This window comes from Lutjanus erythropterus, chromosome 2 (assembly GCF_056507025.1).
Source record: "Lutjanus erythropterus isolate fLutEry1 chromosome 2, fLutEry1.hap2, whole genome shotgun sequence".
NCBI lineage: Eukaryota > Metazoa > Chordata > Actinopteri > Lutjaniformes > Lutjanidae > Lutjanus > Lutjanus erythropterus.
In genome coordinates this window covers 16,763,596-16,885,491 of record NC_139318.1, presented here as the reverse complement: position 1 = coordinate 16,885,491, position 121,896 = coordinate 16,763,596, and the positions used below count along the sequence as shown (strand labels likewise).

General features: G+C 38.5%; 5 protein-coding genes across 6 annotated transcripts; 4 read left to right on the top strand and 1 right to left on the bottom strand.

Annotated features, from left to right (window-relative positions):
- Nucleotides 1-701: 701 nt before the first annotated feature.
- Nucleotides 702-28,508, bottom strand: dnai1.2 (dynein, axonemal, intermediate chain 1, paralog 2). The gene is made up of 20 exons (XM_084729943.1): nucleotides 28,346-28,508; nucleotides 28,085-28,141; nucleotides 27,823-27,921; nucleotides 27,403-27,483; nucleotides 26,267-26,393; nucleotides 25,967-26,022; nucleotides 25,267-25,422; nucleotides 24,596-24,655; nucleotides 24,354-24,482; nucleotides 23,757-23,841; nucleotides 23,515-23,632; nucleotides 23,248-23,291; nucleotides 22,834-23,081; nucleotides 22,426-22,515; nucleotides 21,806-21,893; nucleotides 21,522-21,601; nucleotides 16,898-17,046; nucleotides 13,657-13,756; nucleotides 8,070-8,252; nucleotides 702-2,302 (listed from the first exon to the last, which is right to left on the bottom strand). Exons 1-20 carry the CDS (start codon nucleotides 28,385-28,387, stop codon nucleotides 2,204-2,206), a joined length of 2,091 nt encoding a protein of 696 aa, XP_084586069.1. The 5' UTR covers nucleotides 28,388-28,508; the 3' UTR covers nucleotides 702-2,203.
- Nucleotides 28,509-30,146: 1,638 nt separating this feature from the next.
- fam219aa (family with sequence similarity 219 member Aa) lies at nucleotides 30,147-45,307 on the top strand. Of its 2 annotated transcripts, none has more exons than XM_084729923.1 (6): nucleotides 30,147-30,401; nucleotides 39,292-39,388; nucleotides 40,628-40,721; nucleotides 41,702-41,782; nucleotides 43,705-43,780; nucleotides 44,989-45,307. In XM_084729923.1, the coding sequence occupies exons 1-6, from the start codon at nucleotides 30,342-30,344 to the stop codon at nucleotides 45,145-45,147; spliced, it is 567 nt and encodes a 188-aa protein (XP_084586049.1). In that variant the 5' UTR covers nucleotides 30,147-30,341; the 3' UTR covers nucleotides 45,148-45,307. The 2 variants fall into 2 exon arrangements, with proteins under 2 accessions (XP_084586049.1, XP_084586057.1); XM_084729931.1 differs by having other exon boundaries at nucleotides 30,149-30,401; nucleotides 43,705-43,759.
- Nucleotides 45,308-50,973: 5,666 nt separating this feature from the next.
- LOC146331353 (BOS complex subunit ncln) lies at nucleotides 50,974-61,064 on the top strand. The gene is made up of 16 exons (XM_084744364.1): nucleotides 50,974-51,101; nucleotides 51,358-51,538; nucleotides 53,642-53,832; nucleotides 54,000-54,144; nucleotides 54,832-54,929; nucleotides 55,058-55,135; nucleotides 55,273-55,376; nucleotides 57,459-57,547; nucleotides 57,663-57,802; nucleotides 57,887-58,065; nucleotides 58,650-58,737; nucleotides 58,848-58,886; nucleotides 59,320-59,492; nucleotides 59,600-59,653; nucleotides 59,739-59,817; nucleotides 60,729-61,064. The coding sequence occupies exons 2-16, from the start codon at nucleotides 51,394-51,396 to the stop codon at nucleotides 60,783-60,785; spliced, it is 1,659 nt and encodes a 552-aa protein (XP_084600490.1). The 5' UTR covers nucleotides 50,974-51,101; nucleotides 51,358-51,393; the 3' UTR covers nucleotides 60,786-61,064.
- A 1,359-nt stretch (nucleotides 61,065-62,423) lies between these two features.
- LOC146331352 (uncharacterized) lies at nucleotides 62,424-66,176 on the top strand. Its single transcript, XM_084744353.1, has 5 exons — nucleotides 62,424-62,586; nucleotides 63,731-64,041; nucleotides 64,117-64,164; nucleotides 64,302-64,421; nucleotides 65,434-66,176. The coding sequence occupies exons 1-5, from the start codon at nucleotides 62,467-62,469 to the stop codon at nucleotides 65,522-65,524; spliced, it is 690 nt and encodes a 229-aa protein (XP_084600479.1). The 5' UTR covers nucleotides 62,424-62,466; the 3' UTR covers nucleotides 65,525-66,176.
- A 617-nt stretch (nucleotides 66,177-66,793) lies between these two features.
- On the top strand, nucleotides 66,794-75,170 carry myorg (myogenesis regulating glycosidase). The gene is made up of 3 exons (XM_084729911.1): nucleotides 66,794-66,993; nucleotides 71,176-71,551; nucleotides 72,501-75,170. Exons 2-3 carry the CDS (start codon nucleotides 71,289-71,291, stop codon nucleotides 74,290-74,292), a joined length of 2,055 nt encoding a protein of 684 aa, XP_084586037.1. The 5' UTR covers nucleotides 66,794-66,993; nucleotides 71,176-71,288; the 3' UTR covers nucleotides 74,293-75,170.
- The last annotated feature ends 46,726 nt before the right edge of the window (nucleotides 75,171-121,896 follow it).

Genomic DNA, 121,896 nt, shown 5'->3' with positions numbered 1-121,896 from the left:
GCTCAATCCACTACTTTTACACTGCCTGTGAGAGGAACGGGCTGAAATACAACCCACATACATGTAATACTCCTCACCTTTAGTGCTATCCATCTAGACATTTTTGGTGTGAGTTGCAGAGTTTTGGAGATATCGGCTATAGAGATGTATGTCTTCTTTCCAATACAGTGGAACTAAATGGCTCTCACCAAAAAGAAGAAGAGATTTTAATACTCAGCAGCAACGTCTGTTTCCATAAATCATGTCCAAGTTACTCAAGACAATCCACAGATGTTGTTGTGAGCAGTTTCATCAAGGAACTACTTATTTATACTGTCCACCAACTGTATCACCACACACAGAAACTCAACAGTAACAGTAAATCTCTTCCCAGAAATAATGACCCTGCTTGTCACTCAAGATAATCAACAGACCTTGTTTGGAGCAGTTCTATGCAGGAACTATTTCCTGTCAATTGAGCTACACCCACCAACTGTGTCACCATTCAGAAGGAAGTGTGCATCCAGTCATAGATGAGAGGCTTCCTCTTACGACAGCATGGAGTGTTAAATTAATGGCCTCCTCCTTGGCTGAGTTGTAACCTCTTGTCCATGAGTTGATGCACCCTTCCTGTTGGACAGTAATACAGTTGCTGGGTGTAGCTCAGTTGTCAGGAAATTGTTCATATATAGAACTGCTCAAAAAAAGCCCTGTTGATTATTTTGAGTAACCGGGTCAATATCTCTGGAAAGAGACATTACTGTTGAGTTTCTCAAATGTATTTTTGGCACTTTGAGCACCACATGCCGAATGCCTTCTAGTTAGATTATATTCTTGAGAAGGCAGACATCTCTTTAGCCATTACCTCCAATCCTCAGCAACTCACACCAAAACAATCTAGATGAATGAATAGCAGTACAGAGAAGAGGGAAAAATATGTATTTTTTAATTTTGGCATGGCCTGTCTGTTAAAGAGAAAACCTTGAAAAGAAGGAGTTCATCGTCTGTGAGGGGGTTGGTGGGAATCATTTTAATAAAATAATTGACTGAAGTAAACATCTACAACACAGGAGACAGAGGATACAAACAACTTACAACATCTCATAAAGACGCTCCTGGAGCTCACTGGATGTCATATATTGATGATACATAAAAGTAATAGTACACAAGGGTGGAATTTTCCAATATTACAGTTGTTGCACTGAAATTGTGTCCTTTGTTTTGCTCTCTCTATCCACTAGACCATTCTTCTAGCCAACCCAAATCCGATAAATGCAGCTACAACAATTTACAAAAAAATGCAACATAAACAAATGTGACAAGCAGTAGAATAAACAGTTCTTTGACCAGCTCCAGTGTGCTCCCTATTACAGCAGTAATGGGCTAACTGTTGCAGCTGTATTCTCATTACTGCCCCACGGCCACAATCATTTGTTACGCACTGTCTGTAAAAATGAGGCGACCGAGCGGCTCTCTCTAACTAAACTTGTGGAGATAAAGTAATGAATCACACTTACGGGAGTAAGTGCTGCATGTGTTCGCAGGATGATGTGAGGGGCAGAGGAGGTCTCTGTAGCTGACTGACAACCAAGGCAGCATTTGATTCCAGTTGGGCATCAGAGTGCTGGGTGGTACTTTACTGAAGGACGAGATCATTAAAAACGAGGAGGAATGGGGGGAAAAGGTAAAATAAAGACGGACACTGCCATGACTCAAAGCAAAGTTCTCCCCGTAGATGGGATATTAAAAGGCTGCTCGCTCATCCCTGGATGGGTGCCCAGGACGAGGTGTGCCAGCCAAGATAAGTCGTCTGGATATGGTCCATAAATGCTCAATCTATTACGCTAATTTATCTCCCCGTTCACTTGCCATAACCCTCCACCACCACTTCTCAGCTTAATCAACTTGTACAATACATACGGAAAGGGTTTAATAAATCCCTGCAGAGGAGGTCAGTCGAGTCAATGGAATTCTAATGTTGCTTGTTTAATATGTATCAAGTTCTGCAGCATAAATAAATGAATTATTAATTGAATATGAATAATTTATTTACAGCTTAAGAGAGATCAGAAGGAAACACTTTTAATAAACATATACAAATTGTTTTCTTGTCTATGTTGTTTGCTGTTGCACATGCTGAGCATAAGAAGTATGTTTTTTTATGAATGAGAATCACAGATTTTACCATGTAGTCGTGTGAGGGAGAGAAGACAGGGTGGCTGCGTTAAGCTGTGTTTTGCTCTGGTTCTCTCAGTAGACTGAGGAGCTTCTCCATCTTGGCTACTTCCAGTTCTGGACCCTTTTGCTCCTGACCTTTCTTGCTCTACACACACAAACACACATAGAGAGAGGGAGAGAGGAATCAGAAATGACTTGACCTCATGCTAACCAAGTGCTGGGGGAGACCACAGACCCAGCAGGCAGGCAGTTAACAGGAGGAGAACACAACACAATCAGACAGAAATGGAAATGGATGTAAGGTCAATAGTATCAGAGCGGTTATATTACTCCATTATATAACAATTACTCTCCACCCTATTGTGAAATGAGCTTGGAAGACATGAAGCTGCTGCCTAAAGGACACCATTGCAAAAGGGCAAATTCAAAAGATCTTTCAAAGTTTGTGATGTGTTGTTATTGTTATCGGCACACTAAATAGTCCAGTGGGCAAAGCCACTTAAGAGCTATATAATATGGCTAACATTTGTCTTATCCTGCTGCAGGAGCTCACTCTACCTCTGTTAAAGGATATTTAACAACCCTGTCAGTGTCAAGGCTCATTTCCTATTGTTACTGGCTTTTCTCAACTGAATTGGACTTTGATTAAAGGTGCACTAAGCAATTCTGGGGAAAGATAGATGATTGCATTTGGGGAATAAAACTCAGCAATCAACTATCTTACCAACCTGTGATTGGAAAAAGCCTCCTGTCATGGGTTAGATTTTCTGACAGTTATGGAGTGGGATCAAAAACAGGACTCTGGAATTTGCTACAAATGTCCCTAATTTTAACCTTCTCCCCATATGGTTGTTTGGTTTCCATAATTCACTTTCTTTAGCTCTAGCAACGTTCATATTTCAGATCAACATAGTTTCTCATATCACAGCTAAACACAGCATTAAAATATGTTTATGAAAACATTTTAATCTAGAAACAGACAATCTAGTAAAGTAATCTTAATCCAGATTTGATCAGCACTATCGAGTTTCAAAGATTGGTCTGAGTTTTGGGAGGCTCAGTTTATAAGCACGGCACAAAATGGCACCTTCCTGATTACAATCTTTCTTGCATTACAATTAAGCATTAAGCAAGTGTTAACTAAGGGCGGCACGGTGGTGCAGTGGTTAGCACTGCCGCCTCACAGCAAGAAGGTCCTGAGTTCGATCCCCCAGCTCCCCGGCTGAGAGCAGGGCCTTTCTGTGTGGAGTTTGCATGTCCTCCCCGTGTCTGCGTGGGTTCTCTCCGGGTTCTCCGGCTTCCTCCCACCGTCCAAAGACATGCATGTTAGGTTAATTGGTGACTCTAAATTGCCCGTAGGTGTGAATGTGAGTGTGAGTGGTTGTCTGTCTATGTGTCAGCCCTGCGATGAACTGGCGACTTGTCCAGGGTGTACCCTGCCTCTCGCCCAATGTCAGCTGGGATAGGCTCCAGCAGCCCCGCGACCCTTACGGACTAAGCGGTTACAGAAAATGAATGAATGAAGTGTTAACTAATAACATTAATGACTCGTGACATTCAAGTAGAGTATGTTCACACTGGAAAAAATGTGAACATGAAAGACAAAAATATATACTACATTATTGAGTGTGGTGATGATGGACACTGTTATCCCATAATGCAACAAAGAATAGAAATACTCAGCCACAAAAACTGTGTGTTGATTAGTTATATGGCTTGATAACAATATACACTTTTAGCCTCAATTCAATGTCTGTCTGTTCACCTTTTAGTGCACAAAATTAGTACATCATATATATAATGCATTTTTTCGGTTGTATTAATACAGAAGTGGGACACAGTGACACCCCTGCACACAGTTGAATAAACTCCTCCTTTGAAGCTTGGTACATTTATATCTATATTTTGGTGTAGCTATTTTGAAGTGTGAAATGGATACAGCGAGGGGGCCGATCCAGACAGACAGCTGTGCTCCCTAAAGAAATGAGCATCAAATCTCGATGCAACATAATATCTCTGCCATGATGAATGGCTCAATAAACCAGAGGAGAGAAAGGCTGACTGGGCACACATGAGCACTTGAAATTAATAAAACTTCAGAATTAATCACAATCAAAAATTCCTTATCTCTCAAAATGTCAACCTGTGTTCTGATTTATTTTTTTAAATTCCTGATTTTCCTTGCTGGTTTACTTACCACAGCAACAAAATCCTTGACTTGTTGTATCTGTATAAAAGTAATGCATACAAGCAGGACACCACACTTGTGTTGTTTTGCCCAGAATCTGGTGTTTGTTAGTTTTCTTGCACTCAATATTAATATAAATGTAAATGTTATGATAGATGTTATTCTAAGAGGCAGCAGTGATTAATAGACAATAACAAAATATTGCATAAGGCTGCTTTTATATCGCCACTTGTGGTTTGTGGGCAACAAAGAATGAGGCCACTGAAAAGAGAACAGATGAGATGAACACATTCATTCTGCACACAGCTGAACAGAACAGTGTGTTGTGCTGGGTTCATTTGATGTTAGTGGGCATGTAAAGATGATGAACATTTAGAGTGTGTATCTAAAGTACACTATTATGTTCACTTTCAGGTACTTAATATGCATTAAGCGAATTGTGATGCACTTTCAGACCAGATTCAACTAGAAAGTGATGACTGCAAAACTTCATCACAGTAAATTCTTCTTTCTCCACACCTCAGACTTTCAAACATTTAGAGCACACCACTGGCCGGTATATCGGGATACTTGGGCCCAAACATACCCCCATGATAACACCACATATGCACAGGCCTATGCAGCTCTGTGTGTGCAGTATAACAGCATGCACACTGGACATTACCTCATTAGTGACTATAGCCCTCAGGCTTACAACTGGGAAATAACTGCTCAGTTCAGCGCTCAGAACATTTTAGAACAAACTTTGGCAAGGTAAATTTCTGGTTTCTGGGGCTCAAAACAATTAATTAACCTCTTCAACTCCACGGGGACATCCACCTCTCTGGCTGACATTAATTTATTTCAGAAGTTCATTTTAATGCTAGAGTGAAGATACCGGTATGTTGGGAGACCAAAGGAATACATTAACCATTTCATGCTAGCTTGTCAGGAAGTGGCCTAATTAACACTCTAAAGTTAGGCTAAATTTTGATGAGTGAAAAACTGGCATCTCCTTTGTAGATGTGCCCACTTCGTGCTAATCCCATGCAGTTATTTGCATGCAGCCTAGATGTGTTACTTTTTCCTATTTTATTTATTTTTTTCTGCATAATGGTGTCCCTGAATAGTATTTGGATTATTATTATTATTTGTGGATGATTGGAAAGCTGAGACTCTTGTGGATTCAGTGAGGTGTTTTCATGCATGATGATGTTCATCCCCATAGTAGCCATTTGACTGTAGTGAGACCATTTCTTGAAACGACGGGCTGATCTAAAGCTGATCTAAAGTGCAAGTGGAAAGCGCGGAGCGTAATTGATTTAATTTATTCAAGGTGTGTCCAAATCCACATTTGCTGTCTTGTGCCAGGGGCGCAGGGCTATCCTGCCCTGTCCTGCCCCTTGCGCCAGCAGCACACAGCGTGATACACCTGTCAGGTGTGCCCAAGTGCTTTCATTAATTCACTGGTGAGTTTAGGCTGAACATGCCATAACCAATCAGAAAGTCAGCTATCATCACCTTTAAGAGGCAGGCGTGCCAGGAGAGCAAGCGGTGGCAGCATGACGGCGGGTTTACCAGGAAGGAACAACGAGAAAAGATTTTTAAGCGAGGAGACAGATCTCTTGGTTCAAGAAGTTAAAGCATGACAGTGTGCACTATATGGTGACAGCAGGGCGTCTCCAAAGCAGCTTCATGCACTTCATGCCTTCAATGACAGGACAGCTGAAAACGTGACAGGAAAGAATGTGATTCTTACAGAAATCACCAAAATGTTTTTGATACCAAATCACAGCATGGATTTTTCCATAGTGTTCCTGAAGGTCCTAGTGTCTCAATGTAGTATTTTAGAGGGGGTTTTGGCCATTTTATTAATCCTCAAGTGGTCATAAATGGTTAAATTGTGTACCAAATCTGTGTAATATATGGCACGAGGCCCAGAACATCATGCTGCAACATGACGGAGCATGGGACCATCATGTACTTCAATCCTAATTTTCTAAGCCATTATACATTCTAAACTCTAAAATTAATCTTCAATTTCAGCTTTCAGATGATGTATGTCACTTCTATCTGTTGATTGTTGACTTCCTATCAAACATGAGAAACATTAGTGTATGGCAGGAATGGGGAGTGGAAAACTACTACTATAAAAACTATTTGAGGAACACCACGGATGCGAGAGAGCGGGTGGACTGGACTATTATAGTGAGAGTAAACAAGCCAAGAAGTTGCCCCTTCAGCCTCACCGAATCCGTTTAAATAGGTGAGTACAACAGTACAACACACTTGTACTGTTACAGTTTGGATTGCTAGGCCACTGTGCCAATGTTTGGGGTATATTAATGGGCCACCATGCCTATTGTGCTAGTTTTAGTGGGTTGCTGTGCCAATTTTATATGACATATTATTGATAATATTTGCTGTTGGTGTTTGTGCCTGATGCTTATGTGCCACACTGGGTTCCAAAATGCTCTGAGTACTGTCAGTGGTGCTGAACTGTGCAATTATTTCCCAATTGTACGCTTTAGGGCTACAGTCTGAGGTCGCTAATGAGGTAGCACTGGATGTGTGTGTATGTGCTGTTATGCCCATACAAAGTGTGTGTGGTGGAAGGAGAACTGTTTATGTGTGCTGCACAGAGGCACAACAATGTCATGTATAATGCACAAAAACATGTCATGAAAATAAATACGTATTACTCAAGCCATTAGAATTCCTTAAAGTTTACATGCATCAAATGTGAACAACACAAAGGAGAACTGGAGAAGCTGCAGAGCTGACTGTAAATGGGCCCTGATTAAAGTGTTGTGACTCAGTGTGCCATTTGGTTTCCTCCTGCGTTTAGTAGGACCGCTGTGATTACTCCACAGCTCATTAACCATTGTCATGAGAGGCAACAGAGCCTTCAGTGACTCATCAATTGTGAATGGACCAGAGAAGATACAGCTTGCTTTGAATACAAAATTTATTTTCTTAAATCCTTCTGTTCTTTAAGATTTTTTGCCCCATTATATCTTGGCATTTAGAAATATAAGTGTTTGACATTATGAGTGACAGGGAGTCTGGGGAGACAGACAGGGAATGACTCATGAAAAAAGATCTATGCACTATGAGCCCTGGTTATGTGACTGGCCTTTTGAAACACTGGGCCCCTAGAATACTCGCTTTCATGTCACTTTTCTTGTTGAATTCCAGTAAAAATTTGAATACATTATTTATATTCTATTTCTCCTTCTAGTTATCTTTCTAACAAGCTTTTTCAATTATTGTACAAACAACACTCGACATCTCTGTGGCTAATTTTTAACTGGCCTAAATGAAGCAAGGGAGAAAGAAATACAGGCAATTAGCCATGCTGATAATGAGCTGCCAAGGAGGGGGAGAGGGACGATAGCCCCCATTCAATTGTTATTTGTTGAAATTAGCTCGAGGTCAGGACTCTGCAAAGAATGAATCATCTGATCTGCGTTCATTGATGTGGAACAAGTGGCAGTCATAAATAATGCAAAAGGGCATCCAGACCGTTTACAGATAAGATGGTATATAAAGTGAAAGAACACAACAGGCCATTCAAGTGCAATGGTAACACTGCAGAACACACCTCCGCATATGAAAGTGGTGAAAGATTTGGCACCCAATTTGATGTTTAATGCAGACAAAGTCCATTCATGTGTGCCAATTGAGGTTAATTATAAAGACAAATCAAGAGGAGAATAAATAAATAAAGCAACTTGACTCTTACCTTGGGTTTCTTGTGAAGGTTAGGTGATAGTTTAAAGCTGGTGACATAGCCTCGGTCATCGCCCACTATGATGATAGGATGGATGGGATTAAACTCGATGTGAGTCAGCTTCTTCTTTTTGGCTACCACTGGCTGCTGGCAGATGGCCTCATATTTGTTGATACTGAGGTCAAAAACATGAACCTGAAAAAGATGAGTGATCATAAGAATTAATGTGTTGTTTACATTTTTTACAGTTCAGTACTTTTTTTATAGTTCTGACACTATAATTGAATTTGCATGTTTGCCATTACCACACTTACTGAGGATTTAAAGGTGGGGTGCTCCTTCAGAAGATTTACAAGTGTGTTAACCCTTTACAAAGTATAATACCAACTATATCACTGATTCTTTGTGAAACTGGATCATACTTTGTGAAGAAAATGTTGTCTGGTTTTCCCTCTGATGTCCTATGGCTGCTCTGTCTCAATGTGTAGAGAGTTAGAGTTAGGGTTATTTACAGATATTCCTAAAGGAAAAGAAAAAATGCTGCTATATGTACCTACTGTTAGCTAGTTAGCTTAACCTTACTACCCAGACACAATGCTTAAACCTAACCAACCACACAAAAAAACAACGGCAGTGAGTACTAGTCAATAAGAACCAGAATAGGGCGGGTCATGACTTTGCTATCCTGGAAAAAAAATATTCCCATTGGGGTGGTACAGATAAGATAACTAGCTAACAGCAGCTACAGTTCGGAGCAGTTCACTCTACTGCAAGGAAACTCTGTAAATCACAGAGAGTTGAGACTGCATGGTGTGGCCTGAAATTTCTATCCAAGTAAAATGTAGAGCAGGGGCGGTAACGGTACATATCACTATATCTTTTTCTTAAAATTTCAATATAAATGCTTCTGAAGGCGCAACTTTTACCAGTCAGGCGAAGGGAGGGCTCTACTGGTCAACACAGTAGAATCACAAATACTCTAAGGCAAATCTATACTGGTGTACTTTCTATACCGTTTATACCATCCACCCCCAGCTGAGGCAGAGCAACTGGAGGATTGGGTGCTCAGAGAATTGGGTTAGTGGTGGTGTTTATACATCTATCACAGGAGCTTTGGACTGCCAGGATGAGGAGGTTTCCAGGCTCTGCTTTCTATGTCTTGTGTTGTTGCAGTCACTTTATGTTTCGCTGTGTTAGCAAAGTTGGTGTTTCACTAGTTTTTGATCAAAAGTAATATAATCATCATTTACAGTAGTATATAGACAAAATCTGAAAAAAAAAACCCAAAACACAACAAAACAAAATAAACAAAAAACAAACAAACAAAACAAACAAACAAACAAACAAACAAACAAAAAAAAAAAACAAAAAAAACAAAAACAAAAAAAAAAAACAGACCCATCTTGTTGACCACCATATTTAGGCTGGAGACTGACTGTCTGACGAGAGTTTAGTAAGTAAAAGCTGAATCTGTTATTACAGACTGCCTTTTCTGATTTTGTGTTTGTGTTGTATTTTAATGTGAGAAGGAGACTAGTGGAGCACAAGCCTCTGCAGGGATGTAAGCCTGACCATCTGGTGCAAGGAAGGGTGTTCCCAGTAATTCAATGAGGGTGCACTTCTGTCCCTATGTGGGTGAGCATGTGTGTCTGTGTGTGTTTGGCAGCCCCAACACAAAATCATAGGCATCCTCATCCAGAAGGAACCAGATCACAGATATTCTTCTTTCAGCCTAAGTGCATTTAGACAATCTGTCGACAACAAATGAGCCCACTTCAAAGCACAGCCCACTCCTTTTACCAGAAAGATGACTGTGTCCAGGTCGCTGTGGTTCACACTGCCAGTGTGTACCAGCACCACACAAAGCATCACAGTCATCACTTACAACCAATCATCATATTCTACTAACTTTCTGTAACCTCCATCACTACAGCCATTACATGCACTGTTTATGCTTTTGATATATATGCACTAATGTAACTTTAGTTATGAGTGACATACTGACTATATTTGTACTTGGAGCACTAAGACATTGTACTATGTTGAAATGACTACCTAATATTTTATAAAACTTACATTGTAGTACATAATATATTTTTACTCATCTAAGGATATTAAATTAGCTTAATTACTTCAAATCTCAAAATTCGGCCTGTTGATACAGGTATACCAACTGAAATATGTGACAGTCCATGTGCAGAAGGTGAAGAGGAACATCACAGAGAGCAAATACAGATTTGGAGACTTATCATGGGGAAAAAGGCTGGACCTGTCATTATTTCATCCTAACATTTTATTTCCTCAACAGTCAACTCAGATGGAGAGGCAAGGACGGAGAAAACCGAGAGATATGTGTTTGCAGTGGTCGTTCTTATGCCTCAGCCGGCCAGGCAAGTCATTATCCTTATGAAGACACATACACAAGCATGTATGCACACACACACAAACACGTACACCATTGTGACTCTGACATTTCACAGTACGGCACCAGCAGCAGCAGGCCAGGTTGTCATCAACAGTAAATACACGTCAAGCAGAGCACAACTCATGCTGAGTCACTCGAGCTCTATCAGACACTTGTCACTGAAAACGGCAAATGGGCTGCAAAGAATCTGCTGTCCTAGGGAAGATTATGCTGATTAACATCATGTACTGTGCCCGTAACAGAGAACGTGGGAATTCTGACAATATTTTGTCTTCTGCCTTGGTCTGAATGTAGGAAGGTCATTTAGCAGGTCTTAATTCTGCACACCGCTGTTAGTTTACAGGTAACATTTACTTTACCTTAAAATCTGGCATTACAATAAATACTAGAATACCTATATATAATACTCCTGTCAACGAAGCAGGGCACAACAATGATTGCCTGCCTTCCTGTGGCAAGTAAAATGCCATGTCAGGCTAGTAAATATAGCAACTCACTTACTTAACTAGGTAAATGGTAAAAAAGAAGTAAATTATCAAGTTTTTTTTCACAATTGATTAATCGTCCTTATTTTTAATGCAAAAATATATTATTATATTTTGATTATAAAATATTGCACATCTGAATATCTCTGAGTTTTGGACTGAACAAGAAGACATTTTAAAGACATCACCTTGGAAAATTTTCACAATTTTCTGACATTTTATATATAGTGCAGACTCATATTAAACGCTGCAATCAACTTAAGTTATTTGATAACCACAAATGAATAAAATAATTTGCACAGGGGCACATAAAAATTGACATAGACCAAGTAGTTTTCTGACCTACGTGCCCGACTGGGCAATTGAAAAAAATCAATGTCTAAGCTATTTACGCTAGGGATGGGTGATACCAAACATTTGAAATTTAACGTGATACTGATACTTTTTGAAAAAAATTTCACCCATTCTGCTAATTCTTTAAATTGGTGTGTCATTTTTTAATATAATGACTGATTTTTAGAGGTAAAAAGCAATATTATATATACATAAAAATACAATTAAATAAAAATGTTTGTGATAATAAGTGTAAAAAAATTAGACTAATTTGCATAAATACTATAATAATATCTAATAAAAAAAATAAATATTTTTTCTTGTTTTCATTCAGCCTCCTTATAACTTTCAGGCTGTTTCATTTCACTTGAGTTGCTGCTGTGTGGTACTTCTTTTCACAGATGGTACATCTTGCTATATTTTATTTTATATTTCACATTATTATTATTAATAGTATTTTAAAGGAATCAATACCAAATGAGCAGCTTGTGCGAATCAACGTATCAGTCCCATGAATCGAGAATCGATCTGCCCATCCCTAATTTAGCCCAGGCACATCCTTAAACTCTGAACTGACAATTCAATAGTCCTGCATACTGAGAAAAAATGTACCATGCAGGCACACTGACCTTGATCGACTCAAATTTAATATTCTTGTCCTTCCTGCTGCTTAGAAAGGAGAGGATATTGTGCTTGTAAAATGTATGCCAACTGATGAGATTTTAATGAGTTTTTTAATAGCTGCAGAAAACTGCTTTTGATCCAGTTTGAGAGAATAAATTGCCATAGTTACAAAAAGAACTGGGACTTGATATGCTTTCTAGCAAAGTCATTTAATTAGTTTTTTTTTCTGTAGAAGATGTTTACAATTAAACAAACTGCTGGTTTTATCCTAGGTTTAAACATCAGCTGTATGTATTATTAGTTGTTTTTCTGCAATTTATCATAAATTTGACTTAGTGAATTTGTTGTGAAATCTGATGTTTCCTTTCTTGCATACCTTATCAACAATAACATTTGTTTGGTTATGAAATAATTTGCATAATCTATTTGTGGGTATATCACAGCATGCATTGTGTATAAGGTGACTGAATCCTGGCAGCAGAGAGGATGGGACACACATACACACACACTATCACATAAGGTAACTCTCAAATGGTCGGCTCTCATTTCCTTTTTGTCACTCTCGCTTGACTTCCTTGGCACACTGGACAGAAAATGTGTCAGACAGCACACTGGACTTTTGTAACACGGTGCAGACTGGTGCGAAGACAAACAGATGGGGACAGCTTGCAGCCATATTAAGAAAATATGTGACGAAGATAAGCAACACAGCATCCACTGAAATTACTTTTGGCTGGAATCAATAACCACTGGCAGGGCAGGAAGCTGCCTTTGTTACAAGAAACTGTATTTGAACAAACTCGATTGCCTGAGGCCTATCCTACCTTAATCTGAGGCCTAGCCCTATGAATACAGGAAGGGTTTAGTCAGCTGAGTCTATATCTATGTTATGAGGCTAATAATGAAGTGGGTGGGAGGTGGTAGATGGTGCAGCTATTTGTGACTTCACATGTTCTGTCAGGTAAGTGTTGAGCTCATGTTATCTCAGATAAACAGCAGATGCATGGTGGTGATAATCACAGCCTTCAAACAAAGCATCCCGTAGCCCTCACAGAGGTCTGAGACTGGTTATACAGTCAGCCAATATCACCTGGAGAAAAAAAACTCCAGGTGATATAGGCAGATAACTAACCCCAGGTGATAACTACACAACTGTCCTACAATATATCCTAACTTCAGGAACATAATAATGTTTCAGTTTGTTGGGACTGTCTTTGAGAGGTGTTGATTCAGCTGCATGACTGCATATTGACAGGTGTTTTATAATTTCAATATCAATCAATCAATCAATCAATCAATCAATCAATCAATCAATCAATCAATCAATCAATCAATCAATCACTAATCAATTATAAATGTTAAATACTTGAATATGCAATTACAGAAGTGAGATTCTAATAAATCTAAGCATGGACCAAAAGGCAACAAACAAACAAAAAAAACCCAGAATATGAGTCAGGGCTGCTCAGGAAAACCCATGAACTTGTCATATGATTTGTGATTAGTATTGTAATGGCATTTACATTAAATTCCTACTTGTCATGCAATCAGAAGCTTCATGTAGTAGATGGGGAGTGTATTACATACGTTGTTATGAAATGCTATTTAAAGTATAGTACTGAAAAGGACCACAGATGATTAGAATATAATACGTGCATTTCATGCTTTGTTTGGCGGCCACACAAAATGTTTCTACCACACGTTGAGAGCACTGGTTTAGACGGACACTTACTATTCCATCTGTTGTGACAGCTGCAAATACAGTGGAGGAGTATGGAGCCCAGGCAACATCACCAACAGCTGCATTTAGGTCGAAGGTGAACACTGGAGTGCTGGAAAAGCACACAAACATCCACAATCAGAGAGGAAATCTGCAACTTTTCATTATATTGCATTGAATGCCATGTGCCTCTGAACTTAAATGTCATACAGAATGAACAATAACTACTACTCATAAGCTTAAGTTGGTCTTTTATAGATCAATAGTATGATTGAGACTGTTTCTATATTTCATTTCAGCTCCAATAAAGAAATCAAAATGTAGTAATGTTGGACTGTGGTATTAATAATATATTCAAAATAATGCGCTGACAGCTCAGTGAGGCTGAGAATACTGGTTATTTACATTTAACTTACCAACAACAGTGGACAAGAGGTGGAGAATTTTCTGTGCAAAACTGATGCTCACAAATTCAATCCAACTCTGCTTTATTTATATAGCAGTATTCATAGACACATGCAGCCCAAAGTGCTTCACATGGCAACATTAAAACAACACAGACAGGAAACAAATAAAAACCAAAAAAATAAAATTTTTACAAGAATAAAAATTACAACAATAAATTGTTTTTAAAAAATGACAAATAAAAGTCAGTCTAATTATATAAGAAACACCAAGGATAAAAAAATAATGTCAAAACCAACAACTGAAGCTTAAAATCTAAGTTTATAACATTACTCACAATTAAAAAGAAAAAAAAAAATAGTCCTTCACTTTCCTTTTAAAAGTGCTGAGAGACTTTGGAATTTTAATGTCCAGTGGCAGTGAGTTCCACAGTTTATGGGCAAACAAAAAGGAAAGTTTATGATTCTAGTTTTGATCTGTCTGTCTAATGCCAACAGGCACTGAATGCAGTTCTTCTCATTCTGCATTTGGTCCAATTAAAACAATCTTAGTTTTATCCCCATTTAGCTTTAAAAAGTTCTAGACACAATGATGGTTAATGATCTTTCCAAGTGGGAGCATATATAATTTAAAAAATGGCGTACGCGTTAAATAAGACTGGAACCAGGCTAGTGCACAGTCCAAGAGACTCACCAAGTCTGTGAATTAAAATACTGTGGTCAATTATGGCTGTCTCTGTGAAACTGTATGAACTAGAATGCACAATCAACCACAATTAACACTCCTCCTATCTTTTTTACGACAGCCTCCCTTCTTGATTTTTTCCGAGATGCTCCCCAGCTGACAGACAAACTGTGCTTCCTTGCTGCTGTGCCTGTTTGATGAATAGCATGCATTCTGGTAGGTGTAGGATATGTCTGAAAAAGGCTTATAAATCTGTCCCAGAGTCTTTAAAGAGAGGGCTTTTATAGCAGACTGACACTGCACATACTGTAAATCCAGAACCAGAACGATTAGGATTCATAAATTATGTCCAGGTTTATCACTAGGCTGAGGTGCAAATTTATCAAGTTAACTGTTGGAGTGATTAATAGATTCAATGCAAGTCTCTTCTATTACTACAAGCCCTTCAGCTCATTCAGGACTGGCTTACGTCATCCAAAATTTTTAGAAGATATATTATTCCCAGCTGTCCAACAAAAGTAGCAGTTTTCAGGGTAAAGCTTCCACCCACTTCTGAACAATGTGGTCCAAGTTTGTGAAAAGTTGTTTGATCCAGTCAGACCCTCCCCTAGAAACAATATGTCTTGTATATATGGGATGTTATGGATCATTCTTGAAAACCCCTGTCTCTCATAATGGGCGGATGATTACTATCATTATTCAGTCAAGCTGCCTGTGCTGACAAGAAGTGGGAGGCACTGCGGGTTGTAGTCAAATAAGCAAGGAAAATTATGCGGGGTTCATGATGAGTATCAGAAGGTAATAAACCTAAGACTAACTTTAATATTGTGGAAAGATTACAGGAATGATGATTAACTTATCCCTTCCTCACCGAATATACATATACATTTGTGCACAGATTGTTAGTAATGTTGCTATCTATGAAAATATAAATACAGCTTAAAACTGTAGTTGCCATTCTGTAACTTACTACAATGTATTTATCTTTCATTTTCTTCCAGCCATGTACTTTTATCTGAATAATGCTAAAACAGAAATAATGACAAAATCTGCAGTTGCCGGGAAATCCTGAAATGACAAATAGCCAACTGACTAATTAGTTTTCCTATTTCTACTTTCACTCTCCTTTTCTCCCAATTTGACAGGGCCAATTCCTCATGCAATGTAATTCTTGTCACTGCTTAACTCCCACTGACAGCCATGTGCCAGTTCCAACACATGTGGAGTCATAAGCTCCTTCTTTTCACCCGACATTGAGGAGTTTCACACGGAGACTGCGACTCTGAGTATTTCAAGCTTTTCCCCCGGAGATGTCACCCTCCTCTTCAAATGCGCTCCAGCCAACCGGTGGGAGTCACTAGAGCAACAACAAGTACATAATCCCTCACCAGCTTCCCACCAGCCAGTTGTGTCTGATGGGAAGCCCAGTTTAAGCCAGCAATGTCACTGTGATGGAAATCCAAATGTCATAACATTTTTTCAATACATACCACAACATGTTTGTTATGGACAAAGCGTTTGTAATTCTCGATATATGAAATTAAAATAATGAAGAATTAGCAAACTATACATGAATGGAAATTACATCTGCTGATAAAAATTAAAGTTTTATCTCCCCAAAATATACATATGGCTATTTATCTATATAGATTTTTTTTGGTGTGTTGCAGAGTTCTGGATATATCGGCCATAGAGATGTCTGCCTTCTCTCCAATATAATGGTACTAAATGCCACTTAGCTTGTGGTGCTCAAAACCCCAAAAAAGTTCCAACATGAAACTGCTGACAACAAGGTTTGCACATCATCTTGAGTAACCAGGTCATGATTTTTGAAAAGAGGCACTGGTTCTGATTTTTTCAAATATTTCTTTTTTTGGTGCCTGAGTGCAATTTAGTTCCATTATACTGGAGAGAAGGTAGATGTCACTATAACTCCAAAACTCTGCAACTCACACCAACAAAACTCTAGATGGATAAATAGTACTACAAGTAAGAGAAAAATATGTCATTCTGATTTTGGGTTTAACTGTTCCTTTAATGCTATAGCTGACTAACGTCTACAAAAATATATACGAAATAAAATGTGTGATTTGATTTGTGATGAGTGATTTCATATCTATAGCAGCTTCAAATATTCAGTCTTTCACTCTATTAACTGTCTTACTTGATGGTATGGTCCCAGATCTTGACGGTCCAGTCTGAACTGCAAGAGATGAAAACCTGTGAGTGGAAGTGGTTCCACTTAACAGCATCCACTGCCATGCTGTGGGCATCATAGGTCTCTAGGAACTGGCTCGAATATGTCTTGAAGCACTAGGGAATGAAAGAAAAGATTTTTCTTAGTATTTTACTATTTAACACAATGTTCATTAACTGAACCCATCTATTAACTGCTGGTGGCATCAGCTACTGAAACCACTGTATTGGAGGATTGTTGAAATGTCTAGGAACCTTCACAAACAACTTATTGAAGTGTTGATTTTTTTTCATTTGACATGAGCCGGATGCTGCATGTAGGCAGGGGTGTACAGAAAAGAAAAATACTGGGAGAATTGCGGTTCTTCGATTTAATATTTAAATTATGGCACCTTTACTACAGACCCCAACAAATGTCACGTTATCATGATTTTAATGTTTTTTTTCAGTGAAAAAGAAAATTGTGATGCTAAATGATCATTCCTACTGATCATGAAACATATCACAATCACAAAATAAATGGAATAGGATTTTTTCCCCATAGCATTCATCTCTAATTCTAAGCCTTTCTACAATTTCCCTCTTACCCAAACAGAAAACTTAAGGGGTTTCAAAAACATCTCAAATAGATTTCTAAAACACAAAGTGAGAACTCACGAGTCCAGGAAGTACATGTTAACTTTTCCATGGTAACACTTTTCCTGCCCAGTTTAATCAAATCTTGACTGTAATCCAAACCATTATTGTTGTTCAGATCAGATCAGAGAAAAACAAACCATAGTAGACATTATTTCACACTTTCTTCACAAGCTCAGTGGTAGTCTTCATGACTAGCAACAGATAAAAAAATAAGGGCATGGTGAGACAAATCTATATTTAAAAAGTGTCGATGTAAGTTTTTGGAAATCTTGAAGTAGAATATTTTCTGCAGAGCTGAAAAGGTCTTTCTGTGACGTTGCTGACTGGAGAAAGGCTACAAGTCTTATATGTTTGACAGTTTTAACTCAAAGAGACTACTGTAATCCTGTGTGAATCAACATTCAATTATGCCATAAATTTCCACAGTTTGTTTGCAACTGACAGAATAGGGTTTACAAAAGCACCACCACAGCAGTAGAGATTACAGGGGTGAATTAACAGGTCCATCCAGGATAAAACAGCAGGGATTGTGGGGACAGCTGTTGCACTTCCAAGCACTGACAGTTTGATTGTTGACCTGCAGCTAGGTGAAAGATTCTTAATCTGTCCTCTCCCGGGTTTCTGTGGCACTGAACCTTGAGGTGACAGACAGAACATATTTCATCTCACATGCTGGGTGTGTGTCTGCCTATAAGTCTGCAATGAGGGTGATTTCTCAGAAGTACAGCCAGGGCATATACACGCAGCCACAACCATCATATCAGCAGACAAAACAGTCTGCTTCGTTTTTTTTCTGACCTTACCCTAATCATGTTGCCAGGCATAGAGTCATCATGATGCAATCAGAAATGTTTTAAAAGTGTATGATTACAGTTAAGTCCAGTGAGTGAGCAAATCAGGGATTTGCAAAGCAGTCCACTTCAGATTTCTAGAATTCTAAAGTAGCAAAGATAATTCTCATCTGGTGTGAGAAGATACTGTGATAGATTTTTAGTGACAACTCAACAAAACAAGTGATTAGACACTAGTGTCCTGTTTAAAATACTGTTTATGCACCATGTTAAAGATGGTTATTTTATCTTATTAAAGGACTAACGTGTAGAGTGTAGCACAGCAACCTTACAGATTGTAAACAAACTGTCTGACCCTCCCCTTCCAAGAGTGTAGGAGAATCTACAGCGGCCACGAAACTTGTTAAAAAAAATACACAAAAGGCCGTATCTGGAGTCTGTGTTTGAGTTGTCCTTTCTTGGCTACTGTGGAAACATGGCAGGGTAAAATGGCAGCCTATGTGGTAGAGGACCTGCACCCACTGTAGATATAACCTCTTTCCCATTCTGAGGTAGTGAAAACATAACATTTCTTATTTTCAGGTCATTATACCCTAATAAAAACATACTTGTGAACATTATATTCCATTTCTGCCATTTTCTGCCAATAAATCCATGTAAATCTTATACACTGCACCTTTAAATTAAGCAAAAAGTTATGCAATGCAATAGGTTTTTTTTTATATTATTTAAATTGTTTTTGGATGACAGTGAAATTCTTTGGCACCAGAGCTTAGGCCATATTAGGCTGAAGTGACAAAGGCAATACTTGCTAGCAGATTGAATCAGTTGTCTTGGTTTTGGGTTTGATTCTCAGGGTCAAATATTGATAATAATGGAAACATAAATTGAATGCTGTTTTTTTTTTGATCAACTTTAATATTAAAACTCACTGAACATCTGAAAAGTCAGAACTGTGCTTTGTTTTTGTTGTAATAGTGATGTCAGTCAGATTTGGTTCAGTCAGAGCTGTGATGTTAAATCATCCATCTTTGCTAACTATCTCTAAACTTTTCCTACCCTCAGGTGGATTTAAATTACAGGTCATATGAATCGTTTTGTAAATACAAAAATATGAAATTATCAGTTATCTAGTGATGTCAGCCATAAGAAGAAGGCAATTATCTGTTACAGATATTGGCTGAAAAAGATCCACATCAAGCATCCCTAATACTTTATTATATAAATTATTAATATTGCAAACGTGAATTGAACTTTTTGAAATTTTTCGGACCACTAGATGGTGCTGAGTTTTTGGTCAGTGTGCTGGATTGGTACTCTTTTATGACAGTGTTGGTCAGTCTGCTTGACATTCCAATTTGCTGCAATAAAAATGATTCACATGCGATGAACAAAGTGACAACTTAATATAATTACATAAAACAATTGTTGACTTTTTTCCTTTGGGGACATAATTTGCAGTTTTATAAAAAGGAAATAAATTGCAACACACTGAAATATATGTTACAGCAAAATTCATCATCAAAATGTTTAAAATCTAAAAAGAATCTAATATTGTTTCATGACTTAAGTATCATGATCATCTCTTCTGTCTGTGTACTTAAATTGGCAAATCATTTGTGTGTGCTCTTGCATGCAATACATTTCAAGCAGCTAGGAATTAACCTCAATTCCCATCATCTCTCTGCCAAACACTGCGTTCTCTTTATGATCATGTAAGACAGACTTCCCTCAAGCACTGAGTTTATTTTCATAAACATCAGCCAATTTCAATGATGTGTGCATTAGTCAGTGAGCTGCACATTTATGTTATTAAATCAAAAGAATGAGGGCATGGTAACTGCCAACAAATGAGACTTTTATGAGTGTCTTTCTGCCTATGGTAACAAGATCATGAGGAAGAAAAGCATCGAGAAGGTGGGAGGCCAGCCAAAAAGTACCAGCTGTCTGATGTGGACAGAGAGAGCCCCTGCTTAAGGAGACTCTTTAAATCCTTAATGTCAAGCCTGAAGCGCTCCCAACAGGCCACATGGACACACACACACACACACACACACACACACACACACACACACACACACACACACACACACACACACACACACACACACACACACACACACACACATACACACACACACACTATTAATGGAAACTTTCTTGCTTCTGTACCCTCCAGAGTGCAAGCCCAGCAGGATATCTGTGAGTGCACCATACACAAAATGAGCTTCTGTTTGTCAGGGAGACAGTGTACAGCCCCAAGATGATCCTAATGTCATTTAGAGGTGGCACAAAAAGAAAACCCATTTGAGCAATGAGTCTTTCCAGAACAACAGCAGAGGAACTTTTGAATAAATTTTCAAAAGTCATCCTACCCAACCAACTTTACAAAAGTCAGTTGGGCCAGTCACAGCAGTTTAGCCCAGGCAAATATAATGTAAATATATGTCCAGGTCAAGCCTCAGAGTACCTGCTTTTTGCTTGGCTGAAAGTGGGATTTAATGGTACATTAGGTCAGAGCTAGAAAATGGTGTCACCTGTCACAGGCCCCAGTAGATTTATGATGGCACAGCCTGACTTGTTTGGTCTTTGTCTGAATTTGTCATGCTCCTTTGTTAGTGCTCATTCATATGCACTCTGGGTAACATCACTGTGGTGATGCATAACTGATTCACTGACATCAATAATCGCTGTTGTTGACACAGGCTCTGTTTTTAACTTTTTTCCATGAGACTGTTGACTGTGACAAACTAAAGCATAACAACATTGTACCATATAATCAATATTATACCAAATAGCTACTGTATATATTGACTCTCGAGATTATGGGAAAAATATGGGAGAATCTGTAAAATTCCCTAGTACTGCATCTCTGAACTATCAATCAAACACATATAGGCTATTCTATATGATCTCCTTTTGATAGCTAATGTGATATTTTTTCATTTTCATTCACTGAGCCTCCCCTAAACTGTTTGGAGCCCTCCTGGGGAGTTCCATCTCCCACTCTGAAAACCTCTGGCTGATATGATATAATCGGTAGTGTGGTCTGTGTGCAATATCTTGATGCTATTGTATCACAAGTTGGAATGTGATTCTCTAACAAGATAGATACAAGTGACCTATGTCATCCGGCTAAAACCAGCAATCATTGATACATACCTTGTATATTTTCCCCTCCTCTGTGCCAACTAGGAAGAGATAGTCCATCTGTTTATGGAAGTCAAATGATGTTCCACAGGCTGTGGACGAGAAGAATTGAGCAAATAAATTAGACATGCACTGTTACATCAGTGACCTGATGTATGGAACTGAGGCAAATTGAATCTGATATCAGATAATATTTCAAGTGTTGGATTTTGCATGAGTAATAGCTGTTTTAAAATTACATATGTAGATTCTTATATGCATGTGCAAGATGAAATGCAGAGTAATGGAGACGTTACCAATGCTGGGCTGCTGTGCACCTTCTGGCCCCTCAGTGACAGCACCATTCAGTGACAGTCTGATGATGTCTGTAAAGACCAGCTCATTCTACATGCATGCAAACACAATGTGATCAAGTAACATACAGTAGATATAGAATAAAAACAACCACATAGGCAACTGCAAATAAAAACAAACACACAGACACACTTATCCAGAATGCATACAAAAAGCAATTAATTAGCATCTTTAAAGGGACAGTTCACAGCACTGTCGCCTCACAGCAAGAAGGTTCTGAGTTTGAATCCCCCAGCTGGCCTGGGCGGGTTGGGAAGTTTATGGCTGGGGCAGGACTTGTCTGTGCAGAGTTTGCATGTTCTCCTCTTGCCCGTGTGGGTTCTCTCTGGGTACTATGGCTTCCTCAGAGTCCAAAGACATGCAGCATAATAGGTTAATTGATAATGCTAAGTTGCCTGTTTTGATTTTGGGGTGACCTGTTCCTTTAAAGTTGCATTACATTTACATTTTGACATTTGAGATAACATGGAATGAGAGAAAAGTATCTCTACTACTAAACAAGACTACAACTTACAAAGAGAATACTGAATATATATATAAAAAATAAAAAGCCTTGAATAACCTTGACAAGTGTCCAAGACACAACTCGGCCATCAGCTGATACAGAGTAGAAATTGTGGTTATTGTCCATGTCATCATTCTGCCAGCGCACCTGAATAAAAAAATAAATAAACAAAATCTACTGAAAACTGAAGAAAATGGCTAGCTTTAGGGCAAATGAAAATGTTCACATGCATGATCAAAATAACGTCTGACAATGAAGATACATTAGACAGACAGATTAGACAGTTTATTAGTTTAAAAGATGACTTCTACACCTAACTGATTTGGTTTGGGATTGCTCTTACTATGGCAAAACTTCCATAAAAAGGCACAAATGGAGAGAAATTACCAGTGCAAAGGTGGAGTGACTGGAACTAGACACACAGCCTGAACTCACATCACGTCCACCAATGTCCCAGTCTCTCACCTGCCAAACGGGATCAGTGTGCTTGCCGGTCTTAGCTGTACTCTTATACACAGGCTCCTGTCCCTTCTCCTTCAAGTTGTAGACGGCTACACAGCCATCATAGAAGCCAACCACCACCAGGTAGGAAAGCTTCTCATGGATGTCAAGGCACAGGATGCCAGAACTGGTGGGGTAGATGTACTCTGGGAAGGCAGGGTTCTTCAATGAGTAGAAGACAAGCATGCCACGCCCCTGTTTACTGAAGTCATCTGGCCAGGAGAGGGATAGTGAAGAGAGGACATAATGATGCCAAAGAGAAAGAGCAAATATGTTTCATAGAAGGTAACAATTAAAAATTAATTTAAATTAGGTACAGTCAGAAATTTTTACAGAAATCCTCACTTATGAATCCTGATTTCTATTGTGTGTACTCACAGGATCCCATTCCAGCAGCAAATAGGTCATGATATTTCTTATTCCTGTTGAGGATAGCTGCATTAATCAGTCATCCCTCCTTTTTGTGACACCAGAAGGGATATACAAACATCGAAACACACACACTGATACCTGAGGTGTACAGTCAATGACATGATCTTTAATACACTAGATAGTGTGGCAGTTGCACCTACATATCTCTCTTTTTTGAAGTAATAATCCATATCATTTTGAGGGAATGTCGGCAGAGTTGAATCGCAAACCTACCAGCAGAGGGCAGCGACAGTCAGTCCTTTAGCTTTGTCATATTGGAACTTCCACAAAGGGAGAAGGGTGCCCTTCTGGTCCCTGAACTCATCAGATGGATCCTCAAAGTATTTAAAATCTGAAAGAGCATGACAGGAGGGCAAAGAGAAAAGATGAAAGGAGAGGAGAAAGTATAGCAACTTAGATATCAAGTAGGACTGTAGTATATTATTATGTCACTTAGCATATATACTGGAACATACCTAGTGCTATATCACCAAATGCATTCTGATAGACCATTCGTTCCACGATCTTGGCCACCTTGCCAACTTTGGAGACATCATCGATCTATAACAGAGACATTATTACAGCCTAACATAAGAACAGGTGCATGCTGGTAGAGAGCATTATGGCAATTCCTGGTTAGTCATATTGTTACCTTTAACCACTCCACCCCTCCCTACTATATACATATTTTTGCAATTTTTAGGAGAGGAGGGACAGGGGACTTTAGGGGGAGATAGTAAGCTGACAGTATATGCCACATAGAAGGGGTATATGTCATCTGAAAGCTGGGAACCCCCAGCCCAGCACTCTGACACCATATATTACATAGATTTGGTGCACAAACCCTACTACAACCTATGACAGAGTAATGGCTGCCAGGGATATGTATGTGTATCCAGAGTTGAAGAGATTTGACTTTTGGTTTGACAGCTATTAATAATATGTTGTATGGCAATGTTTGTACGGCATGTATGGAAACAAAATTCATATCAGATGTAACTGTGCTCAGATGCAAATACATACATAGATACTAGTAATATTTAAGCAAGAATATAGGTGAACACTCAATTTACCTGAGTCTCCATCAGCATCATCTTCTTCTTGCTTTTGTCATTATCTTTTTTTGATGGTGTGGCTTTCTGCTTCTCTTTATTTTTTTCTTGCTTCTGCAGCTCCTCTACATATGCATCATAGATCTCCCACTGCAAAGAGAACAGTTATTCCAGCTATCCCATATGAGCACATATAATATATTCACTGACGCTCAACTGTGTGAAAACAAAACTTCTCTTAAACAAGTCAGGCAATCCAGTACTTGATTAGCAGTGTCAGAGAAGTTGCTGCGTGGTGGAGGTTCAGTCTGGCAGCTTCTTTCCTACAGGAAAACAAAAATGACTCCACTGAAACTCTTGAGATGCTAAGCTATGGATATTTCATTATACACACATTAATATCATGTTTTTCATGCCCTCCAGTATTAAAATTGATATCTTAGATATCATAACTAATGTATCTACTATACAGTGGGCCTGTATCTCAGGATTTTATTCATTTGTGTGAAGAAAACTAAATTAAAATGTATTTTTTATTTGAATTGAATTTTTAGTCTAGATTATTGTTCAAGATATAAACTTCAAAAAAGTCTCAAAGGGTAAGGGCATGGTGAACACCTGAATACAAGCTAAATTCACAGAGCCTTCACACAGTAATAGATAACACAGAGAACTGTATAAAAAGGCACGTATCTCTGATGCAAAATTTACAGGAAATAATCAAAATTCATCCACATGGCTCAGTTGTTCTGTACTGTTATTGCTATACACTGAATATGAAATGTACATACAGTATGTTATTTAGTGAGGGGTAATCAGTTTACTAAATGTTAGAAAAGACGCCCCTTAAGGAAACTGGTTGAGAATCACTGATGTAAAAGATGTGTGTTGTGACAAGGCATAAGATGCCACTCTTGGTTGTCCTTCTTCTTACCCTCAGTGGGTTATTGAGGGTCTGGGAGGCCCTCTCACTGAAATTGAACTGGTTAGTAAGTTTTGGCTCCTTTTTGTCTATTTTGGAAGCAACACTGTCTGGTCTGTCCTCTTCTCCAGCTTCCTCCACTTCCCCTCCATCCTCTACAGGTGTTGCCTGTGGGAAATCAACAGGGCGAAGTGTTGTAGTTCAGTAACATTCTTGACTTACTGACCTTGGTAGGAAATGTTGATCAACAGGACGCTGTAATCGCTGTTCAAAGATTTGCACCACTGTAAACTGACAATAACAAGCAAGGACAAATTCTACACTGTAAGTTGATCAGCTTTTTATATAGCAGGTGACTGCCTGTCTCACTGCCTGCCAGACTCGACTGACATATTGTTCAATTTAAGCATCATAAACATCTGTTCCCTCTAAGAGATTATGAATGATTTCTTACGACTCATAAACATACACTTACTCAAATATTCACTATTAATTTGAAGTCTAATTAATGTAACACGGACAAACAAAAGCAGTCATTCCTGAATACAAATTTCAAAGTCGGACACCACAGCTGTAGTGTTGTTGTCAAAAAAATGATGATTTCAATTTAACATATTTCTTTGATCTCTGATGACATATTGTGGAATTTTATGATTTATTACAGTAAATATATTACAGAATTCTTCTTTAATACAACAAACTATATTGTTACCGGGGTTTCTGGTTTCTCTTCATCAGGTTCTCCTCCAGTGTCGACTGTTGCGGTCTCTGTACACATTTAGGAATATTAAATCATGCTTTTACTGTGTAGAAAATGAACACATCATTTTTGTTTTGAATTTCATGGCACATGTTCAAAGTGACACCTTGTGGCACCCAGTATGCACTACACCAGGGTAAAAAACACTGCATGTCCTTTCTGCACGATGAAGAACATTACTGGCCTTGAATATCAAAGTGTTACTGGGATCTGTAAATACAGAATAACATTACAGCATGTTTCAGTAACTACCCTCAGAGAGATCCTCCTTCGCCCTCAGTCTACGAGCCTCGTCGGAGTCTTGATGCAGGAGGCTGCCCTCCAGCACGAAGTGAACAGCCATCTGATCCACAACATGGGTAGGTTTGTAGGAACGCTCCTGACAAACACAAGAAGCAACTATGTGAGGGATAGTGAAACTTGTTAGTTTTATTTGAGTGTGGTCAGAATAGAAGAAATGGTCTGTTAATTGCTCACACGGTGTAAAATATTGGCTCAGAATATTTTACTTTTTCCTTTTAAAGATGAACATCTAACAGATAAGCAATGGTGGAAAATAACTAAATGCATTTAATCAAGTATTATAATTGATTAATGATGAATTCATTTTAAGATGGAAATTTTATACGATGGATAGTATAATAAGCTTTTAAAATACCACACATTATTAAAGATTAAACCAGTGGTTTCCAACCTGTTTTGGCTTCTTTCGTGTTACAACTGCAACTAGTGATTATTTTCATGGCTGATTAATCTGATGATTATTTTCTTGATTAATTGATTCATTTTTTTGGTCTATAAAATGTCAGAAAATGGTGAAAAATATAGATCATTCTTTCCCAAAGCCCAAGATGACATCCTAAAAAGCTTTGTTTTGCTCATAACCCTAAGACACTCAGTTTACTGTCATAGTAGAATTAAGAAACCAGAAAATATTCACATTTAAGAAGCTGGAATCAGAGAATTCTTAAATAATAACTGAAACCGATTAATTGATTATCAAAATAGTTGGCATTTAATTCAATAATTGATTAACAGCCAATCAATTTTTGCAGCTCTAGATATATATAATAACATAACAGTCCGGAGGGCCAAACTGGTATTCATACTTCAATACTTTAACTACATTTTTCTCCTAAGATGTATGTACTTTTTATTTAAGTTGGGTTTTCATGCAGGACTTGTACTTGTAACGGAGTATTTTCACATTGCTGTTTTGGTAGTTTTATTTTTTAAAGGATATGAATATTTCTACCACCACTGTAGGTGGGCAGGAATGTCTGCATTTCTCAATAAATAATCTTGCATGAGGTGGCCTCAGAATTGCAGTGATTCTTGCATCTACAGTGAGTGATGTGAAGTTGTAAGCCTGATTACAACTTTCTTACCTTGAAGCTGTAGCGGACAATATTTTGAGGAGCATGTGGGTTGTTTGCAGTCAGGATCCTTGTGATTGTTTCATTCAGCTCCTAATGGAATTATTATAGATAGAGCAGAGCACAGAACAGCACAGGTTACAATAGTCTGGCTAATTTGGTTTTATTGCAAAAATAATGACTAAAAGTTTAGAGTAAGATATTCTAGTTGAAAAACGTTGTCTGTTCATTTATTTTTGAGACATCTGTAGTTTACACTGAGCATTTTTGTATTGTAAATGTGTGACTGTGGGATTTGTATTCTATTTGGAAAAAAAAAAAATTAAGAAAGAGATAAAAATAACCAACAGCAGCAAAGTCTGAGCCAGTTCCCTCGAAACAGCCCATGTGGATGTCTTAAACTTGAGCAACTGAAGATTCCCATCCACTTACAGCCTCAGTGAGCTTCAGTTGATCAGGGGGCTTCATAAGTGCTTTCCCATGAGACCACTCGTCCCATCCATCAGCCGTATCTACGCCCTCTTCCTCATCCTGCAATGTTACATGCAAAAAAAAGATTTATAACTTGGTTAATTTCAAAATTACATATTTTTTAGTAAAAGCACATGTGTTTCTCATCGTTCTTCCCACTGCAACCAGATGCCAAATGGATGTTTTTTTCACAGGGCTGGTTGTGAGTTAGAATTATACCCACCTTTTTCTTACTTGCAGCTTTTGTTGACTTCGCACCCGGTGGCTTATGAATTGACCCCTGTGTGAAAACAAATGAAAACCAATAAGCTAAATGGTTAGCGGCGACTGAAAACATTTTCAGTTTGCGAAACCTTAACTGTAACGTTACCTACTGCTTTTACTTTATATAGCTAGTTACTGTGACTTAGCGTTATCACTTCGTTAGCTAACTATAGTTAACATTAACGCTAGCTAAACTAAGCTGACATTTAAGGTAGCCTACCTTTCTCAAGGATGCTGCAACGTTGTTGTTAGGCACGGGCATTGTGAAAACAGTCCGGTTAAATTACTTAACCAACGATTTAGAAATTTAGACTTTTCAAATTACAGCACAATTACACAAAGTAAAAGAGAAAGAAGCAAAGTTAAAAGCAACTCTTCAGTAGGCTAGCTGCCCGCTGCTGTATATAGGTTGCCAAGACAACCAGCCGTTTCTGTTGGATCCTGGAGGTCGTATCAGCAAGGGAACCCCATGCCCGTGAAATATCTCGCGAGAGTGAGTAGTGATTGATTTTAGAATTCTCTAAACCGAATCAGGTGGTTTCGTGTCTAAAATAATTCATATTCTAGCATTTATAAGCACCGTCGCATCATAAAGCAAAAGCAATCTGTAGAATGTGCGACAATTAAGAAACAACACGTACAAATCTCGCGAGAGTTTCACAACTCTTCGGTTCCCTTCACCGACCATTACCGGAGAGGTCAAAGATCCAAATCAAGTCAAGATGTTTCCCATCACGTCTCAAGGTGTATGTCTGTCTTTTCTAGTTTTGAATTACTGTATAGTTTATTATTGGCACCGACGCATCTCCTGAGAACATTTTATATGTTTTGAAAGCCACACATGACTAATTTCAGCTAATATACAACTGCATTTTGTTCTTTAGAAAGCTGGTAGATTTATGCTTTTGAAAAACGACTAAGTAAGGAGAATAGCTCGCTGGGATGGATACTGAGTTCAAAAGGGGTGGCTACATTCCTGAAACTCCCATGACACAAACAAATATGGAATAATACAAATATCTGTAGCCCAGGGAGGAAAATAGATTTCAGTTGAAAATGCAGTATTTATGTAAGTATAGACGTGTACATTTCAATTCAGAGGAGCTTTAATGGCATGGGTAGTGGTGGAAGAAATACTCAACATCTTTTACTTAAATAAAAATACCAACACCACCGTATAGAAATACCGTTACATCTAAAAGTCCAGCTTTCAAAATTTCACTTGAATAAAACTACAAAAGATTGGCTTTATGTACTAAAAGACCTGCAGAATGGCCCGGTTCAGAATAATGTATATTTTAGATAAGATAAGATAAGATAAGATAAGATAAGATAAGATAAGATGAGATTATTTATAATTACTGACGCATATACATAACTTTAAATATGCAACTAGCAAAGGTGGGATTTATTTTTTTACTTTATGTATTGCTGAGTAGCTTGAGAATTTCACCAACAGGGTAAATAAAATTTCATCTTTATCCATATTAATACATAATGATTCAATTACTGATATGTTGTATTATTAATCTGAATCAGGAAAGTAACTAACTAAAATTAGCAGCTAATTGTACAGGAATAAACAAATGTAGTGAAGTAGAACTATGAAGTAGCAGAAAATGGAAATACTGAAGTAAAGTACGAGTACCTCAAAACTGTACTTACGTTCAGTACTTGTGTAAATTTACTCAGTCACTTTCGACCACTGGGAATTGGAAACAAATGCTTAAGTTGCCAAAGCAAGTGTGAAATAAAATAAAATAAAATAAATAAAAGTGAACTTGAACAGAGGAATTGAATATGCAGGCCTATATGTACAGATAAATAATTTTAAATGAAATAGAAAAAAAGAAAAAATGTAAACAGACGTTTAGAAAACGGATAATAGTTCTACTATAACGATATAATATAATGCGTAAATGCCTCTGATAGATATTTAAATGAATCGTCAATACATGAATTTCCTTCACTACGTATTTCAATATGATCCCCTCTGTGATTGGACAGACTGGTCATGATTATTCAATGGACCCGGAAGTGGGGCGGTACTGCTGTTTTGCTGTCGAGTCACCTCTGTCAGGATGGAGGAAAACGAACTGCTATCATGCTGAAAAGCGAAGGATCCCGACAGCCGAGCATCATAAACCGGGACAGTTAGACGCACAAGTCATCGTTTATCTTGACTGCTGTAATCTTTTCTGCAACGCTTTGCCAAAATGATGGAAGAAATCGACCGGTTCCAAGTACCCCCAGTCAACGGAGAGACACAGCCTCTGGTAAGAGAAAGAAGACAGACAAAAAACACGTCTTACGCAAATAATTCAGATGAATGCAGGCGAAAACAGTTTTGTCTCATTTGTTGTGCGGTTTATCGCGACAACTGTGTCACATCATCTAACCTACGTGTGAGAGCTAGCCGATAGCAATCTACAGCTGTGGCTTAGACTGGAGCTGTGGGATGGGTGTAGATTGATTCTCTGTAGACGAAAGGATAGCGGTTAACGTTATATCTCCCCCCATATAATAGTTACGTTAATAATACAGTTGATAATTAAATAACAGATGAGCCCTGACTTTGTTGGATCATAATAATTAAACTACGCACTTGATTAAAATCATGATTTTTTTTCAAAATCCACGTCAGTATGCGCTTGTTTACATCAATAGCTGACACAGCCCACTGTTTTTACATTTCGTCATTTGGTGACGTGTTATCTGGGTCTGTGAGCCCAAATGATCGCGTGAATAGGAGCTCTGTCCAAGCCATTACTGCAGACTGCACCCCTGATGATGATGACTAGCCCGAGCAGGCCCATAGCAAGACAGTAGCCTCTCTTTCCATGATTTATCATAGTCTTAGACCTGCTAGTAAAACTGGACTCCAACAGTAGACAGTCATGACACTAATGCTCTCTGTACCACATTCTTCATTGCACTGCTTTTGATTAGAGCCCGACCAATATACTGGTCGACCTATTATCGGCCTGATACTGGCCTTTCACAGCTATAGTCCACCTTTATTGTGACATATACAACCATACAAAGTACACTTACAGTCTCATGTATGTACTCAAGTGCAATTAGCAAACATTGTATATATGAGTCTATATCGACACATATGTTGTCCAATGTGTGTCTATGAAAACTATGATGGAACATAATGCAGATAGTTTTATTTGTTAGCTTTATAAGCAGCATTTCATGTATATCTGATAATTTTTTTTTTCATCTTAATTCAAGTTTAATATGTAGACATATATCTAACGCCATTACATGTCTTTTTCACAAGTGTTAACTGCTTGTGAAGGATCATTGTAAAAAAAATTCTCTTTTGTGAAATTATACTTTGTATAAAGAATAGCATTTTTTAAAATTGATATTATTGATATTATGGTATTTGGTTCAAAATATTGTGATATTTAATTCTGTCCATGTTGCCCAGCCCTATACTGTCGGGTACAGCATGTGTCAAACTGAAGGCCCGCAGGCCAAGTTTGGCCTGGCACCTTATTTTATGTGTCGAGAGTGTCCAAAGAATGTATGTTGTGCAGTAAATTTCTATGCTCTGAAGTAAGTATAATGTTGATAAACTACAACCATAATGCTGATGTGGGCCAGAATGATATTGATGTTTCATATTCTGTAAGATCATCACTATCAGAGAATTTATGGTAAGCTATTTTAGAGAGAATGTGTATATTGAGCTACATCTCATATATCACAGCAGAGCCCAAAAATATCTCCGTATTATTTTAAAGCTATATTGTCCAGCCCTGTTTTATTATATAGGCCCAACCTGCATACTGGACATGATCTGAAATGGTAAGTCATGGCCACCAATAAGTAACTGGTCCCCTGCTCTCATTCCCTATGTTTCATTGTGACTTGGTGAAACAGCTTATTATTACCATACACAGGCTTAATTCCCACCACTTCAAACAAAGCCGTCTCAAACAGCTGTCCCTTTTTTAAGTGTTTGCCTCAGGGGTTTAGGCAAAAGCAGAGCTCCAAGTTCTACTGTTCATTATTGTACCCATGTTTCCCCAGCCCTGCTACCCCTGAGGCTAAACTCCAGCAGAAATCACAGAAAGAACATATTTTCTCTGGTACAGAAAGTCTCCTTGTTATGCAGCGGCAATTGCCTCTCCCTATAAAGATTTGATGATCTCATGTTTCATCCAGTGAAATTTCTGCACTTCTGAATGCAGCATCAGACATACTTGGATTGTAGCTGCAGTGTCAGTGGTCAACTCTCAAAACTGTGTACTTTATTCTTTATTGCCTTGTGAGGTGTAATTATCATGCTTGAGTCAAACGCTGTGGGTCTCTGAAATGTTCCCTCCCATCTTTTGCGGTTCCTTCCTCTGAAACGGTCCCTCGCGTCACGTTTCTACCATACCTGATTGTGTCAGGATCACAGTTGCTGTGGCAAACATGGCTTTGCATTTTAATGCTAATAACTTCATTGTGATTCCTAAACCGCATGAATGCGCTTGGCACCTGCCTCCATGTTGAGAATGAATTTCACACAAATAAAACAGCTTTAAATAGAAGTGTTTGTCTATTATCAGCCTTAGATTGTGAATGTAAGCCTGTAAGTTATTTTTGATTAAAGTCCTAAAAATACGTTTTTATTCTTGTTCCTGCAGTTGAATATTTGAGATTCGGTGTGAAGAGTGAAGAGTCAGAGTTTGACACTGGAAGGCTATTTTCATATTCATCATCAGGTGGAAAGTTTCTCTGGGCTCACTGAAAATCTGATTTTAAGCGGTGGGCCTATGATCACACTTTGTGACATCACAACCAGTTTGGGTCCAATTGCAAATGTGATAGTGTTGCAGTTTTTGTACATTTTCTGTTATCCATAGCTGAAAATACTAGCAAATTATTAATTATAATAATAAACAAGATACAAACTTGATTAAAAAAATATCTCACTTTATTTTTTTCAATTACTGCTACTTCTTTCATCTTGATTAATTATTGATTAATACCTTTTATAATCTATTAGATTCTTGACAGTCATGGATCAATTAATCCTTATTCATGAACATTTCTAAAATGTGATGTAGACACTTGAAGCCATCAGTGCACATGTATTGAGAATGGACTTTACAGTGAGGTAGGAGACATCTTGTGTCCAGCAGGAACACTTTAGAGATGGACATATTCTTAGACTCTCACATTTTAATAAAGTAGAAGGACTGGATACCTTTTAAAGGATTTTAATGTGGAAACTGTACTTATTTTGCAGAAAGAAACGTATCAAACACACAGAATTGTTCAACATAGACCATTTATATTTGTCTTAATACATCTCTGGAGGGGATATTTAACATTTTGAAATTGGAAATTAAAATTAGGGGTATTTGTAAAAGATTCCTGTAGGTTAAAACCAACCTAACTGACAGATTGCTTGCAGTCCTGTTCAGCCCTGTTGCTTGTATCATATGGATAGCATGCGACTGTTTTAATCGTCACCTGGTGTATCAGTCTACACTGCTATTGGCCAGTGGGAGGCCATGATGTATAATCCTACCAATCGCTTGGTGCCTGTGCTGTGTCAGCAAACTTGTGGCTCTTCATCATCAGAAGCAGTAAAGGAGTCACTAACAGGAGTACAGGCCGATGAAACTAAGAGGTCATTTCATTTGTGTGTGTGTGTGTGTGTGTTTGTGTGAGTGGTGAGGGAGAGAGAGCATACATTTGTTTGTGTGTGTGTGTGTGTGTGTGACCATGGGTGAGTAAAGGTATAATGTATGTAAATGCATGTTGAAGGTCAGGGCCACTGGTCATGTTTTACTTTTAGTACATCAAAATCAATGTGTCACCCCCAAGTGTGAGAGGTCAGATCTTCATCATTTGTTAGTGGCTGTCTCACACACAGGACTATATGCGCTTTGGCTGGGTTGGACCAAGAAGGATTGTATTTTAAGTCCAGTTAAATCATGATTAAACTTTAAATTATACTGCACTAAATTTTTTAACTCCAATTTAAAATGTGATCTAGTATTGACTTTAAACTTACACTTAAGGAGGTTTAACTTTTAAAATATATGTCTTCTGAGCTGGATTGAGCAAAAATAGAAAAATAGAAAAAAAGTTTATCAAAGAAAGTTGAGTGACAGACTTTTATGATGTGTCTCTTCTTTCCATCACTCCAGTTGATCCTTAAAACAGTTGCTGCCAAGCCGTCTCTTTTTTCCCTATTGTGCTGTATTCCATTTTTAATCTTATATTATTTGACTGTATTGCTCCTTTAATTTTAATAAATAAATTTTACTTTTTAGCTAGCTAGCAAACAATGTAACATTTATAATATGGAGCCGCTGCAAGTTGGTTTCTCCTCTCTTTTATACTTACTAGGCCCTGACAGTTCTCAAATGGATTTAGTTATTTGGGTAAGCAGCACCTCCACATTGATTAAACTAAACTTAATTTCGATTTGTGTCAATAAACTTGGATTTACTAAATGGAGATTAGTTTTTTTGTTGTGCACCAGAGCTGTGATTAATATTAAATCGCGATTTACTCATTTTAAACCCAGTTTTACTGAACTCTGACGAGAACTAATCTTAAATTAAATAAGTCTTTGTTGGTGCAGCCCAGTCTTATGTGTGTTTTAGATGGTTGAGTGGATTCAGGGCCATTTTAGCTAATTTTTGCCAACTGTTGTCATTTAGAGTTCAGCAAAGTTAGGTAATAATAAAAGATCAGATGCATGTAAGGAATTGCTTTGCAATTTATTTAGCTTTCGGAACTTTTAATAGCATTTCTTCTGACAAACTTTAGACTGATATAGTGCATTATTATATTCTAAGAGGGGTTTTAACTTGTTTATTGTGGGCTTCCCGCTACTCGCTATCAGTAATTGTGCTTTCTGCATGTTAAGAAGTGGCAGTGGATTCTGTCACAGACAGCTTAATACAGAATCCCTTTCATTATTCACTGCCAGCTCTGCTCCCTGTTCAAAGGGATTTATTTGACAGACAATATGACCCTACCTCATCACAGTATCTTTCAGTGGTGGAAAGGAAGTGTGAAAAACAAGAATAAAAAAAAAAATCAGTAGGTAAGCCCAATGATCCAAGAGAAGAGCCTGTCACAGAACAGAAAGAGCTCATGTTTGTGCTTGTTACAGTGGGAATACCTCATCTGTACACTGTGCTTTCACTGTGTGCATAATGTATTCACTGTTGCAGCTCTCATTAATTATTCCAGCTAAGTGAACAATGCTTCATCACCAGATGAGGATGGGACTGTTGTATCCATTGAAAGTGTATTCGGCCATATTGGACCACAGTTTTAAAGAAAGAAAGCCCATCAGCCTGTCATTCATTTATCACTGGTTCTTGATGAGAAGTGGGGAAATGGAGGGAGAACACTTTCCTTTCACAATAAGAGATGGATTGCTGTATTTGGCTGCTGAGAAACATTAGAAAGATATATTACTCTGATGATCATAACACTCTGAATTCTAGTTGTGCATTAACCAGACGTCACATGTATCGATACATGTTGTGCTTTGCTCTGCTGTTTTACCAGAATGTGATATTGGCAGCTTGTTTTTAAATGTGTTACATGAAAATCGATATGCAAAATAAGCTTCTCACAAACCCTGCTAAATACTCATGAATTTTTCATGTGGTCCTGTGAGATTGGATAAGCTCTATTGGTTTCATGGAATTAGCCTAAATTCTTATAGCATTTCACAATAATACAATGAATGGCTTTTGATGAAATAGATTCAGGCATATCTGTGTGTACACCTGTTAATTTTGTAATCCCTTCACGCAATATTCAAAGACACTTTAGTTCCTATATTTTTTAAAATTAAGGTTTTATGAAGTATAGACACACCTAGGCTTGTTGTGTGTCTTTCAGTTATCAAGTACTTTAGTTTCTGGTTTCAATTTATATTTTGCATTATTATATGATATAGTTGCATCATTTATCTCACTTTAAAGGGACAGTTCACCCTAAAAACAAAAACGCACAATTTTCCTCTGGCCCGTATTTCTCTGGCCCACTATTTATCTATCTAGATTTTATTTGGTGTGGGTTACAGAGTTTTGAAGATATCAACAGTAGAGATGGCTGCCTTCTCTACAAGATAATGGGACTAAAAGGCACTCGGCGTGTGGTGCTGGAAGCGCCAAAAAACTACAACTGGAAAATTCAAAACCAGTGTCTCTTTCCATAAATCATGATTTGGTTACTCAAGATATTCCACAAACTTGTTGTGAACAGTTTCATGTAGGACCTACTTTCTCTCTATTAGAAAGAAAGTGTGGATTATCTTGAGTAACTGGGTCATAATTTTTGGAAAGAGACACTGACTCTGAGTTTTTTTGGGTGCTTTGATAGCACCACAAGCAAAATGCCATTCAGTCCTATTATACTGGAGGGAAGGCAGACATCTCTACGACCAATATCTCCAAAACTCTGCAGCTTGCACCACAACAAATCTACATGGATAAATAGTACTACAGGCCAGGGGAAAAAATGTATATGTATTTTTGATTTTGGGGTGAACTGTGCCTTTAAATACAACAGCCATTTGTCTGGAGCGAATACAGAGTTACTGAAAGCCAAACGCCTGGTAGCCTTCGTCCATGTGGCTCGTGGATTCCCTCCGAGTGCAACAAGAGGAGGCCTGTGGGATCAACATAATGTGGGGCTCTGTCAGCAGAGCAGGCCAAGCGCGGGCCCAGCTCCCCTCTCTCAATCTGGGGAAACCGTGGCTCCCAACAGCAACCCCCTCTGTTCTCCCACGGCCTCCTCCCCATGCCGTCACTGCTCACAAATAAAAGAGACAGAGGCAGAACACTCAAGTCTATTGATGCTGCAAACCAGGCCGCTATAGTAGCATATATAAATATATATGTGTATATATATATATATATGTATATGTAGGCTTGGGAGCTCCCGCCAGGGTATTAGACACAAGCAGGTTGTGAAAAAGCGCTGATTTTCTGGTCTGTTTTGGCCTGCCGATATCTCAGTGGGTTCACCTCAGGACTGTGTTCGGTTTCAGGTGCCCAGTGGAAGTATAGCACAAGTTCACTGGAACTGTATTACTAGAAAACAGCTTGGGTCCAAGTTTAATCCCTGTCAGCTACTGAATTAGCAGACACTTAAGCAGTAACACAACAAGAATTATCTGTGCAGAGACAGGACTCTGGGATATATACCTGATAGGGTTGCAAATTTTGTGCACTTAACTGTTGAACATGGTAATAATCAATAATAGTTGAATCATTAAGGCCATAATATGTAATAGGGGTGGGTAAAAATATCGAAAAATCGATGCATCGAAATTATCCGCCCCCTAATTCAATATCGATTAAGCAAACCCTCTGAATCGATTCACCTCCTGGCCATTGGGGGCGCTGTGTGCAACATCTTCGTGTGATTCGCGTTTTAAGGATGGAGGCTGCACGCGACCAAACAAGAACAATATGTCTGCAAACTACCGCCAAGCTCTGTCCGCGCACAGAAGATAACAGAGTCTGTGGCCGTCTTCATTTGCAAGGACCTTCGACCGTACAGTGTCGTGGAAAATGAAGGTTTTAAGAAGATGGTACACACACTTGAACCACGATACGCTATACCAACACGAAAACACATGACAGAGGTCACCATCCCGAAGCTGTACACAGAGGTGAAGACAGAGGTTTATATGCACAAGTGAGCTATTATGGTGCTGCTAATGTTTTATTTTCAGATGTTTTATTGCCCAAAGATGTGAAGTAACGTACCACATGTGTTATGGGCATGAAAATAAATATTTAAAAATTGCCAACAGGTACTCTTAATTATTTGTGTATTTCTACTTCTTACTGAATTGATATTGAAGAATTTAAATCAATATCAAATCGAATCGAAATCGAATTGAATCAAAACCTAAAGAATCGAAATCGAAATCGAATCGAATCGTGAGGTTCTTAACAATACCCAGCCCTAATATGTAACATATTCATTAAAATGTCAAAACACTTGACAAACTATATGTTATATATTTTGTTAAGTTCTGTCCTTGACATTGTTCCAAATGTTTCCAACAATGTTCAAGAGAAATCTGTAATGTATTCAAGGTAATGGTGCATTTCCTTGCTAGCCACAATGACGGCACAATAACAGTCAGTTAAAACAGTAATCAGTTATTTTGAGTGGAATTGCAATTGCAATGTACAGTGGGATTAGTGGGAATGATCATTTTTTCAGTTTTACAATTGTTATTTTTACTGAAAACAAAATTGCAATGATGTGACGTGTTGGAGTCTGTTGCAAATAAACATGTTTCCTTTCATCTGAAAAAGAAGATTTTTGGGCCAGGACATCTCTGCAGCGCTACAGTGCTTCTTTTTAATGATGTTTTCTCACACATTTTTCCTTTTTCAAAAAGAAAAAAAAAGTGATTTGGATATTGCATTTGGCTATACTGCGATTTTGATAATACTGCAATTGTGCAGCATTACTAGCCTTTAGTTTTTACAACTTCCTTGAAAACAAGGGGTACTTCCTCACTCAATACATGGCTTATCTGAGATAAGTCATGTATCAAGTGAGGGACGAAGTCTGCGTGACTACTGTGACTAAACATAACATGAATAAAATTTAATATATTACCTCATCCATGATCCCAAGTCATATTAGATTGTTAGGTTTTCTTTGGCAGTGGTGATTAACAGTGAGGAAAATAACTCCCATGATCTTTCCATGTAAGTAGAACTTACATATTGGATATTGCTCATAATGATTAATAAGATAAAAAAAACACATCTTTTTCTCAGTTTAAGTTTAATTTAAACAGTTAAAGTGACACATTAGTTATGTGAAACATTAATTTATGAAGCACAAACAATTAAACAACAACAACAAACAAAATAATAAAACACTAAGGCTCACTTGCAACTTCGTATTTAACAAATAGTCGGGTCAAAAGAAACAATATAAAATCGGGTACAATTACAGCCATTTACAGACTAACATGGCAGACAAAACCGAGAGAAAACCCGTGAATTCCAGAGAAAACATGCATTATTGGTTAATAAATGTTTAAAATTGATAAAAATTAACTTCTGTAATACCTACGATATATAAAATGTTTTATTTGGTCGGATCAAAGCTAACAAACCCTGTACTGTGTTTTTCTTTTTCTAGGACCCAGCAGCGTCCTCCACCTCGGAGGCAGACCCTGACACCAAGGGAGAGACTGTGGCCATGAACTACAAGCCCTCACCGCTGCAAGTCCAAATAGGTATCAACAGCCAACACGCTGCAAATCAATAGAAGGCATGACTTCACCTCACTTCCCTGTAACTATGGTTTAACAGTAAGCACTGGCAAATAATGGAAAGCTCCAGTAGAATGCATTTGAAAGCATTTAACACACAAGAGAAATGTGTCTCTGCAAATCTGCCATAGGCTACCACAGTGTGCATGTTTACTAAACACCACCATACAAGGTCAAAATAAGCAGAAACATTGTGTTGGACATCAGGTCATATCCAGCAGCAGCGTATGATATTCATTTGGAGTGTTGAATGCTGGTGAAATTATATTCCCCAGCATTGCAGTTTATCTCTTCTGTCAGACATGTCAGAACATTTCTGAACTGCCTCTGTTATTGTAGCACCACAACACTGTGAAAGCCTTTGTCACACTCAGGATTTCTCATTTTTATTTAGTCCTAAGGGCTCTGTTCCACAAAGTTTGCTGAAAAATATTGTTACCTCAAACTCACTAGTCAATACCTGAAAAATGTTCAGTTTTCCCAAAAGATTCCATCCTTTAAAAACATATTTTAATTCAGACAAAAGAGATGAACTAATGAACTAACTAATAATGGTCAAACTGTGTGATGTCAACGTCACAAGAGACTTTTTTCCACAGACTTACATCGTGAAAGAAGCGGCTGCAAAAGGGTAGATAGATTTTTTTTTTTTTGAACGTCAAAACCCCCAAGATATGATTCATTTTAAAATCAGGATTTGATCAAACCGGTTCAATAACATTTGGAAAGTGGAAGAGCCACACAATTGAATCACTTTATTCCTATTCAAGTTAGGGGAGGTCTAAACAGAAGTTAGCAGTTTGGCCCAAAGGAAGTCTGTACTGCGCTTGCTCTACGGGCTGCATAATGTAGAAGATCATACGCGCAAGTTGGCTTCATGCACCACTGAGCAGCTCATCAGGAATGAATGAAGACCTGCCTCCAAAGTGGTTTGCAGTTCCAGGAGAAATTTGAGGTTGAGCTTCCAAAAGAGGCGGGACTTAGGAAGGGTCAATTGTACAATTTCTTTCATAAGGAAACAACATATTTTCATCATATTTAATCATACATGTATGTGTTAATGAAGACGCACTTACTTAATGCTGCAGCAACACAAAAATGACCAACCACCAAAGAAACAAAAAACAAATCTATCACTGATGGTCATAAAGCTGAGGTTTACTGATGCATTTGCTGATGACCTCACATCCTGTGTTTTCCCAGAGAAACAGAGGGACCTCGCCAGGAAGGGATCAGTGAAGAATGGCACCGTGGGAAGTCCTGTCAATCAGCAACCCAAGAAGAACGCCAGGACAAGGTAACAACTTCCACCGCCTCTTTTGTTTCTCAGTTATTTTGACTATGCTACACTTTGCATCAGTTATCATCTCCAGCAATATGTTTTTGTAGCTTCTACTCTGTGTTCAATGTCAGCCTGCAACTGAATGTGTCATTTGCTGGCAGACAGTTCGGACGCCATCAGACTCTCTAATGCTACACCCAAACAAACAACAAGGCCTTTTGAGAGGAATTCAGCATTTTTGTGAGTGTGATAAAATAGTCAGAGCTCTGAGCATAAACCCAATACAGCCCACATTATCGACAACAGGCTCATCTGTCTAATCCCACTCCCTGGTGGATTAGTGGAAATATATGAAAGACTACCGACTAGTCTGGACCCCCGGTCTCTGAGGGAGAAAGATAATCTGGGAACGCCTGCGGTCTGAAGGCTACAGATTAGCCCAAATTTTTGTTTCTTTGTGGCCTGTAAGGAGAGCATCATACTTGGGACAATTATCCTGTTTTGCAAGAAGCTGTTTAACATTTATCTTTTACATTCCCTCCATGATTTTAAATGTTTTGTATTTTTCAGTAAGAGTGCATTGTACCATTGTTGGTAGAAATTGTGAAAAACTTTTATATTTATTCCACGCCATATTATCAGACTTTAATACTTTATTGTATAATTGTCATTACATATTTTCTGACTTTTATGCAATTTTCCCAGACCTTTATGTCATATTTTCAGACTTTCATTCCATATTCTTCTCTGCCATCAATGTAATAACCTTGCAGTTGATATAAGAAAATAAACTAGTTTCATTTGGCTATTTTAGGATGTTGCAAAATAGCAAAAGTTACATTGCTATGAACTCAAAATTTGTTATTTAATAATAATGAAGCGTGGTAGTACCATTTGATTCCTGGTGTCAATATTGAATGAAAAAGACTGTTGAAAGAATGCTTTTCCTGTATGTTTCATTATTGTTCTGTCTCATTGTCTGTGCTCATCCTCAGGTTGGTGGTGCCAAACAAAGGCTACTCCTCTTTAGACCAGAGCCCAGATGAGAAGCCCCTGGTGGCTCTGGACACTGACAGGTATGCACATTATTAACTTCTCAGTTGTACACCCCTAAAATATTACACACTTAAAAAAGCAAACTTTCCAGGCTGACCTAAAAGGAGTGGGAAAAAAAGGAGAAATTGGCTAACATGCTAGTTTTGCAGGTCTGACTCTGTCGTGATGGCAGATTAATCCATAGAGTAACTTGAGAGAGTTCTTAACAGAAGGGATCCTAAAAAGGGGGCAAAGCCCCTCCCAGGGCGCAGGATTAGAGGATAGCGGGCTGGGGTGAGGATTTGGACAGGGAAAAGCGGCTCAGAGGGAGTGCTCGCTTGCACCCAGTACCAGCAAGTCTGTATTTGACACAGCTGAGTCCCACCCTTTGTGCCCTCTCTACGCTGCTACATGAGAGGGAAACACTCTAGTGTGAAAAAACATGAGCGCTCTGGAAGCCAACCAAGCTTATATCATGTATTGCATCATACACACCCTCTGACAGCCCCACAGCACACCCATTTGTTTATTGTCCACATTTTAAATTCTCGTGCGCCGCCTTGCACAATGTTGCTGTGTTCTGCTGGTATACAGTTTATGAAAGGCTGATTACTCATTTGGGAGGGAAGCCTGTTAGTCAGCTAGCATTAGCATGATATTATTACCCCTTAGATCAAATCTTATATTAAAAAACGGATTGTTAGTGTCCTGTATGTTGTTGAATGTGTGCTTTAGTTTGTCTGTTCATCCAGCCTCATTATTAAAGCCAGTCCTTTCCACTGTGATCAATATTGATTGCAGCAGATTGTCTCTGTGGGTTAAAAGGTGAATTCAGAGCCCTGTAAATGTCAGCACCTCTTTGTGTTTACTAATCATCCTCTCTGCCAGTTCAAATAAGAGATACTATTAAACTATTAAAGGAGAACTCTGTGATATACTTACTGCAATAAATTATAAAATGACCATGATGTGTTATCAGAGATGAAGAAAATTTTGAAAAACTCTCTTCTTTGACATCAACGCTGCAGCCACGGTGTCCACCTTTGAAATTTCTTTTCCGGGCTCGAATAACTGTTACAGTTTGCCCGTTCCATGTTAATTACAGTTAAAATTAATGTAGACTCTTTGCCGAATGCGTAAATGTCTGTTTATGAGTCATAAGATATTATTAATAATCTTGTCGATGGAGTATATTTTATATTTTATATATGGATTTCAACCTATTTAATACGCAGTCTGTGGCCCTAACTCACTATTTGGATTGCAGTACTCATTTTTGCATGCTCAGTTGCTACATACAGTATAGCTCCTTTAACTAATATTAGCATTTTTTGAAAGAGCATGAGAAATGTCACTAAGCCTGTGAAAACAAGCAAATACCAACTTAATTCTAATTAATACTAACAGGCTAACTAAATAAACCTTAAATAACCTCAATAGAGACTGCAAATTTTACAAACTGGGACCAGAGTTTGAAAGATGTGGGCATTTTCTCGACAGGAAGTGTGAAACAAAAATCCTTATAAGGAGCATTATGGGAAACGTAGGATGCAGCATGTTTTTATGCTTGACCCACACCTGGTCTAAAAGTCAGGATATCTCAGCTTCTGTTACTTTGATTTTAATGCTTTTTAAAAATTTCACTACATAGTCTTCTCATTAAACTAACCTGCTAGACTGTCCCTTCAAACATTCAGTTATAATTTTACCATCTGTTCCTGTTTCCACTCAATGAAGCCTTAACTTGATGCTTTAACGAGTCAACTCATCCGAATCCACATCAAAATATCCACAGGACCATTTGGTAAGGTACAATTATTTAAAAGAAATGGCATGGAGACAATGGGCCATTTCGAAAGTCATCAAATTACTGCAAAAAATCCAAGCAAGAATTGTTGGAGAGAAAAAGAATTTTTTTTTTTGAGACTCTTGCCTCTAACTGCTGATGTCTCCTGTCTTTCAGTGATGATGACTTCGACATGTCCAGATACTCTTCATCAGGATACTCCTCAGCCGAGGTGAGATGTCTGAGGGACCAGGTATCTATACACACATTATACTGTTTCACAGCATCATTTGGTGAATCCACAAACATCACCACCTGATCACCCAGTTCCATTGTCACACCACCCACACCAGGTATACTGTATGTGCACAGCACCCATTAAAAAAGTGTACACCGGCTCCTCCAAGCAGTCATAGTCACAGTCATCTGTAATGATTTATCTGTAATTCTCATTCAAATTCCTGCTCATTTCTTCCTCTTAGAATTTGTTTTTATTTCTTGCCTCATCCCATTTTCACCAGACCTCACTGTACTCTGCTGCCTCCTTCTGTTCCTGTCAAATTTTATTCATTTGGATCACCATGTATTTGAACATCTATGATGATATTTTTAGAACCAACATAGTAACTAATTTAACTAATGAGATCATTCCTTGCTTAAAGGGATAGTTTGTATTACTTGTATGAGGGACTTACGATAGATAGCAATGAACTATTGTGGACAGAATCAGTAACATAAGTTATTATAGGCACTTAAAAAAGGCCTAAAACCTAAAAGAAAAAAAATATATCAGTTTTATTATACACTATATTTAGAATACTTTCACTGCTTTAATTTACTGTCAGACAGCCTTTACTGATGGGAAACTGCACTTATAAAAGCCAAATACTGCCTTCCAAATCAACCAAACTCCATATGGGAAAACAGTAATTTTACCTCAGAGAACAGAGTCATTCACTGCTTCGATCTGTTCATTTGTTTGTGTTATTTGGTGAATCTTGAACTATCCTTTTAAATCACTGAAGTCACACAATAACACAAACAAACTAGCAGGTCGAAGCGGCGGTAGACCAGCAACAGCTCGTGTTCTGAGGTAAAATGACTGAGTTCACCCATGGAGTTTTTTTTTTGGTTTGGAGAGAACGATATTTGGTTTATATTACATCGGTTTCCCGTTAGATAAGACTCTAAATATTCTAAATATAGCATGTACCTAAACTAATTTAGTCTTTTTTAAGTATACCTTTTATTACCGACTCCATCCACAACAGTTCATTGCTTGGCTTGGGGGTCGTGCTGACCACCATCTACTGTAGGTAATATGCTGATTGTCGTACCCCTGTTGTAAGTACCTCATACAATACCACTTCAAATAATCCAAACTGTCTCTTTTAGGATTTTTCATAACCGTCCTGTAGCTTAATACTGATACTGTCTCTCCTCTCTCTTTTTCTTCTACAGCAGATCAACCAGGACCTGAACATCCAGCTCCTGAAGGATGGGTACCGGCTCGATGAGATCCCGGACGATGAGGACCTGGATCTGATCCCCCCCAAAGCAGTCAACCCCACCTGCATGTGCTGCCAGGCTGCTCCCTCCACAGCCTGCCAAATCCAGTAGCACCTTTTCCCCCCTCCCACAAAAAAAAAAGAAATCTCCTGCCTGCTACCTGTACTGAGGCCAACGACTGACCAGAATGGCAGCAAGGAGGGAAAAAACTATCGTCTGGCGATGGCACAAAGGGAAAACAAGGGTTTATAAATGCTAAAAAATATGAAATGGAGATAGGTCAAGTCTTGAGAAGAGAGTCAATATGTACAGTATCTGTGCACGTTCCTCCTATGGCAGGATCTGTGCATCTTACTTCTGCATTGTTGGTTCGGCGAAGGACTCGACTGATGGCAGAAACATTACCTCTAAGGATAACACGTTACTTTTGCTTCTCTTTCGGTTGACTTCCATCTCATGCTTGTGGATATTTTTGGTTTACAAGGACCAGGAAGGATTGTGAAAGAAGAGAAGGAAAAATGGGATGTTGGGAACTATTTGACCAAAATACCTGGGACATTACTGTGACAGGGCATCATCCATGGAATCATCTTCTGCTTGTGTAACTGTGACGGTCGATGGACGAGAAGAGATTGGAAGTTTTTAGTAGTGGCCATTTGTTTTCTCTCTTTTTCGTTTCTTTCAGCCGGTCTGCTTTGTCTTCCTGTGTATATGTGTCAAACATGACAAAAGACATGTCTAAATATGTCCAGGAGAGTAGTGCTAAACAGTCAAGCTGCTGATAAAACACTAATGCTTACACTAAAATCTCAATTTTTCTTTTAAGTTTGTCTCTTACACCAGGGTTGTACTGCTTAATTGTTTCATATTCAGTTAAAAGAAGCTGAAAACAAATAGTTTTGCATGTTGCCTGTTAACACTGTGTCCTAATGACCAGCCTGTGCAGATGATTTCTCAGTTTTTATCGACCCCTGAACACATCCTCGTGCCGATGAGACATTATGTGAGGCGTGCTTTTAAAGACATAAAGTTAGTGATATTTAGGTTCACCCGCTGTAATATCAGTAGATACATAGAAACAGTTAGTAGAATTAATGGCAGAACAGCTCACCAGTTAGTGTGCACTTCCTTTTTGTGTTTGTCCATGTTCGCCCCGACATGAGTGGATGTTTAAGAGGATCACGAAGGCGGTCACCAGCAGCGAATGTGGCTATAAAAGAATTCATAAACTTGAGGGAATAAATTAATTGATAAAAGGTTTAAAATACATGCAGATACATAGAAAGTCTTGTAATTTTGGTCGCACCTGTCATGGGTTCTGAAGAATGTCTATAAAGTGATTTGCCTGGATGGAAATGAAATGGGATCCTTTTTTTTGTAAATCAAGGAAAGTATAAAATGCTTTCCTTTGTTACTTTAGTTGTAAGTGTATTTATTTTGTGTGGTTGTACATTTGCGCATATTCCCCCATGGATTTATTGTAACCAGTTGCGTCTGATTTGGGGACAAGAACTGTATATGTAGCACCGGACACAGCTGTGTATTGTCACTGCTATGGATGTTTTACATGACACTGAAAAAGAAGTAGTCCTTGCTGTTGGGAAGTACTGAATACATACTGTTTATTTTTCATTAAAAGAGAAACATGGTGTCGCCCAGGGAGCCAAGCTTACAAAAGTACATCCTGAATTGCGATAACATCTACATGTACAAACTGATAAGGGACACAACAAACCATGTATTTAAAACATGTATACTTCATTAGAAAAGTGCATCACAGCAATAATCAAATTTGCTGTGTTTTGAGTGTAATGTTGATTTTTGGAGTTTGTATTAACATCAGATCAACGGGAGCAGATCGAAACAAGGCTTCGTACTAAAATATTGGAGTGACAGCCCACATTTCACATCATGCCTGGACTGAGTAGTTAAGTTTGCTGCGTTATGTTCCAAAACTCAAATGGTACTTTTTGTTATTGTTTGCACCCATTTTGAGTCCTGATCCTTAGTTTGGGAAAACACTGTAGTAGATGGTAAAAGTCAGTTGCATGTGAATCTACTCTGAAACAAATGACAGTGGAAGATCAGGCTGAGTTTCCCCAAAACAAAGCGTAACAATGAAAGTTTGTAAAAAGTGAACCACTTCTTAATTATGTGAATTTGGACTAGAATGGCACTTGAAAAACATTTAGACTGGGTCGTACTAACAAAGACTAATTTAATCTAGCAACACTAAGTTTAAAATAATTAAATCCAGATTTAGAATTAGTAAGAGCTCTGTTGCACAGTTAAAACTAATCTCAGTTTAGTAAATCTTAAGTTTATTGATTTAAAGCGGTCAATATGGAAATGCTTGCGTAACCAAATAAAAATGAATTAATAAAAAATTATTTTGAGTGCCGTTGGGACCTAGTAAGTATAAAAGAGGAGTGAAAGTCATTATCTTTTGACTGCTCTCTATTCCTTCATAAATATTACATTGTTTGTTAGCTACGTAAATAATTAACAGAAGATTACATTGTTTCATAGTTAGCTAATAAGTTACTTAGATTAGTTTGCCAATTCATGGTGGCTCAGTAGAAAAGCTCTAATTTCTCCTTTGAAAAAAACTTTTTGGCAAAATTAATGGAGCAATCAATACAGCCAAATAATAGAAGATTAAAAAAAAAGCAGAGTGAGGAGAAAAAAAGAGACTGGCTGGCAGCAACTGGCAGACAATTACCACAGATCAACTGGAGTGAAATGAGGAGACACGTCATAAAACTTAATTGGGTTGAGATGTCCCTCAACTTTCTTGAGGCACTTGATTATTTGCTCAATCCATCTCAAAAATCCAGTCATTTCAGTCATTTAAGAGTTAAACCTCCTCAAGTGCAAGTTTAAAGTGAAGACTCGATCACATTTTGGTGCCGTGTTTCTTAATTTTAATCTAGTTCTAAAGTCGGATGCAACATAATTTAAAGTTATGCCATGATTGAACTGGGTTTGAAAATATAATCATGGTGCAGCCAAGCCTTATTCTTTAAAATAATGTAAACCATGATACACTCTTATCCAGGTTATGGGAAAGATGGCTGGTAATATAAGTAGAGTTCTACATATGTGTGCAATTTACACCCTCATGGTAACATTCAGAATATTCTGTTGACTCCCGTGCACAGGATTTCAGATCAGGATGTGAAGTAACCTCCGAACTACTGTGTGCATCGACTCTGAACAAATATACTTTGATTATCTCATACATTGCGGTGCAGTGTTTTTGGGAAACGTCATGCCTGGAGCTCTGCTGTTTTTTTTTTTTTTTTTAATCACATTTGCAACTGAACGGTTTTACATGTTTCTGAAAATCTATAGGATACAGCAAAAGTACATTTCTGTAAGTCGCTGAATGGAGATAGTGTGTAATACTCCAAATGACTGCATCTCTTAAGAGTTTTCTGGCTTGTAGAGTATATGTATCAGAGAGATCAGGAAAGGAAGACATGTTTTTGCTCTGGTCGAAGTACCGTATGCAGAGAGTAAACAAACAAAATGTGAATTCTGTCTGTTAACCTGTAAGAGGGTATCTCCTGTCTCTTATCGCTGATATACCTGATACAGCCTCAATGTTTCTACAGCATTTGAGTCACTAAAGTAAACAAGCATAAAAAAAATTACATTTCGTTTGCAAATAAGGTGCCATGTGTGTAGATAATTAATGACTTGCATTAAGTAGAAAAGAAGACCTGAACAGTACAGTAGGTCAGGTGAAATGTCACTAATGCAGCTTCTAGCTGAGGTGTGTTTAGAACCTGTAGCTGTGTCCAGTTAACACTAACACTGAGGGACTGACTGTGTGACTGACTATGGTGCTGATTTTTCTTTCTATCATTAACATCATCCTAATAGACTCACACACAGGTCATCGTGGCCATCTTCTATTGAGTGCACTACTTCTGGCCAGCGTCGTCTCACTTGGGGAGTTTAAGTAATTGCATTGTAACAGAAGCTATTTATTTGCAGTTGTGTGTTTTTAATTTATTTTTCAAGAATGAGAAATAATTCATATGCAGACGGATGCTTTTTATTTGTCAGGTGCTTATTATGATGATTGTGAAACTGGTTCCATTTAGATTTTAACAGTGTTAAAAGTTCTGTGTATAGTGCAACATATCAAAAAAATAAATATTAGATATCTGAAGTTTGATTGTGCCTTGTGTTTCTGTCATCAAGTCTTTTTTCACAGCAGCCATTTTTACATGGTATAGTAACAAAGTGTATAAATACAGGTGTTACCAACTATGCTAATAAAGGTTCCATTTCATTCAGGTCAAACAGAGCTGCGATGTTGCTACTGACCCTTTTGGAGCCTCGCTCAACTTTCTCCTTTCCTGTTTCGTGTCTGTGATATGTTTTTTCCCAGGATGGCAAAGGCATGTCCTGCTGTACTCTGAATCTGATTGGCCAGTACTCCTTGCCTTCACTGGTTTGGATTGGTTGGGTTGGGTAAATTATGGGCAGGCTTGGAGATTACACATAATGGGATTATGTAATCAGGATACAAAAAATGGTAACTGTATTTCATTACAATAGAAAAGGATGTAATCACATTACTGTTATATTTAGCAAAAATGGGGAGTAAAATTTGAAAGTACATTTAAAATACATTTTAAAATAAAGAAGAATATACACAAGATGCAGAATGGAATAAATTTATTGCAGGTTACTTGAAGTTCAAGAGTGAAGTGTGAATAGCATACTTAAAGTACATTTAAATGTGCATATTTACTGCTATTACACTAGATTTGCATTTACCATTAACAAAGTCATGAATAATGAATTAAGGAATTAATAAACCTAACAATGTGCAAGGTGTGCATCATGCTGCTCTGCAGGGCAGTCTGTCTGCATAGTTATGTCAAGAAGGGAACCTCAGACCTGCAAAATATCTAACAACAGTGACAGCATGCACCAGGAATAAATAATGAGAGAATCAAGGGTTTGCATGCTGGAGGGGAGGGGCAGGGGTCCTGTGGACTCAGATGAACTCAAATGCAGTATTCAGCATTACATCACACTTTTAACTGAGAAACTATGCTATGGGACAAATTTAAAAACAAAAACATAAAATTAGAAAAGGAAATAGGGGAAAAAATGTACATAGGGGAGCTTATGTGGTTAGAGGCAAAAGGGCAGGTGCTTTTGCAACCTCTGGTGTCTATCTGTGCATGTGCCAGGGTTGGGCACCATAACTCTACATGAATTTACCACTTTTTTTTTTTAAGAACTGCCCTTTATGAAGGGCAAAAAGATCAGCTCTTTCTATATAGTTATTCTTAAAGTTTGCCACCAGGTGGGAGTCAAAATGAGTAGTACGTTAGCCAGTAAAAGAAGATATTTAGATAATTTAATTTTTGATGTTATATTTTGTGGTTTTGCGGTTTTGTTTGGTCCACAGTGGGCTGCAACGTCAACTAATTATGACAGTTACTTTTAGTAGCTTTAAGTTAGCTGATGTACAAAAAACCCTCTATGTAGCTAGCTAATCTACATCAATTGTTAACTAGCCAGTTATCAAGTGTTTTGGTGAAAATAGACATTTCTTATTTAAACAGTGTTTTACATGGTTCATTGATAGAGACACAGAATGATCTGGGGGTGAAGTCTCTACGCAGCTGCAGGCAGTCCTCAGCCACCAGCTCCCCTCACTGCTCCAAACTGTTGTCCCCGCAGGAGACGGAGCAAATAGCTACTATATGAAACAGTCTGCTTGCCTCCCACACAGAGTCTCGTGATGTGTGATCACCTACTGAAGTGAATGGGTATAACACTGTAGCCAAGAAAGGGAGGATGGGGAGGAGGGATGGATAGATACTGTAGGTGGACAGTGGAGTAGTGAGGGTGCAGGGCGGGGGGTTGGGTATTTGTGATTAGCCTCGAGTTGATCCCTTGGGAGCAGATGGTGAATGGTGGCTTACCTACAGAAAGAAGCCTTGAGCGCCAGGAGGAGTTTGTGTCCACGCTGCAAGGAGTAGCACTGAAGCCGAGGAAGACACAGCTCATGAGACGGGACTCCGAGGAGACAGGTGAGGGACATATTCATGCTCAAAATGATGGCAGATGGTGATGAATAGAAAAAAATCACTGTGAACTGTAGGGGCCTTGTTATGGAAGTTCAGGTTGGAAGTACTCTCATGTCGGAGACAAGATGGATGGTCCATTGCCAAGGGTGTCTCTAATGGGCCTGCCTTGTCAGGAAGAAATACAGTATTTAGACTCTAATATAGCATGTACACTTCAATGTGTTTAGTCTGGTCTTGTAACGTCAACTTTCCCTTGTAGTTTGAGATCATAAGACACCAGGCAGGACGTGACATCATGTTGCTGAGAGATGTGAGCGTAGCTGCTGTTCTGCTGCTGCTCTGTGTCCAGTGTCTGCATGGCTCTGCTCTGCCCGCTGTGTCCTCCTATGAGTTCACCGCCTACAGGATGCAGCAGTACAACTTGGTACAACAGAAGCATGGTAAGTTCAGAGAGCTACACCTCACCAAATGCTCAAACTGATCAACTTTGGTTTTTGTAAATATACACTTATTCTTAATTTGACGCCTGCAACATGCTTCAAAAAAGTTTGTACAATGGCCAGCGCAAACTTCAAAAGCCAGCATCTGTGATGGCATGGCAGCGTGTTAGTGCCTGGGACATTACTAATTGTGACACATGAAGGCCAAATCACTGCTTAAAGGTACATACAGGTTTTGGAGCAACATATGCAGCCATCCAGATGATGTCTTAATTCAGCAAGACAGTGTGAATGCACATGCTGCGTGTGTTACAACAGCATGGCTTTGCAGTGAAAGAGTTCAGGTGCTAGACTCGCCTGGTCTGCACTCCCAACCTTTTTGGAACTGTGGTTGTAATAACCAGTTTGAGTACTTCAGTACAGTTTTTTTTGAGTATTTCCATTTTGTGCCACTTTATGCTCCAACTCCACTACATTTCAGAGGGAAAATGTTGCACTTCTTAGTCCACTATTTTTATCTGACAGCTATAGTTACCACTTACTTTCAGATTAAGATTTCACATAAAACTATGCATTAGGGTGGTTCTGGGTTCAAATCCTGGATCTTTCTGTGTTGAGTTTGCATGTTCTCCCCATGTCTGTGTGGGTTCTCTCGGGGTGCTCTGTTTTGCCCGTAGGTGTGAATGTGAATGGTTGTTTGTCTGTATGTGTCAGCCCGGTGATGAACTGCCAGCCTGTCCAGGGTGTAAACCCCCTCTTGCCCTGTGTCAGCTGGGGTCGGCTCCCGCCCCCCTCACAACCCTTCAAAGGATAAATGATTATAGATAATATAGTGGATAAAACTATATATGATAATCTTATAAAATACAATGCACTGTTCAAGATTAAAGTAGTATTTCTTCACCTTTTTGGCTTGTGAACCTTCATGAAAAAAAAACTTTGGTTAGTTTCAGATGTGATGGTTTAAAATAGAAATCTGTAATATATTTACTAGTAATAAATCATAAAATGACCACTACATGTGATCAGAGATCAAGGAAATGTGTTGAAATACTGTTTTTATTTGCCTGTCTGTCAATGAATAAGTAAGTGTCTGTTTATGAATCATAAGAAATCATTAATACTCTTGTAGAAGCCGTAGATGTTTCTAACAGTTAAATTGAGCAATATGTTAATTGAGTGTGGCGGTTAGTTAGACAGGCAGCCACTTACCTCAAAGTCCAGAGAATGTATATGTAGAGCAGTGGGCTTTTGTTTTCAAGATAACTGAGACTTAAAAACAGCTGATCAACTGACAATGAAGGACTCGTCCTCAGTTGACATTGTTAAATTGGCACTTTTACTTACATTAAGGACCTTTAATACTTCCACCACTGCTCACCTCACATATTATTTAGTGCTATTGAGATGTAAATCTTTTGAAAATGAAGATATCAGTTTTATTTCAAAGTATCAGTATGAACAGCTGAGTCAATGAAGGTTTGTGAGAAGTCTTGAATACATTTACATTTTTTACTCAGAGACTCAAGAAGATACAAAGTATTAAATTAAAAATTTAAAACATAAAAGTACTGATCATCTATAAGGACTTTGTTCAGAGTGTAATTCTATATTGTACAAATATTTATTATGTATTGTATCATTATTATTATTAGTATTAGTTAAATATACTGTATTTAATAATGTATATATTAAGTAAAACTTAATTGTTATTGCATTAATAAAGTAAAGAAATATTTTTTTTTTAAATGTTGTTTTTTAAATATTTGTCAGAGGATTGTCAATTAAAGATACCTTACAAAAGGCGGCTCCAGGCCTTAACTTAATGCTATTTGGGTGGTGTTGGAATGGAAAAAAACCCATCCTATCTCATAAAATCATCATGTTAGCATGTAAACACTTAATCTGCAAAACAATATAATAGCTGTCAAAAAAAGTAGATAAAAGTAGAAGAGTATAAAGCACAATATTCCCCTCTAAAATGTAGTGGAGTAGAAACTAATGGAAATACTTAAGTAAAGTGCAGTACTTTAGAAATGTAGTTACTTTCCATGACTGAGCAGAGTGTCCATGTTTCTCTCGTCCTTAATTTTATCTGCTGAGGTTGCCGTGGGGCCATTGTGGTGGCGGAGGCCCGCTCAGCGGATGAGCCGGTGCTGACCCGCCGCTGTGTCATCATGAAGGTGGTGGACTTCACCACAGAGAAATACCTCGAGGCCCAGAGGCAAAACGCTGCCGCCATACTGATCCTGCTGCCCAAAAACATCTCCAGTGTCCCGCATGACTCTCTACAGGTAATTTCTGTCATTCAGAAACACACTGGTGCTCAAAATACAGTTTCTGAATATCATATATTATATTGTGGCTCCGGGGTATTAGGTAACAGCCTGCTGAAGTATTATGACAGAAAATCAGTAAATGATTTTTGCCTTGTGAAACAGTATTTCTTGTCCTCTCTCAGTCCTTCATGGTGAGTGAGACTGAAGCCTTGCTGAAGGAGACCCTCATGCCTGTTTATGTAGCGCCTGAGGATGAACAGCTGCTTTACATGTATGAGGAGGTCAAACAAGCTGCAGCCACTCGAACTTCATCTATATTCATCAGAGGTGAGAGGAACAAGAGAGGAAAAAGAAGCAACATTTTAAGTTGACTGAATTTGAAAAGACATGTTGAGGTAATTTTGTAAGGATTCAAAACAAAGGAACTGTTCTTGTTTATAAGTGTGATATTAATTAAGTTGTACTTATTCATAAAACATGTTCAAGCCTAAGATATGAAGTTGAACCAACAACTCTTCCGTCACTGATGAACATTACAAACAAATTTGATTTCATTTTACATTTTCTCAGTTTGAAAAGTCAGTTCTCCCTAAATTCTTAAAAAGTCAGTATAAGGGACTGAATGAAATACTAACCTTCATGATAGTTCGCATTGTTTTCATTATTAGAAGAAGGGTCTCAGGAGGGTTTTAACTCTCAAACAATGTGTGCTGGGAAGTCTGCTAATATGCTGATAATGTTTCTTTAGAAACTTAATTTAATGAGTTAACTGAACTCTGTACAGTATGTTCTTTCAACTCATCATTTTAAAAATATCTAAAGTTAGAAGAACTCGTGTTTATAAGTTCTTAAGTGTTCTCAAATTTAATACTAGAAATTTTAATTAACTTAATAGTTCAGTCCACAAAATGTCTGTATGATGTTTTACAGTGTGTGGATGTACATCTACATTTTTATTGTAAGGAAGCTGAAAAAAACAATACACCAAGTGTCTACTGTTTTCATTTTTGCCAGTCCTTCGAAGTATGGTCACAGCTACAGCCTTTCAGATCCTCGTGAGCAACAATGTCCCCATTAAAGCCATCACTGACAATGCCTTAGTCACACTGGAGGTGAGTGAGGAGGTCAAGACTTTCTATGCAGAATGGATAAGTGAAAATATTTGACAGTCAAACCTGATTCATTTGGCTTGTGATCGGTCCTCAGTTCTGCACTGTTTAACTGCTGGCGATTGTTTCAGGGAGTGCTTCCTGCAGGATGGGAGGATGTGCCCACTATCGTCATCACAGCCCACTATGATTCCTATGGGCTGGCACCGGTGAGCCACATGAAAAAAAATGATGAAATACTTCATTAAGATAGTTTCCAAAGCCCTACCCTACGCTGATTAAAATTTTCGCTTTTACAATACAATACTGTATTCATGAATTATGTTTGTATTTGTGTATAACACAGTGGTTGTCATATGGAGCAGACTCTAATGGCAGTGGGGTCATCATCCTGCTGGAGTTGGCGCGTCTCTTCCAGAAACTTTTTAGTAGCCCGAGCACCAGACCACCGTAAGTTATGAGTCCCCTGTAGAGGGACCTTTTAACATAACCACAAATATGCTATTTGGTCATGTATCAGCGGAAGCCCATTTAAGCCAATATGATGGAGAAAAAGTTTTAGTATCTTAAAATAATGACCTAATATCTCAGCATAATCAAATATTGTAAAAATAATGTGTTAGTACCTCATAATGATCTAGTATCTCTAAATCAGTCGTTTTCTAACATTTTCTCACATGTGACTGAACTAACCAATCAGAAAAAAAAGATAAAAACAAATAAAAACTTGGAACATGATGCTACTCATGAGGATTTGCATAAATTCCTATTATAACCCGACCCGTTTAACTGTCATCAAAAATAGCTTCTTCCTTGTGACAGAGAAGAGGCCTGAAAGATTCTGGAAGGATGAACTGAGCCGAGTCATTTTACCTCCATGATGGAGGCTGCAGTGATATTTAGGAAAGCTAGAAAAGTCAAAAGTTCAGAAGAGGGCATTAGCCTCCATTTTTCACCTTTAACATTAACACAAAATATATTTCATACAATTAATCAATGCTTGGATGCCTGTGAAGCCTCTGTCATGGTGCAGTTTCCTCTGATGCCAAGGAAGATGATGGAACACATTGGGTGCACAGAATCGAACACCGGCAACGTGCCGCAGTTGCTCTCCACCGATCGATAAGCTGACAGGCACCGATTAGCTCTTAATTTTGACAACAAACACCATGCTTATCAAACAAACAGTTACAAAGTGCTTTACAAGGCAGATCAAATAACAAAGGATCATGTAACAGAAGTGGGATTTGACAGAACGGTCAACGGAACCAAACAAAAGGTAAAAGGTCCCTCACACAATGCATTCCCTTCAAAATCCAGATTTAAAAGAAGAGAGGGTTTTGAGGACATAGGAATGAACATTAAAGCCTGCATTTGGATTAAGTGTTTATGATACTGGGTGATGCGAAAAGTGTGTCTGTATAATATATGTAGTGAAGGCTTTGAAGGAATTGAATAAAAAGGTATTAAGTGCATTTTTATCTCTATATTGACATGTATGATTCCAGTGAATAATGTCCAGTGAGAATCATTCTGTCTTCACTTTGACTATTTTTAAAGAGGAGTACAGAGGACTGATAGAGAGCTGAACATTACGATGTCACAGTAAAGCTGACCTTTGACCTATTGGACATAAAATATCATCATCTCAATTTATCTTGCTAGATATTTGTGTGAAATGTAGTTTGAACTGGTGTGTGAACTCTTGAGTTATGGGCAAAATCATGTTTTATGAGACCTGAGTGATCTAATCAGTTCATACCTGAGTTCAAGTGGATATGCTTGCCATGTTTGAAAAAATTTCATCAAAGGGATCTTGAGATGTTGTGTTCAAAGAACGGGATGGACAGACTTTAGGTCACAGTGCCTTGAACTTTGACCACCTCAAAATAATGACTTAATGTCTGAGTCAATGTGTTGAGGGAGAAACCACTGTGTTGATGATGACAATAAAACTGACCTTCTGTTTTTTTTTAGTTTTTTTTTTGAGATTTTGCCTTTATTTTTGATAGAGACAGCTGAAGATATGACAGGAAAGGGGGTAGAGAGAGGAAATGACACGCAGCAAATTGGCTGCAAGCAGGAGTCGACCCAGCAGCCGCTGCAGAGAACTGATAGCCTCAGTACATGGGGCACACGCTCTACCAACTGAGCTATAGGGGCACACTTACCTTTATTATTTTGAGTTTTTTTTTCACTTACAGGATCTTTTTCATCACGTTAGCAGAAATGTGCTTCTATAAGCATCCAAAGCACCCAGTAATGTTAATAATTTAAGAACTAATAGCTATGAGGACATGCATTTTTATAATGGGTGAAGAAAATAATAGTCAGAAAACAACAACACAAGCCTGGATGAAAACCTAGCTGTGTTCTTGAAGACAGCTGTACACTATCAGTTTATGTAGATGCTTCTAGGTAAACAAATATATGCTTATCTCATTATCTGAAAAACTGACTCCATGTTGTTAAGTAGATAGAATTTAGTTCATTTTGACTAAAATGCTGTCCTGTTTCTATTTGTTCTTACAGATACCATTTAATGTTCTCTTTAACTGGAGGAGGAAAATATAATTTTCTTGGCACAAAGAGATGGATTGAAGAGAATCTGGACCATGCTGGTGAGATTTTCTTCAGTGTCCGGGCTTTGGGAACTGCGCTGTATCAAACATGTGCAATGAAGTGCTACAGTACACGAGCAGTTTGATTTATTTCATCCAAACCTTCCCTCTGCAGAGTCCAGCTTGCTCCACGACAATGTGGCGTTTGTTCTGTGTTTGGACACACTTGGCAACAGTGACGAACTGTACATGCATGTGTCCCGCCCTCCTAAACCCAACACTCCCATACACGGTTTCATTCAGCAGCTGGAGGAGGTAACAAGCTGCACTGCTAGTTGCAAAATATGAAGTAGGCCTATGTCGGACGTCATGACTTTAAGTTTCCGATCACTCCTCCAGGTGGTGTCCTCCAGATTCCCCTGGGTGAAGGTGGGTCTGGTCCATAAGAAGATCAATCTTGTGGAGTCCACAGTAGCCTGGGAGCATGAGCGCTACAGCCTGCGCAGGATACCAAGTTTCACTCTGTCTCATGTGGAAGACCCCAAATCTGAGCTCCGTGGCTCTGTACTGGACACCATGTAGGTTCTATCTTCTGTTCATTTAGTTTTAGTTAGTTTAGTTAAGTCTACCAACCAACCAATCACGTACATCCATACACATGTGACCCAACAGGGCTCATTAATGCTCATGTGACTTCAGGCCAATCATTGTCCCAGACTGACAGAGAGGCAAGTGGGGTGGCCAATTAGTGGATGTGAGTGATACCATGTTTGGTACATAAACTGAACCTACCCTCAAATGTGCCTTGTTGACTGATATGTATATGGATGTACACGATTATTTATATTTTTTAAATGTCTTTGTCTGTTTCATACCCTTTTTAAGTGTTGGTTTTCATGTGTTTCCTGGTGAGTTCCCCATGAGTTTTGCCTTTTTCAGTATCCAAAATATGGAAAATAAGTGAAGAGTCCAGAATATGAAGTTGAGCAAAATCTAACATGTCCTTTGCTTTGTTCAAAACTGCAGTAACTTTTCTCTTGATATATGTTCTACACGAGGTTTATGATTAAGACTATGTGCTTGAGGGCCTTGTGTACTATGAGATGTTATGAAGTGATGATGTAAGGAGACACTTCTCAGTTGTCTTTGCATCCTCTCACAGGTCACAGGTAGACTTCAGGAAACTTAAACGTAATGGCATCATCGTAGCTGAAGCGCTGGCCCATTACATGTACAACCTCTCTGACAAGGTGATTAAACTCATGAAAACAGAGTGCACATATCTGAATACTTAAACTTTGGTTTTCATCATTTGTTTTAGCATTTTAATGTGTGATTCATCTTTATTATCTCCCACAAGGGCTCGCCAAAAGATGTGCAGATTTTCAAGGGCCAGATGGTAAGATCCTGGTTAATTTGGTCAGTACATAAAGACAAATGCTGACCTCTGGTGTTGGATTGTAGGAATTGCAGAGTGATTGCATCTTTTATGGCCTGAGTTCATGTAATAATGATACTTTGTTCAATTGATTCATTTGAAGATTGGAGGGCATTTAAATGAGACAGTTTATTTGAATATATTTGATGTGTTAAGTGTTTAAAGTGTATAAAGTTTAGTATTTTAGTTAGAGCTTTGTGTCAAAGTTATTAAAAGGTTAATTTTTACTGGTAGGCCAAACTGAAAAAGTAATATGAATCCCAAATTGGATCTTTCACAGGTTAAATTTCAGTCCAAAAAAAACAACTCCTTGGCATGCAATGATGATTATTTTTTGTTATGGCCCTATTTTTTTTTTTCATTCTGTGAATCCACATCTAAATTCCTGATGCAGGACTTTCATGATGGCCGCATGTCCAGTCTGATGTCTTTCCTGACGTCAGTCCCTCGGGCCACCCAGCTGCTGGATAAGGAGCCCAGTCAGATGCTGCTGGTGAACTCACTAGAGCACGAGTTCAAACGTTACCTGCAGCAGGTTCACAGACACACCTTCCGACAGGACAAGAGGTAACATGTAGAGGTGGAAAACACACAAGCAATGTCCTGTCCATGTTCTTAGTTGTACTGCAGGAATAAATACAACAATATCACAGCTGATTAATGTCTCCATACAGGGACCCTGATATTACCTTCTTTGATCAAATGAACCAACCAATAGTGATGTACAGGTAAATACTGTGTTTTTATGCATTTTGTACATGTGCTAATTTCAGTAAGACACTTGCTAATATGCTTATATACATTTTCTTCCAGAGTGAAGCCTGCAGCCTTCGATCTCTTCCTCGGTGGTTGCATTGCTGCTTATTTGGGGATCGTCTACTATGCCATTCAGGTTTGTTAAAGGGATGGTTTTTATTAATTGAAGTGGGATTCTATGAGGTACTTATCAATAGTTAGTGTATTACTGGTCCGAGTTTGTAGAAGCATCAGCGTAGGAAGCTAAACAATGTACTGCTCTTAACAGGGTCAGCAGCAAAATGTATGGTAGTCAGCCAAGAAAAGTCCTATATAAAAAGATCAATATCATTGTACGTGTACACTATATTTAGGACATCTATGCCAGTTTACCCTGCTCTCAAACAGCCAAATATCGCTCTCTCTTGCCAACAAGAATTTGTTAGGAAAAACGATCATTTTAACTCACAGAACACACGTTTACATTATTGTGTGACTTTGGTGACTCTAAGCTAATCTTTTACAACACAGAAGTCATGGAATAACACAAACAAACTAAGAAACTAAGTGATCAAGGCAGTGGTAGACCAGCAACTCCTGTGTTCTATGAGGTAAAATTATTGATTTCCTCTGGTCAGTCTGGTTGGTTTGGATAGAGTGATATTTGGCTTATATAATGTTAGTTTCCGATCAGAAAAGGCTGAATATTCTTTTCAGGTGGATCCTTTTTAGGTGGCTTAAATACATTTTGCTGCTGACCCTGTCCACAGCAGCACATTGCTTAGCTTCCAACACCAGTACTTCTGCTGCTTCTCCAAAGTCGGGGTGTACCAACTGCCATGTACTATAGGTAATAAACTGACCATGAATAAGTGCCTCATACAACCCTACTTTCATATTAATTTATTAATTTATTCATTTTCATATTCATATTGCATTTCCACATTACTTCCTTGCAAACAGCATAGCATGTCATATGTTGCCTTATACTTTTAAAGCACTGACAGATAGGTAGAAAATACTTTATGTATCAGGTTGTTTACAGTATCCTTCTGTTGTCTCTTACAGAATTTCGGTTATCTCTACACAAAGCTCAAAGCAGCAGTGAAATCCAAGCACCAGTAAATACGATTTTGGACACTGAGTCTATGACAAGAGCTTTGAAGTCTGTTGGACTTCTGCCTCACAGCCTGTGCAGAACATGAAAGCAATGCAGCAAGGATTTTCTACACAACTTATAAAGTGTGCATTTGCTTTGAAATGTATATTGTTTTACAGATTTTTGTACCTTTCATTATTGATAAATCCAATGTATTGTAAACCATTTCTTATATGAAAAGACTGGAATATGTTAATTGGAGGAGATGTAAAGTAAACAAAATAAATAAAGGATTTTGTGCTGAAATAGGGAACAGAGAATGGATTTGATTTGAGCAGCTGTGAAGGACGTTCCTAACACATCATTACCATGATTCCCCATGTCCCCTGCTCTGCATCTGTTGACATGGATTTGACTGGGCTTAACATGGCCGTCAAACAAGGCCCGGCCACTGCAGCGAGATGAACAGCCAGTTCCTGTCACAGATAACTCAGAGAGAGCGCTGGAGACACAAAGGTACCCTACAGCGCTCTGTGAATTATTGATGCTCATGTGGCATGCTGACAGTGAAGAGAGGTGACCCTGGGTGGTGGTGGGAGATTCTTAGAAACTCCATCTCTCTTCTGCTTTGCTCCAGTTCTGCAGATCTGATAAGGCTGATTCTGTTTTAACTACAGGGTGGATAAACAGCTGGGAGCTGAGCGTTAGTGTTTGAGATCAGTGCTGGCTATAGTCTGAGGGCCCCTGTGAGGGGAAGTAGGTCATGGACAGTGACCCCAGGTATGTGTGTCTCTGCAGGGGGCCTGGGGCTTAGGAGGATTAGTGGCTGAGTGCTCAGGTAGCAACAAAAGAGTTGTTCTGGTTCAGCAAGGATGCTCTTAACCTGTCTCTACCTCCAGCATAGTGGATTCATCACAATAGCTAAAAGTTAAATATGTTTTTAATATCTACACTGTAAAAATTAACTTTGGTTTAACTTTAAAAAAAGATAATTAAAACTTTTAAGTTTTAAGTTGACTGAATTTGAAAAGACAAGCTGATGTAATTTTGTAATAATTCAAAACAGACTTTTCTAGTCAAATATACTTTACTAATTCAGATGTGCCTGAATTAATGAGAAAATATGTTCAATAAGCTTACCTACTTTATTCCAGCAGTGGCAAAGACAATATGTAAAACTACTCCCAGTAATTTGTTTTGTTTGTAAGACATGCTGAAATTTAATTTAATGACTTGATTGAACTCTTTGTACAGTACATTCATTCAACTCATCATTTCAGGTAAAAAGAATTCAAGTAAGAAGAACTAGAAATTTTAAGTTGAGTTAACTTGAATAATTAAAACTTGTACATTCATGTTGAGTTAATGAGAAAAGACTAGTTGTTTCCTCTCAGTTCCTGTATAATTATTTTCTCACTGACCAGGATCCAAGCAGAATTTATAGCTTTGATGCATTAAACTCAGTAGCAGTAATATACACCAGGAAAACTGGTGGCATGCACAACATAGCAACAATTTTAAGCAGAAAAGACAAACATATCAGGCAATTCTGAAGAAGAAAAAAAAAACAAGGTGTAAAAGAACAACACATAAACATGTGTGAGGGGGAGGGAGGAGCCACCAGGTGACAGGGGAGGAGATGGATGTTCAGGACTTTCAGACTAACTGGAGGGAAGCAGTGGAAAATAAGCAAGACAATAAGTGAAGATGGCTCCCCAGCTCTACATCACTGTGTACAAAGAGCAGTTTGCCTCTCCTGGCAGGACGAAACGAGAACAGCCTCGACCCACCTCTGCCCACCGCAGGAACAACCCCCAGCCCCGGCCGGTAAGAAGCACAGCCCATGAACTGCAGAACTTTAAAGCACAGTGTAAGAATGAATTAATTTAAGTGGTAGTCCTTCCATTGATGTAATTTAGCAAATTACATTACCAAAATGAATTTATCACAATATTGCCTTTCCAGGTGGCGAATTTCAGGTCAAACAAGACTAATTGGGTCACTTATTATTGGCACTCTCTTTACTGTTCTGTGCTAAAATGTCTTACACTAATTGGCGGCTGGTTGTTTACATTTCCCTGTGCTTGGTGAAAGCTGTGTTCCATCTATTATTCAGTGCTTCCTTCATGGCTACTTATTTATCCTGACGTGGAGTAAACAGACTTAAAAAGAGAATTTAGTCACTTTACTGTAAAGAGAAAAAAGTCCTCAACCTGATGATAAATAAACAAATAATAAAATAATGTACATTTTGTATTTTATTCTGATTGTTTGAATTCTGTGGCCTGTTATTAATGATTGTGGTCTATTATTCTTGACAACAATGGAAGCAGTTCTGATCATAGACTCTGGAGGACTTAGTGGAAGCCATAGATATTTTACATATATAGATCTATGGCAGAAGAAATAAAATCATTTTAAATAAATATAAACATATAATATTTTTTTTTGTCAAATGATGCCAACTTTTAGCTGTAGCTGTATTAGCTGTCGAATAAGTAGGATAACGTACAGTGAACATGTGATGTGGACAAAATGAAATATCACAATATTTTTGACCAAATACCTCCATGAATATTTATTGATATTCCAACAATATTGTAGGGTTGACGATTGGTGCGTTCATAAAATACTGGCATAATGAGATTTTTGATAAATATAAATCAGTAAAAGTTGGTATAATGACCAAATGAGTAAAGACAAATAATAGAACGGATTGAACAGTCTGGTCCATTCAGACAATTACATCACTTTATGGTAATGCAGCCTTTAAAACCAAGAAAAGACATAACCTTATATAATGATATCCAGAATATCTAGTCTCATATCTCAAGGTTGATATAATATTGATAACTGCTCAGCCATACGTGAGATACTGTAGCACATGTATAGATGGGAGCAGTGACAGTGCTATCCAGTTTCTTCTGCTTCTTCTTGTGTTTCTACCTACGTGTCCTTCATGCTTTTGCAGGACTTTCTGTTTCCCCACAATCTCCAGTCCAGCTACAAGTCACACTGCACACTACCGCACCCCTTGCCCCCTGTGGACACTGGCCGTCCTCTCTTCCCCCCCATCAGACATTTATCATTCCACAGTCCAGTTACAACTTGTCCTCCTGACAACTATACAAACACAGTGGACAAACCAAACCACATGCCCCCTGTCAGCTCATCCACGGTGCAAGCTCTGCCCTCTGCTGATGGCCTGCTGAAACTACACCTGAGCGAGCCTCCTGTGGGCCCGGGATTTAAGCACCACATAGCTTTGAGGAGCCCAGCAAGGTAACAGATGATCAGTTTAACCTGTGGTCAAAGATAAATCTAAAAACACACTGATTCTGATTGATTTTCTCTTAGAACGGATTATCAGAGGAATGTTCATCCACTGTCAGCACAGCAGCCAAGGTGAGAGAATGACCTCTGACCTCTTCTTGTGGGCTTTAAACGCTGAAAACACCAGATAAGTTGATGAACACCACTGAGTGACAATTGAGTCCTGTTGTTGTGCAAAAAAACCTTAAACTGATATTGTGTTTTGACAGGCAACATGCAGGTGCTCCACTTCGACCAAGACCCCAAACCAGCAACCCTCTGGCAGCTCAACACCATCTTCCACGGACACAGTACCAGAGGTCTGGTTCCTATGGCAGCCTGGATTATAGGTGCATACTGAAAGTGAATTTTGAGATTTGGGGCTATTTTGCTTTTATTAATTCCATAATTTCTTTCAGACAAATGGAAAGAAAATTGTTGTTGGATTGTATGCAAATCAATGCATATTTAATTGAATAATGCACCATTAGCATATTTAAACATACAATGTCAGAAAACTTGTAATACAAAAACAATTAAACTTAAAATCTTAATGTAAGGTTTCATTGTGATATGTACACTTTAAAAAAGAAGTTGAGAAAACTCATTTCAAGGCAACTGTCAAACTCAAACTCTCATGTTTTGAAATAAACAAAGTTTTAAATAAAAGTTTTGACTATAATCTTTCATTAAGATATATTACTTTTTGTCTTTAGATAAACTTGAATTGTTGAGTTTTAGAAACCCCCAAAATTTTGTATTTCAAACACCCAGTTAATTAGTTTTTGGGTGCTTGAAAAGTGGTCGCAAATGAAAATATTAAGTTATTAGGTATTTATTTTCACTTTAATTAGTTTTTTTTCTGTTTCTAAAACTCAAAATATTCAAGTTTTTCTAAGAAGAAAAGTAAATTATCTCAACAAAAGATAATAGGTTGGAAAAACATTTCTTTTACATTATTTCAAAACTTAAGCAAGCTTAAAAATTTAGTGAAGACAGTGGCCTTAAAATGATGAGTTGTCTAAACTTTTAAAACTTTTTATTAAAAACGTGGCTCTAATATGGCTTAAAAAATAAACAAGAATTTTGAACCCATGACTTTATCCAATGTTCAGATTTCTGCTTTGGAAATGTATGCAAATTATCACATATTTAAATTGATAATGCCTCATTTATATATACATTTATATATTTAAACATAAAATTTAAGAATATCAGTGAAAACATTTTTACCCTGACTAGTATCTTGCCTTAATAAAAAAAATTATTGTGTTTATGAAAAGATATATCTAAGTGCCATAATTAATAAACACTATTAGATTATCACTAGGTCTAATCTTTGCTCTGATGGTCTCTCAACAGCGGGTGCTACAGCTGCTTCCATGTGGTGAAGCCTTACCAAGCTGGACACTACATCATACACCCGGAGTTTGTGTCTGAGTGCCTGCGTTAAGACTATTAAAGCACCGGCTTCCAAAGTGGGGATTGGGGACCTGCAGAGGTCCTTGAGGGGGCCCCAGAGGTTCCCCAGCAAAATGAGGGATCATTAACTTCACTATTGTTTAATTCTGTGCTAATTAACCCGGTGAGACGAGGTGTAAGAATGAGTAATGTGACTGGTGGCTGCACTCTCACCACTATTATCTCCCTGCGTACAGTGTGGACACTTTTACAGTTCAGTCCTAAATCAGCAGCAAACATCCTCCCATAAGGGGGTTTGTGGTGATCAAACCGAATGAGGCACTGTGGCCCTAATCTGTATCTGTCAATGACATTAAATTTTCATTCTGCTATTAGAGATAATCGTCTACATGTGATGTGATTGCATGTTTGAAGTGTTGAAACAGGAAGAGTGCTGCAAACAATGAAACTTCACTCAGGGGTATTACAGACTTATAGTGAGTATTACTTTCTAGTGATACCACATAGTAAACAAAATATATCGCCTGTGCTAATAAGGTCATCATATTGCACAGATAGACCCCAAGTCCACATAGAAATATTGATTTTTTTTCTAACTTTGCTAATGTCTTTTATCCCCCAACTCTTTGTACATTTGCCTATCACTATACAACCAGTGTGATTTTCTCAAATTGTGTAAAACAGTAAAAAAAAAAAAAAAAAAAAAAAGAATGCTGAAAGGCATGCCACAATTATGAGCTAAAAATTTATAGTTATGAGTTAAAAAGTCAAAATTGTGAGATAAAAATATAACAATGATCAGATAAAAGGTTCACCTTATGAGTTGACAAGTTAAAATCTGAATTATGACATAAAAACTATGCGTAACTATTAGAAAAAAGACAATTATGAAATAAAAAGTTGTTGTTATCAGATAAAAGGTAATGATTATTAGATCAAAAGTCATAAATAAGAAATATACAGTTGAAAATATTCAATAACAAGTCAAAATTATATGAATTAAATCATGAGACATCTAAGGAATATGATTTTTTTAATCCCATAATTATGATTTTTATCTCATAATTATGATATTTCAACACCTCATAATTAGGATTTTTCAGTCTCATACTTTCAACTTTTGTATGTCATAATTGTCTTATTAAAAAAAAATCAGAAATGTGATTCTTGAAATCTTTTAATTAAGATTTTCTAAAGATACAATTATAACTTTTTTAAATCTCAGTTTTGACATTTTAATTTCATGGTTATGATTTTTTTTTAATTCACACTTATGACTTGGAAAGGGGATATATATTTTATTGGCGAGATTGGGCTTCCAAAGTCATATGTACATAATGACAAAATAAAAAGTTCTGCTCCCACCCACCGGACTACATTTCCCATGCTGCGGTGGGCGTAGACAAGGCGGACACGCTACAAGATCCCTTGATGGTCTCTTTCTGCGAACTGTGGCAAACAAGTTGAGCTTGGAGCTGCTGAGTGGGCTGCAACTGCACGGTAGGCAAAAACTATTTTTAATGAACAGCTGAAAACAAAACAGGGAAAGCGTTAATGACATTTAAATCCTAGTTTAGTCACAGTGAGTCCGTGTTATTTTCCCCCGTTAACTTTCTTGCACCGCCCAACACGGACACAACAACGGCGTCTTATACATCGTCCTATACTGTCCTGAATGTAGAACTTGTCTGTAGGCTATATTATCAATAACACATGATTCCCCTACAATTATTGGCTTATTAACACAAGTTTGTCTGCATTCTCTGCCTTTATATAATAAAGTATATTCATACGCACGCAGAAAGTTCAACACTTGCACAGTCAAAGAAAAACTGTAAAGACGGTCACTGTTTATAAAAGCTTTCACTGCTCTGGAAAGTTCCGTTGTGTACTTGTATATTTAACTTTATTTATGAGTACAAAACTGTAATCATAATATTGCAAACATGCACAAACACCCGCACCGTTTTTTTTTCTGTTGTGTTTTTTTAGGTAGTGAGCTTTTCTCAGTTCTGTTCTGGCTGTATCAGCACTCCTGTGTTTATTTCTCCATGTCAGAACAGATAGTGAATCGGCTGAAATGGCAGATATGAGCCCCTCTGTTCACACAGTAAACAGAGAAAGGCCCCAGTCCAAACATTTTCTGCCTTTTCACCTCTTTCAGTGAGAACAATATGTTTGAGTGACATGAGTTTGTTCAGAAACAAAAAAAAAAACCCTCTATTTACCACTGATACTACTGTATTTGTGTGAAGGAATTATGATTAGAGCTGAAACGATCAGAAAATTAATCAATAACTATACTGATAGTTAATTTTACTTGATCTATATGAGTGTATATATAAGTATATATAGTACAGTAGGTATTTTATTACTTTTGGGTTTTTGCTGGTGTATCTAAGAAAATAAGATAATGGATTATTTCCTTCCTCCCTTCTTTCAATTGTGAATATTTGCACCAGGGCTGCAATGGTTAATATATTAATCCATCTGATCCACAGAAAATGAATTACTTAAATCCTTTGTCATGCAGAAATTCAAAATATTCTCTGGTTCTAGCTTTTCTTTGTCATACATGGGAGTAAACTCAATGTTTTTGGTTTTCCGTTGGTTGAATAAAACAGGCTATCTAAATATATAACCATGGGCTGAGGAAAATATTTATTTATTTATTTTTTTGGCAATCTTATGTCTATCAATATTGGTGTATATTTTTTGATATGCATTATGATGAAAACAGTGTGTTTATTTTCTATTTTTTGGTCATGTTATGTTTCTTTTTCTCACTTATTTGTTTAGGTGGTCCTCTAAATTTTTTAACAATCAGAGGTGGACCTTTAGTTACGAAAAAGGATAAAAAAAATACATGACACACATCAGACAACATATATACTGATACTGATACAGACATTCTGTGCTCAGCCAGTATCGTGCCTATAATATTGGCCGACCGATACATACTAATTTATAGTCATTTATTGTTCACTACTCCCTAATATTGGTATCAGCATCATTCCCAAAAATCTAGTCTCAGTCAGGCTTTAGTTTTATAGACAAGTAGTTGGATTGAGAAAATAATTGTCCATTTAATCAGTAATGAAAATAATAGTTAATTGGAGCCCTAATTTGCTGCTTTTCTTTATGAACTGATTTGATTTTTTTTTTGGCTGTTGGTTGATCAAAAGTTGTTATTTGAAGACAGCACCTCAGGGTTTGGGAAACAGTGGGGGACATTTTACGTAATTTTACAGAGAAAGTAATCATCTGATTGATCAATAATGAAAATAATTGTTAGCTGCAGCCTGGTGTGTTGATGTGAAATCATAGATTGCTGTAGGTTAAGAAAGAAATTAAAAACATGGCCTACATTTTAATAGAGTGGGCCTAATACACAGTAAATCTTCCCCTGACTTTCGGGGTCAATTTCCCTTCCCGAGTCCAGCAGCCTGAGTGGATCTCCAAGGAACCAACAGTTAGTTAATTAATGATGGGCTTATGTTATCACTCCTGTTGTTGGGGGAAATCTATACTAAGGGTGGTTGAACACAGAATTAGTCAATTAGATTGCTAATTAATAGCAAGCATTTTTTATTATCGACCCTTGCTGCCATGGCAGACCATGAGGGTCAATTGCAGTTAGAACTAGTCAGCAAACAGGGAATCTAGAGAGGACTGAACTCCCCTTGGTTGGCTGTGCACTTTAATCTAATCTATTCTGATTAGCTAAAGCCACAATAACTAACATCAACCAGTTAATTACCCGTTAGAGTTTTTGCCGTATACCTGCTGGGAGGGACGGTTAGATCTGTGTCTTGTTTTTCTTGGATATTGTTGATATGTCAGATATGTTAGAATATATGCTCTTTGGCTAGAATGACCCCAGTTACTTCCAGTTTTGGCTAGTCTGGGTTGATGGAGAACAAAGTTTAGTATTCTTTCCTTTCCTTCCCAGCATTGGCAGCGCTCTAAGGCCAAAATCCCCTTTTCTGCTCCTCTACTTCCTTCCATACAAATGAGTCTTTTTTCAATTGAACTCATATGTTAGAATTACTGCTGGGAACATCCACTTTATCCTCTTATGGGTAATTGGCAGTAGATTTGTTTTGTTAAATCTCAGACACATCTTTAAAGTTTACATCCTGACAGCGTAATACCTCTAAGTGCTGTGAAATCACTTTGTGCAGCAATGCAGATCATGTAAGACAATGCTAGAAATGTAATGGAAGCTTTGAACTGACAAGGAAACCAGATAGACTGAGAAACAGGTTGACGTCTCATCTGCTACTCTGGCTGCTGGGGCTGTTTTCCTGGATGTCTGATAGTGCATTGATTTTAAAAGGGACAGTTCACCACCCAAATAAAAAAGGACATATTCTTCCTCTGGCCTGTAGTACTATTTAACCGTCCAGATTGTTTTGGCGAGTTGCAGAGTTTTGGAGATACTGGCTGTAGAGATGTCTGCCTTGTTTCAAATATAATGAACCTTGATGGAACTTGACTTGAGGTGCTCAAAGTGCTAAAAAAATAGATTTGACAAGCTCAACAGCAGTGTCTCTTTTCAGACATCATGACCTGATTAACCTAGATAATTCACAAATCTTGTTGTGAGTAGCTTCATGTAGGATCTGTTTTCTTTTTACCAAACTACACTCACTCATTGTATCACCATGCTTGTTAGCTCCGTGGTGCTAACGTTACAGCTGAGCAAAGGAGGATGCCATTAATATTAACATCCTGTGCTATAGGGTTGGGTTGATGTCTACCTAATTGACTTATGACAGTGTCAACAGTAAAACATTACGATGGATGATGATATTATTACAGCTGGCTAGCTATACTGAGCTAAGCTAAGAAATCAATTGTGCAAATCACAATGATATTTGAAGAAACACACTAACTGCGGCCCACAGCATGGCTGCCACCAATGTAAGTGAGCATCTTGTGTTCGCCTAGATGGGCAGGTTTAGTAAGAAAATAAAGAGAACAAGATATAGAGATGTAACATTGGTGCAATGACCAGCAGCAACAGCTTGTCAACCCACATGTCAACAATGTAACCTGTGCCAACAGCTCCTGCCTTATGTCTATTCTGAAGGGACACAAATAAACAAAGAAGGCCTTTAGATCACCATGTTGCAATGCGACAGGGCTCAGTGGTGAACGATGGCGTTGGCCAAAGCCCACTCCACTGTCATGAGGATGAGCCTCTTGTCCATGAGTAGATGCATCCCTCTGTGTGGTGATGCAGTTGGTGTGATGTAGTAGAAAGAAAACACACAACAAGGTCTGTGGATTATTTTTAATAATTGGGTAGTGATTTCTTGAAATTGACATTACTGTTGAGTTTTTCAGATTTTGAACTTTTAGCACTACCAGCAGAATGCCATCTAGTTCCATTATATTTGAAAGAAGGCAGACATTGCCACGGCTGATTTGTCCAAAACTCTGCACCTAACACCAGAACAATCTAGATGGATAAACAGCAGTACAGCTAAGAGGAAAAATATGCAATATCAATATTTCATGACTGACAGAACTGGTGAGCAATATCAGGTGAATATACTATACAAAAGCTTCTTTTGTAAAAAATCATTTTGAACACAGTTGTACTAAAAACCAGTGCTGATATGAGAAGACCTCGACACTGACTCCTCAACGTCTGCTATCTCTCTCTCATGACAGGCAGGACAAACTGACATAACGGCGGGGCCAGAGTGAGGCAAGGTTTCCTGAAAAACATTTCTATGATCCTCAGAACAGCAACTATCAAATTTGCCCACTGAACAGCTGAAGTCATGTACCAAGTTGTACCAGGAGGTGCGGGAGGCACAATTACAGATGTTATCCCCAAGCAGAAACACAGCAAGGACACTCGACCCTTAGTTGGAGCTGGAGTAATCGGCCTGTTGCTGGTGATTGCAGAAGTGACTGCTTGGTGTTATTACATTGCCTCTCTACGCAAAGCTGAGCTGCTTAAGACTCAGCTGCTGGATCTGAATAAAGATGGCTATATTATCCGTAACCAGGGGGGCTCTATTGTTTTCAGAATGGATTTCAGGTTAGTAATTTTCTTTGTCTTTGTCAAGTTTGTGTAATGATATAGATTTCAGAAAGTTGATGTAAAGTTGGTTATTTGAAGGTTTGGTTATTTAAAGGGAAAATGTGGCATGTGGATGTACAGTCAATGTTAATGGTAAATGTTGTCACTTGAAGCAATATATTCCTCACTGTGTGCTATATTGACCAAGAAAGCTGAGCAGAAGCTGTTCTTCTTCCATTCAGTGATGTCACAGAGATGTAGTTGTTGTTAAGGAAGACTTGCAGGTTGTTTCAGCTTGGATTTCTAGTCTCTGCCTCTGGGTAGCCAGGGGGCGTGCTAAATGAGTATTTTTGTCACCTAAACCTATGTGTTGACCAGCAAAGAAATAGCTATAGACTAGAGTGTTGTTAGGTGCTTGTGCACAGTGCATCCTGGTGCGCATTGTCACTGTTGGCAGGGCTTTGCAAGCAGGAGAGCTCAGCTTTCGTGGTCAATACAGCACACACTGCTGAATTCCTTACTTAAGTTGACTTCATTTATCATGAACTTTGACTGGACATCAGGGCTGTATGTTGGCAAGGATCTGGTGATAAGATACATATGCAAGGTGATATATTTCTATTTTTTTCAATCTAATTTTAGAAGGAAACTGTCACAGTGTGAAGAACATACCACCATATGCATAAAATTTTGAAAAGTTTAATTTATGCAGTTAGAACAATAAGACGTCACTGCTATTTAGCAGCTGGGGTCTTAAACACAACACAAAATAAACTAATGCAATAGATCTTTGAATGTCTCCCAATATCATAAAATTGTGAGAGTCAAGTGTATTGATATTTTCTTATATCAATACACTGTATTTTTACATTACACTGTAATTTTCTCTTTAACTATTTAGACAGAATCATGAGGTGTCTATTGAGACAGATTGCTTGAAAATGTAATCATATTTGAATGTTTGCAGGTCAGGTACGCTTGATTTGGATTCATGCTCCAAAGAAGGGGAGATCCTGAGCTGTGGAAGCACCACTGATAGAAAACTGAACTTCTTTATTGAGACAGTGCGACCCAAAGACACGGTACAATGCTACCGTGTGCGCTGGGAGGAACTGGTTCCTGACATTCCTGTTGAGCATGCCATGACATATAAGTTTGCACACTGGTATGGTGGTGCAGTGTCAGCAATTCAACACTGGCCCATTTCGATTTCTGGCCAACAAGCTCCCAAACCCTTTGTTACCAGCGACATCTACTCAAACCGCAATGAATTTGGTGGAATTTTGGAGAGTTACTGGCTTTCATCCAACGCTACAGCCATCAAGATAAACAATTCTGTGCCCTTCCACCTGGGCTGGAATGACACGGAGAAGACCATGTACTTCCAGGCCCGATACAATGACAGTCCATTTAAACCAAACCCGGGAGAGGCACCCTGTGCTGAACTTAGCTACAGAGTGTGTGTGGGCTCGGATGTAACATCCATACATAAGTACATGGTCCGCAGATACTTCAACAAACCAAACAAAGTGCCTGCCAAAGTCATGTTTCGCCATCCTATATGGTCAACCTGGGCGCTGCATAAGACTGACATTGACCAGGAGAAACTTTTGAACTATGCTGCCAACATCCGAAAGTATAAGTTTAACTGTAGCCACCTGGAACTGGACGACCGCTACACCAGCCGCTACGGAGATTTTGAATTTGACCCGACAAAATTCCCCAATGTCTCAGCCATGTTTCAAAAGCTGAAATCAGATGGATTTCTGGTGTCACTCTGGATTCACCCCTTTGTTAACTATGACTCAGTAAACTTTGAGACTTGTGTGGAGAGGGGGCTGTTTGTTCGGGAGCCTACGGGCCGACTGCCAGCCTTGGTGCGCTGGTGGAATGGTATTGGCGGAATCTTGGACTTCACAAATCCAGAAGCCCGTGATTGGTTTTCCTCCCAGCTACGTTCACTGCGCTCCAGGTATGGGGTGGCGTCTTTTAAATTCGATGCAGGGGAGACCAACTACTTACCATGGAAATTTAGCACCAGGACTCCCATTCGGGATCCGAGTTTTTTCACAAGACGTTACACAGAAATGGCTATTCCTTATAATGATAGAGCTGAGCTGCGCAGTGGTTACCAGTCCCAGAACATATCCTGCTTCTTCAGACCAATTGACAGAGACTCTGTGTGGGGCTACGAGTTGGGTCTCAAATCTCTTATCCCCACAGTGCTTACAATCAGCATCCTCGGTTATCAATTTATTCTACCAGACATGATCGGAGGGAATGCCTATCTGAACCGCACAGATGGAAATCGTGTATTACCCAATCGAGAACTCTATATCCGCTGGCTGGAGCTGTCAGCCTTCATGCCCTCCATGCAGTTTTCTATCCCACCATGGGAATACGACAGCGAGGTGGTTGAAATTGCTCGGAAATACACAGCCCTCCATGAGAGTATTGTGCTGCCCCGGGTCCTGGAGCTGGCCGGTGAGGTGCTGGACACCGGGGATCCAATCGTACGGCCCCTGTGGTGGATTGCCACAGGTGATGAGACAGCCTATAAAATCGACTCCCAGTTCCTGATTGGGGATGACCTCATGGTAGCCCCGGTTTTAGAGCCTGGAAAGCAAGAGCGTGACATCTACCTCCCGGCTGGCCACTGGAGAAGCTACAAGGGGGAGAGATTTGATATCAAGGAGCCGCTGCACCTCACAGACTATCCTGTAGATCTGGATGAAATTGCTTACTTTCTTTGGGCGTAGCAAGAAGGAAATATAAAGCCAAACAGACTGATTAGCCTATGCTCCAGTTTGCTTATAAGACAAGCTTAACAAATGTAACTTTTATGCTTGACAGGAGGGAAAAGGTTGGAAAAAGTGGGAAAATAATTCTGCAACAAGATATGACTTTTAAACGTAATTTAAAATTTTAACATTTCATTGCATCGTAAATGTGAAACTGATTCACTCAAAAATGCTTAAAACCTCATTTGAACGTTTTATTTCATTTAAGTTTATGAATTCATCATCTTTTTTGCATTTTTTTGTGGATTAATGGAGAGATAGCTTAGTAGTGTCCTTTAAAAAGAGACTATGTAACTTTTGCTGACTGACAGTGACAATTATAGGTTAATGATAGATGGTTAAACATAATATACCAGTAGCACAGATAGAGATTAGTCAACAGACTGACTCAGTAATGTCACTTACACAGTAACATTTGTTTAAAGTTTGCTAATATTAGTCACCGTTTGCTAGTGGTCATACCAGACCAAGTAAGGCTGTGCATCCCCAGCATGTAATAAAGTGAGTATGGTTGTGTTTCGATGCATATGAATCCAGATATTTATTTGTACAAGGAATAATATGTTTATCCTTCAAAAGTTACATAGTCTCCCATCTAAGTTATAAATGAAACATTTGTCAAAAAGGGAATATGCAAACTGTGAATTGAGTAAGGCATAATTGCCTTTGTATGCCATAAAGTTGACATATTTTTTTAGTGTCACTGCACTTTAAAGTTAAATTTAAGCCAAACAGATCATAGGAGGATAATTGCAGGGGTGTCATTTTTGTCATTCAGTAGATAGTAGGCAACAAAAAAACCTATATTAATAAAGAAAATCTCAGTTTGACTCAGATATCCTCTTTTCCTTTGTCACTTATGACTTTTCTACTTGTCTGCTTTGAGATGCTTTTCAAGAAGTCAGGTGTTATGCTTCACTTATCAGGATGAATGCTTGAAGTTTAATCATTACAAACAGCATGTGCTCTCATTTGTGTAACAGTGTAATGTAACAACTCTTAGCCTAGAAGAAGATGCCTTTTTATTAGGCACTAAATATTTTATGCTCTTCCTCAGGTAACAGCTTTTTTTTCTGGCTGTGGTGTGTTTTTAAGTGTCTGGTAATTGTTTTTTATTGCGCTTTGCTGACTCTGAATGCAGCTAAACAGCTAATACTATAATGTATAATACAGTGGCTTCTACATCCAAAAGTGTCTTATGGAAGTTTTCTAATGTTTGTAATTCTGAAACACGGTTACTTTATACCTACTTCATATACAGTGTGGGAGTCTGATGCAATCAATGTAACCGCAATTAATTATCAAATTAAATGGTACAGTGTATTTTGTAACATTTTGTTTTGTTAATGTGAATGTTTTGTAACTGCAGTGACATCTTTAAGTGCATTTGTTAATAATGGACCTTTTTCACGGCAGCCATTTTGACATGAAATAGTAGATTAAACAGGTATTATGAGTTAAGGTTCCAGTCCATTCAGGTCAAACAGTCAGTGTACTGCTATTGTGCATGTAGGCTCACTGGCAAGGCTCTGCTACACTGAATGGAACGTGACCTTAGTTAGATTAGTATCACCTCTGTTTACCATACTATCTCATATCAGTATGGCTGCCATAAAAAAAGTCTACTACTGCCAGATACTGTGTGTAATTTGCTGTTATGCCATATGTTTATTATTGTTGCACATTGTACATTTAGTATACAATATTGTTAATTTAGCCCTTTATGGGGTGTGTTAACCATTTTAGTGAACAGAGTGTACCACAAATGCCACAAAATGAAAATTTCCATTATGTTAATGCAAATATCTAAAAAAAACATCTTGTCAGGGGAAGAGTAAAGGTCCTGTGTGTAAGATTTTGGCAGATCTATTGTCAGAAATGGAGTCTAATATTCATTAGTAGGCTATGTATTCATTAGTGCATAATTACCTGAAAGTGAGAATTGTGTTTTCTTTACCTTAGAATGAACTGTTTATATCTGCAGAGGGTAGGTCCTCTTCCTCCGAGGCCACCATGTTGAACCACCACGTTTCTGCTGTAGCCCAGACAAACCAAACTGGACACACCAAACTGGCACCAGACAGGGCCTTTCATGAGTTTTGTTGACACTGTGGTTTCTGCTGCACGATTGGAAGGGAAGGGTGAGGCGAGTGGTATTCAGTTGGTTGCAATCTGCAGAATAATATTGGTAAAATGGTTCAGAAAATTCTTTTGTTAGAGTTTTCTTATTTAGCATGATATATTTCTTATTTTTTAATGCGGTCTACCTTTGACCCATTATGCAGCCCCCCTCCATACTGACTGCCTGTGAGCTTTGACATGTGCCTTACAGGTTGACCTCAGTGGGTTTTGTTTGTGCCTTTTGACATAGTATCATCCTAACCACTCTACCTATTTATAGCAGTTCTCACTCAGCATCTGGGCCAGGCCAACCTCTGAGGCTATTTCTGTCTCAGACTGTCTTGTTTTGTGACAAGACTGAGAGGCTGTGTCTCGGACTAATGGTTTCTTTGCTTTTGGATCTTTTGACCTAGTGTGTGCTGTTTGCCTGAAGTTTTTGTAACTCTACATTGGAAACTTATGCATGTGACTTACAGTAAGGGTGTCACTAATTTCAGAAAGAGTGCATATTGGATGTAATTGATTGTGAATGTATTAAAGAAATCAGGTTTGACTTTTGCCATTTGTGAGCAATTTTGTTTTAATTTGCATGGAACATACAATAATCTTTGGTTTACAGTAAACGTCACGCGGTACATTTTGCTACCATGACTACAACTACCAGATGATTGATTAAAACACCTCTAAGGCTGGGTTGCACCAACAAGGATTAGTTTTTAAACCTGATTAAATTGTGGTTTAATTTGTTGAGCCAATCTTTTAAAATAGGTTTTAACTAGCAAGCAAATAATATAACCAGTGGTGGAACTAACAGAGTTAGGATTCTGCCATTGCACACGTTATTGTTGATAACACCTGTGGATACTATTTCATATTACTATGGCTGCCATGAATAAGGTTTATTGCTTAATTACAGTATGCCCTCTTCTTTATGTGAATAGCCACTATTATTTTAATGTATTGCCAGCAGTGCTTTTATTATGTGAACAAATTGAAATACGTAATTTGATAAATGCATGACAAGTATTTACTAAGTATTTGTAATTACTACATGGTGTCACAAACTTGATGTCATTCATCAAAGAAATGACAATACAAAACAAAATAGGTTAGGCTACATATTCAAGTAAATAGCTGATTTACCTTTACATCTATATCCACTTAATAAAACATGTTTTAATAAAGATAAATGGGTGATTTGATGTACAAAAATGTACAAACTGTGCCCGCGCGGAATTCTGGGTTATTGCAATTATGTACCAGCGCAATACTGCTGAGGGGAAACAGAAAAGTTAGCTAGCTAAGTGACGTGATGATAAACTCTCTGTGGAGAACATAGTGACAGTGTAACTCTCACTCTGGGACCAGGTGATCTTAATAGAGGTGAGCTGTGCTGGATAAAGTATTCACATCATTTAGTTCAGTAAAAACACTAATACACACTGTAAAAATACTCCACTACAAGTAAAAGTCCTGCATTTAAAACCTTACTTGAGTGAAAATATGTAAATATTATCAGCTGTTATCAGTATGAAAAGTAAAAGTAACCACTGTGCAGTAAAATATTCCCTGTCAGTAACTAGTAACTGTACCTGTCAGGTAAATGTAATGGAGTAAAAAAGTTAAGTGAAACAATAAAGTAATATGATATGAATGTAATTCGAAATTGGACTTACATAAAGTACTTGAGTAAATGTACTTAGTTACACTCCCCCACTGCAGATGACTGAAGCTGAATGTGTGGTTTTGGTCTTTTACAAACTTTTAAATAGTTGCTGTTTTGTGTAGAAAAATGGGCGACACACCTTAAAGTAGGTACTTAATATAAACCTGTCAAAGACATTTAACCACAGAGTCACTGAGAACTTTACATCTGTCAGGGAGAATTTATGTACAAAAAGTAAATTTTAAGGCACAAGATGGCAATTTTCTATTTATTTATTTATTTATTTATTTATTTATTCTTAAATCTTGATATTTTCTAATAGGTTTTAGGTGTGTTCATAATTTTCTTTCATTGTCTGAAGGTTTGTGGTATCACATTTCTTTCACACATACTGAGGTACTTTTTGCTTACTTTAGTCTTAGCATAAATTGTAAAATAAAATATAATTATTATAAAGGTTTTGCACAAATTGAAGTACCTTAACTTACCTTAACTAAACAAGTTCCATTAGGTTATAAAACATGTTGATTTAGTTGTACAAGTACAAATAAAGGCCCTTTTCATATATTAAAATACACTGGTGCAATATGATGTTTGCTTTTCGCTATAGCCCCCCGTGGTGAAAAATTCACCATTCACCTGATTGTGATTTTGTATTGGGCTTGGTTTGAGACTCCTGCACTGGAACCCAGCGCTGGCTCGTTACTGCTGAATATAATGTTTTTTTTTTCTCTAAGTGGCTATCAATACAACAGAACTTTTTGACAGTGCAAACTTTTGTGAAGGAATACAGAACAGCTGAAGATTAAATGGTTCCCTGAGATGGATTTAGAAAATTTTATTCTCTGCTGAAAATTACTCCCCTATACTGATAGGTCCCAACAGCACCACATTGACCATATTAATTTAACTGATTAATTTTGGTTTACATCACTAAACTTAGATTTACAAACCTTTTTTGTTTTAATTTATCTCAGTCTTAAATTAGGCCTGGGTGATAAAGCTGAGAAATCCTATCACGATAGTGGAGTTTCATATCGGTCGATATCGATAATTATTGATTGTGTAAGTTATGACTGATGATATGTGGCTGAGGGTTTGTTGTATTATATTGCAACAATATTACAGCGATGACTATTGGTGCTTTCAGAAAATGTGAGATTATTTTATAAATGATCATCAGTAATGTGGATATAATGCCTAAGTGAGTAAAGGCAAATAATAGATCAGCTGGAACAGTCTGGTAAATTCTCAGAATGACATCACTTAACTGTAATGGAGCCTTTGAAACCAGGAAAAGACAACACTTCTGACATATCACAATATAACGATATCCAAAATCTATCACGATATCTAGTGTCATATCACAATACAATATAATATCATTATATTGCACAGCCCTACATTAAATCATCACAGATTTAAAGAATTGATTTGATTTAATCTGGATTTACTAATTTTAAACCTTGTTTTGTTAAACTCTGAGTACAAATGCTGATAGATAAAAATGAATCCTTGTTGGTGCAACCCAGCGTAAGAATGGTCAATATATGCCCGAATTTAACTTTTGACACACACAACAAATAACATAGAAGAAGAAAAGACACATGGACATGACATTGAGGTCAGTAAGCTGACCGTGCAACCAGTGAGCCAATAACAACCTGTAACCTCTTATGAGTCTGCAATACATGAAAACTAATATGCCTATCAATTCAATATTGAAAGAGACACCCTTGAGGGACTTTTCCAACTTTTGGCGCCTGGCTCATCATGGAGCAATAATGACAAGGTGATGAAACAATTGTGCAGGTTATTTGGAGGCTGTGTTCAGATCAATAAATCATCTGGTGGCTCATGATGTGAGGCCAGAGAGCAAGAGATATAAAAGTGTACGACCAGACACCAAGAATAAGAAAAGATAAACAGTAGAAGATAATAGCAACAATATTTATTAGAATTACAAAATTAAGCATGATTGTTTGATCTTTTGGAGTTCAAACTGCCTGGCTGGACCACTTTTTACAGTTATAGTCAATCTTTTATATGTTTGGGGAATTTATTCCAGTCCACAACAGCGGGATATGCTTCAGAACTACTTCACTTTATTTGCCAATGCCTCATCTTTCTTCAGAATTGATCTGGACTTGCAGCCTGTGCGTGGAGGACACACATTCATTGATTAGCTGTCTGTGTGTTGCAGCGATCAATATTATTTGTCAGTTTGCTTTCTGCAATCATACTGTTTGGTTCTGCCTATCTTTTCATACACTGGACAATTCATTTATGCAGGAGCTTTAAGGGGAACTTGGAGGAGGATTTCTCTGAGGAGGGGTGAAAAAGAGAACATTAGAACAAAAGGACCGTTTTATGCCAAAACAATGAGGACCATTTAATGCCAGTAACAATACGTTTGGTGTATGGAGGCATATCCGTTACTGTTCTTACCATTTAATTTTTTTTTTATTTAAATGAAGGAGAAATGCTTATTTTCCCAGCTCTGATAGCAGCAAAAATGGAGATAACAATATAAAACTAATACAGACTCTTTAAAATTATGTTAAAAAAGATTAATGATTTTAAAAACTCTCAAACTGACATAAAAGTGGTAACAGATACTGAAAACTAAAAAATGACATGAAATATGTGCTTGTCCTGGCCATGTGGTGCTGCACACGTCCAGAAGGGTGCAGTGTAGCTTCATTGATAAATCCTCTCTCTGACATGTCAGTGGACCACGGTCCAGATGTTACTGTATGTGCGGGCACACACACATACACACACACACACACACACACACACACACACACACACACACACACACACACACACACACACACACCAAGCAGGACACAAAACTGGCAGAGTACTCCCCCCCTTTCCTTCCCCACCTGTGAGCCCACCTGGGTGTCCATCTGCAGAGGAGAGACGCCAGTTGTTCTGGTTAGGAGCCAGTGTGTCTCAAGTACCTTCCCATATCCTCCTTCTATGAGCCTGTCTGCTGTCTGTCCTCCCCAGTAACGCACATATATATTATACAAGAAGAGAGAAGTGGTGCTCACTACAGTTACCATAAAAACACTGCTGACTCACACACAAAAAATAAAAGCATCTTTTGCGATTACTTACTGTTCTAAGCAGAACTGTCATAATGTCCTCATCAATACTCAGAATAAATAATTATCATGGACAAGAATTAGTGTAAAAAAATAATCATTTAAACATGCAAAATCTAAGTTCTGCTGCTATCACTGTAGCTGATGAAAATCTGACATGCCATGTAAAGTAATATTGACGTTTTATTAATGTTATGTTTAGTCACATTAGCTGACTACCTTTCTCGCTTTCTACATATCCAACATAGCCTGTGTTCATAGTAAGCAGCTAGCAACGGCTAGCAGGAAATGCACTGTTAAGTTGAATAAATGACAGATTTCTCTGGGTTTGAAGATTGTTTGAAACATTTGTGATAATGTAAGTATGCAGCTAAACTAAATGTGTAGCATATGTCAAGCATTTTTAGACATCTTAATGAGGAAACATTTTGAGCTGCCACAATTCATCAATTACACAATTATTAAATTAATTGTCAGTTATTTTGTTAATCAATTAATCATTTTTTTCATTGTTTTTCAAGGAAAACATAAAAATTCTCTAATTCCAGATCTTAAATGTGAATATTTTCTGGTTTCTTTACTTTATATCAGTTAACTGAAAATGTTTATGTTATCGACAAAACAAGACATTTGAGGATGTCATCTTGGGCTTTTATGGACCAAACAACTCACTGATAACTGACAGATTAATCAATGTCAAAAAATATCCCTAGAAATTATAAATGTTATAGCTGTATTTAAGTACAGTATTGTAATATATGTGCCTGTGGCTTATAGTGCTAAATTTGACATTAGTTTATATCAATTTATGTTGCAATTTGTACAGCTAAATTTAGCCATACCTGAAATTAACAGCTGTTCCAAATAAGCTAATTGATAAAAAATATTTTGCACTTATTTTTACACACATAAACATGGTTGTAAATGAACATTTAAACTACTGAATCCATCATCAAAACTGCTGTTACATCACATGTATAAACCAGAATGAACAAGCAGACAAACCATGATGAATAAGCTTCAGTTTTATTAAAAAAGCCTTCCAGCCTCTTGGAGCTAAGTGTGGATTGAGCATTTATTGTAGAGGACCACAGGGGAAATAAAACCCCATGGCCGTCTCGTGTGTGAGAAGTGAGAATCTTTGTCCTTAACCCAAGATTTTCACTCCGTAACTAGAGTGACCTCGCATCTGGTGCTGCCATGGCTTGTCTGACAGGAATATGTCTGTCCTCGCTAGGTAACAAATGAACCCAACACCCCAGAGACTGGTCTCGCATCTGTTTATCTTTTTCACCTGTCGGTTCGCTGCACTGCATCAGGCTTACACTCCTCTGCAGCGTTTGTGGATTTCTGAGCATGCCTCTGGCATTACAGGGACAGAGATAGTCGCTGTTGGCTGGAAGCTACGTTTGTTAACTTTATGACTGGGCGTGATAGTCTTACATGTTTGTTTTTTATTGCACTTCTGTATAACAGTAGACCTTTTTCACAGCAGCTATATTAATGAAATAGTGGGGTGAAGAGAGGTGTTACCAATGATGCTAATTAAGGTTGGAATGGAACCTTATCCTAGTATTTCATAGAGGGTTGGGTGATTGGATGAATATATCGTCTATCGATGATGGGCTGAATCCGTTGCTGACTGCTTTTTTGGCCAATTTTTAGGGTGATATTTGTCATTTTATTTTGCTAATGTAATAGTCTGCAGAGTGACAGCCTCTGCTCTGCACCACGCTCTCATCCAGTGGCGCAGTACACGCCCACTCAGCCGACCATGAGTGCACTGAGCTGGGTGAGGAGTGAGAGGAAAACAGCCTGCAGAGTCACACTCTTTACACTGTTTTTGCGTGGTGAATTAAGGATTTATTTTTACCAAACCAGAGTTGGTGAACATATCGCCCAACTCTAATTTCATATAATATACCTGTATTTATCCAAATATTTCATATCATATACATGTTTATCCTATACTATTTAAAACTTAGATTCATTTATTCGTTGATAGTGTGATACATTTAAAATATGCTTAAGATTCCCATGTTCAAGCTGCTAGATGCTGCTTCTGTTCCCTTCCTTTCTTTTCCTTTCCTTTCCTTTTTAAGTGAACAGTTTTGGGTTTTAAGTGATTAATCCAGAAAATAATTGGCAAATGATTTGATAGTAAAAAGAAATGTGGCCACCTGTCATTTTGTTGTTGCAGTGTTTGCTGAACAATGACAATACAAGCTGCTTCAATCAACAAGTTGAGGTAATTCTGTAATGGGTCAAAACACAGTAGTCAAGTCAAAGTCTAGTCTAGCCAAATAAATTTACCATTAATTCAGTTCTGTTTGAGAGTCATTAAGCTTAATGCATCGAGTTGAACCAACCACTCTAACAACAATGATAACCTTCATCATGGCCCACAGTGTTTTCATTATTGTGAGAACAAGCGACCATGACTTATCTTAAACAACAAGCAAGTTTCCATCATGTTTTTTTTTTTCAAACTAAAAGACAGAAGGGTCTTAAAGTAAGTTTTAACTCCCACACAGTGCATGCTGGGAAGTTAGGTAATATGCTGATCATGTTTCTTTAGAAACTTAGTGGATTAAACTCTGTAAAGTACATTCATTCGAGTCAAAAGACTTCAAGTTAGAAGAACTCATGTATATAAGTTCTGATTTGTTCTGAAAAGAAACACTAATAATTTGAATAAACTTGTATAAATACAACTTGTATATTTACCTCAAGTTAATGAGGAAAGATGAGTTGATTCCACAAAAGTCCTTAGAGTTAAGGAAAATGGCGACAGATATATGCAGACACACTTAAATAATCAAATGAAGGAGTTAGGTGAGGACAAAAGGCAGGGCACTTCCTCTGAGCCTTGGTGGGGGTAAGAGGTTGAACGAAATGTCAGGCACCGAGGAACAGATGCATAATTGAAACATTGCGTTGCTGCTGCGGCCGTGCACAAGGTTGTTTGATTGATACCGTTTTAGAACACTCCTGTCCCCTCGTGCTCATGGGGTTTACCTGAGGAGAAACCAGGGGAGGGGGAAAGGTGCTTAGGTGGCTCATCTGGGTTTTGGAGGAAAATTGGTGCCATCCATCAAACACTGCATTTAACAAACGCTAACGCAGGCCTGGCCAACAAAGGATTCGTATATAAGGCAGTGAACCGGGAAACATGTGAGGTGCAGGGACTGCTGAGGGTCTATCAATCAACCAGTCAGCTCCTTTATTTAACAAGCGAGGGCCACGGACCCCGAGGGCCACACTCCATATTCTGGCTGGTTGGGCTTGCAGTCTTCTCCTGTAAAAGGAAGAAAAAAGGGGAAGAGAGGGATGAAGGGAGGAAGGAAAGAGGGCCATGAAGGGATTGGGGTTGGGGGGTGATGGAGGTGCAGAAGGGTTTGGCCCGTGTCCCCTGGCGTGCCGGTGCGCTTCATCTTCTCAGTGCAAGGGCCTGGAACTGCTGCTTGATGGGATTTTCAGCCCTGTGGCCTCCGCTGTCCCAGCATCCATCTGGAGGGCTGCCGTGTGCACAGCGGAGAGCCAGCCACTCAGCGACACAGCCATAAAGAACAACCCGTAGGCCAGCCAATGCCAGTGATCTGAGGCTCGCAGCTCTGTTCAGTGGACAGGCCAACACTCAGTGGCACACATTCCTGTCAGGGACACAGGCTGATCCCTAAGCTACTGTGTGCTCAGTGGAACAGAAGACACGCTCTGTGAGGCAGCCCACATCCAACCACTGACTCCTTCAAAGCTTAGAAAATTGGAATGGAACAAGGACTTCACTATTCAGCATCCTTAATGGTGTGGAGAGGACTATCTCCCCTCTCTCATTTGTTCTGTCTCTGTGTGTGTCACAGCAGTGGAATACACACTTATCCTAATGTTTGCATTGCGTGACTTGTGATTTGTTATCAAGATTTTACAGTGCGTTCAATATCTGGTCAAAGTAAGATGCAGAAGTTATAGAGCTTAACAGCGAGGTTGCAGAAGTGAAAATCACATTAATAGGATTTAGATTATTAGTCATATTGACGTAATCATCAAGGCAGACTTACTGCAAGAAATGACGGTTCATGCTCTCGTAGAAGCCACAAGTGTGTATGATATCAATCTTGTTTCAACAAGAACAACATGTTTCATTTGCAATGCCATGGTGAAGTACTACACCACATGCTTAGAAATAAAAAAATAAGTGCTATGTAGAACCAGAGTTCTTCAGCTTGTCCCTGTAGGAGAACATTTTTTTGGTTCCTGGTAAGCCTTTTATAAAGGCTCCTCTTTGAGCCCTTTCAGAGGGTTTCACCCAGAAGTCAACATAAAGGGTTTTACCTTGAACCATCTATGAAAGGGTCCACCCAGAACCCCACGTTCTACAGAGAACCCCACTGTGACGTAATGGGTCCAACCAGGACCCACCCAAGGGGTTCTACCAAGAGACCTTTTTTATTCCAAGGGATTCATCTAGAACCCACCCAGCACATCTAAAAATACATTTTATAAAGGTTTCACCTATAACCTTCATGTCTTCTATGAAGAACTGTGTTGTATTCTACAGATGAGGCAAAAAAAAAAAAAATATATATGTATATATAACTTTAACAATCTATGTTACAATTACCAGTGTTTAAATTGAAAAACATATTTTAACACAAGGTTTTTTGTGTGAAAAGGTTCATAATACAATCCCTAGTCTTACAAAGAACCCTTGATGAACCCTTTCTTCAAAAAAGCATTCTTCAGAAGCAAATGGTTTAGGTAGAACCTCCATAAGTCATACTAATAATGTTGTTATGCTGCAGTGAATATACACGCAACACAAAATATGATACTTTACAACACTGTTATTAAAATATAAAACTACAATAATGATAAAAGCTAAATTTAAGAAATATTATAATTTGCAGTGATTTATGGGATGAGTAGTTCCTTCACTCTTAAAATAATCATCTTATCTAACAATCTTTTTTTTGCTGTGAATCAAATATTTATGGTCACGATTCATGTCGTATTTTGTTGGCTTAGTTCCAGGCTTAAAACTCAGATTTTCAGAAGCATCAATAGAATGAAAACCATTGAAAAAGTGCTCGGTCACTATTGAGCTCTATAGTGGCACCTTATAGACGATGCAAACATATATATGGCGGTCACACAGACTGATTTGAATAAGCCGGTTGGAAGTTAAAACCTTGCCTGAAAACAATGCTTCCTTTGCATGTTCAATAAGACAGAGTCAATTTTTTACAGAGAAGTTCAATTTAATACCACAACAAACAGCATCCAGTACAATAATATCAGCGATATATAATTGAAAATCAAGACCAAATATGCACAGACAATCATTACTGCCTCTCATTATTGGATCCAATTTATGTATGCCCCAGGGGACAGAGTAGCACATAATGGATTGGTGCTGTGGAGAGCCGAGATACTGTATGCGCTGTATTGGTGGCAAACGTGCGTGAGATCCAGTGTGATATCACTGATACGAGTGTGGAAAGTTTGGATTGAAAATGTTTTTGTTTCTCCTCAGGGCTACGTGGCATCATTAGCATATTTTTTCCCTCCTGACGACTGTAAATTCAGTGAATGTAGCCCTGTGGTGGGTAAGGTGGGCAGACGGCAGACTGTATAAATAAACAGAGTCTGTCTGAGGGCAGCACTGTGGCCCCCACCTGCCCACCATCAATCAATATTACAGCGGCCACTGGCAGCCCAATCGCCCTTTTATAGGCCTGTGAAATGATCAAACATCTGCTCATAACCATGCTTCATATATAGATAGATCTTACATACAATATCAAATTCTGCATGATATCATGCTGCACAACACAATGTAACAATGGCAATACAGTGCATTTATCTGCACTGTATTGCAGATAAGATGTGGGGGGTGGGGTGGGGGGGGTGTGGGGTAAGAAGCCTTAAGGTGGATTTCATCACCAGCAGAATCAGTTGGCTTTTTAAGGCTCACCAAATACTTTGAATCAACAGAAGTACAAATGTTTTGTTTCTGTAGTTAAAGGGACAGTTCACTCTCAAATCAAAAACAGATATTTTTCCTCTTACCTCTAGTTCTTTTTTATCAATCTAGATTGTTTTGGTGTGAGTTACAGAGTTTTGGAAATATTGACTGTAGAGATGTTTACCTTCTCTGGAATATAATCAGACTAGATGGCCCCTAGCCTGTGGTGTTCAAAGTGCAGAAAAATAGTAGCAGTGTCACTCTATCTGTACTTTCTAGTTCTTCCATTTTCAAAACAGTCTTGTTACTTCAGTTGTAATGAATATAAAGGGAATCCATTTTATCATAGACAAGCATGACAGATGTAACAACACAAACATTTAAAAATGATCACCATAAGTGATGAAAATCATGCTCATGGTTGCAGTGATGTAAAGGTTTTATTCATGCAATGTTTAATCATGTTAGCCGACAGTTGTCCTCATGTATCTGGTATATCCAGACGTATCCCATGTTTTCCTGGAAGTTATGGCAACTAGCTAGCAACAGTTAACAGCTAACACGCTGTTACCTTGAATACATTTTGGATTTATCTGCATTGAGCATTGCTGGAAACATTTGGCATAATGTGGGGACACAGCATCTGGCATTTTTACATTTTAATGTGGAAATATTACAAACTACTGCTTTAATAAGACATGAGGTTCAGTTAGGTAGGAATATCCTCCAGAGGGCTACTTTTTACTTTTATACTTTGAGTACATTTCAGAGCCTGTGCTTCTTTATTTTTACTTGAATTAAGAAGTTGGATCAGTACTTCGAACTTTTACCAGACTCTTTCTTTACACAAGTGTCTGTTCTTCTTCTTCTGCCACTTCAGGTTGTGAAGCTGTTTGTCATCTTGTTTCCCAATAATCACGTTTTGTGTGCCCAAAAGATTTGCGTGAGAAAGCACAACTCTGCCTCAACTCTTTCCTTGTTTACCATTTAAAAGTCGGCCATGTTGATGGAAGCTCAGTGAACATGATAAAAGTTGAGCCCAGTAACTAGTTTGGCAGCTGTAGTAGACAAAGGTTGCGGGGGCCTGGTCCATGGAGAGGGGGAATGAATCCAACTGGTCCAAGGTTAATGGTGGCTTGGAACAAAATGGATTCAGTGCCAGGGGCGTGCTGACAGGTGATTTGACATGAGTGAAGGTGGGCCATCAATCTCCTGTTGGCCCCTATGACCCTCCCCCGCCCAGCCGTAGCAGCTAGGGGGCGCCAGGTGTCATGGTGCCCTGACCTGTACAGGTCTCCAGATAGCCCACCTGCTGTCTGCCTAAAGCTCCCCCTACGGCTAGAAGAGACTCCCATCACTTCACGCCTGGCTGGCATAATGAAACTGTGATTGGAAGATAGTGAACTGTGACAGGCAGTAGTAGACTCAAAGTCTTCTAGCCAAATTCAAACCACTCGCTCCAGGTTTCCTTTTACAGGCCGCTTTTCTCTTGAATCGCTCTGACAATTTAATGGTGCAAAAATGATAATCTGCCAGCCTGTCTTTAATATGCTTTCATACTCCGTGTGGCTATTGTCTCGTGTACTGCAGAATAAAGGGATTTTGTAACTCATTCAACCTGAGGAGAAATATCAGGTAAAGTATGCTGAGGCAAAAACTACTTTGTGTAGCATGAGTTTCATTATGTGCTTGTGTCTATGTCCCCTTTTTTCCTCTGCTCTCTCAATTCCAAAGGGGCAAGGCTACTGCTAAATGCAAGTTCATGTCATCACACCTGCAGTGTCTTTTTTTCTGTGGAGAGAAGATGAGATAGAGTTTCTGTCACTGATCACGGTGACAAAATTAGTCATGTTGATTAAAAAAGCTTGTTTACTTCCTGTCAGCAATGTTAGCATATCTGGCTAAGTAGCTTACTATACTATAAAAAATAATGCAGGAATTTTGTGAAATCAACTGTTTACTCATTAAATAAATAAAATAAATAAACATAAATATACAAATTTTATTTGTTTAAGTAAACCTACAATTTCTTAAATAAAGTAAAACAAAGTAAAATAAAAATAAAATAAAATATTAACTTAATATGAGTTCTTCTAACGTAGTCTTTTAACTTGACATTGTGAGTTGAATGAATTTACTGAATGAAGTCCAAAAAAATCAATTAGGTTTCTAAAGAAACATGATCAACCTATTAACAGACTTCTCAGCATGCATTGTTTGAGAGTTAAAACTCTCCTGAGACTTCTTCTTTTTTATAATCTGAAGAAAACATAGAGGATGGAAACACTTTAAAATAAGATAAAATGAACTTTATTGATCCCACACTGGGGAAATTCACTTGTCACAGCAGCTCAGCAGTACAGATAGAAAAGTAACAAAAGTACTTATAAATATTAAGATAAAAAGTAGAAAATATGTATATACCTATCAGATTTAAAATATAAAGTCTAAGAAATATAAAATGTAAAGTACTAAGTACAGGACTGTATTTACAATATATACACCTTTCACTGTAAACTGGCAGATTGCACATAGGGGTATGGTGGATTGCACAAAATATTAAATATTAGCGGCAATAAAAAGATTTAACAAAGTGAACATACAATACAATATTGCACAAGGATGGGAATTATGCAGCAGACCTAACAGTGCTGCACTAAGTCATGCTGGTGTTGAAAAGTCTGACAGCTGACGGGATGAAGGACCCGCTCCCTCTTCCACTGTGGGTGCAGCAGTCTGCTGCTGAACGAGCTGCTCAGTGCTCTTACAGTCTCATGCAGGGGGTGAGAGGTGTTGTCCATGATAGATGTCAGTTTTGTTAACACCCTCCTTTCACCCACCTCCTCGATGGTCTCCAGGGGACAGTCCAGGACAGAGCTGACCCTCCTAACCAGCTTGTTCAGTCTTTTCCTGTCCCTCTCTGTGCTTCCACAGCCCCAGCAGACCACAGCATACAGGATGGCAGACGCTACCACAGTGTCATAGAAGGTTCTCAGCAGTGTCCTGCACACTCCAAAGGACCTCAGTCTCCTCAGCAGGTGAAGACGACTTTGGCCTTTCTTGTACAGGGCGTTGGTGTTAGTGGACCAGTCCAGTTTATTGTTGAGGTGAACACCCAGGTATTTATACTCTCCCACGACCTCAATGTCCAAACCCTGGATGTTCACTGAGCACGTTCCTACGAAAGTCCACCACTAACTCCTTTGTCTTGCTGGTGTTGATGTGGGGGTGGTTGACCCCACACCATTCGACAAAGTCAGTGATGACCCTCCTGTACTCCAGTTCATTCCCTTCAGACACACATCCAACGATGGCAGTGTCATCAGAGAACTTCTGGAGGTGGCAGCTGTCCGTATTGTGTCTGAAGTCCGATGTGCACAGGGTGAAGAGGAAGGAGGCGAGGACTGTCCCCTGGGGGGCCCCCGTGCTGCAGACTACCACATACACACAGCCACACAGTCATGAAGCCTCACATACTGTGGTCTGCTTGTGAGGTAGTCGGTGGTCCATGCAGTAAGGTGGCGGTCGACTCCAGTTCCTTCCAGCTTCCCCCTGAGCAGTGACAGCTGTATCATGTTGAAAGCACTAGAGAAGTCAAAAAACATGACTCTCACAGTGCTACCGGTGTTCTCCAGGTGAGACAGTGACCGATACAGCAGGTATCCACTCCAATGCCTGGCTGCAAACTGCAGGGGGTCCAGTTCTGCTCTCACCAGGGGTCGGAGGTGGTTAAGTATAATCCTCTCCATGGTCTTCATCAGCTGTGGTCGCTTGTTTTCACAATAAAGAAAACAAACTGCAAACAGGTTTTCTCAAATAAAACTGAATTAATGTCAAGTTTATGTGAGTAGAAAAGTTTATTGTTCTAATCCACAAAATTACCTCAACTTGTCTTTTCACATTCAGTCAACTTAATTTTTTTTTAAAGTTAAAGCACAGTTTATTTTTATAGTGTACCTGCAGTAACATTACCTTCAGCCAAACTTGTGTTAGAAACCACTGCGCTGACAAACTCATGGCTTATTCCTAAGGGTTAAATTGGGATTTGTGACGTGGGCCGTTTCTCGGTGGAGGATGTAGGCTGGTGTAGAATCAAAGTGGGCTGAAAAATCAAGTAAAGTATGCTGAGGCAGAAACTCCTCTGTGTAGCATGAGTGTCATTATGTGCATGTGTGTACAATCCCCCCCCCCCCCCCCCCCCCCCCCCCCACACACACACACACACACACCCGCCTCCCCAGGGACGCTCAGCTTCACATTTAAACCCGACATAAATTCCCTGTCACAAATCCCTGGGGCAGCCAGGCTTGTAGGCACAAAAGCAAATATTTCCGTTCCTGATCATGGCCAATCCCTTTTAACATCCCCACCCACTGACCACCCCCCTCCTCCTCCTCCTCCCACCCTTCATCTGAACCTACCCTAGCACCGCAAGCCAGCCATTTGTCACAAAGTAATTATAGAATTATCGATTGGCAAGCAATTAACACCTTTCTTCTCTTTTTCCAGCCCTCCTCCTTGCCCCACCCAACACCCCCACCTCCACCCCATCCTTTAATTTGAACTCGGAGGGAGAAAGAATGAGAAGAGGGGGGTAGAGAAAAAAAGCCGTGGGAGTAACACATTTAATCCTGCTGGCATTTCCTAGTTCTCCTCAAATTAATAGGGCGACAGGGACAAAACGGCTTTTCTCTTTCTTCCTCTGTTCCTTCTGTTATTTCTCTCCTTGTCTCGGCCACTGATCTATCTTTAACAGACAGGGGAGCTGCTTAGAGTACAGCCAAACACTCTATTCTCGCTGCGAAGAATGAATACACCATTAAACTGCATTTCAAAAAGAACACCTTGCATGCTTCATAACAACCACATAGCTCGCAGTATGATAGCTGTAACGATGCTGTTGAACTCTCAAAAGGGAAAATGACCTAACCAGTCTAGACTATTCTTTATTTTCTTTTCATATTTGGCAGCCTTAACCCTTCTTTCTGTCCTGTTTTGCAGCTGCCACTGGTAGTAGTAGAGGTCCAGATGGACGTGCAGGGGAAAAGTGCGAGAACCTCCGGCTGGCAGGTGTCTGAGTCAGGATGGATGTCATGGAACATCACCTTAGTAACATATGGATAGGGACAGGGGAGTTGATTCCCCTTCTGGCAAGTTTGATATCACATCTTCTCTTTCTGTTTATCAGTCTCTGCCTCCCTGCATCTCTCACTCGCCTGACTTTCATATTCTGCCTGTCGTGTCCACTAAAAAGGATTTAATGTCATTGAGATTTATTGTTTTTACAGTTTATTTCGTATTTTTTAATACAAGGATATTTTGTCGCATCTGAAATGGAGCGTAATATGTATTCTTAAACTATGGATCAGACCCAAAGTGGGTCACGGCTCTACTTTTAGTGTCGTCCCATAAAGTAAAAGTACCAATAAATATTAATGAGTCTGTATCCTAGGATGAGAGACTAAAATTTCTAATTTGGGTTCCGCACTGAAAAAGAACCTCTGAGTTACAGGATTTAATTTTCCTCCGGTTTCTCCGGTCGGGGGGGCAAAGCTGCTTCTAAATTGCAATTCATGTCATCACACCAGCGTTGCATTGTCTTATTTTTCTGTGGGGAAGCAGATGAGATAGAGCTGCTGTTGTCACTGATCACATCAATGGTGACAAAATTAGTCATGTTCATCCAAAAAAAAAAAAAAAAAAGATGATGATGACAAAAGCTATTCTTCTTATCACTTGCTCGATGTAGTGTCACATATATCCATTTTGCAAACTACTTGTTTACTTCCTGTCAACGCTCTGGTAATGTTACCTTTTCCTACCAGTGATTTTTAATCCTCAAGTTAGTTATTTCACTTTTCACAGTTTCTTGATAGTCCCCTCAGTGTCTTAGATAACCATTAATATCATTAACTAGCAAGCAAGCGTCATCATCCATCCCTTTATTCAAACTTGATAGGAATAAAAGAAAAGTAACCAAAAATGTCTTGTCCAAAAATCACCAGTTATGGTTCGGCTGAAATAAACCGCGTTAGATGTTAAAACATCACCGTGGAGAGAAGAGATACACCGTGAATAGCCAGAATATTTTCACATCCAGTTCAGCGAATCAGTGGGTTCATGTGTACAAAACCAGAGTTGGTGATTGTTGGAGCAGTAGAAAGACGAACCAAAACACTTTTGGTGCGTTGTATTTTCTTTTCTGTTGAGCTTGAATGAAGATTAAAGTTGCAACAAGTGAAATGGGCTGCAATATAATATACCCTTATGAGCACCGTTAAAGTATGCCCACTCAAAGTGCTTGTTTCACCACTGATGGGTTCAGATTGTTATTATAAGTGTCTTAAAGAGTAAGATGTATTTTATTTAACTAGAAACAGTAACTGTATTGCTGTAACACACTTCTTTCAAACTTGTCTGGAACAAATAAGTCACAGTCTTTCCACAGTGTTCCAACAATCACAAATGCCTGTTTTGTTGTAATAAAACCTTCATTCACTGCTTTAGATGTGAAAATATTCTGGCTGTACATGACGTTTCTCCCTGTTGCTTCTCTGATGTCCGATCTCCCTCTCACGTCTCTCCTGAGATTTTCACGTCTAACTTGGTGAATTAAGGATTTGTTCTGACCAAACCAGAGTTGGTTGGTGCAGTGGAAAGATGAGTTAAGTTGTATTTCGTTTCTGTCCATTTCTGCTAGCTAGCTCACTTTGCCTATGGTTATTGAAGACACAGAAGTGATTATCAAAATACTCAAAAACACAAAAACAAACACAAAACACAACCCCCCCCCAAAAATGTATAGGTAGAGCTGCACTGTTTAATTGATTAATCATTTATTAAATTAATTGTCAACTATTCTGAGAATCAATTAATAGGTTAGAGTAAATTTTTAAGATGAAATCTCTGATTCCAGCTTTTTAAATGTGAATATTTTCTGGTTTCTTTAGTCCTCCATGACAGTAAACTTAATATCTTTGGGTGAATATTTGAAGACCTCATCTTGGGCGCTGGAAACACTGATCCACATTTTTTCACAATTTTCTGACATTGATAGGCGAACAACTATTAATCGATTCATTGAGAAAATAATTGACCAATTAATTGACTGAAAATAGTTGCAGCCTTATTCATAGGCAATATACAATACATAGCATGTAAGAAAGTTTTACACACTTATAGAACAACATTTGATTTATTGTTTTAAAAGTCTGAATTGGTATTGCTATGCACAAACAAATACTAAAAATTATTTGCAAATACAACACACTCGATTTCACCCAGGGCGCTCTTCACTTCCTCCAAATGCAGCTAACCTAATGTGAGTGGCATTCATTTGACAGCAATTTAGGAACAATTTGAAGCCCCTGAGAGACCTTTCTCTTTCATGCTGTAGTGTTGATCAATAATTCCCCTCAGGATGTTATTCAAACACACATACAGCAATATTCCTTCCTGAAAAACACTGTGATATTGACCCGTTTTTCCTGCCCTGCAGCCCTTCTTATTTTCTCAAAGAAGGGCTAACCCAGGAGACAGACATTGTTGTGGCCCTCTGCTCTCTGCAGGTTTTCTGGCTATTATGGCTCAGACTCCATGATTCTCTGTCACATTTTCTTCAAAGCCTCCTCACACTTCTGCAATACACTTTGTGCAGTTGACATTTAGGAGAGTTTTAAAGGAAACAGAGGACAATCTGTTTGTTGGTGTTTTATCTGAGCTTGTTAGTTCACCGGCATTTAAAAAAAAATCTGAATCAGAATTGCTATGCGTGCACATACAAGGAATTTGACTCTGCATTTTCACTGCTCTGTACTTACAGTGTAATAGACATACAGATAAGAACACAGAAAACAAAACTGAACAAATAAAGGTAAAGAATGGTAAACAAAATAAAAGTCTATAAACAATTTGTTTTGGGAGTAAATTGTGGGCAATACACATAGTGCAAAGAAATAAATATTTAATGAATATACATGCAATGAGTAGATTATTATGTGTAGTATATGCAGAATTTATATTGACAAAGACAGTGTGTGATAACATGTACATGTGTTAAAAAAAACAGTAAAACATAGTTTATAATGGAAGTAAGTGGATGTTTTGGTGTTAGAGGTTTATTGACACTTTATGGCTGATTTAACTGTTTACCAGAGTGAGGGCTTGTCTGTCCTGTCTGGTTGTTTGGGCGCACAGTGACGTGTAGCGTCTACCAGAGGGTAGAAGTTTGAACAGGCTGTGTCTTGGATATAAAATGAAATGAATGAAATGAAAAGAGACAAATGAAAAAGTCTTCTTAAGGCTTTTGGGATCTGCTGGAGTCATCATTGAAGTCATCACTATTTTGCAGTACAAAATGCATCAGAGGTATTAAAAAATAAGTATTAAAACCAATACAGACACTCAAAAACCTTCACAAATTCTGCCCATTCAGTGACTTATCAGTGTTGCTGCACTCTGAGGCTCATTGCAGAAAGTAACAAAATGTTGGGCTAATCCAGCATCTCATCCATAGTGAGGAATGGTATAATCTGCGCTGGTGTAAATGGTGTAATGCTGCGCCACTCAGTATTTTATGGAAACTCTGCAGCTTCCCTCAGCGCTATTGAGCTTTTTAGCATTGCTTGTTTCAGTTTTATGGCACTCAACAGTCTCAGTGTGTATTCACTACTCTTGAACTTTAATCGAGAGGAACAGGCCTCACTCATTACGTTATCATTAAGTCTGTTTGGATACTAGCAGACAGGAACAAAGATCCATAAAAATTCACAAATAATACCGTTTTTACACCAAAATTAGGGCATATATGCAGGATTTTTAAATGCAGGCTAAAAATGGCAATTGACTTCCTTCTGATTGCCAGTAGACGAGTTTACCTTTCTTTTTTTCCCTAATGTGTCACATTCAACATCACAGATGTGCCAAAAACAGGATTAATAATCAGTTGAAGACAGCCTGGTGGCCACTGATGGTATTATGGTGGTTACTTTTTGATATAATCTCTCTTTCAAACTCACTGCAGACTAATTTTGGAACAATGTTTTAGTGCTGCTTGAATGGAGATGGATAGAAGTTGTGGACACAGAAGGTACTGATGGAGGCCACAAGACTTCATAGCACAGTGCTGGAAAAGGGGCAAAAATGACCATATCCAATCGGAACCAGAATCAATAAATAACTGTAACCACCGCAGACATTTGACCTGGTAATGAATACCAACTGTACCCTTTCCTACTGAAGATGAAAGCCAGTTGTCAGTGGGTATAGGATGAGCACTAACACTTTACAATTTCATATAAAATAAACTAAAAATACATGAAAAAAGTTCTTATCCCATAGTTATTTTTAAATGCTCTACTTTCTTCAGTTGTTTGTTTACTTTGTCTCCTGCCCTTTCGAGGTGGACAGGAAGTGTAAAAATGGCTTGTGTGGGCTTGCAAATAGTGATGAACAGATAAATACCAAAAGTATTGATCCTGCAATACCTGTGCCATTTAGCAAACTATTGATTTTCAAAAGAGTGGGGTCAATACGACAAATATAAAAGATTCACTCTCTCTCCTCTCAAAAATACAGATCCTATTTCTAGCCCCACTTTCAGCTAAATTGTTACCGAATCATATAATTACATGTGGCCAAAAAAGAGAAAAGCTGTTGTGGTGCAATTTATACCTACCTAAGATGCCCTGCTTTACCACATTGCCTTCCACTAACTGAATCAATACAGTCCCCAGCCCTCGGTGGTAGTGGTAGCAACGTGTTGTTTGAAACATATCAGAATTAATCTGGATTGTGTACAGACAGCAACAAAGGAAAAACAAGGAGGAAGAGCCTCGGTGATCCAAACACATTTCACATGGATGCCTCCAACCTCTGTGCTCCTTTCTCAAGTCGTGTCACATGAAAGTTGATGAGGTTACATGGTAATTGTTCTCACAGGGTTGTCACATGAGAGCTGTTCGTTTCTGCTCGGTGGTGTAAAGTTTGAGCTGCACCTAATTTATCAAGTGGATGGTGGGAATCAACCAGAAGATACTGATACCGGTTCTCAATTTCAAGACTGCACTTTTTTCAGGGAGACAACACAGTGTAGAAATGCCTGTTTGTTGTTTGACATGCCCTCTGCTGTGAGATTGATGTTATCATTCACTTGGTTGATGTGTTTTGTGAAAGCAACTACCTTGCAGGTTCTTTTTTTTTTTTTTTTCCCAGATATGTGTCATCCACATATCTGAACCAGTGCCTTAAAGCGATAGTTCACCCAAAAATGAAATTTCACTCAATATCTACTCACCCCTGTGCTGATGTGAGGATGGGTGAGGATCTCCAGTTCACAAAACATTCCCAGAGCTTCAGTGGAAAACAGCGTTGCAGCCAAATCCAGTACAATTGAAGTGAATGGTGAACAGTTTTAAAATGTAAGAAAAGAACACAAACCCCCCCACAAAATGTCTCCATACTGCTCATGTGGTGTAATCCAAGTGTCTGTAAGATGCAACATTATAATTTGACCCGAAAAGACACCATTTACACCTTATTTTTAGCCAAAATGTCAACTGCAGCCTCTCAGACCTGATCTGCGTGCACACACCTGAAGTGGGTACACAGGCTCTCGCCCAAGGGGGGCAAAACGACATATACGAGACCAATAGATTATGGTAGTTAATGTTAACAAACTTTATTTAATATTGCTAATATTTATCTGTGGCTGCCTGTATTCGGCAAGTTACTTTCGATATGTAACATATTACTAGTTACTCTCATTTGAAAGTAATAAGTCGTGGCCTTGGTGACTGTTTAGCAAAACTTAAGAGTCTCACTTTAACATCGCTGCTAGCAGCAGACCTCTCTATTAGACAGTGACAAAGCTGGAAGCAAAAACAGCTCAGCAGCAATTAGCTGCACTGTGAGGGTTAAGCATCAATGCCGATCAGTCGTTGGACTGTGTGGGCTTTGTATAATGGCTTGTTGATTTGTTTAACATAATGAACAAAGGGACAATACCGTATTAGTACATTGACCAGAAAGGTTGGTCAAAATATCATTCATCCTCTTTATTTCAGTATAATGACTTAATGAGTGAGTGTCTTATGAATTTGTTTAATGAGGATAAGAAAAGGCGAGTGGAGCAACAGGTTGGCCTTCGGTGAGAAACACTGGATGGAAAATAGAGTTGTGGGAATGTGGGGGTGAAAGGGGGCGAGCTGGCAGACAGAATGGAGGATCACAGCGCTGGTCTCGTTCCCAGTCGGGCCAGGACCTGTGAGCACAAGGTGGACACCCCTCATCAGCCCCCATCCCCACCCCTACACTTGCCTTCCAGGCTCTCATTTTCCACATGATTAGCTTACCACCTGTCCTCCGGCTGGCCCTTGCCCTCCGGGCCGTCCGCGTCATGGCACCATTTAGCACTGGCAAGATTTTCACTGAGACATGCTTCATCACCGTGGACCTGATGGGAAGGCGGTCCCAAATATTATGCATGGATTTATGCTTCATGAAAAGGTTAAGTAATAAAGAAAGTTATGTTGAAAAAGTAAAAACTTTTAATTCAAATAATTGATGTAGTTTCTGTCACAGTTTTATTTGCTCACATATTATCTGTTATTGAGAAGAACTGTTGACTCTTAACATGAAGTCTTTTGGCTTGGAATGATGAGTTGAATGATTGACGGCACAGAGTTTAATCAACTCATTAAAATAAGTTTCTAAAGAAACATAATCAGCATGTTAGAAAACTTCCCAGTTAAAATGCTCCTGAGACCCTTCTTTTTGTATAATTTAAAGAAAACATACATATATGATAAAAAGTCAAAGATAAATCATACTTGCTTGTTTTCACAATAATAAAAACACTGTGACTGATGGTGAAGCCCCTACCTCCTTACTCTCATAATTGCATAAATTTAAGCTTTTTGTCTGAAATGGAATAGTTACAAGACATCCTTTAATCCATCAGTTGTGACCATCCTCAATAATCACTTTTTTAAATAGGCTGTTTGGAACTCACTTACTTTAATATATTAACATGCATTTATTCATTACTGCTGTGTATGTATATTGCCCATATGCATTGTTGTGATGTGTTATGATGGCTTACATGTGAGTGGAAGAACGATTCACTCAGCATTTTTATCACTTCCAGATCACTTTTAGATTTTATTTGTCTAATGTGGAATAATGTATTGAGTTTATTGTTGTATATCGTGTGTGTTCTCCTTATATGCTAGTGCCAAAGAAATTTCCATTTTATGTGAATTTAATGGACAATAAAATAATCTGAATCTGAAATGAAAAGCTGACTTTTCAAACTGAGAAAATGTAAAAGGAAATCAAATTTGTTGTTGGTTCAACTTAATATCTTCAGCTTTTCAAACAAGTTTTCTGAAATACTGCACAAATGAATTTGAAATGAGTTTGTTTTGACTCATAATAAGAAGACCTCAATTTCATTTTTCAAACTCGCTCAACTTAAAACTTTAAGGCAACATTTTAAGTTAAACAAACAAACAAACATTATTTATTATATTATTTATATTATTTTTACAATATATGCATTAATAGATTTACAAGTCAAACAACAGTAAAGTTTGTAAAAATCAGCTGACCAAAAAAAGAAAAGAGTACACAGCACACTTGGATATGGAGACTGCTCTGTTTTAAATGACAGTCATGTCAGTGTAGTTCTTTTATGAATCAGCGGAAGGCACTGTTTACTACAGAATACCTGCACTACAGCTCCATAGATGCTGAACACTCGTAGCTCTTAATGCTTCTGCTCAGATGGTAAATGTGGATGGACTCATTGGTTTTTGGTAATATCGCAGCATTAATGCATAAAGATATAAACATTTGAAGATTTCAAGCACATGACCCCTTTGTATAAAAACTTTAACCCAGAAACAGCCCTCAAAATTGTTTAGACCTCACTGTATCGTAAATTAAATCATTATTTTCTTCTCATTCTCACTATTGGAGATGTGAAATTATTTTTAGACCGAATCTTAAAACTGCTGTTCACAGGTCATCTCACAGTGCAACGTACAGTTGAATCCAGATTATGTTAAAGGTGCATTTCTTGTGCAAAGTGACAGAGGCTGATTTTATTCCTCTCCTCTGAATACATTTTCTACCTGTTTGAACCTGTTGTGTGATGCACAGTGGCACGGTGCGACACACCGTGTTATCCCTTGGTAATTCAGCCCGCTGGTAATACATTTATGCTCCGTCAGAGCAAAGGATTGGCCCTGACCCATGTTGGCCTCGCCTCTGATGTTGGTGGCTTCAGACAGCAGGGACAAAGAGAGGGTTACTAAAGAGGGATGGAGGTCATGGTGTGAAAAGAGAAACCTCCTCCGCTTAAAATTATGACAAGCCAGTGCATTAAATCGTGGATCTTCATGTTAGTTTTCAGGCCTACATGATCATATATAGTGATCTTCATGAATATTTGAAGAGGTTGCTTGTAGCATCTGCTTTTTGAAAAAAGTGGCTCATACCATTTCAAGTGATTTATATTCATAATATAAAATTTAACACATCTTTGAATCTTTGAAAGGATGGTGACTTTATTCGTATTTAAATGAATATGTATATGTATATATATATATATATATATGCTTTCAACTGACAGGTGGTTGTGGTGGCAAAAGAGGGACAGAAATCATGTTTTGTTCACTCCAAATAAAAAATTAAACATGTTCTCTCTTACATGTAGTGCTATTTATCCATCTTTCCACTGGACTACACCACAAAGACTGAAGTGTTCAGGAGAGGCTCACACTCTTGACAGCATGGAACGTAAACGCTAATGGCGTCCTCCTCGGCTGAAACACTTAGCTAGTTTGTGCAGTCAAACGGTTGGCGGGTGTAATGCGGTAGAATATAGTTTTTACAAATAAATTGCTCACTATATGGCATGTGGGTTATCTTGGGTAGTCGGGTCAGTTATTCTTTGAGCACCACGATATAAGTGCCCTGTAGTTCAGTGGTTGATCACGCCCTCCCATCTGCCCGAGAAACTCATGAAGACTGAAGACTGTTGCTTTGACTCTCACAACCACATAAATATATGCTATAAAATCTATTCTAATGCAAATGACATCACTAACACAGGTGATGTCATGTAAAAAACACTCCTAAAACATGCACCTAATTTTCCATCATGACTAGTGCTTGACTGAGTAGTTTCAGAAAGAAATTATCCCGACCCACAGGTTGAGTACCACTCATCTACTTCCATTACACTGGAGAGAAGGCAGACATCTCTACAGCCGATATCGTCTAAAAATTGGCAACTCACATCTGAACAGTCTATAAATAAATATTACTACAAGTCAGAGGGAAAATATGTACTTGTTTTTGGGTTGAACTGTCCCTTTAAGTCTTCGGGCCATACTACTGAGCCTGCAATTTTCATGTATTTTGCTAATTAGAATCTCCATGGTTAGAAACACGACACAAATCATCACATCAGACCACTCGATATGGATCCAGGCTTAATTGAACACAGGTGAGAGTTTAGCAGCAGGGAGAAAGAGAAAGGAGGAGGAGGAGGAGGAGGGCATCAGACAGAGTAAAGTTTTTCAAGTCTTTGTCCCTCCTCAATTTGCATGCCTAATGAAGCTGAGCAGGAGTTAATAGCGGGTGTAATGACTTCTGACTGGCTGGGCTGTGGGCTGCTGGGACAGAAAAGGCTTTGAATGGCTAACTGTGGAGCAAGGTGGGCAGAGGCAGGTATGGAAACACTCTGTGGGTGACAGAGCAGAGGAAGCTGGACTCCCTTCTCCACAAAACTCTGAGGAACCTTACGCAGCAATTTGTGTGTGGATGCACATATGTTTTTGTCAAAGACTACGTATAATAACATTGTTATGTTATGAGCAGGCATGGTGGATTATCACAGTGAAGACAGTAAGTAAAATTTAACTTTGTAGATCAGATGTCATTAAGTGTTTCACAGTGCAGTAAATGACAAAAGTAGCACACATAAAATACTGTAGACACCATAGGACAGCTTTGACCTGCTGGTGTGTTACAAGATGAAAACCAGTGAGTCAGAATAGGCATAAAAACTCACTCAGTAGGGATCAAGGTAGATGAGCCATCAGATGAATCATTTTAGTCTGATTTGAATATTTCTGATTCTACCATACATACAGTTATATGAAGTAGGATGCATCTAGGAACTGCACACTAAATCATTTTTTTGTATATGTAATCACATACATTCTCACTGATGTGATTTTTCCAACAAAACACATATTGTAAAAAAAAAAAATGCTCAAAACTAGTGTGTATGTCAGTTTGGATTTGAATGTTTGGTTCAGACAAAGTCCCTCGCCCCACGCTAACTGTGACAAAACAGTCCCTGAGGTGTGTTGACCCAATGTGGTAGCAGCTGCCACGCCAAGTATAAGAAGCAGAAAACTGGCTGTAGTCTTGGTTTGTGCTCTTATACTTAGTTGTTTGTGTTAGCGTTTAGCAAGCAGCATGTGCAGACAGAAAAAAGACGTCACACTCTGCAGTGAAAGTAATCTCAACATGTGGACCTGCTAAGAACTGCACTTTATTCAGAGATTAAAGTGTAACTAAACTTCCAACCCAGTTTTTTCAGATGAAAATCGATATATATGGGGTTTTAGTGTTGTTGTTGATGGATTCAGGCCCAAATCTTGACATTTTATTTATTGCACAATAAAACAGGGTAGTAGAAATTCACTAACAAGAGACAGAAAAGAAGAAATTGTGCAAGTGAGATTTAAAAAAACCCCTGCAGGCTTATAGCAGGAATCTCACCTCAATAACAATTATACACAAACAAATATAAGAGATGGAATCCACAAAAAGTGGATTTAGTGTAAAGCTGCAACGATTAATTGATTATTATTTGACTATTAAATTAATAGCTATTTTGATGATTGATTAATTGTTCTGACTTTTTAAGATAAAAAGTCAAAATTCTCTGATTCCAGCTTCTTAAATATGAATATTTTCTGGTTTCTTTACTACTTTATGACAGTAAACTGAATATCTTTTAGTTGTGGGCAAAACAAGACAAGAAACATTTTTTTTTGCCATTTTTTGATATCTTATAAACCAAACAACTACTAACAGATTAATTGCAAAAATAACTGACTGATTAGTTGACTATTAAAATAATGACTAGGAAGTGCACTGAAGTTGGTTTTTAAGTTGGATGTTGAACAGATGGGACCAACAACTTCTTTTTGAATATCCAACTGAAAACTAACTTCACGGCAGTGGCTGTGGCTCCATACTGACTCTCCCCCACAGATACACAGACACTGGAGAGCCTCGCTCTCAGCCTCTCTAGTTAGCTCAGCCACAACACAGGTAACCCACCACACAGTAACTTTTGCAAAAGGCTATGAATGTGCTTTATAGAATTCATCTCTATTGATATTTTCATGACTTTTGATTTGTATTTGGTCTACACTGGCACATTATGCCTAAATGAAATAGCCATGTGTTTGCAGTCCAACACTGAAAATTTGGTGGCATATAAAAGCATAAATGGAAGCATCACAATACAAGCTTAACTAGTGTTACAAACTCACGTGAACACAGTGTTTAACTTGTTTTAAGCAGTGCAGGTGGTGACTGATGGATGCATGTTTTCTGCTCTAGGCTTAACACAGTTCACTGCTGAGACAGTGTGGTGCTACAAACCTGTACACTTGACTCGACTCGGCTTGGACTCGTACCAGCTCTTGTACACGCTCGCTGTGCATAACACGTCCTGTACATGCCAAAGATACCAGAAATGCTCATGATCTGATGTGCATACAAGTTGTTAGTTGTTCAATTTATTGTAAAAATACCTCAACACTTGATTTCATGAGATATCAGCCTTGTACGTTCCACAACATAATATTTTGAGGGAATAATAAAGCATATTGCTTCACTTTTACTCAATACCTGTATATCATGTTAGTGTGCCCTTCATTCTAGTTCCCTGGAGGTGCACAACCCCAAATACTCTAAATACACAATCTACAAAACATTCGAATGTCCCAGTCATGATCTGTCCTACACTGAGTGATGACCAGTTAAGAATTTGAGGGTGTAGTTACCCTTTTAATTCTAGGTTATATACATTTTCCCATGCATTTTATATATTTTATTTTACTGTGTATATGTGTGTGTGTGTGCTATGTAGTGTATGCATTTAAATGTCTATTGAGCATCTTTGAAAAACAAATTTTGTTTGATGAAAAAAGCTCCATCTTATCTTATCATCTTTTATTTTGTTTTGTTTCTCTAACTTAGTTGCTTGACAATGAAACATAACCCCCGCATTGTAAAGCTCCTACAGCCTGATGTTTCTTTCTTAATTTCCAGGTTGCACAGCCCTGTTTCAACCAAAGACGGCATTAAAAAAAAATGAATGTGGCAGACACTAGATGGCAAACCAGGCATTTCTTCTTGGTGAGATTATAGCAGAGGGTAAAGAAGTGGCAGGAGTTCAGATATTTTAGCTGTGTGACATCTCCCATCACAAGTATGATGAGCCTGTTCATCTCCTATATAACAAGAATGTAATGTAGGTTTTTAGAAAAAGTACAGAACATCCAACAGTTAAAAATGCTTCTTGACGACAAAATAGAAGGAAATAACAAACTTTTAAAATAGAGTAAAATCTGCCAGTTCAGACAGCAAATATTTCCACAGCTGCCTGAATCTTTTTTCTTCTTCTGCATCTTCAAGCTGATGTGTTTTCCTGCTTTTTTGGCGCCTCTCACAGAGAATTCAGGTTGGCACCGTCACCCGCACCGGCCACAGTGTGCCAACACTTCTGCTGGCCGTAGGACACACACACATAGGCAAATACGCACCCACACACACACTCCGTCCTGATGGCCACAGATGTAGCAGTGACCAGCCCATCTCCACCAGGTGTTGCTTTATAGCTGTGTCACTTTGAGCCTGACTCCATCTGCCACACTCAGCAGGCTAAAAAAAAACAGAACAAAAAAAAAACAACTGCTTTTCACAGTGTGTGCACATGCACAAATATAAATACACAGGAGATTATTTTAGTCATGTTTGCTATCATCTTTTCATCATATCTGATATTTGCTTTCACACACACTGTAAAAATAAACTGTTTTAACTTAAGGCTACTACAAGGTATTTTTAACTGGTCATGAAGCTGATGAAACTGTCAGTATAATACTTATTCCACTATATGACCTACATAAGCAAACAAGACGATCCATGAGAAGATATTAATATAATTTATACAATATATATTAATGCATGAATTCATTTATTTTTCAAACATATACCCTCTGTTGTTTTTTAGTGTCTTTCTGATTCCATTTATTTTCCTTTTAAGGTTCTATATGCAATATTATAGCCTGAAAATGATCCTCAGCCTTTAATTACACATCGTTCTTTGTTGTGTGGTTGGTGGTTGATCTATTTTGACTATAATATGTCACTTTTATTAAGCTTCAGCGCAATAAAGAGCACTAACCTCAAGTGAATTGTGAGATCATAACTTTACAATTGACAGATTTTATTAAAAAAGCGGCATTTCTCACACAAGCTTTTTCTTTTTTTCATCATTTACGATTATAGATTCAAGATACCACAAGTTCTCTGAGGCATTATAGTGTAGCATTGCCTGTTTTATAATTATAATTGTATAATCATAATTAATCACTCCGCTCTCCAGTATCACAATAATGTTGTTTACTTGCAAAAGCGAACCTGGGATTTGAGTCACATGCATCCTATCCTAATAGCATTGTTTAGGCTCAGCGATCCGTCATCCCACCAACAGGTAATACGATCGCAGAGGAAACAGGCAGCACAATTAGATTTGTGTTGAACAGTGGGGCGTGTTTTTCTCCGCCGCATGCTTGAATTTTTAATAACAGTTCTATTTTGGAAAACACCTGCCAGTGTTCCAGAGTGTGCGAAAGAGCAAAAGGTCGACCCCTAAAAGTGATCAAGAGATGGAGATGCTCATCATTGCCTCATGCATATTTATACTTTATTTAATTATATGTAATGAGAGGGTGTATTTGATCTGCACTGTGCTCTTAATCAAGAGCTGGGGATGATTTTCCAGTCTACCAAAGGCAGACGTCTTCCGAGCGCTTATGGTAATTTGATATTTGAGATGTAGACTTGGGGCTTATGTGAGACTAACTGCTCAGATTCCTTACAAATAACCTTATAGATGTAATGAAGCTCCAGATATTTGCTAGTTTTTTGTTTGTTTTTTTTACAAAACATAAGTATATGTGTATGACAATAATCTTTAATGGTCTATTGCCTTGAAAAACAAGAATTGGTGCATGAAATTGTGCACAATCAGGGTTTGTAATTTTTTAATTAAAAATTTATGAACATTATCTTAATGTCTGGAAAAGTCCAGTGTATAGTATTATTCATTCTTTTTCTTTCTTTTCTTTTCTTTTTTCTTTTTTAACAGCAGAGAGATTGACATGAAACTGCCATATAAAAACTAAAAGTTCCATTGGAACTGGAATAAAAAGTGTCAGTTCAGTCCAACAGTTTTCAATCATTCATTCATTCATCACTGGCGCCATAATCACGTCAAAAATTCAGTTTGCCTGATAATTTTATGACTTAATACTTGTAACACTAATCAGATTCATACCAGCCTCAGCTGCATGTTGTCTTTAGTGCTAATTAGAGAATGTTTGCAGCTAACAGGCTAAATCAACCTGGTAAATACGATCTGCTTAGTGTCATGTTAGCATTGCCACTGTAAGCGTGTTAGCATTTAGCAATGTGTCCATGTACAGCTTCAGTGAGCTGCTAGCATGGCTGCTAGATTCTCAGAGGCGTCACCAAGTCATTGTTTTGTAAGTCTCAAGTAAGTCTCCAGTCTTTGCACTCAAGTCCAAAACTTTGAGTTCTGTGTCCTAAGTAATAATGCAATGGTGAGTTTCCACCCTCAAAAAGTTTTTTTTGTTGACCACCTCATAGTTTTTATACAAAATTATCTTTGGTTTTATTTTTTTCCAAATGGCACTCACCAATATGTTGGTTTATCATGGTTCTTTTCTGCACTTTGATTGGACTGGTTGAGAACAAAGTGGATCTGGAGATTGTGAAGAATGAAGTGTTTACTTGCTCCGAATGAATAGTGTTCATTGACATTAGTTTATTCAGGAAATGAAAGGAAGTGAATTGTTTTGTCTCTAAATAAATTACATAATGTTCGAGTGAAGTCAAAAGTCATTGGTTTTAGGTCCAAGTGGAGTTGCAAGTTTTTTGATTTTGTCAACTCGAGTCTAAAGTGATAAAATTTGTAACTTGAGTCCAAGTCATGTGGAGTCGAGTCTGCACTTGGGCTGATTCTTGTCATAAGGCAGTTATTATAGAAAACCAAATCATCCTGTAGTGATTGTAACATTTAAACAGACATACATGTTCAGTATCAGGACATCGACGACTGCACATGACATACACGTGCAGAGAAAAAGATTGTAGACCTCGAAAATGGTGATGAATGTTCATGATAGTGTCTCACATGAGTAGTTAACATGGTCATCAAAGTTACTGTAAATGTAAGATGATGTCTGTACCATATATACTATATATGTCCAGTGAAGGCTTAGTGAGAAATCTATAAAAAATAAGTGAACAGTTTTACAGCTAAAAGCAAAATGCTACCATGTAGAATACATAATGTATAGAACATATACCAAACACATTTAAGTTGTGGTATTACTATGTTTCTCTCAGACGGACTCGAGTCACATAACTTGAATTCAAGCCTGACTTATGGCTTAACTGTTGGCTTGACACTTGACACCCTCCCAAACCCCAGGAACTGATTAAAAATGTTTAAATTTGTCAGTCCTTCATGACCGTGTCTCAACAGCAATCACATAAGTTAGCAAGTAATGAACAGCAGTGTATTTGGCTGTATGAAATATGACACACTGAGAAAAAGATGGACAAGTGGATTATTTTGCATGATTGGTTTCAAGAGCTTCTATGGACGTTTTTTTTTTTTATACTTTTCTCCACCAAAACCATGTTACTGCCTATTACAGTGTAACTGACATGAACTCACGCTGACTGCAGCGACTGTGCTCTGAAGAAGGAAACTTTTAACTTTAGCAGCCATCTTTCAAGTCCACAGGGGGGCAAGTCTTTGATACTTAAAGGATATACTGTACTGCTGGGTGGAGTGCTGCTGAGCATCCAAGATTTGTCCCTAAATCTACGGCAGCAGACATGGCATTTAGTGACTTAGTAAAACAAAAAGTAGTTTAAGGACACTATGGTTTTGATCATACTGTGTCTCAATGGTCAGTCAAACATGCAATCATCATATTCAACTGGATTAATCCTTTAGAACCCAAAATATGTAAAAGTAGGGCCCAGGTTTAATAATATGGGAATCTTTAAATCAACTGGATGATTGGAGATTATTGTTTTCACTTCCAGCATGCTTGCCCTCCTCTGGCTGAGTTTCTGTCGTTAACAGTTTTTTATTTCTGTTTATTGGATATCCTAACCTCTGTTCTTATTCCTGTCCACTGAGCATTTTTTCAATTAAAAGGATGTTTAAAAAACCCACTGTGGTCACAGTTGAAAAGACGTTAGAATATGTTCAAAAGTGAAAGATTTTTCATTGATTACTTGAAGATGTTGATTGAGCGTGCACATTTCGACCATATGTCACCAGTTTTTGCAACAGTGACATTTTTCATTCTCTACAATGTTAAAATAATAACCTATCATCATTTGGACCCTCACTAAAAACTACATTGAAATTTCTCATTTGAAAGCCAAAAAAAAAAAAAAAAAAAAAAGTGCCACATGCAGGACTCAAATCCTAGTTGCCGAGTCTTGTATAAAAGCCACACATCCACCACATGTTCTTGTCAATGTAAAGCTGCTTGCGTATGATAAGAAATTTGCTCTTGGCTCACCACACAGTAGGGTGCAGAGAGGCAAGTTGCAATGTTAGAAGTCATGTGTGCCTAGCATACAAATGGCTAAGTTAACTTTAGCATTGGATTTAGCTAAGTTTGTTAACTGTACGATTGGCAAATCTTGCAGCCCAATCTGACTGCTGACATTTTTCCATGCATTAAATTTAATGGTGAGATCGTAATATGCTTTTAATGTTTTTTTTTTTTTTTTTACAGAGCTTGGGGATCTTCATCACTCTTGGTCGTGTCTAGAGGGAACCCCTGATTTGTGAAAATCTATCATGATTTTTTATAAGTTGTTTCTTCATTGTGCAGTTTGCACAAACTTTTTTATAATGTGACATTGCTGTAGTGAAGATCTTAGTTTAGGTGAGGGAAAAAAATACTTAATGAACATATAGAAATATAATAAATTTACATTACAAATTTACAAACATTAAATTATTGCAAAAGACATATATGAGGGGGGTTCCTGGTATATTTTCAATCTTGTATGTGGTCCTTGGCTGAAGAAAAAATGGATGACCTCTGGTCTAAGCTTTAACCAGCAGAGTACTTGCACATATGTGTTTAATTATTTAATTTCATTATTTTATATTAAGAACTTATTTGCTTTTACACTGAGAAGAATTATGATGTCCTGGAATCTTCCTGCTGGCAGCACATAGCCTGTATAATTCCTATTTATGACATTTAATATGAAACACTTTGTCAACCTAGAATAAATTATTAAATAAAACTGATAAATTATATCAGAATGCTAAAACAAATTTGGTATTTAATTATACTTGGATGTTGTAACCACGTTTTAGCTGGTTGAAAAGAGAGTGTGAAGAAGTCTTAGACATTCGGACTGAATATCAACCAATTTTCAACAAGCAATCAATGTTGAAATCCTGGTTGGTGCTCACTTGGTTGTTGTCATGTGAGAATCTAACACCTTCATATTTTGCAATTTTCACATTCAGTTGTTTCTGTTAACTCCAAAACACAAACTTGTCAATCTGAAATCATTGCAGATTTTCTCTCTTCTTGAAAACTTGACATATGGAGGAAAGTTTTTAACATCATGTTTATTCCAGGCAAGCTGCCGTAGCTCTTTCTGTAAACACAAACTGCATCACCCCCTGTGCCTCGGAGGATTTTTCTGCGTAAAGTCCTTGTGGAGACCAGGTGTTTAGAACAGCAAGTATAAAAGCTTTTATTAGCCGGGTAAAGGCTGGATGCCTATTATTGTTTTAACCAAAGATAGAAAAATCAATATGAAAACATGCTGATTATTGGTTTACTTGATGGTTCATCTGGCATTTGAGCTGTTTGGCACATCAGTAAAAAGAGGAAGGACATGTGCCCGTCCCATCTGTGGTAGCCAGCTCCACTCTCCTCTGCTCTTTTATCTCGTACCTGCTCCCACTGTTAGAAGTGTTCCTTAATCTAGCCTTGCTTGCAACCTGTCTCTGTCTCTTTCTTCCCCAGCATCTGTCCACGTGTCCGTCTGCCAGCCCTACCTCCCGCTCTCACCCCACCCCCCCGTCCTCCGTCATGAGGAGATGAATGGTGCTCTGTCACTCGCCAGGCTCTTCAGAGGGCCGGTGCTCCGTATGAGGAAAGTGCCAGTCATTAACGGGAGGGGGAGGAGGGATGGAGGCAGGATGAAAAATGAGTTCATTTACGGGCAAGTCCTGTGAGCCGCGTAACGTCAGCAGCAGCAGCAACCCCCCCCTTCACCTTCTCCTCCCTTCTTCCTCCCATCACTTTCTGTAGGTGCCCAGTGGGGTTGTGTGTGTATGAGTGTGTGGAGGGGAGGGGGTGAGGAGGAAGGAAGAGGAGGAGGAGGAGGAGGAGGAGGAGGGGGTGAAGTTACTCAGCAGATTTCCAGCCCCTGTGTAAAAAGAAAAAAAAAAAAAAAAAAAAAGGTGGCCACTGCCTGTGAGAAGGAGCAGACACAAGATTAAGGACGGTGAGTTGGAGTGGGAAGAGTCCAAGCGCAGAGGAAACGAGGGGAAGCATTAGCAGGTGGGGGATTAGAAGGAGCCTCATTATTCAGACTGAGAGGGCCAGGATGAATTTTAGCCAAAGATTAACGCCTCTGGTCACAGCTAAGTACTGCATAAAATCTAAAATGCTAGGTCAAACTGTCTTAAGTAGAGGTTCAGTTACTTTCACCTGCTGGGATGGTAAAAGTTATGGTATAAAGTAAAAAATGGCTTATATAAAACACTAATGCATGATTTCATAGCTGATATATAGGCCACTACTGCTCTAAATGTACAATAACTAATGCAACAGGTGTTCCCAAGGCTTTTACCCTCCAGTATTTTACTATTTTAGTCACAATGAAAGGCAAAAACTGCCTTTCACTGCCTCGTATACTGAACAAACATCAAATGCACCACAGAGAGGAAAAGATAAAATATCTTTGATACAAATCAGTTTGTATCATCTGTAAAATGTGAACTGTGCGTGGTAATGAGTTGTAACTGAAAATCTGAAATGGTTTATGTAGATCTTTTGTGCTCTGTGACAGCAAGTCAGTGCTCACTCAGGCCTTTTGTTTCCAGAAGAATCACATTAAAAGAAAAACAGTAAGCAGCAATACAGGCTTAGTATATTACTTTCCCATGATCATGTACACCAGTATCCGTTAATAATATGATTTCCCAAAATTAAACAAACTGAACAAAAATGACAAACTGATCAAACTTCAGACAAAATATAGCATTTATGTTCAGTTTTCAATTAAATATTGTATTTGTTAACTATTGCTTTTGTGCAAACCATAAGCTATGATGATTCTTTTTACTGTTAATTAATCTGCCAATTCTTTTCAAAATTAATTGATGTATCGTTTAGTCCCTCAGACAAAGTTTGGAAAAAGGCACCCCCCTTTGTTTACTTGTTTAGTTTCGCTCAGTTCCTGGACATCTGTGGGATCATGATTATGTTATTTGATCCTGTAGGTGCTCAAAAATTGAGTCTATGTATATATGTATATATATATATATGTATATATATATATATATATATATATATATATATATGATCTTTCAGTGGAATCAAAGGCAGAATGATTCTCCCAGTATGTTTTTTTTTCTTCTTTCCACCCCTACTTACTTGTGTGCATCCAGCCTGACTCTTGAAAGAGGACACAGCATAGGTTTTGAGCCATCATATCACACTTGATAATCTATAGATTATCTTTTTTCCCCCTTTATTTAAAAAAAATAATTGAAAATGTAAATTGCAGTAAAGGGCATAAAATCACTTTTCAGTTGATTTTCACAAATGAAGACTTGATAGTCCAACAGCGGCACTGCCATCAGTGCAAAAACAAAAAAAAGGTTTAGTTGAAAAGTTAAATCAAATTGTGACCTTAAAATCAAAAGTCAAATTGAATCATGACTTTGGAGAATTGTGACAGCTCTACTTCAGACTCCACCAAATACCTAAAAAAAAGTCTGTCAAAAACCATTTATTAGTTTTTGACTCCTTGAAAGAACTATCTCTCTAACCAAATCACACGTTTAGACTATTCCACTTGTTTTGTAACTAATGTAATAACTAATGTAATATTTGAATTACTATCATTAATGAGAAAGAAAAGCAGCAAGTCCCAACAATTAAGAGGCTTAAACTGGCAAATGTTTGACATTTCTGCCCCAAAAATTACTGAAACAATTAATCCATCAACAAAATAGTTGGTGGGTAATTTTCTTTTGATTGACCAATCAATTAATGGACTAGGTAGCTCTAGAACGGATATGCTTAAGTTTTAAGTAGTTCATCTGCCTACATGGACAGACTTTATGCCCATAATTTTCATGAGAAACGCCTTTTAAAAGCACAGCAGACACTGACTGACGACTGCAGCTGCTGATGTGCTGCTTTGGTATACAGCAATGTTGACAGAAATTAGGAGACTAACTAGAATCTAAAATCTAATATGATAAATGTCACAATCTACACATCTAATACCTACACTACTTATGCAGCCTTTAATTAAAAAACATAATCTTGAGAATTTGGACTATTGCAACCAGCCGACAGAAACTCTAGCACCCAGTTTGTAGAAATAAATCTGTGATTTTGAACTTGTACAAAATCCAGAGTGTCCTCATATTCACCCCATAACTTCTGATTTTGTTATTTCCAACAGGCATCTGAAGGCAGCATGTGTTAATTTGTTGGGGTGAATTTATGGCAGGCAGAAGCAGTCTGTCACTGTCAGCTCAGCATATGAAAGGCAGGTCGCACCTTCATGGGCTCCTCGTAAACTTGCAACTTTCAGAGCCATAATTATGACTGGCCGTGCATCCAAGTGCTTAAGGCCGACATAAACAAGGAAGATGGACGCAGATGTTTTGTTGTTGTGGAGATGAGCTCTGGAATTTTTTTATGCATCAGTGGCAGATAGAGGAATAGGCATATCAGTATGTAGTCAGGTCACATTAGTGTAATTTCCCCGTTTTTCTGTGTAAAATCACTAAAACTCAGGGCAGAACTGTGGAAGTAAATGCCACGACAACTTTACAACTGAGGGCAGTGTAGCAGCCTGTGGTTTTATGATCACCAGCTCTGCAACCCAGGTAGCGTGAAAAATTTCACAGATTTAATTACAAGTGACCCTAGTACTGATGTGAGCATGTGCATGACCCTTATACAGTAAAACAAGCTGTGAGCGCACACAGAATGTTGTAAAGTTGGTCAGGGAGAAAGATAAACTTCTTACATGTAATGAATTTAAACAGTGTGAAGGGCTGGCAGCCATGCTAACTGCTTCATCAGTAAAGTAGGAGAAACCAGCAAGACAGCAAGATTAAGAAAGAAGAAGAAGAAAGAAAACAACTAATATTGTCATAATGAATGTAAACACAGTTATCTTACTGGACTGTAGTATTCATAGCTGTTAAGCTAGCATTTTAGTGTTGGGAAATTTGGGCTGCTTGCTGTTGTTCTTGTGTGGGTAGCTCACTATTGCTCTAGGAATATATCTGCCCAGCCTTGTGGAAGACTCCAGCCATGTGACAGGAAGTTGCGGTGCTACACAGCATTTCTCTTACTGAGGGGATACACCCTATTTTCCCACCCACACCTCTACTGAGTTTTTTCTATGACTATATTATTTATATATGTCAGTAATATTAGAGAGGCTGCCTTCAGTTTTGTTTCCATGTGTGCAGTATGTCACTTCTGCACGCCTTGTGTGTAAATATGCAGACAGCATCTCTCTTACTTAGCTGTACCATCAGAATGTTTTTATGACCTGGCCCGCCCAATCCACGGATTAACCACAATGCCTGTGGTTGTAACTGAGTTCGCATGTCACCTGTACATAGGCCAGTAGGTAGACAGGCAAGTAGCCGTAACAGTTTCAGTTGGCCTGAATTAAATTATTGGATGGGCTTATTTCCCTCTGAAATATTACCTGCCCTAGCTCAGGAACAGTAATGCTATACTAACATAAGCATACTAACATACTAAATACAATAAAGCAAGTAGAGCTGAAGTTGATGGGAATATTTTTAGTACTGCAGGTATTTGGTCATAAATCATAAAGTACTGGACAATCTACAAGTTGAATTGAATACAACAGTAAATTTAAAGTCAGGAGATCACCAGATTTTGCCGGGGATGTCTCAAGAAAATTCATCCAATAGTTGTTTAGACGTTTCAGTCTGGATCACAATTGTGGGCCACCGTCACTGAGCCATGCTGCTAGCCACTACCTCAAAGCAAAGGCTCAAACAACTGAAAGTACACGAAGAGAGTGTAGACCTGCAAGAGCCTTGCGATGTTAACAAATGTGAAAATTTTGTGTATCTGCCCTGTGATTGAGTCTGCTCTGAAATTTAATGGGTTCTTCTTTGGCCCATGCTTCTACCAAGTTTTATCAAAATATGACCAGTAATTTTTATGCTGTCAGACAGACAAACAAACAGAGAGCATCAGAAACATGACCTCCTTGGTACAGGTGGTAATAACAATGCTATTAACTTAGAGTTTAGCTTACAGTTTATAGACAGACCTGAATACTTTCACCTTGCAAACTGTGCTTTAGGTAGACTTAGAGGGTAACAAAACAAGTGAAGAACCCTCTGTGTATTTACCTGCTGTAGTGGCACTGAACTATAACTGACCCACCACTCTGAACCACCTGGAAGGAGAAAGCATAAAGAGAATTTCTCAGCTGGGATCCATAAAGTGTCACATCATTATTTTTTGTAGAAGTTCTAGTCTTTACTGCATATTCCCTCCCTGACCGCTGCTGCACTGGTCACTGGCAAAGTTTGTTACAGCATATTCAAATCAAAATATCTTTCCTGTGGTCTGTAGATTTTACTTGATGGTTCTTGGACAGCTGGTGAACATCCGGAGCACTTCTGCATCATTTCAACACATCAGTTTGACTTCTCCCAGGTTTTGATGCCGGCCAAATTTGTGTTGATGCAATTCACTGAAAAAATCTGAAGCTAATGTTGATCCATATCAAATCAGGGGCCTCTGTTTGATTACAGCTCTAATAAAGATTTGATTTGCTCTCTCGTTGTGTTCTGCAGACAGTGAAGAAATGGGCAAAAAGAGATAAATGGGGAGAGACTTATTACACTCAGAGAAATGAAGGGCTTTTTCAGTAAAGCCGCTGAGGTGAAAACACATCGCAGGTGTGTTGTGCTTTGTGTGTGGTGGTGTTCCTCCGTAATTTAATTTCATACATCATAAATGCCACTTTGACACTTAGTCAGGCGTGTGGCGACATGAAAGCGGAGGCCATAAATTAAATCAAAGCCATTTCCTCTTTTCTCTCTGTCCAACTTCTTCCTGATTTACTTTGCTCGGCTGGAGAAGGCCGAGGTGTTGGTGTGCTGATTAATGTTTCCCTTTGAGTGCAGAGCACAGTCATGGTAGTTTGTATTAGTTAGAGCTCACACATATGCCTGCGTGTGGTCAGACAGACTGACAGATGAAGACACAGTCAGACAGAAGCTGAAAAAATGAAACAAAGAAAAGAAGATCAAATGTTACACTCTTAGAAATAAAGTTGCTAACTAGAACCATAAAGGGTTCTTCAGCAACTAATTTTGAACCAACCTGAGAATTTCCACCAAGGATAAATTAGTTTGCAACCTGAAAATTTGGCTCCCAAGTGGAACCAAAAAATAGGTATGGCTCAAAACTGGTAAACACATGGTGTTGTTCACTAGATAATATCAAGGTTCCAAAATGGTTCTAAAAGGCACTGGTTAAAAAATAAAAGCTAATTTGGTGGAAAAGGGCCCAGGAGAACCCCATTTGGTTTCCAGTAGAACCTTTTTTTTTATACTGGGTCCTAGGCAGAACTCTTTGAGGGTCATTTTCCACCATATTAAGGCTGGTTCTTGAACTTGTTCTGTTCAGGATTCTTGGAACCTTGGTGCCATCCAGTGAACAAACCTGCATTTTCACCAGTTTGGAACGGAACCATTAACCATTAGTAATCAAGGATGTCATCCACAGGGGCGCCCCTATAGTTCAACATGGTACAGCATGCGCCCAATGTACTGAGGCTATTGGTTCTCTGCAGCGGCCGCTAGTTCGACTCCCACCGACAGTCCATTTGCTGCGTGTCATCCCCCCTCTCTCTGCCCCCTTCCCTGTCATGTCTTGGAAAAAAACCCCCAAAAAATCTTTAGAAAAGGATGTCATCAACAGAGGGAATAGAATATAACATGCACACTTGGTTCCCAAGGAAAACCTGCAATATTTCGATTTGAGCTGGAAACCAATTTTTAATTATTCTACAGGTTTCTCTAGAACCCACCCAGGAAGTTTTACCAATAACTATTTTGCATTCCAAGGGTTTTATCTAGTAGAACCCTCTAAGAGCAAAAAAAAAAAATAAAAAAAAAATCCTTTTATATTTTGCTACAAAGAACCCCTGACTAAAGAGTTCTTCACAGATTTCAACAATCCTTTAACAACACTCCCTCCACCAAGGGTTCCATTAAGAGCTATTTTCATCCAGAAAGCCTTTGATGAATCCTTTCTTTAAATGGTTCTTCAGAAGCAAATCGTTGGGTAGAACATCAGGACGAACCCTTCTGGAGCCCTCATGTCTAAGAGTGTACCTCTGGCTTTAAACTGCATGTCCAAAAAACCTCCCTGTGTCAAACTTGCCTGGTACAAGCCTGAATAATGTACTTTTCTCCAGAATACTGTTTCACTCCCATGTCTCCCTACATCAAATGTAAATGCAATACAAAGTTTGGAGCAGTGGGACTTGTGGGCACTGAGAATGCAATGTCTCTTTCTCTGCATCTCCTTTCATCAGCGTCATGCTGCTGTGATGCACAAGCCATTGCACTTCAATAGGCTACACTACTGTGAATGATTGTGAATGCTTCATGTTGCTTGACTAATAGCACTAAGCTTTTTGACAATGGTCTTAAGTGCATCATAGATCTTCAGTTTATCACCCCTGTGTTCAGAATGAATTTTTGCCACTCACAAGCCAATACTCCTCCTCTGCGGGAACGGAGAACCTGTGTTTATGAGTGAATTTCCCCCCAGGGCTCTGCCATTAGGTGCTGCTGATTTCCTCCAGCACTGTTTAATTTCAGGCTCCAATTGGAAGTACACATTAAAAGTTAATGGGTAAGGTGGCTATTGATTTTAAGATAAATAACACACATAACAATACAGGCCAGCTTTTGATTTTCATTTACCTTTTCATTACTTCATACCCCTCTCTCCTTGTTCATGGCAGCCTTTCTCATCAGATGGGCTGTCTGCTTGGCTTTTTTTCTGGCAAATGTTTCCTTTTTTTTCTTTCTTTCTTTCTCTTTCACAGATCACAACTCACCCTGCACAATTGTCTAGTTTCTCTTTTTGCTTATTTCACTGGTGTATCAGCAAGATAGACCTGCTGTGAAGAGAATCTGCCCCAGAGCATTGAGGCCACATGTGCGTTGTGGCCGCTGCAGCTGCGTCTCGGCTCGCACTGCTGGCTGCTCCCTGCCTGTACCTAGTGGTCTGTCAGGCAGAGAAGCAGGGGAAACGGTGGGATAAATGATTATTTATGATCTGCCACCTCCCATCCTCTCAGCTATCCCCAGGCCCCATTTATTACAGCTGCAGGCTGCCACAGTGCGGGAGAAAACATGCACACACACAAATGCTAAATACTATAACGTGTGCATACATGCACTGTGTTTCAAGCAAACAAACACACACGCACACACGCTGTCTTTTCCCATATCTCATTCTTTCCAGTTAAAGGGATAGTTATTTCATGTGGGGTTGTATGAAGTACTCATCGATAGTTAGTGTATTGCCTACAGTAGTTGGTTGACATGACCCCAGTTTGGTGAAGCAGAGAGGAGCACCAGTCTGCTGTGGACAGGTTCAGCAAAAAATGTATCTTAGCCACTTAAAACAAAGCCTGCCTAAAAAGATCAGAATTGGTTTAAGTGTATGCAATATAAAGAATGTGTTCATTGCTTTGCCTTGGTGTCAGACAGCCTTTTTACAATGGGAAATAGCCATTATATAAGCCAGATATCATTTTCTTCCATGGGCAAAATTAGCAATTTTACCTTGCAGAACATGAGAGTTAATGTGCTACTGCTTCGATTTATTAGTTTATTTGTTTTATTGTGTGACTTTGGTGTTTTAAAATGATTCAGATTCACCAAAGTCAAACTAACAAATCGAGGCAGGGGTAGACCAGCAACTCCCATGTTCTGCAAGGCAAAATTACTGATTTCACCCATGGAGTCTGGTTGACTGGGAAAGAGTGATATTTGGCTTATATAACATAGGTTTCCCATTGAAAAGGATGTTCGACAGACAAGGCAAAGTTGTGAAACTATTTTACTATAGCATACACTTGAACTGATATAGATTGTTTTTTAGGGGGACCTAAACCTCTGAATGTTTATGTCTGTAAAATGTCATTTTAATGCAAAGCTGTCATTGTTTGAGATCTCTTTGTTGTGACCACTTGAGATTAATCAAAGCAATAATGTCTTTGTCATGACAACCTGACATTATCAAACTCAAAGAAACTGTTAAGCTCTATGATTTAATGTTACATTGTACTGTCATTCGTGATTGGTATATGACACTGGCCGTCATGAGAACATTAGAAGTGTGTTATGAATATTTCACTTGTCCTCAAGTAAAGTGGTACATTTTGGACTTATCATAAAGATGTCATTAAATGTTATGAGTTATAACACGTTATGAGTACAGTTCCAAAGTTATTTAGCTTACAGTTACCTGATGGATTTCTTGTCATGATTAATGTCAAATTGTCATAACAAAGACATCTCAAACCATGTCGCTTTTGCATTAAAATGACATAACTGATAAAATGACAAAAGTCAAACATTCATAAAAACCTTCATGTTCGTAACAGGTGTCATTAAATGGTAATAGCAATGTCATGACAGTCTTATGTGCACCCCTTGAAATAAAGTATTACCTACTTTTATAAGTGGCTAAAATACGTTTTGTCGCTGACACTGTCCACAGCAGTTCACTTCTGTGCTAGTCGTCTTCTTCGCTTCCCCAAACTGCATGGGCGCCAACCGCCATCTACTGTAATACACTGACTATCGATAAGTACCTCATAATCCAAACTGTGCCTTTAAAAGCAACATATTTCAAGTAGTTTGCTATCATTTCATTTGTGCTACTGTACACAACACAAGTGGGAACTCATCGCGCCAAACTTTACAGCATCAGCATGCTGTTCTCCGAGAAGCAAAGACATCATCCCATCCCCCACTTTGAAAATCTGATGTTACACTCCTCACGTTCCCCGCTTTGCATTAAGTGGCACATGGCTGACGAGTCTCTGTGGTATTTGTCTCTCTCTCCATGCATCATGTTTCTCATTGTGCCAAACTTCCAGCAGCTGGACCTAATAAATCCTGGGAAAACCCAGAGAGCTCAAGGTAGCTTAAATAATTGATCAGACTGAGCATGCAGCCTGGCAGCCAGCTTGCCTAATATACAAGGAAATCACAATAAGATAGAGAACACTATATGTCCGTGTTTGCTTGTGTGCGGTGTGCGCACGAGTTTGTGTTCATTCTTTGTGAAGCCTTACCACAAAATCAATAAGGTAGGTGGGTTTTTGTAATACAAATTTTAGAGCAACATGTACGCATGAAAGCACAACCAAACACATACAAAGTAAAGCCAGCATACTCTCTGTCTCTTTTGTGCTCTGGTTGTGTGTGTTCTATGGCAAACACACACACACACACTCAGCTTCTCTGCAATGATTTTTTCTTCCCTCTCTTTACGAAAGAACGAGTGAAACCAAGGCAGTCCCTGAGAGGAGTTTTGACGTGTCAGTGTATGGGGCTGTGAGACCTGCAGAACACAGGCTATTTCATGTTTTAAAAGCTCCGTGTGACGTCTTGTCTATAAAAAGGAGAGTTAGGGCGTGCTTTAAATGGAATATACATCACATACATCAAGAACTTGTTAAGAGAATGTATATGTAAGTCCCAGGGCTAAAGTGATATGTTACAGAAAGTCCATTTAGCTGAAAATACATTGTTGCACGCTGGACACTGTAATTGTCCACTGGGCATTGGAGACCACAGTCTGTTGAGCCTATAGGTGGAACCCTACCAAGATAACTCACATTAACTGTCCACAGCAGACCATTTAACAGGGGGAGGCAAAGCGGGGTCTCGGAGCGTGGTGTGTACGGATGATGAATCAATATATTGGAATATATGAGGGGGAGGAGATGTGCGCAAAATGACGCTCCATTAGGGGGCCATCAGCAGGGTCTTTCTCAGGGACGAGAAATTGGGCTGCATTCGTCAAGGTCTGTAGATGGATGGCTGCTTCTTACATAAGCCCCCTCACTCACCTACTACCTTCTTATTGCTCCTTAGAGTAAATCTCCTCAGGTGTTCAACAAAGTTCATTTAAGCTTGCATGGTTTGATTAAAACAAAATGAACGGTCCGTTCTTTTCAAATATCTTTAATATTGACTCAGACAGATGGTATTATAGTGTACCATCTCCTCCTTTAGAGCCTGGTCACACCAGAAATTGACAATTGGTGCTGTTATTCCAGCCCAGTATCTGTTTGAATCACGTCCTCATGAATGGTTTTGTATTTCTGTATTTCCGTCCAGTTCCAGTGTTCAGGGCTAATAGATGAAGCAATGCTCTCTTTGTGTTGAATGTTGTTGGTCAAAGTGAAGATGAGGAGGTCATTATAGTGGTGGACTGCATGTAGCATGTCTGTCTATTATGCAGGAGACTGAAATTTATGTCCTGTTTCAGATCTGCAATTGCTGTCTTTTTTTTAAATTAAAGGAACAGTTTGACATTGTGGAAAAAACACTTATTAGTTTCCTTTCCAAAAGACTATAAACATGTGGAAACAGCCTGGATTTTGTTTCCACTGGACAAAGGTGCCATGCCCCTGTTCTGGCAGCCCAGTGTTCAGAAACCCCAGTATTTGGAAGATGTCCCATTGGACCTAAATCCCATTGTCCAATAGCCCGTTATCCTGTTATCATAAATGCCCATTGCTCTGAAGCCCCATTGATCCTACAAAACATGTGTAGTTGTTAGTTTAGTGACTGTCGGCCCTGTCCATGGTGCTGAATTGGTAGGGACCGATCTGTTGGGCCTTACGCCAAACAACATCTCAAGTGATTTTACTGTCAGAGACAAAATGCCAATGTCAAAATAAAATAAAAAGAGTTTTACCTCAACTGGTGTGTG

Bases quoted from the DNA above. Each gene is read 5' to 3' on its own strand.
- dnai1.2 (XM_084729943.1), bottom strand. From the start codon at position 28,387: ATGCCCGTGCCTAACAACAACGTTGCAGCATCCTTGAGAAAG. The intron at 23,842-24,353 runs GTAAATTGAGTG...TCTCTGTTATAG, and splicing joins TGATGCTGATGGAGACTCAG to ATCGATGATGTCTCCAAAGT. The intron at 2,303-8,069 runs GTAAGAGTCAAG...TTGTGTGTGTAG, and splicing joins ACCTTCACAAGAAACCCAAG to AGCAAGAAAGGTCAGGAGCA.
- fam219aa (XM_084729923.1), top strand. From the start codon at position 30,342: ATGATGGAAGAAATCGACCGGTTCCAAGTACCCCCAGTCAACGGAGAG. The intron at 40,722-41,701 runs GTAACAACTTCC...GCTCATCCTCAG, and splicing joins AAGAAGAACGCCAGGACAAG to GTTGGTGGTGCCAAACAAAG. The intron at 43,781-44,988 runs GTATCTATACAC...TTTCTTCTACAG, and splicing joins TGAGATGTCTGAGGGACCAG to CAGATCAACCAGGACCTGAA.
- LOC146331353 (XM_084744364.1), top strand. From the start codon at position 51,394: ATGTTGCTGAGAGATGTGAGCGTAGCTGCTGTTCTGCTGCTGCTCTGT. The intron at 57,803-57,886 runs GTAACAAGCTGC...TCACTCCTCCAG, and splicing joins TCATTCAGCAGCTGGAGGAG to GTGGTGTCCTCCAGATTCCC. The intron at 59,493-59,599 runs GTAACATGTAGA...GTCTCCATACAG, and splicing joins ACCTTCCGACAGGACAAGAG to GGACCCTGATATTACCTTCT.
- LOC146331352 (XM_084744353.1), top strand. From the start codon at position 62,467: ATGGCTCCCCAGCTCTACATCACTGTGTACAAAGAGCAGTTTGCCTCT. The intron at 62,587-63,730 runs GTAAGAAGCACA...ATGCTTTTGCAG, and splicing joins ACAACCCCCAGCCCCGGCCG to GACTTTCTGTTTCCCCACAA. The intron at 64,042-64,116 runs GTAACAGATGAT...ATTTTCTCTTAG, and splicing joins GCTTTGAGGAGCCCAGCAAG to AACGGATTATCAGAGGAATG.
- myorg (XM_084729911.1), top strand. From the start codon at position 71,289: ATGTACCAAGTTGTACCAGGAGGTGCGGGAGGCACAATTACAGATGTT. The intron at 71,552-72,500 runs GTTAGTAATTTT...GAATGTTTGCAG, and splicing joins GTTTTCAGAATGGATTTCAG to GTCAGGTACGCTTGATTTGG.